At 33.3% G+C, this 144,179-nt stretch overlaps 6 protein-coding genes and 2 long non-coding RNA genes across 11 annotated transcripts; 3 read left to right on the top strand and 5 right to left on the bottom strand.

The window, feature by feature from the left end:
- Window positions 1-8,587: 8,587 nt before the first annotated feature.
- LOC127248394 (40S ribosomal protein S26-3-like) lies at window positions 8,588-11,335 on the bottom strand. Its single transcript, XM_051270706.1, has 5 exons — window positions 11,240-11,335; window positions 11,061-11,153; window positions 9,800-9,884; window positions 9,542-9,675; window positions 8,588-8,927 (listed from the first exon to the last, which is right to left on the bottom strand). The coding sequence occupies exons 1-5, from the start codon at window positions 11,240-11,242 to the stop codon at window positions 8,862-8,864; spliced, it is 381 nt and encodes a 126-aa protein (XP_051126663.1). The 5' UTR covers window positions 11,243-11,335; the 3' UTR covers window positions 8,588-8,861.
- A 20,675-nt stretch (window positions 11,336-32,010) lies between these two features.
- Window positions 32,011-32,662, top strand: LOC127248871 (uncharacterized). Its single transcript, XM_051271419.1, has 2 exons — window positions 32,011-32,448; window positions 32,516-32,662. Exons 1-2 carry the CDS (start codon window positions 32,011-32,013, stop codon window positions 32,660-32,662), a joined length of 585 nt encoding a protein of 194 aa, XP_051127376.1.
- Window positions 32,663-36,319: 3,657 nt separating this feature from the next.
- Window positions 36,320-99,390, bottom strand: LOC127248395 (40S ribosomal protein S26-3-like). 2 transcript variants are annotated; one of them, XM_051270709.1, is made up of 5 exons: window positions 99,387-99,390; window positions 38,571-38,663; window positions 37,278-37,362; window positions 37,019-37,152; window positions 36,320-36,550 (listed from the first exon to the last, which is right to left on the bottom strand). In XM_051270709.1, exons 1-5 carry the CDS (start codon window positions 99,387-99,389, stop codon window positions 36,485-36,487), a joined length of 381 nt encoding a protein of 126 aa, XP_051126666.1. In that variant the 5' UTR covers window position 99,390; the 3' UTR covers window positions 36,320-36,484. The 2 variants fall into 2 exon arrangements, with proteins under 2 accessions (XP_051126666.1, XP_051126665.1); XM_051270708.1 differs by lacking the exon at window positions 99,387-99,390 and adding an exon at window positions 38,751-38,825.
- LOC127248393 (protein OCTOPUS-like) lies at window positions 90,778-93,306 on the top strand. The gene has a single exon (XM_051270705.1). The coding sequence runs from the start codon at window positions 91,021-91,023 to the stop codon at window positions 93,070-93,072; it is 2,052 nt and encodes a 683-aa protein (XP_051126662.1). The 5' UTR covers window positions 90,778-91,020; the 3' UTR covers window positions 93,073-93,306.
- A 3,148-nt stretch (window positions 99,391-102,538) lies between the features above and the next one.
- LOC127248889 (uncharacterized) lies at window positions 102,539-105,476 on the top strand. The gene is made up of 4 exons (XR_007838192.1): window positions 102,539-102,898; window positions 103,026-103,103; window positions 105,104-105,190; window positions 105,340-105,476. It is a non-coding gene; the product is annotated as an uncharacterized LOC127248889 (long non-coding RNA).
- Window positions 105,477-109,645: 4,169 nt separating this feature from the next.
- LOC127248814 (S-adenosylmethionine decarboxylase proenzyme-like) lies at window positions 109,646-111,351 on the bottom strand. 2 transcript variants are annotated; one of them, XM_051271355.1, is made up of 3 exons: window positions 111,206-111,351; window positions 110,378-111,111; window positions 109,646-109,796 (listed from the first exon to the last, which is right to left on the bottom strand). In XM_051271355.1, exons 2-3 carry the CDS (start codon window positions 110,997-110,999, stop codon window positions 109,765-109,767), a joined length of 654 nt encoding a protein of 217 aa, XP_051127312.1. In that variant the 5' UTR covers window positions 111,000-111,111; window positions 111,206-111,351; the 3' UTR covers window positions 109,646-109,764. The 2 variants fall into 2 exon arrangements, with proteins under 2 accessions (XP_051127312.1, XP_051127311.1); XM_051271354.1 differs by lacking the exon at window positions 109,646-109,796 and having other exon boundaries at window positions 110,249-111,111.
- LOC127248815 (uncharacterized) lies at window positions 111,340-112,357 on the bottom strand. Of its 2 annotated transcripts, none has more exons than XR_007838154.1 (3): window positions 112,012-112,357; window positions 111,826-111,921; window positions 111,340-111,351 (listed from the first exon to the last, which is right to left on the bottom strand). It is a non-coding gene; the product is annotated as an uncharacterized LOC127248815 (long non-coding RNA). The 2 variants fall into 2 exon arrangements; XR_007838155.1 differs by having other exon boundaries at window positions 111,345-111,356.
- A 19,852-nt stretch (window positions 112,358-132,209) lies between these two features.
- LOC127248451 (protein NRT1/ PTR FAMILY 8.2-like) lies at window positions 132,210-135,362 on the bottom strand. The gene is made up of 5 exons (XM_051270792.1): window positions 135,155-135,362; window positions 134,508-134,630; window positions 134,033-134,250; window positions 133,377-133,933; window positions 132,210-133,297 (listed from the first exon to the last, which is right to left on the bottom strand). Exons 2-5 carry the CDS (start codon window positions 134,611-134,613, stop codon window positions 132,451-132,453), a joined length of 1,728 nt encoding a protein of 575 aa, XP_051126749.1. The 5' UTR covers window positions 134,614-134,630; window positions 135,155-135,362; the 3' UTR covers window positions 132,210-132,450.
- Window positions 135,363-144,179: the final 8,817 nt, after the last annotated feature.

Below are 144,179 nucleotides of genomic sequence, written 5' to 3'. Positions count from 1 at the left end.
TAGTTTGCCTTCCCGCCAAGCAGTGAGTACACTTCTTCAAAGATGTATTTTTCAAGTCATGAATGAGCTTTTCTTTCTCTAAGATTTTCAATCCTTTCTCGCTAATGTGGCCGAGTCTGTTGTGCCATAGCTCAATTCATCCTTCATTCACGACCGCATTTATAGAGCGATCAAGTAGCTTTGCTTGCATCAAGTATAATGAGGAATACTTTTTTCCTATAGCAATAACCAAAGAACACCTTGTGAGCTTCCACTGACCATTAGAGAAAAAGTTACAAAGACTTTCATCATCAAATTTTCCAACGGATATCAAGTTCAATCGAAGACCAGGCACATGCTTAACATTCTTCAAAACCAATGCAGTACCATTAGTAGTATGCAAACATACATCTCCAACACCAATAGCTTTAGCCAAGCCATCATCACGCATCCTAATGTTTCCAAAGTCACCCGACGTATAGGAATGAGCATATCTCTCCGAGATGTGGCATGTATAGATGCACCACTATCAATCACCCAACTACTCTCATGGTATGCAAGATTGACAATTTCATAATCACGGAGGATAAAAAAATCACCTGTTGCAGCAGATACTCTATCATCATCGTTTCCATCTTCATGCATCTTTTCTTTTCTTTTATCCTTCTTGCCATCTTGCTTGGGTTTTCTACAATACTTCATTATGTGCCCGGGAGTTCCACAATTCCAACACTCAATCTTGTTATATCTTTTGGCTTTACTTCTGTCTTTTGGTTTTCCTCTTGGACCTCTACTTTTGCTTCTCCTCCTTCTTTCGGTGACCAAAACCTCTAACTAATGAGAGCTTTGCGAGTTTCTTTTTGTTTTCTCATTTAACACGCTGCCCTTAACCAAGTCAATTGTAATGGTACCATCAGGGGCTGAATTTGACAAAGATGTCCTAAAAGTCTCCCACAAATCCGGAAATGTACCAAGCAACGATAATCCTTGTACTTCATCTTCAAACTTGATATTCATTTCTACCAATTGGTTGATGATGCCTTAAAATGAACTCAAGTGATCAGTCATAGGGGTGCCGTCTCTGTATTTCAGATTCATCAATTGCTTGATCAGGAATAATTTATTATTCCTAGTTTTCCTTGCATATAATTGCTCCAACTTCTCCCATAGTGACCGTGCATTTGTTTCTCCGCTAACATGCTTCAAAACATTATTATCCACCCACTGCCTGATGTAACCACATACTTGCCGATGCATGATATTTCATTCGGCATCACTTTTATCCTCAGGCTTGTCGGTTTCGAAAATTAATCGATAGAAATCTTTCACATATAGAAGATCATCCATCTTTTCCTTCCATACATGATAGTTTGAACCGTTAAGATCCACCATTCTACTTGTATTCGTTTCCATATTCACCACAAGAAATAAAACAGAAACCTCGCTCTGATAACACTTTGATGGGATGAATGCTCGTAAAGTACGAATTATCCCCTTGTGTGAATCTAGTAGGAAACAATAACAATAGAATAATCACGCCGAAAAAGTAATGCAACCAATCAACAAAGACACGAGCAATTTTACATGAAAAACCTCCTCGATGTGAGAAGTAAAAACTACGGGACCGAAGTCCAAAAAATCTCCACTATAATAAAAAAGGGTACAAATCGTTCAACACAAAAATCAACCCAAGTTCCAACTCACAAGATATAACACCAATCTTATCGACGAATATATGAGTGAAATAGAAAACTGACAAACAGTACCCTTTCGTTCAGACTCAAATACTCGATTATCCAAATGTCTGATCACGATCTCCACTTTTAATAATTTACTCCACGATGTACCCACCAACATTCTCAAATTCCAGCCTGATCCAACAGTTAGATCTTCCGATTCGATATCAACACCGAAACTAGTCCGAAAGAATCCGGGAGGGAATAGAGCTCTCTGTTCGTATCTATATCAGAACTTATGATGTTCCAATTCCAATCTTTACCGTTCAGAATGTAGAAATATGAGTGAAAAACCTTCTGCATAAAGTTGGGGACGATCCAACCGTTGGATATTCGTAAATTGTCGTTTTACAGAAACTGCGCACAAGGTGAGCAAAGTGGCGGCAGCACCTTTTTCTTAACCACTCTCAAATCCTAATCCACTCAATATTAAATTTTTACCTAGGTTGATTATTCACATGTGAAGTTACCAAAATGCCCTTTGACATTAAGAAAAAATAAGTCAACAAAATTGTCATACAACGAACAAAGGACAGATGCTCGGTTGACAAACTTCACATTTTTTTTAGCATATATAGCTAGCTAGCAATTTCCACCTCCCAAATTATTATGCTTAATATTTGAAATATTTGCCTATAAAGTACTCCCTCCGTTCCAAATATCCTATAACATTTCTTTTTTTGTTTGTCCCAAATTCACTGCAATATTTTCAAATTTAAAAATAATTAATAATATTTATATACATATATTAATACACACCTCACTTTATCTCATCACATCACTCAAATAAAAAAAAATAATAATCATTTTTTTCTCTAATCACGTCACTTAATATCCATATTATCTCAAATTACCATATTTAATACTCCTCACCTAAATGTCTGTGCCAAACGCAAATGTTGCACAGTATTTGGGACGGAGGGAGTATAACTTAATAACATTGAATATTGTTTTCGTAAGTACACAATTATAAAATGACTTCACCCGGGGCTCAACATTCAATAATTCTTTTACAACAGCAAATCAAAGTTTTCGTTCTTTCAAATATAACATAACAGACAATCTTGTTTAGGAGAATGCATCATTCGAGTGTCTAACATAAGATTTTTGATACATGTGGTGTTTTAAATCATAATTACTACATATTAAATCATAATGACAGTATCCTATTGTCATTTTGCATGCCTTCATGCTCTTACCAAAGTATGAACACATTTGGTTGCCTTTTCCGCCAAAAATTGTAATGTATTTATTGTTCATTCAACTTATTGTATGTTAATTGTGCCTATTGATCATAATTTAATTTTACTTATTTATTTGTCGAATGTAATTTTGGATTAAGAATTGAACAGATTAAAGATTATTACCAAAATTTCAAATAATTGCTTGGATTTAAGCATATCCATGCCTAGAGAAAATTTGAATAAATTAAAATCTCGAAGGATATTTTGAGAATTTTGCGCAAAGAAAAAATTAAAATATATATATATATATATATATATATAATATGATATTCTCCTAGGGCTGCATGGCGGTTCAGGAAAAAGCAAGAACCAAAAAAAATATTTTGGCCAGAAAAGCAAGAACGCATACGACGGCCGGAGTAATGAAGACAGCTGCACAATTTTTTTTCATTTTCTTTCAAATAGAATTTTCTTATTTTGAATTCTTAGTGATGTTTAGTGGCTAATTCTTGTACTAGTTTAAGATTGAATTGAATCTTCAGACTATGAAATTGTGAGATAATTTTGGTTGTAATATTTATTTATTTGATTGTGAATTTTTATTTTCGTTCATTCAAATTTCTTTAGAATAGTTAATTTGATTTATATATGTATTAAATAGTCAATTAAAGAAACATGTTAGGTTAAATTTTTTTATTTTTTATTTTTTTTTCAATAAATGAATATTGTAGATAAAAAATTGTGTTATTTTTAATAAATACAAAATTTGTACAAATTATATTAGATTTGAATTTAAAGTGGGTCCTATTCTCTAAATGGGTCCTTTAATTCTCCTTCCGGGTCGATTTATTTTCCAACTTGGTTTTCGATAGCTTCTTTGATCCGAAGAGGTTTGGTCTTCAGTTTGACTTTGCCGGCTTTTGGAGGGTTTTGGTCTCCGTGCGGACGATTTGATTTTCAGCTTTGGATTTGATGTCTTTTTTTGACGATCCGAGGCTTTGATCTTTGATTTGGCTTTGCCGCTTTTGGAGGACTTTGGTCTCCGTGTTAGCGATTTGATCATCGTCTTTGGATTTGTTGTCTTCTTTGGACGATCTGCGACTTTGATATTTGTTTTGGCTTTGCCGCTTTTGGAGGACTTTGGTCTCCGTATTGGCGATTTGATCATCGTCTTTGGATTTGTTGTCTTCTTTAGACGATCCGGACTTTGATATTTGAGGAGGTAGATTTGGTGCTCCGTAACGCTTTTGGCGGCGTGTCCCTTTGACTTTTGGATCGAAGAGGGCCGAGTTTGCGCCTTTTATGAAGAACACGATGAACACATCGAAGCTTTGAGAGAAACTTTGAAGACCTTCCCTTGGCTTTGACGAATTCCTCGACGGCTTTGAGAGCTTTGATCCTTCCTCCGGCTTGGACATACGACGAAGAACGTTAACTTCATCGATTCGTCAACCAATATTGGATTATTTGTCCAAATTAGTGACTTTCGACGAAGAACGCTTCGAAGGACACGAAGAACATGAAGAGCAATACAGAGAGAGTCTAGAGACTTACCCTTTTGCTTGAATCCTCGATGCAACTTCGGTATTTCAAATGAACTGACCATGACTCCTATTTATAGGGGATGGGTGGCTTCGGCTTCCTTTTTCAATGGTGACACGTGGCGCATTTTTATTGGCCAATAGGAAGATTTTATAATATTTCATTTTCCATTGGATGCTCTTTTCCATTCTTGACGGATTTGATTGTGCACCTTCCTTTCTTGCCAAGATCTTTATATCATTGTCCTTTTTCGGAAGATATTAATTTATATACTTCCTTTATTGACAAGATTAATTTATTTTGCTGCCAAATTTATTATGGCTCTATTTATGCACATAATATTTATACGATATCTTCCATTTTAAGCAGATTTTTGTATTAATGGTTGATATTTATTGTACAAACATTAACTTGTGTGTATAATTAAATACCATATATTTATTTTATTGGAATTTTATTTTCTTCCAAAATACATGATATTTAATTGATTTTAGACATATATTTTTAGTGTCTACAAAATGCCCCCTCGAGACTCTTTTAAGCCGACGCAAAGCGTTTAAGGCGTGAATGAGTCTCAAAACATAAGTCAATTTATTTTTTGACTGATTTTTTTTTTATGGCTATCATTTTTTGATTTTTTTTTTTTAGCCAATATTTTTTTCAAAGGGTTTTTTATTTTTTCCTTTTTTTTTTGGACGAGATTTTTTTTTGGTCCAATTGATTTTTTTTTAAGCCCGATTTTTTTGGACTTTTTTTTTGGCATAATTGACTGTACTCGGAGTTATATTCCAAGTTGCCTACGTATCCGGTGAAGGAATCAAGTCATAACGTAGTTTAAAACAAATTGAATTTGTTTGTTTTTGTTAAACAGTTTATTCTCGTGTTAAGCAGTCTTGTTAGAAAGTTTATCCTCATTCCCAGGAGATTGCAGAAAGTTTATCCTTATTTCCAGGAGTGTTGTAGGTATGATTGCCCCCACTGTTTGAAGTGTTGTATTTCTCGTCATCTGAGAAATCTTCAGTAGGCGGTCCATACATTCCACTAGACATCATGCTCAATTCCATATCATGAGCGCGAGTGGCGAGTTCTTCAAAAGTATGGAGTCGGATCCCTTGTAGGATGTATTTCAAGCCCCATTGCATCCCTTGAATGCACATTTCTATGCCGGAAGCCTCGGACATACGGTCTTTGCAGTTGAGACTTAGACTTCTCCAGCGGTTGATGTAGTCAATTACTGGTTCATCTTTCCATTGGCGGCTGTTGGTGAGTTCAGTCATGATGACGGTTCTCTTTGTGCTGTAGAACCGATTCAAGAACTCGTACTTTAGTTGTTCCCAATTGTCGATGGAACCAGCCTCTAAGTCGATGTACCAGTCGAAGGCGTTGCCGTTTAGTGACTGCACAAATTGTTTGACTAGGAGGTCTCCATATGTTCCAGCATCGTTGCATGTCTCGACAAAGTGCGCTATATGTTGCTTTGGGTTGCCTTTGCCGTCAAATTGTTGAAACTTTGGAGGTTGATAGCCCGTTGGCATTTTGAGGACGTCAATTCTTGTAGTGTAAGGCTTGGCGTCAGTGTGCGTCGGCCTTGAACTTCCTTCGAATTCTCTTTTGATTGCTCCCTTGATGTATTTGTCAAGTTGGGATATATGGATGAAGGAGTTGGATGATCCTTGAAATGGATTTAATTCCGCCACCTTTTCTTTGCCATGACGTTGCTCCACAAATGTTGCCGCTTTATTTTGGACCGCGGGGGAAGATTGTTGTTTTTCAGTTGCATGGCCGGCTTCTTCAGGCTTTTCTAGCTTTGTGAGAAGTTTTTCAATGAGGGCGTCTTGTTATTACATGTGTTGAGACATTCCTTCAACGATTTTGGCCAATGCTGCAAGTTGATCTTCTATATTTGAAGCGTTGATAGTCATCACCGGAACAGAGCTTGATGCGGTTGAATGACTTGAAATTGGCCGATGAGTAGGTGGCATGAAAGTACCTTTGGAGCTTTTATATTCCTCGCAGAGAAGACTTTGATCCACAATCTTTGGGTCCTCAGTATTTGAAGCGTTGGTAGTCATCACCGAAGCAGAGCTTGATGCGGTTGAATGACTTGCAGTTTGTTGAGGGGTGAACAGTGCGTCAGTACTCTTAAAGTTGTCGTCTTCTTCATAGAGTGGACTTTGCTCTGTGATTTTTGGAGAAGTGTCTTCAGATAACGATAATGCTCTTTTGGTCATGCTTCGTGTTTTCATTCTAGTATTTGTCGAAGCGCTTAAGGTTTTGGACGCGATGGGTGCGCCAACTTCTTTGGCAGCGATGGCGGCTTGAGCAGCAACTTTTGACGTTACGTTGGAAGTCTTGATCTTGTAGGAAGCCATTGATTGTTGAAAGTTCGTCGAAAAGAGAGATGAAAGGTAGAGAGATCCCACTGGGCGTGCAAAAAATCTGTAGACAAAAAATTGTGTTATTTTTAATAAACACAAAATTTGTACAAATTATATTTGATTTGAATTTAAAGCGGGTCCTATTCTCTAAATGGGTCATTTGATTCTCCTTCCTGGTCGATTTATTTTCCAACTTGGTTTTCGATGGCTTCTTTGATCCGAAGAGGTTTGGTCTTCAGTTTGACTTTGCCGGCTTTTGGAGGGTTTTGGTCTCCATGCGGCCGATTTGATTGTCAGCTTTGGATTTGATGTCTTTTTTTTTACGATCCAAGGCTTTGATCTTTGATTTGGCTTTGCCGCTTTTGGAGGACTTTGGTCTCCGTGTTGGCGATTTGATCATCGTCTTTGGATTTGTTGTCTTCTTTGGACGATCCGCGACTTTGACATTTGTTTTGGCTTTGCCGCTTTTGGAAGACTTTGGTCTCCGTATTGGCGATTTGATCATCGTCTTTGGATTTATTGTCTTCTTTAGACGATCCGGACTTTGATATTTGAGGAGGTAGATTTGGTGCTCCGTAACGCTTTTGGCGGCGTGTCCCTTTGACTTTTGGATCGAAGAGGGCCGAGTTTGCGCCTTTTATGAAGAACGCGATGAACACATCGAAGCTTTGAGAGAAACTTTGAAGACCTTCCCTTGGCTTTGACGAATTCCTCGACGGCTTTGAGAGCTTTGATCCTTCCTCCGGCGTGGACATACGACGAAGAACGTTAACTTCATCGATTCGTCAACCAATGTTGGATCATTTATCCAAATTAGTGACTTTCGACGAAGAACGCTTCGAAGGACACGAAGAACATGAAGAACAATACAGAGAGAGTCTAGAGACTTACCCTTTTGCTTGAATCCTCGATGCAACTTCGGTATTTCAAATGAACTGACCATGGCTCCTATTTATAGGGGATGTGTGGCTTCGGCTTCCTTTTTCAATGGTGACACGTAGCGCATTTTGACTGACCAATAGGAAGATTTTATAATCTTTCATTTTCCATTGGATGCTCTTTTCCATTCTTGACGAATTTGATTGTGCACCTTCCTTTCTCGTCAAGATCTTTATATCTATCGTCCTTTTTCGGAAGATATTAATTTATATACTTCATTTATTGACAAGATTTAATATTTGTACGATATCTTCCATTTTAAAAAGATTTTTGCATTAATGGTCGATATTTATTGTACAAAAATTAACATGTGTGCATAATTAAATACCATATATTTATTTTATTGAAATTTTATTTTCTTCCAAAATACATAATATTTAATTGATTTTAGACATATTTTTAATGTCTACAAATATATTTATATATACATATATTCATAACTTTTCATTTATTTGTAAATTAATCTATTTCAGAATTCATTTGAAATATTTTAATTTTATTTGTTTGTCGCTTTAATATATATATATATATTCAAACCTTTTTATTTATTTGTAAATTAATTTATATTAATATACATAAATATTTACATTTTTATTTATTTATAATATATATAAAAAATTATTATCTAGAAAATAGTATTCATATTTTATATATTTTATTAAAATAATTAAACATATTCGTAATATTTTTTTAATATTATATATATTACTATCATAAAACAAATATTAATAAATCACCCCAACCAACTGCGAATTCAATAATCTGTAAGGAATTGATAAAACAATTGCTGTTCCTCCTCTGGAGATCGAGAGGAGAGGGGAGGTATTGATGTCCAAAATTATGCTTCCTTTAAGAAGGCCAAACAAATAGCTTCAAAGTAAACAATGTAATAATACAGCCCCCAAACATAAATACTAGACTAGTCGACACATTGCATAGAGATTTTAAAAAACCACAGCATTGCAACAATTGTAGTATCAAGAACATAATGCTGAAATTCAAAAACATGTTTGCACATCAAGAACATATCATAGGGTTTCAAGTCTGATGATGATAAACTAAATAGCTTTCTTAATCAAAATCCAGCCAGCTGCTACATAAATTCAAGCACGTGCAGCAACAGGAGGTCCACCGGGGCGTGGAGCTTGACCTGGCCGAGGCATGTCATCCTGTAGATGCAGAAACAGAGCCATAAATCAACTACGACACACTGATGTAGTAAAAGATACAGAAACTCAAGAAAGAAGCTTGAGGGATACGTTCCCAACCCAAACTCGGAAAATGGTATAATACTAAAGGGAAAATTTTCTGCACTATGGCCCCTCACGACATGCAAATAAATAAACGCCTACAAATCTGAGCCCAGGACAGACTTCATGCTACAAAATGAATAGTACCTCACTCAAGCAAAAGTCAGTTACTGAGGGGACTATATTTGATCTAGTCGATTCAGGAGTTATCAACTAAGTTACGTCGCATGTGCTAGGTTTAGTATTTGCAGATGCATCTATTAGTCTAAAAAAATAAAATTTAGGATCCACTGTAATCAAGTTTCATTTTAGGGGTTTTGAGAAAGAACTTAAAAAAACAATTGATTTTAATGAAGAGATTAAACATGTTTGCTTAGCTAGCAAAGCAGTCAATGGTAAGGCACTGCATGATTATCATCAAATACACAGGAAAATATATAACATTACCTATAGGTAAAAGAGACAAAAATGAAGTAAAAACATATGATTGGCGCTATTACAAGAAAACAATTATACAAGGATTAAAAACTAACCCTTGGGCGTCTGAAGCGCTGTGGGGGCTCACGAATCCTCCTGTCAGTACGCGAACGGACACGAACCACCTTGGAGTGAATGGCACATGAGACGCAATACTGCATCTTCAAATACAACTTGGGAAGGGTATAGGCTGAATTAAGCATAAAATGGCACATTATAGCATAGTTGGTTCTCACCTTTGTGATATGCATACGGGAAATAATTACCAATCACAGACAGGAGGAAAACCTCAAACAAATGGAGCAAGAACTTACTATCAAAAGCACATGCTTCCTGGACATCCCTTACAGCAGCTTGCTCCACGATGTTTCTCACCAAAAACCTCTTGATGGCTTTGTCCTATCCAACAGAGTTATGGTAAACAACAATCCAACTATGCTATTTTTATTTTTTTTAAATATTAAGTTCAGATGCTAGAATAACTGAACAATAACATTTCAGAAAGTACTAGCATAGACAATCAAGAATTTTTGGAACCAATTACTATTCTCAAAAGAAACTTTAACGTATAATGTGATGAATGCAATGAATCTTAAACCCTTAATAGCTCCCTTTGCAAGTAGCAAAATACAAAAACACATACATTGACCACATGACAGAAATCAATTCAGGATTTCAGACATCTAAATCCTTATTTATTATTTATTATATGTGAACTATATATATAACCGAGCGCTCTAAACCACAAGTTACTAATATCTAAACATAAACAAAACAAACCCATCATCATCAAGTGGTATTTAACCATGGATGAGTACCTCCAGGTCACGGCACCATTCAGTCAGGCTGCACTCTGCAGGGGTGGGATGGCATCGATGGGGGTGGCAGTAAATCACTTAAAGGGGGGTTATAATTTGGGGGTGGAAATTAAATCCATGAATGAGTCCATATATGTGTATGTATGTATGTATGTATGTGCATGTACGTCCCACCGCCACAATGTGTCATCTGTGTGATTTCAGACAGGTGGGGACTCTTTTCAGCTTATAACACAAAAGTTTATTAATGACTGTTTCTTTATGATGCAATGTGCTGATGTGAGATATATATATATATGTGTGAGAGAGAAAGAAATAATAAAGTAAGAGAGAAAGACTAGCTAAGCTAGGTAGAGCCATCAGCCATGTTTAGATAGATAGATAGACTTGGCAATTGGGATGATAAGAATTTCCCTTTTATACCATTCATTATATACAAGACCAGACCAGAGCGCCTCTATCGGCCTCTTCTTTCTCTTTCATTTCAATTTGATTCTTCATTTGAAGAATTTTCTAGAGCGCTTGTAATTAAAACTATACTTTAAACGGCCAAAAGATTCAAAAATAAATAAATTATTTTAACATATGCACTTCCCTTTTCGCCTAGCAAACACAAAAGACAGAACCCAGAACTTAACAACGGCACCAACAACTGATCAATGAAGCTCAATTCCAGCCAATTACCACATCCAACGTAAACATATAAATCGAAATAACAAATTCACGAAGATCAGACATCAATCGAAAGAGGAACTACCTTGGGACAGCATTTGCCGCAGTTAGAGCAGCGGATGAATTTAACATGGCCACGACCATGCTTGTTGCGCCCTCCGTTCCTTCTCTTGAATGTCTACAAAAATTCCAACCGCAATTTAGAAAGGCATAAAAATTAAAAAACGTTATGTCAAAATACAGCTCGGAAGAAGCCATTCATACCATGTTTGATCGACAGGCTTCGTTCTCCCCCGATGTGAAGGCGCCGCAGAGAGATGGAACTCAAAATAATTGTTCGAGAAAATTTATACCCGTCCAAACCCTAATTTCAAGTGCCCAAATATAATAGCGCCTACAATTTGGGCTCTTAATTTTGAGCCCACAAATAAATGGGTTTCAATTTCGAGCCTTAATTTTAGGCCCACAAAATAGCTGTGAGTTAAGAGCATTTTGGCAGTATGTTTGACAAAATCTTTAATGTTGGTGAATGATTAAAACAATAGTCACCATCATTTGTCTTTCACATATTAAATAAATGAATTTTTTAAATTTACAAGATTTTGACCAATAAATTAAATCTGCTAAAAATGAAATTTTTAATATAATAATTATGTAGATTTGAGACAGAAATAATAAAAATATTGCGATCGGACATTGTCATTTTCTCGGAGTTATTTTTAGAGATTTGTTCAATAGACTGCGGTTGGGCTTTGCAACAATTAATTGTAAAACATATATAAAATTAAATAAAAGTTATCCATGGGCTGATTAATAGTAGTTGGATGTATTGGCTTTGTTTGTTTGTGAATTTTCAATTTGAATTCTATTATTTATTATTTTTCATTTTATAAATATTAAATTAAATTCATAATTTTTATTTTATATATTATATTAAAAATATTACATCAATATTAATATTAATATATATTAATAAAAAAATTTGATACATGAAATTAATATTATATCCGTTCGTACTATTACTTCGTCGACAGACTTCGCTCTTTCAATGTGAAAGCACTCTACCATAAAAAGATAGACTCTAAAATTACAAAACAACACCAAACAAATTTTTTGAACAAGTGTGTAAGTACCCAAACCCTAATTTCAAGCACCTAAATATAATTGAGCCCTTAATTTTGGGCCCACAAAATAGTCGAGGATCTAATGATTTAGAGTATGTTTGACAATTAGCTGTTAGCTGTTAGCTGATTCAATTAACTGGTAGCTGTTAGCTGATTCAATTAGTTGGTTTGACTAGTTGATTTGATTAGCTATTTGTATTAAAATATTTGGTAAAACAACTGTTTGATATTAGCTGTTTATACGTAAAATGATAATTGTGGACATTTCTATTTTATTTTTGTTTCTAATATATTCAATTATGTTCTCTTGAGTTTAGAATGTTTAAAATTTTTTGTTATTAGTTATTGAAAATTGTAAAAGTGTTATAAAAGTATTTATTTTTATTACAGTTAGATTTAAAAAAATAATATATTTTTATTAAAATCTATAAATAGTTTTTTCTATTGAAAATGATGTAATATATATAATAATAAATTTTTCGTGTATATATTTATTATGTTAGTTATCGATTAGTTCATTATATTTATAATTTTCAATAAATTTAATTTATTTTTAGTATAAAATATATATAATGTAATTTTAATATAAAAAAATTATTAATATTTATATTTTATATTTTATGTTGATTTCAATAAATTTATATATTTTATAATTAAAATAATTTTTATATAAAAATTAATTATTTTAAATTTATAAAAGTAGAACTATATTATAATAAAATATTCTAATATAATCAAAATATATATATTTGTGTAAAATGCATAATAAATTTTTAAGGGCATATAAGGAATAATTTTATTTTTTTGTTCAGAAAAAAGCTATTTCAAAACGCTGGGTAAGTTAGCTTTTCAGAAATTAGCTTTTTGCGTCCAAAAAGCTATTCCAAAAAGCTAATTTACCAAACATCTAAATTAGCTTTTTGACTGGTCAAACAGCTAAAAAAAGTTGTTCAATAAGCTAAAAGCTCTTCAAAAAGCTATTTGTCAAACATCCCCTTAGCTTTGGTTATGGTAAAGTGGTTTACTCACACTTAAAATTTTTGTTTGTACAAAGGAACTCACTCAAACTTGGTGGAAGGTTTATGTAACACATCTTGAAACTATTTGGAAAGTGCAATAAATCGTTATAAATATAATTTTGATATTTGTACATTCTAAAAAAGTCTTCTGGAGTAATTGGTCTATAAAATGACCTTCACCCATCTCATTTGTCCTTGGTCTATTAAATGACATTCACCCATCTCATTTGTATCATTTAAGTATTTGCAATTAAAATATTCATAAGTTTCTCTCCACTCCACTATCGTTTGTCTTCACATATTACATAAATAAATTATTTTAATTTAAAATTTTTTGACCAATAAATTAAATTTTTAAAATTATAAATTATCAGACTTTGAATTCATGATCTGATGATCACAAGTTCACTCTTCATTAGCCTTTCTTCACGGCATCCTCTTTATTTTAATTGATGGTTTTATTATTCGTTCTTTTTTTTATTTATTTTTTTGTATTATCATGAAAAAACACATAAAATAATATTTTTATTTAATTCTTCAATTCTTGTATATTTTCTTTTTTGCTTTTTTTTTTGTAAAAAAAATTCAATTAATATTCTTCTTTTTATAAAGAAAATAATGGATGATTTGATTTGAATTGATCATTTAGTTTGAGTTTTAAGAAATATTTGGAACATTTTCTTAAATAGGTCGAATTGACATATTAATTCAAATTAGATTTTGATTATATCTCTTTAATTTTTTTATATATTTATATTTACTTAGTATTTATTTATTGAAATTTACTTAATATATATTTAAATAATAATAGTTTCACTTTTTGTGAGGATAAATGACCTTGTAATTTTGAGTGAGAGATTTTTAGGTTTTACTCGCTCTCATTTTAAACAAATTCTGTCTCCAAGATCTAAAGTTATATACTAACAAGATTATTTAACTAAATATCTGTGAATATATTTAAACATTTCTTGTTGTCTTTTATTATTATCCTATGAATTATTGTATTTATAAATTATTATTAACAATCATTTTTTTGTGATAAATAAATACTCTATTATTTATTTTTATCTTAAGTAAAAAAACTGACTTAAATATGCAGATTGAAGAAATAGATTGATTATTAGTGTTTTTTTAAAAATATATTATATATATAAGCATCATAGTATTTCATATTTAATATTTTTTTTATTTTAAATATTACGATTAAATAATTATGTTATTTTAAAAACCATTAAAAATAAAATAAAAAAATATTTTAATTTTTTATAATATCATTAAGTCATTATGAAGGACTCTAGTGTACATATATGTATATATATATATATATGAAAAATTATTTCAATTTAAAATTTTCTTATTAAAATATTAAACCTTAAGCAAATATTAAAATTAGGGGTTTGGATAATTTATGAACTTTAGGTTTAAAACAATGAGTCTGTTGATTTAGTATTTTTGGGTGTTACGATATTTCATAATTATTATTAAAAAAATTATCGGGTTTGTTTGTTTAATATTTTGTTTGAGGTATATTCTTTTATGTGAGATATAGAGAATTTGGTAGGTAATAATAAAAGTAATATTTTATATTAAATATTAATTTTTTGTGAAATTATAAAATATATTAGGGAAAATTGCAAAAATTGCCTATTATGTGGGTCCAATTATTGTTTTTAGACACATATATTTCACTTTTGCAAAGTAGGACAATGTCTCCTTCGCCATCTTATTTTTGTCCTCCAGCACCAGAAAATGTCACGTGCCAATCAGTGTGCTTACGTAGACTTACTATTGTGGACGTGTACCCTGCCGGTGCTAACGTGTGAGGTGATGTGGCTCTATCGGCGGCGAGTGACGTGGCGGAGTTTAGAAAAATAAAAATAAAAAATAAAAAAATAATAAAAATTTAATTAATTTTTTAAAATTTTAATTTGACCCGATCAGACCAAATTGCAAATAAATTATTTGTGATTTGGTCCAATTGGACCAAATCAAAATAAACAACAAATTCACCACACACAATCCACCTCGATTGATCCATCCCTCCCAATCGATCCCAAAAAACCCTAAATCCCCTAATCGATCTATAATTCCCGGATCGCATCCACCGCCGCTACTCACCGCCACCCCCTTTGCCGATGGAGCTCAAAACATTTGTGACCAAACGTGATTATTTTTGTCGACGCTGCACGAGTAGAGAATGGAGAAGCATCATACTAGTTCCAGTGACTTTTTTCTATTTTTTAAAATTTCGTATTTCATAGGCAATTATTCTACAGATCTTGTGTTAGATAGTCAAAATTATAGATTAGTGAATGTTGTTTTGTGTGTATCGATTATCTATTTTCAAATTGTTTGATGTTCGAAGGTGGAGCATCATCGTTTGCACCCGGAGAGGTGGAATGCAACTGTCAAATGAAGTCTGTAATGCGCACTTCATGGACGGTCGATAATTCCAGAAGAAGATTCAATTGTTGTATCAAATCTAAGATAAGGATTTCTGCAATACATTACTGCAGACGACATAGTACAAGACGAACACTCATTGTATCACATGTGAAACATATGCAAAGAGGAACACGCTCCGGGTGCAGTTTTTTCCAGTGGGAGGATCCTCTTACGTGTCCTCGAGCTAAGGCTATTATCCCGGGGTTGTTGAAGAAATTGAATGATCAAGAGGCTGAAATTATGACTTTAAAGAAACAACTTCAGAAATTGAAGTTTTTTTCGTTGTATGTTGCATTATTCTTGTTATCCTACTATGTGCTTGTATAACATAAAATATTTATGCCCATGAATGCTTCGAAATAGATGATCGAAGGTAGTTGTTTGTTTATTCGGTTTTTAGTCGCTTGAATTGATATTGTCGTTAAGGTATGATATTTTTGTATTTTGAATTAGTTTTAGAAGTAGTAACGTCATCAATGATGCATGTTTTGTATTTTGAATCGGGACTACCATTTAGGTAGTAACATTTGTATTTCCAATTAGTAATATCGGTAATGACGAATGACTCAGCATTGACATTTCCTTGTTAAGAAAGTAACATGACTGCATAAGGTTCAATAATATATAATACAAAATAAGACACCAAGTACAAAACATGTTCTGAATAGATACGAGACTAGAGCATTTGATCTAACCTACTTTGAGTGAAACCACACCCGATCAAGAAATCCGAAGGCCACACAATCAAACAACATCCAATGTTGTTCATTTCGATCCACAATTACTTACCCACCCCATCACACACAAATTACACACATCACTTATTTCTCTTGGTTGATCGCGTTGTCGTAGCTCTCATTTGTATTCTATGCAGCTTGTTGTATTCCTTATTCTCTTCAACAAGTTGTGTTGATGAATATACGCTGGAAGCTCGAAGAAAGAAACATCATCATAATTGGGAGCATCCGAAATCCATTGAGGTCGACATTTCAGCCTACTCAAACATTGTTGGTAGTTTTGGCTTGGTGCTATCAATATTTCCGGCCAAGTCTTTACTACCGTGTCGTGTTTGTAAAGAAATCAAGATTTCTGGTCTTTACATCCTAATAAATGACAACTATAGGTATGCAAAATGGTGTTCAAGAGTTGCAGATCAGAAAGAGTACTCAAGCTTCGTCGTGTTTGTATTAATCCGAGCTGCTCGCCATGACTTTTTGCCTTGCCTTTCGGAGATTGCTGCAAAAGTGGAACAAACACTAATATTTAGTATTTGGTTCATTGCATATATAATAAAAGACTTAGGTAGACAATTATACCACCACCGTTGTTGGGTTTGGAGCACTTTCAAATGATTGTTGTTGTCTTCCGAGCAATGCATTGCGTGTCATAATGTTTCTCACCTGAACATTAACATTTAGTACTTGCCACAGAGAATAAATAGTTGGTAAGTACAAAGTAATTTTATTTAAAAAAATATGTTTAAGATAATTGTACTTATGCTTCGCCTTGAGGGTAACATTGAAAGTCCTTTTCTCTTTTCGTGCTACAGGTTTGCCAACTTTCTCCCCATCTACGTTGACAACAAACTCTTGCGTTGCCAATTCGAATTGTTCCTATGTAGGTTGTAAAACAATTTGCGATGACTATGCAAAAGTGTAAAAAAAAAAAATAGAAATAGACAATGTGACTTACCATTGGAAAACTATAAATCTTTCTTACCAGTGCATTTTCATATATTGAAGTCATTCCACACGGATTCTCAAAAGTGGCTTCTTGTCCAATACTGCATTCCCCAGCCGTTTGGGAGGTGCATTTTTCCCTGGTTTGGACACGTGCATGCATTAAAAAATGGGAAAAATATTAAAAAATTCCCAATAAGTAAATGATGAGGAAACTTTCATCATAATGATATGCAACAAAAACACTCACACTCCGTCTTGGTGGTCTACCCACGTTTGTATGCGTATTCTTTCTGGAAAGCCCTTCTTTTGTTAAAGTCTGCAAAGTAAAGTCACATGGGAATTATTAAGCAGTATCACTATAGCATTTGTCTAAAATAAATAAATCAAAGCATGGTACAAACCTCATCTATGCCACAAAAAATTTGCAAAATGCAGTAGTTCAGTGAGTAGGGTCGTCTCCGCATGGAACATAAATGATTTGAACACTCGGTTGAATATAATTATACTAAATATTTATATATAATGGGGGGTTTTGATTATCGTACTAAATAAGGAGAAAATAAATTCTCTCAATTAAATAAAATAAAATAAAATGCAAGGCGGATTACCAAAGATTATTATACTCTAGCATAAGCATGAATTTTCTGTTTGGGATATAAATTTTATTCATCGACTAAAAATCAAGTTCATTGACTAGTTGGATAAATTTGTTATAGTTGATCTACACGCATTCACAACTAACATTTCCTAACTTTGTCGATAGCTAAGGTACGACCGTTGGCTATTTCCCTAATTGAGTGAGAATCCTAGGTACGACCGAGTTTTATTGACTCGGCAGCTTTAAGTACTAGAAAGGCCCAATTCAATTTAACAAAATTCTTATGCGGATTTGTTCAAAATTGATTTTAATTGTTCCCTAAAGTATTCCTTTAGGTTGCTACAACAATTGAAAAATTACACAATTACGGGTGTCAATCTCCAATTTAGCTAGAAAATCTTAAATCAATACGTGCGCAATAATCAATTTAAGATTTATAAACTTATAAATTAGAAGAATTAGAAATACCCAATATCGATGAACACCCAATTAAACAAAACCAAGTCTCACAAATTCAATCCCAAACATCAATTCACACATAAGCTAGAAATGAAATTACTCGGAATTCATAGAAATTGAAAACACAAAACAAATAAAGAAGTTCATTATGCCTTCAATTTTAAAATCGACACAGAAGAAGAATACAAAAAATAGAAGAATAACGCCCCAAAAAATCGTCTGCAATCCTCCTCCAAGTTTTCCTCTCTTTCGTGTTCTTCTTTTTCCTTTCTCCCTTTAAAGAAAAAATGATGTGGTGGTAGAACGTGGTAGTCTCTTTCTCTTCCCCTCTTCAATTGAAAATTGTGTATCCTGATTCTCCATCTCAAGATCCCCTTTTACATAGATCTCATTTGCAATTAAATCCCAAATACTCTTTATATTGCCAATTTACCCCGGAGGGCCTTTTTGTAAATTTTATATTTTCCACAATGTGTTGCGTGACCTGAAGCCTTCGTGCGTTCTGCTCATTGTCTCCCAAATACACCCAAAACATGTCAACTCCGTAAAACCTATTACGCAATAAAAAACACACGATGAAGAGCATATATACGAAATTTTGTATCTCAAAAGTCGCCCAAAATATAATAAAATATCATTATATACAACACATATCATTTTCCATCAAGCCACTCCCATGCATTTCTATATAATTTTTTTTATCGTATCCATTTTAAGCCTAAACTCCCCCATGGTTGGAGCCTTAGTTGCCTTCCATAACTATTTTGTAAAGTAGTCCGTTCGAAACTAGATGTCAAAAATTATTGTGTAAATGCCCTAACACAACAGCGGTGCTCCTTCCCCGGAAATACATCTTTTAAGGCCTGCACCAACACTTTTTTCTTATCGGACATAAAACAATAATCATCTTCCATCTCGATTCCCAAGTCCCTCTTCAGTAGTATCAATAACCGTTTCCACATCTCCTGATTCTCACATGGAACACAAGCAAAGACTATCAGAAAAATACAATTGTTTGGATCAACCCCAACCGCCGTCAAAAGAACACCCCCATACACCGTTCGGAGATGACAACCATCAACGCAAATAAAAGACCTACAATCATCTTTAAAACCCCATTTCAATGCATCCAAACAAATATACATCTCATCGAATGTGGAGTCATTACCATCCACTTTTTTCCTAGCACCACTGTCGATCCAGGATTAACTTGCCTAAGTGCATGTGCGTAATCGCATAGCCGACCATACTGTTGTGTCGCATCTCCTTCCAATTCTTTCAATGCCCTTTTCTTAGCCCTATAGGCCATATCATTTGATACATTTACCCCTAGTTCATTTATTACATCGACTCTAAAACCTTTTACTGCTTTTTTTGGGTCCGACTCGAATTTTTTCACGTACTTCGCACTCAACCACTTTATTTTCATGTTGGACACCTTAAACCTCTCATCGAAAGTATGTTCATCATGAAAAACAAATATTTCAAAACCAATGTCATCGAGCATGAATTTTCCAGTTGCAGTTACTGTCTCCACAAACAGCGTACAACTTTTTCTTGTCCATTTTTGAGAACTTAACCTGCATCTGCTCACAACAGAGTAGGAGTTCACAATGTCCTTAAGCTCATCTCTGCTCGAGAAAGCCATAAAATGACTTCTTTTTTTTCCCCTCCTCGTCTGACTCCATCAACTCCTTAAGCTCATTTTACGTCTCCAACATATCTTCCTCGAACTCATGTTCTGCATCACCCTCACACTCATCCTCCACAATTTCACCCAACCTATCCCCCTGCCCCTTCTATCTCTATCCTACATTCCCTACATAATTCCCGTTCATCTCTTAACTCAACATTACTCTTTTCAGACACCTCGTCAACATACTTATCGAACAAAAAATCATCACTTTTATCGGACTGTGAACTCATGATAAAATCACTATCAGATTCAGACACTTTTAACTTCTTCATTTACGTCCAACCCATCCACTTTCTCATCAATAAATTCATCAAATAGGATATCATCACAGTGGTCGGATTCTGGCTCAATGTAATCACTATCTGAATCAGAGACATCATCACTATTTATCTCCTCCCCTATATCCACAAATAATACAAATTCCCCATCATTTTTCCCTAATTGTTCTATTATTGCTTGCGTAAGACTTTTACCTTTTACAACTAAACTAAACCTCCCATCTTTACAAACATAAAAATCCAGCTTAATGTTTTTTGAAACACCACAACTCAATGCATGCTTAAGTAGACAAGATATATGAAGATAGTTTACCTCGGTGGGGTCAAACAATGTCTTCTTGCCTCCCACGTATTTTGTTGTAGGATTTAAGAACAGCTGACCTCCATAATATAACGTCACTGTCACTTTGGTGTGTGTAGGTGGCCTATCGCCTAAAACATCGCAACAAGGACTTAAAATAACACAAAATACAACTAATTTGATTTGTAAAGTTTCACGATTGGGACCACAATAGAAAATAAATTTATTGGAGTATTTTTTTCACCGAAAGCGACAAAAATTAAACACTCGATGTCATTGTATGAAAAACACGAAGAAGGCTATGACCCATACATATTTTAAACCCTATTCAACTATAAAATATGAAAGCAAAAAAGACGAACATTATCGGATTGTGTGGTCATTTCTCGCGATTGCTCGATTCGGAGTTCTCACACCAAAGCACACTCGCTACAAAATGGACAAATGTAGGGCTTTCTTTCTATGTTTTGTTGCACGGCTAGTGCCACGGGGGTGAATAGAAGCGTGGATTGATGGAGGAATTAGGGTTCTTGGCGAATTTGAGAAAAAAAAATGAGAAAAGAAGGGTTCTTTGGGATCGATTGGGAGGGATGGATCGATCGGGGTGAATTGTGTGTGGTGAATCTGTTATGTATTTCAATTTGGCCCGATTGGACCAAATTGCAAATAACTTATTTTTATATTTTTTTAAAAATATGTCACGTCACTCGCCACCGACAGAGCCACATCACCTCACAGGTTAGCACTGGCGGGGTACACGTCCGTAATAGTAGGTTAACGTAAGCGCATGAGATATTTTTTGGCACCGGATGACAAAAATAAGGCCGGAAAAAGAGATACTGTCCTACTTTGTGAAAGTGAAAAATATGTGTCTAAAAATGATAATTGGATCCACATAATGGATAATTTTTGCAACTTTTCCAATATATTATATATATATTAGGAATCGTGGCGGGTAAAAGTTTGTTGAAAGAACAAACCCACAATATACACACGTTAACACAATATATAATAGTATATTTTATTAATTTACAAAATATTAACATTTCAACATAAAGTATTATTTTTTTAAATTAGCAATACAATTCTCCATGCCTAACATAAAAAAAATATATATATTCCCCAAAAACAGAAATTCAATTATAAAAATAAATTTAATAATGATTGGATATGGGTGTGAAATTATAAATTAATTTTTACATGGAACAACTTTACATTGTATATATATATATATATATTTAAACACTTATATATAACTAGTGGTATGACTGACTACTTTTGTACCATTTTCTGTTTGTGAGTGTCAGTGGAGTACGTTGTTGTGTAAGGTTGCACTGAATTGTGAAATGTAAATTTTCTTTGTTCAAAAATGACATTTTCATTGTTCCTGTACTAATGGTCGAGTTGAGTTTTAGGCCAATTTAGGAAGATCCTCCTTTCATTCCATACAATGAAAATGAAAATATATATTTATGTTCATTTTAATTCATGGGATAAGATTTGGGCATAAAAATCTGAAAAAAAAAAAGAAAAAATCTGAATATACATATTATTTTGTAAATAATAAATTCTCTATTATAAAAAAATATTAAAAAAAATTAATTTATTAAAAAAATATTTTAGAAAAAATTAGATTAGTGTGCAGAGCAACTCATAAATCATTTTAATAATATATTTAAAATAAAAGAACGGCTGATCTGCATAAATAGAAGGATAGCTGATGTGTGCATTGCTCTTGAGATCACCGATGCACACAAATAGAATGATGGCCAATGTGCACCTTACTCTTGAAATAACCGATGCACACAAATAGAAGGATGGCCCATGTGCGCCTTACTCTTGAAATCACCGCACAAATAGAAGGATGCCATATGCACACCCTATTCTTGAGATCACCGATACACAACAATTACTTCACATTGACAGATGGCCAAAATGCGCCTTACTCTTGAGATCACCGATACGCACTAATAGAAGAACGACTGATGTACGTCTTACTCTTGATCACCACACAAATAGAAGGATGGTTGATGCAGCCTTACTCTTGAGATCACTGCACAAGTACATAGATGACTTATGCATGCCCTAGTCTCGAGATCATCGATTTGCAACAATTACTTCACATATAAGGATTGCCAATGTGTGACTTACTTTTGAGATCACCGATGCGCAGAAATAGAAGGATGGCTGATGCGCGCCTTACTCTTGAGATCACTACACAAATACAATATGCATGCCCTACTCTTGAGATAATCCATACGCAACAATTACTTCACATAGAAGGATGGTTGATGTGCGCCTTACTCTTGAGATCACCGATGCGCACAAGTAGAAGGATGACGAATGAGCGCCGTACTCTTGAGATTACCACACAACTACAAGGATGGCTTATGTACGCCCAACTCTTGAGATCGCCCATACATAATAATTAATTCACATAGAAAGATTACTTTTGAGATCACCGATGTGCACAAATAAAAGGATGGATGATTCGCACCTTACTCTAAAGATCACCACACAAATACAAGGATGGTTTATGCATGCCCTACTCTTGAGATCACCCATACACAATAGTTATTTCACATAGAAGGATGACCGATGCATACCTTACTTTCGAGATGATCAATGCTCATGAATTAATTCAAATAGAAGATGGCCGATATGCACCCCTTCTCGGAAATGGGCATCGCCTCTCTCTAGAGATGGCCAATGCGCACTGATGCAATAGATGACCATGCGCTCCCATGTGAAAGATGCAAGATTGGCGATCCGCATTTCAACGTGGCTCCCTCAAGAGAGATGGCTCAAGCCCAATGCGCATGTCCCTCTCAAGCGCATCGCCCGTCAAATATATCTTGTTTGATTCTTCTCATTTTCTTCTTTTATCTCGTTCTTAGAAAAAAAATCCCTATCTCAATTGACACATGAAAAATTGGATCTTGAGTAGCTTTTGATTAAATGATCAATTTAGGAATCGAATTGTTGATGGTGATGATGATTATTCTCGGATAGGTTAAACTCTAATTCGCGGGTTTGGGGATTCTCAAGTAATTATTATTATTATTATTATTATTAGAACTAGAATTAGATTTATTTTTTAAATTTAAATCCAATAGATGTCAGTTGTATCGTTGTGTGGTATAGCTTAGGAAATTATTAAAGGTTGTATTGGTTTATTTGTAATTAGTTGTATTTATTAGTAAACTTCCAGATTTATTTAGATAAGGCAAAAAAATATTATTTTCTTAAAAATTATTTTAAATTTTGGGCAATTCTTTTTATCATTTGGTATAAGAGCCAAACTTGGAACATACATTATGTTGTGTAGTAGCTTGTGTCCGAATTGTATTGCAACAGAAACAGTTCTAATTCCGCGTACTTTAATTTGGTATATCATCGCCCATACTTCTCTTGTTATGGAATTATTTATATGCAAGAACGAACAAGCTTTTGTTTCACGTCATGTGGTTACTACAACCACTGTCAAGATACCAAATATCATTATTCGTCTTTCCATCGGCACTAAAGTATGCAATAAATAAATTCTCTTCCAAACCACCATTTTTTTTCTTTTGAGTTTGAACCTTCAACAGCCCTTTTATAACAATTCTTCTCAATTTGACCATACTTCTTGTGTTTTATTTTGATCATAGTCGCTTTGTACCAACAATCTTTATTGACATGATTTGTTCGACCACAATGTGAACAACTTATAGGATATTTACTTTCACCATGGATACATTGAGGTTTTTTTTCTTCATTTTCCTCTTCCTCCTATTTTTCCATAAAATAATTTTCCACGACCTCGATTGGAATTCCCACAACCTGCCGAGCCCTCAAAAGTTCTATTGAACTCAATTTTTAATTTGAATGCTTGTTGAAAAGACGTTTCTGTTGACCGGTTTAATCTTTGTTCGTGCGCTTAAAGAGATCCCATCAACTCTTGAAGGCTGTAATTTGTCAAATCTTCCGATTTTTCTATTGCTGCAACCACGTGATCAAACTTCGCAAGAAGGCTACGCAACACCCTCTCTATAACCTTTTGATCCGTAAAATCTTCGCCAAGAGCCTTAATTTGTTTTTAAACCAATATAGACTCAGAATGTTGCATCTGCAGATTTTTAAAATCTCTTCGCATTGTTTGCAATTTAACAGCGACCACTTTCTCGGCACCTAAATATTTTTTTCCAGTAATGTCCAATCAGCGTTGGATATTGTTGCCGCTATTACACGAGGAAATATTGCTTCATCCAATGCTTGCTAGATGAGAAAACAATGCTTTAGCATCTTTCATCTTCTTTTCTTTCAATTCTTTATGTTGATTGGCGTTTAACCCTGCGACATCCTCTAGGACATCTCTAAGACCCGATTCAACAAGATCCCACAAATCATATTATATGAATAATGTTCTCATCTTCAATTCTTTAGGTTTGTTGTTATTGTATTATTCATTTTCTCTTATATAGTTATACAAGCTGAGGTTTATATTTTTGAATTGGAAAAATTGCAAAAATTACTCATTATGTATCTCAAATTATCATTTTTACACATATTTTTTCGGTTTCGCAAAGTAGGACACTAAGGATGTGTTTGTTTGGGGATTTGGATTTGAATAGTAAAAATTTTGAATAGTTGTATGATGTAATATAAATAAGTGTTGATGTGATGTTTTGAATATAAAATTAATTTTTAGTATAATATAAAAAATAAAAAATAGGTGTTTGATTTGATATTTTTGGGGGAAAAAATGGGATGAATAGTAGAAATATAATCCAATCCCCCAAACAAACACACCCTAAGTGTTCTGAAGGCCTTATTTATGTCCTCCGCCGCCAGAAAATGTCATGTGCCAGGCATGTGCGCAGACGTGGAATAGCCGTTTCCGACGTGTACATGGTCGATGCAGACGTGTAATTAACTTACGTTTACTATAAGTATGCCCTTCTTATTGGACATCAAGTCCTCAAGTTGACCTGTTTTCATTAGGTTCATGATACAAAATTTTAGAATTCTTACAACCAAGAATGTCAAAAGCAATTTATATAGTCTAAAATGTGATAATAGGACATGAAAAATTGAAGTTTAAATAATTATAAATAAGTAAATAAAATTAATAAAATAGTTATTATTATTTATTTTTAGTTGAGCACCAAACAATCAATTTGAACTGTTTAATGATACTTGTAATTGAAAAATCGATAATAACAATCAGCTCAAATAATTTAAAGATCAAACTTTATTTTGATCACATAGTCCCATAGTCGATAAGATATAACTCACTTAACGAATAATTATAGAATTTGAATAGTAAAAGGGCCACGTGCTCTTCCAAACACATTTTCTTTGAACAAGTAGACTTGGAAAGAATATTCTCGCAGGAAAAACAAAATTTTAGATACACATGAGTAAATCTAACAAGTTTCTACCAGAAAAGTCAAATTTTGATGTTTATTTTAGTGAGAGTCAGTACACACGTGATGCGAATGCAAATCTTGATTATTTAAGTTGGTGGAAAGGAGAAAGATGGAGATTTCAAATATTGTCCAGAATTGCCAGTGATTTATTGTCAATTCCATTAACTACAGTTGCTTTGGAGTCTATTTTTAGTGCCGGTGGAAGAATTATTGATGATTGACGAGCTTCTATGTCAGTTGACTCTGTGCAAATACTACTTTGTGTTAACAATTGGATAAGAAATTTGCATGGACTTACAAAAAAAAAAGAATTCGTCAAAGGTAAACATTTTAATATATATATTTATTTAGCATAATTTCTTAATTCATGAGCTTATTATATTGAAATCATTTCTAGGAGATATCGGGGACGATGAAGTTTTTGGTTATAAAGAAATTATACTTCCGAATTGAGTTGAAAATATATCTTGGTTCAAGTATATTACTTTTTTTACCTTTTAATTTTTTTTATTATATTTAAATTTTATACTTTTTTTAATATTTGATATTTAATTATTATTTTTTTTATACGCGGGTGTTTGGATTCTAAAACTATGTATTGGTTCTTGTATATTATTTTTTCACCTTTTAAATTTCTTATTATATTTAAATTGTTTAAAATTTGTAATATTTGATATTTAATTAATAATTTTTTTTTTATATATGCAAGTGGCTGCGTTATGGAAATACACTGCATAATGGAAAATTAATTATATTTTGTAGTTTAAGTTTTTTTTTTTTTTTTTTTTACTAATTTGTGTTATGTTTTCTTATCTAGTTAGATGATGGAAGTTTATTGATGGTCAACTGATTTATTGATGTTTGTATATTTTTTTCTTACAATTTTTTATTTTTATTTATCTTAGATGGTCTGTATTTATTATGTTGGCGAGTATTTTATTTTATTTGTATTTTTTTATGAATGGTATAATTTGATTAAATTTAAATTATTTATAAATAATTGAGCCCAAACGAGCCGAACTCGAGCTCGAATAGAGTTTATTTGAGCTAAACGAGTCAAGCTGAACATGAGCTCACGAGCCAAATTCGAGCTCAAACAGGTTTATTTTAGCTAAACGAGCCGAGCCGAATTTGAGCTCGAGCTCTTAAAATTTTTAACGAGTCGAGCTCAAACACAATTTTTAGCTCGTTTTTCTTAACAAACGAAGCCGAGCTCAAACAAGCAAAACTCGGCTCAGTTCGGCTCGTTTACAGCTCTACTCCCAGCCATTATAAACTAAAATTGCAAACGAACCTAAGTTTGGTATGGATAGCATAACCCCCTTAACAACAACATATTTTTTCCAAGCTACGGAAGAGCAAAATAACACGAGATTTGATCTACATCAAAAGAGGTTTGCAGCTATCATCAACATTCTTATGTGTGGATAACTTATAAGCAAAATAAATTTAAAGTAAAATTCAACATGTATACGTGGTATAAAGGATTAATGCATGTTTAATGTTAAAATTTAATACTTGCTCCATCTACATCATACATATATCTTGAGCCATGCACTTTACATTATGTTGTTTCTATGTCTTGAGTTGGTCCAATCATAAAATCATCAATTGTAAATGATAATTACAAACCCCAGAAAAATTACAAATTTTAATTGCATGCTCCGAACAAATTATTTGAAAAGAGTAGAATTGTAAATATATATTTTTGTTGATTTTCCAAAAAATACAGCTAGTGACATGGATGTGCAAAGATCGGGACTTGCAATTCCGCATATTCCAATCGGACCAGTCTCCAGAGCTCGAGTGAAAGCATGCATTGAAAAATTGCAAGGCTTGATAAAGAAATTAGAGAATTGGAGCTCAACCGACGGATTATGTTACAACATACGAGGACTTGATGGAAAGCCTAGGGCGAGTGCCGTTGTTGTAAATGTTACATTGGAGCTTGCAACACCTCAATCGGACAACTAATGGAAAAGTTGTGCAAACCTAAAAGTTTGCTAAAATAGAGGGTTTAATATGTACTTATACAAACCTAGGTTTGCACATGCTCAAGTGGGGAGACCTATCCCTTGGGACCACTTATATATATATATAATAAGATCTCAAATGCTTTTCATATGCATGGGGAGACCATTAGCTAGGTGTCACTCACTGAGAGATTACTTATACAAAAAATATCCCACATTGGAAAATCACTCTACTTTCCCCTTTCACCACTCATATAAATAGGACCCTTAAGTGCTTTGTAAGATACACCAAACAAATATATTTTAATGAATATTTAATCATTTATGATCATTTCTTTTTATAAAAAGTTATGCTTGATAGCAATACTTTCTCTTTTAGTTTAATATTTTATGGAATGCAATTTCATTGCATGCTCCATGGGGTTTAGTTCCAAAATTCGAGTTTGAGTATAAAGCCTCAAGTTTGTGGCATTTGGGAAATGTGGAAGAGCTCTTCAAAATGTCGACCGAAATGGTGCCTTCGTAGAGGATGTTTCGATGCTAGAAAGATATCAGGTCATGTTTACGTTAGTACTTATTTAGGTTTTCTTCTCTTTCGATTATCCTTTTTCCTTGTTTTATTCATTCTGTTTAGTAAATTTGTTATTTTCTTGCTTAATTAGTTCTGTTTAGTTGTTTGTTATTTCTCGTTATTTATTAGTTAGTTCCGTTTAGTTAATTTATTCTGTGTCTTATGTAGTTGATTAATTCGGTTCATGACAGTTAGACTATAGGCGGAGCTTCCAAATACATATAATATTTTTTGATGATTTTGTATACATACAACTATAAAGCAATAAATTAAACAAATTAAAAACAAAATATCACTATAGTAATTTTTAAAAATAATCAGTAAGGAAAGTCCATCACATATATATATACTAGAACTTGTGTCACATTCTATCTCGTGCAAGTATTTTATAAACTAATGCAATAAAAATAAATTATATAATAATAATAATAATAATAATAATAATAATAATAAATAAATTATAATAAATTTGATAAGTAAATCATACGAGCCATCTCTTAATGTTGGAAAATTGGAGAGGACAATAAGGGACATCAACAGACATCTGGAGAGATTAAGGCTGTGTTTGTTTAGGGGTTTGAATTTTGAGTTGGAATTTAAATAGTAAAAAATTTGAATTTGAATAATTGTATGATGTGATATAAATAGGTGTTGATGTGATGTTGTGAATGTAAAATTGATTTTTAGTATAATATAGAAAATAAAAAATAGATATTTGATTTGATGTTTTTTAAAGGAAAATATAAGATGAATAATGGATTTAAAATCCAATCCCCCAAACAAAACAAAGAGAGAAAAATAAAAACGGAGAATCGACCTTAGCCGTGGAGTAAAACGAAAAATAAAAAAAAAAAGAAAAAAAAAAGTGGTAAAATGCGCTTGCATCAAACAGTGGCAAAAAACAAGCTGCAAATTTCAACAAAAATAGAATATAGATGAATAAATAAATGAAGAAGCATAACAGTAACTCACCAAAACAATAATGCCAGCTGAAACCAAACATACCAAAACATTAATATCCATGAAGTAGGATGGCCACGGGGGTGATGCTCACTAACACTTGGATAATTGGTATATATTTGCTCTTTTTTTATCATATTTCATTAGTTAATATATATATATACAAATATTAATTTTAATAAACCGGACCCGCCCAACATTCATGAGCTTGAGCATGGCCCGGTTCATTAGCATGCCAAGCTAAGCACAACCCAAAAAATTCCATATCGGATTCGGATCAAGTTTTTGGATCGTACTTATTTTCTATTTGAATTTTCGAACCGTGTCTATTTTTGCCAACAATAAATGTCATGTTGTCGTTGGCAAATTCAAGATTTAGCATATAGAATGCAATAAACATTGGGCTAACTCAAGTGTTTAATAGTGTAAGTGCAATGTCACAAAAGAGCAAATGAACCACAAATATTAAAGACATAATTGAAACATCTACATTTTAGCTCTAGGTTTACACTTAAACACCACGAGGGTAACATGCAAGCAAAAAGTATGTTTCTAACTGCATCAAAACTATGCTGAAGAAAGTAACTCAGACCCAGGAAAGGATGCAGCATACAGGGAATATTCAAGAATAAAAGATGGATTCATATTAATTAACATATTGACTAATAATAGCTGCCAATATTAATTTAAACATACATAGAAGAGTTTCGGCAGAGGAGAAAACAAAGCTATGAGAGCTAAGAAAAACAAGAAACTGTGTTAAAATATGAATGCCTATATCTCACTGAGAGCACACTTGTAAAGATCATAGATTCAGCTAATAATGCCACAAAATAATAATAATAATAATAATAAGCGTTGAAACCTTATCCATTAATGCATTTCCATAATAAAGATAGCAATACTGATAGTAGAGACAAATTATACTCGTTATACAACCAAACATTATGCAGCAGGCTGTACATTAAATCACTCCACCAAATGAAATTCTCCTTCCACAAGCACAAGAAATTAAACCAAACAACATTCCCGTCTCCCAGCAACCACCAAAACACAAAGCAAAGATTACCGACCATCGAAAAATCATTCAATAAAGCCACAATAAAGATCAACAGAATCACAATAAGTCTGCTCCTAATCTCAATACAAACATTGAAAACTCATTTATGACAGACAGAACAGAAGGGCTCGCAGCCATGCTCAACCAGCATCCCACAATTATGATATGGAGTTCTGAGCTATCTACATTCTTAAAAGTCCATTATCAATTTACATGCAAAACAATGAATGCAAAAGGCATGATGAAAGCCATGGACGTCTAAAGAATTAACAAGGTCAGTTGGGGCATAAACTTATTGGGCAATATATTATCAATGTGACAACATGAAGTTCTACAGATGCTGAAGCATCAATGGAACAAAACATTGAGAGTTCTTCTCAGGGCTTTAGTATCAAATATAAGCTTAGGCACACTGAATTCATTTCAATACAATCTCAAGTCATAAGAGACTGGAATAAATCTATTTCAAGTATAACTTAAAATTATATAGATTAAAATATATAATATTAATTAATTAAGCAAGTAACAGGCAGATTTATCTAAACTAAACTAATGACATGTACTAAAGTTAAACATAGAACTAGACTAATCGACGAATTAATCTAAACAAACAAACAAACAAAAAAGATCATAACTCCGGGCAGTAGGCTAAGACTGAAATGGCTAAAACTAAGCTAAAAGAGTACAATATACTAACCTAATCTAAACATATAGCAATTAAAGACATATTTTGGTTAAGTATATCGCGAAAGAGTGTTATGAGATACTACGATTCATTCAATTGATGCATATTAACTCTAGTAATATACTTCATCCTAGTTTGAAAAAGTTTCAGCAAACTAAGTTTACCAATAGTTGTGAAAAAAGATATAAGTTTTCCAACATCTAAAAAGATGTATATATATAATTCCTGTTGTACAATACGTACACGTAAAGTATACATATATATTGCATAGTATACTATGTGGATGCTACGTACATCACTATCATTTGCCTAATTAATGGTTGAATCCTATCCAAGCAATTAGGCGGTATAAATCTCCTATATATATATGTGTTGATACCATAAATGAAAGACACGCCTTAACATTTACTTTATCCTTCTCTCCCTGCATTCTCCATCATTACTTCTTTTATTAATATTACAATATACATATACATATATATAGCAACACCTAGCATACCTATATATATTTATATATATACACACTTGAGTACATATATACAATATCATACATATATTATAAAACATTAATATATATTTATATACAAAATAGTGATTAACAGTAGGGATAATTAATAATCCTATTTGTTATTCCTATAATATTAATATTTACAATACGATCAGCTTTTCCGGCACGGTAAGTATATTTCAATATTATTATGGCTACTAACATTGCAAAACAGGAATTTGTCTCACTTGTCATTTCTGGCAAAAATTATCTACCGTGGGCTATGGATGTTGAAATGCATCTGGAATCGATGGACCTGGGTGAAACGATTGTGCGAGGCAACAATGCCACCAATCAGAGCCGAGCGAAGGCAATGATATTCCTCCGACATCATATCAATGAAGGACTGAAAATGGAATATCTCACAGTCAAGAATCCTCATGACTGGTGGAATAAATTGAAAGAAAGATATGACCACCTGAAGTTGATCGTACTGCCAAAAGCACGTAGCAATTGGCATAATCTGAGGTTGCAAGACTTCAAATCTGTCACCAAATATAATTCCGCCATGTTCATGATCACTTCACAGTTGAACTTATGCGGCGAGAATATTACTGATGGTGACATGATGGAGAAAACATTCTCCATATTCCATGCCTCGAATGTGATTTTACAGCAACAATATCGAGAGAGAGGCTTCGGAACATATTCTGATCTCATTGTCTGTCTTCTGTTGGCAGAGCAAAATAATGAACTGTTATTGAAATATCATGCATCCAGGCTAACAGGTTCCAGCCCATCCCCTGAAGCGAATGCGGTACAATCTGCTAATCCAGGCCGCAGAAACAACAAAGGCCGGGGAGATGGCAGAGGCCAAAGACATGACCGTCCCCAGCCTCGTCGAAATAATGGCAAAAGACCATATAAGCCCCTGAAGTGGCAGAATGACGAGCGGAAAAGAAATTATGAAGATAAATGTCACAGGTGTTGTACAAAGGGCACTGGTCGCGTGTCTGCAGGACATCTAAGCACTTGGCTGATTTGTACCAGGCCTCGCTGAAAGGGAAAAACACATCTGCTGACGTAAATCTCTCTACACAGAACAATGACGACACATATGATGATGTCTTGAAAAACACATCTGCTGACGTGAATCTCGCTGAACAGAAGAGTGACGACACATATGATGATTTCCTGAATAACGACCTTATGCATTTGGATACAACAGACTTCCTTGAGCACCCTGAAGGTGCCAAGTGATTATGTAATTTACTGTCTTATTACTTTTTACCCCTATACTTATGTAATCCCCACCCTATTTGTATCATTTTGTATTCCATCGACTATATTAATATATTGTCTTTTTGTTTGTTTTATTCTGAAAAGAATATGGATGTCATGTGTCAAAATACACATTATAAATAGGACAATATTTGCCTAATTGATAGTACGACTACGCACACAATATTGAAATACAAAAAGTATTTCCCCCACCTGAAGTTGGGAAAATCAAAAGTCAGCACAATAAGTGGCAGTGCAACAATTGAAGGCTCTGGAAGAACCCTTATCAGTTTCCCCGCATGAATCAGACTTGAGATACAAAATGCACTGTTCTCGAGTAAAGCTCGAAGAAATTTGCTGAATTTCACTGATATTCGTAGAAACGGATATTATATTGAAACCATGAACGAGGCAAATAATGAAAATTTGGTGATTACAAAGATCATCAATGGAAATAAGTGTGCGATTGCGAAATTGCCTGGCTGTCCTCCGGTTTGTATTATGCCAAAATAAGTGTCATTGAAACATATACGGTAGACCTGAAGTCTATACAATCAAATACATTTTTGCTTTGGCACGACCGTCTCGGGCATCCTGGAAATACCATAATGAGGCGAATAATTGAAAACTCCATTGGCCATTCACTGAAAGATCGAAAGATCTTGAATTCAAATGAATTCCCATGTGTCGCATGCTCACAGGAAAATTGATAATCAGGCCGTCACCAACCAAAGTTGAGACTGAATCCCCAATGTTCTTAGAAGAATCCAGGGTGATATATGTGGACCCGTAGATCCACCATGTGAGCCATTTAAATATTTTATGGTGCTCATTGATGCATCAACAAGGTGGTCACACGTGTGCTTGCTATCTACGCGTAATATAGCATTTGCAAAGTTACTTGCACATATAATTAAATTGCGAGCACAATTTCCTGATTATCCAATAAAGAAAATTCGTCTCGATAATGCTAGCGAATATTCGTCACCAGCATTCGACGATTATTGCATGACTTTGGAGATAACTGTAGAGCATCCCGTTCCTTATGTTCACACCCAAAATGGTCTGGAAGAATCCTTTATCAAAAGATTGCAATTAATTTCCAAACCATTACTGATGAAATCCAAACTCCCCGTTTCTGCCTAGGGACATGCAATATTACATGCAACAGAACTTGTGTGAATAAGACCGACAAGCTATCAGAAATACTCCTCAACACAATTAGTGTTTGGAAAAAACCCAATATATCTCATCTGAGGATTTTTTGATGCGCAGTTTATATGCCGATTGCACCACCTAAGCGTACAAAAATGGGCCCCCAACGTCGTTTGGGAGTTTATGTCGGGTATGAATCACCGTCGATAATTAAATACCTCGAACCAATGACGGGTAATCTGTTTACTGCGCGATTCGCAGACTGTCATTTTGACGAAACAAATTTCCCGACATTAGGGGGAGAACAAAATCAACTGAAAAAAGAAATTTCTTGGAAAATACATATGAATCTCTTGGATCCTCGTTCACGGCAGTGTGAATTAGAAGTACAAAGAATTATACATTTGCAACAAATTGCAAATCAATTACCGGATGCATTTAATGACTCCAGCAGAGTCACCAGGTCGTACATTCCTGCAGCAAATCAACCGGCAAAACTAAATGTCCCAGAAGGACAAATGAAAAGTGCCAATGAATCCTCTGTGCGTCTGAAGCGTGGCAGATCTGTAGGTTCCAAGGATAAAAAATCCCCGAAAGAAAAGGATATTGAACAATGATTCAATCCCTCAAATAATTTGTAGTGATATAGAACAAATACCGGAAGAGGATGCTCCTGAAGAGCCTACCTCAGAAGAAAATGAAGTTATTGAAAATTCAATTAACTTTACCACTACAAATAAGAGTTGGAACCGAAATGAAACAATAATTGATAATGCATTTGCATATAACGTGGCACTCGATATAATAGAAAATAAAGAGGATCCCGAGCCAACATCAGTTGATAAATGTCTCAAAGAAACGATTGGCCAAAATGGAAAGATGCGATCCAATCTGAATTAGATTCACTGGCCAAAAGAAATGTCTTTGGATTTATAATTCCAACACCGGAAGGTGTTAAGCCAGTTGGGTGCAAATCGGTATTCGTGAGAAAGAAAAATGAGAACAATAAAATTGTCCGACACAAAACGAGACTTGTAGCCCAAAGATTCTCACAAAGACCTGTGATTGATTACAATGAAATATATTCTCCAGTTATGGATGGTATCACATTCAGATACCTAGTAAGCCTAGCAGTGCACGAAAAACTTGATATGCGCCTTATGGACGTAGTCACTACTTATCTGGACGGCTCACTGGAGAATGATATTTATATAATAATCCCTGAAGAATATGACATGCCTGAAGCATGCAAATTTAATCCCAGAGAATGTTAATCCATCAAAGTACAAAAGTCTCTGTATGGACTTAAACAGTCTGGACGCATATGGTATAACCGCCTCACTAAGTGTTTAACCAAATAAGGTTACACGAATGACCCAATATGTCCATGTGTTTTCATAAAGAAAAATGGATCATAGTTCGTGATCATTGCAGTGTATGTTGATGATCTTAATATTATTGGGACTTCTGAAGAGCTCCAAACAACCGTGGAATATCTAAAAAGGGAATTTGAGATAAAGACTCTGGAAAGACAAAGTTCTGTCTTGATCTGCAAATTGAATATGTGGATAATGAAATATTCATCCACCAAACCGTTTATACCCATAAGATATTAAAGCGATTTTATATGGATAAAGCACATTCATTGAGTACCCCAATGGTCGTTAGGTCACTTGATCCTAACAAGCATCCATTTAGACCTAAAGAAGATGATGAAGAGATACTTGGTCCCGAAGTACCATATCTTAGTGCAATAGATGCACTCATGTACCTAGCAAATAGCACAAGGCCAGATATTGCATTTGCAATAAATCTATTGGCTAGATTCAGTTCATCTCCTACTAAACGACATTGGAATGGGGTTAAGCACGTTTTACACTATCTTCAAAGGACGAGTGATCTCGGCCTATTCTATCTATACTAAAAAAATTTTACCCATGACTTGCAAAAGAATTGTGAAATTGATATGCAACAAATCCAATCATTTGATAATTTTGCTAGGTGTATGGGGGGTGCCCATAGCTATAGGAAATGCAATGTCCAAATTATGCCTTCTTTTAAGAAGGCCAAACAAACAGCTTCAAAGTAAACAATGTAATAATCCAGCCATCAAAACATAAAATACTAGACGAGATACATTTGGAGAACTTTGCATAGACATTTTAAAAACCACTGCACTGCAATTATGGAATCAAGAACATGTTGCTGAAATTCAAAAATATGTTTGCACATCAAGAACATATCATATGGTTTCAAGTATGGTGATGATAAACTAAATAGCTTTCTCAATCAAAATCATGCCAGATAGCTGCTACTTGAATTCAAGCACGTGCAGCAACAGGAGGTCCACCGGGGCGTGGAGCTTGACCCGGCCGAGGCATGTCATCCTGTAGATGCAGAAACATAGCGATAAATCAACTACGACACACTGATGTAGTAAAAGATAAAGAAAACTCAAGAAAGAAGCTTGTGGGATATGTCCCCGACTCAAAACTCAGAAATTGCAATTACACAAAAGGGCAAATTTTCCGTGCTATGGTCCCTCACGACATGCAAATAAATAAATGCCTACAAATCTGATCCCAGAAACACACATCTTTTCATGCTGCAAAATGAATTGTACCTCAATCAAACAAAATCCAGTTACTGAGGGGACTATTCGATCTAGTCGATTCAGGAGATATCAACTAAGTTACGTCAAAGCATGTGATAGCTTTAGTATTTCGAAGATGCATCTATTACTCTAAGAAAGTAAACTTAGCATCCACTATAGATTAAAGCAACAAAAAATTCAAGTAAAAAACTATGATTCGCACTATTAGAAGAAAACAATTATGCAAGGATTAAAAACTAACCCTTGGGCGTCTGAAGCGCTGTGGGGGCTCACGAATCCTCCTGTCAGTACGCGAACGGACACGAACCACCTTGGAGTGAATGGCACATGAGACGCAATACTGCATCTTCACATACAGCTTGGGAAGGGTATAGGCTGAATTAAGCATGAAATGGCACATTATAGCATAGCTGGCTCTCACTTTTGTGACATACCTACGGAGAAACAATTACCAAGCACAGACTAGAGGAAAACCTAAATCAAATGGAGCAAGAACTTACTATCAAAAGCACATGCTTCTTGGACATCCCTTACAGCAGCTTGCTCCACGATGTTTCTCACCAGAAACCTCTTGATGGCTTTGTCCTATCCAACAGGGTTATGGTAAACAACAATTCAACTATCCTATTTTTCTTTTTTTAATAATAAACTCAGATGCTAGAATAACTGAACAAGAATATTTCAGGAAGTACTAGCATAGACAATCAAGAATTTTTGAAACCAATTACAATTCTCAAAAGAAACTTAATGTATAATGTGATGAATGCAATGAATCTTAATAGCTTCGTTTGCAAGTACCGAGATACAAAAACACATACATTGACCACATGTCAGAAAATCAATACAGGATTTCAGACACCTAAAACCTTATTTGATTATTATATGTGAACATATATATATATATAACCCAACGCTCTAAACTTAATAGACAACTTACTAATATCTAAAACATAAACAAAACAAACCCATCATCATCAAGTGGTATTTAACCATGGATGAGTACCTCCAGGCCATGGCACCATTCAGTCAGACTGCACTCTACAGTGGTGGGATGGGATCGATGGGGGTGGCAGTAAAATCAATTAAAAAGATGTTTTAATTTGGGGTGGAAATTGAATCCATGAATGAGTCATATGTGTGTGCGTATGTATGTCCCACCCCCCACAACGTGCCATATGTGTGTGATTTTTCAGACAGGTGGGAACTCGCAGACTAACTGAAATCTAAAAACCAAAACCAGTAGGAACAAAAACATACGGAAACACAAAAGTTTATTAATTATTGTTTCTTTATGATGCAATGCGATGGTGTGAGATATATATATATATATACATATATATACATATATGAGAGAAAAAAATAATAAAGAAAGAGAGAAAGACTAGCTAAGCTAGGTAGAGCCATCAGCCATGTTTAGATAGATAGATTTGGCAATTGGCACGATAAGAATTTCCCTTTTATACCATTCATTCATTATATACAGAACCAGACCAGAGCGCCTCCATCGGCCGCTTCTTTCCCTTTCATTTCAATTTGATTCTACATTTAAAGAATTTTCTAGAGCGCTCGTAATTAAAACTATACTTTAAACGGCCAAAAAAATAAAAAAACCATTTGACATATCACTTCTCTTTTCGCCTAGCAAACACAAAAGAAATAACTGAGAACTTAACAACGACACCAACAACTGATCAATGAAGCTCAATTCCAGCCAATTACCACAACCAACGTAGATATACTAATTAAGATAAAAAAATTCACGAAGATCAGACATCAATCGAAAGAGGAACTACCTTGGGACAGCATTTGCCGCAGTTAGAGCAGCGGATGAATTTAACATGGCCACGACCATGCTTGTTGCGCCCTCCGTTCCTTCTCTTGAATGTCTACAAAAATTCCAACCGCAATTTAGAAACAATACATAAAAATTCAAAAACATTACGCCCAATACATCTCGGAAGAAGCATTCATACCATGGTTCGATCGCTCTCTTGGTGTGACGGCGCTCCGCATTGAGCAAATTTATACCTGCCCCTGCCAAAAACCCTAATTTCAAGCGCCTTATATTTGGGCCTACAATTTGTACCCTTAATTTTGGGCTGTAAATAAATGGGCTTCAATTTCGGGCCTTAATTTCGGCCCAAAAAATAGTTATTATGCTAAAGTTACCATTACTATAACAAAATTCATTAACATTTAATCAAAAAATAAAATAAATTAAAAATTATCCAAAAATTTTTAAAATTTCAAAATTTTAAAATTAACATAAATTATCTATAAATATATTTAAATATCATTAACAAATTTTCTACATCTTTGTATCCAATTCAACAAAATGACTAGTGAAAATACTGAATTTTTCAATCAATTCTTAAATCAAATTATTGAAAATAAAAAATTCTTCAGGCAATTCATCAAACCAAGCTTCCTTTGATAATCCAAAATTTCAAATACCAACAATCCCGCAAGTATTTCATATGCCACCATCTTTTCAAATGTCATCCAACACACAAATCTTTTAATATATTTATTTTATACAGTAATATCATATTACGATTTTTTTTATGTTATTTCTAATTAATATACATGTTGATTTATTTCGAATAATTTCAATTATTAAAATTTATATATATTAATATTTAAAAGTTAAAATATAATATTATATAAAAACTATTATTAGATAGTAAAAATATATAGAAATATGTATAAATAAATGAATTATTTATATATATTGCTAACTTATAACCCGTGCTATGCCCGGGTTATTTTTTATTAATTAATATATTTAAACCAATTTATTTCTATTAATATATAGAAATAAAATTCATTCAATATTAAAAATTTAGAAAACTTATAAAATTTTAAAAAAATAAAAAGATAAAATTTAATGTATACATTTTTCACACCAATCTACAATGATAATGCAATATACCGGAAGACACTAGGACAACGAATATAAAATGACAGTCTATAAATATAATAAAGTAATTTTTCAGCCTTGTTTTACCTTTTTCTTGCAAATATGAATGGAACATTAAATATAATATATATTAAATATAAAGTTATTCAAAAAATTAATTGCATACCTGTCGAAGAAGTAAAGATTTTATGGATAAATTTTTAATATGAAACAAATGCTTGATATATCTATATATAAGCTTTAAAGGCATATCCTGACTACTATCATATACTTTTATATAAACTTGATATGTGAAATCATCAGATAAAAATTTCTACATGCTATTTAAATCAATCTCTTTAATGCGCGCAACCATGCGAAAGAATCTTACATGCATACATTATGCTTTATTATATTAAAATAATATAGATAAGATATTGAAAGACATCTTGTATATTTAAAATATATATCTCACCCCACTCTTATGTCTAAAATCACGGATATGGATTCGTTTCACATTTGGTATTTTTACTCATTATTATTATTATTATTGTTGATGTGTTCACATATAATTTGGTAAAATCATGCGTGTAAACACAAGACACTGTTTAAAAATAATAATAATGAGTAAAAATATGTACTATAATATGTACGAAAAATAATAAATAGAACATTAACAAAATATAATTATATACCTTCAAATTCAAATATCTTTTACAATGGCACCGCATGCCAATAGAATAATATTTTTTTCAACCAGAATCTTTAACATTTCACCCTCCTCGATGAAACAACCATGCGAATGACATTCATACTTATACATATAAAAATAAATAAATATAATCTTTTTGTTAGAGAATAAATTAATATAATATATATAATAACAATATACATCGTATCAAGAAGATTTATCTCAAGTATTTGAAAATCATTTTATGATAAGCACGAGTTATCCACATGAACAACTAATCCAAAGATATCTACCAAAAAAAAAAATCATATTAAATAATGAAATAGAGATAAAATATACTCTTTCCATCCCAATACAATAGTCTTATTTTCTATTTTTGTCCGTCCCAAAACAATAGTCTTATTTTCATAAATAACTATATCACTATAAAACTACCCTTATTTTTTCGTTTTTATTATACAATTTCCACTATTTTTTACACTAATACACACAAGGGCAAAAAATTTCTTTATTCATACTTTTTACCAACTACCGATATAATATCAATATTCCTTAAAAATCTCATATCCGACCCAATTAAGACTATATTTCTGAAACGGAGGGAGTATTATATACATATTGTGCCATATCATCATATATATATATATATATATATAAACATACCAATAAGTTGATCTTCCTTATTGAGGTAGTCATTCAATTTATTTAAAGACATAATATTGTTGAAATATTCTGAAAAATCTTCATCGCAGCCTTTTAATTCTTCACTAGTAACATTCTGGCGCAATATTAACCGATAACGATGAGGCACTATTTTATATTTTTTGTCGGCTATTATCACTTGCACATTATGAATTTCATAAACAATTCCTTCCATAAGAGATGAACTTATGTGTGGTACATTAATTTTGTGTACTATGTCTTGCATTACAAATCTTTATCCAATAATCTTTTTTTTTTTCTTTAAAAAAAAATTCTTTAAATAATAACATTAACCAAATATTATAAAACATAATGAATGTGCGTACTTACATAATTATTAATGAACAACATCTTCAAAACTCTGATTCCGAATTTAGGATTTCGCACATCCCATAATCTGAGTAATCGAACTTTAACACTTGCATTTGAACAATATGGAGTTAAAGTTTTTAATTCTAAATAAACTGCATATGCATCACAAATAAATTTATATCATTACGAGTAATGTTAGAACTAAACTTATAATGATAATATACAATTAAATAATAAGTATAATATATATATAAAAGAGATCGGTGTGGGGTTCACTCCACCAAATTTTTTTTGTCAATTTTTTCTTTTATTTTTTAATATTTTGACTTTTTTTAATAAAAATAAAAATGTATTAAATAAAATTATAATTAATACAATTTTAAATATAATAAAATAACGGACAATTGGAATAAAATACTCATACCTATTTTCACATTTAAATTCAGTCCCTACACCATTTTAATAAACACTGCACTCCCCCCTTTTTAAAAATCTTTACCATTGACTCCCCATTATTTTTTATTTTCAATTTTGCTCTTCAATCCAAAATTCATTTTATTAATATCAATTTTCTCTCTCTATTTGTAGGTTTGCTTTCGCGCGAAGGAAGAAATTATGTCCAGCATTTGGTTTCATTTGTGCGAAGAAAAAAGATTGTCTACATCGTTCGGTTTTGTTCGCGATGAGGAGTATGTGATCGTTGGTGACTGTGATGGGTTTCAAATCTAAATCCAAAATTTTAGGTTTATTTCACGCAAAGGAGAAACCGGTAAGAATAATATTCGATTCTTCAGCGCGTGATGTTCTTTTGGTGCTATTATTTTGTTAGTTAATTACGATGGTTCTGTTAGGGCTTGCGGTCGCTTCTAGTAAGTATTTTATTATTATTTCGATGATTGTTGTCTTGTTTGAAATTATGATTGCAATAGCTGCTAATTGAGTTTCATTATAACCTTTCGTTTGGGAAAATATATATAAGGGAAAAGTTTTGTGGGGGCCGTTGCGATTGCGATTCCCTGCTAGTATCCGTAGGTATTTTCACGGGTATTTTTTTCCAGTGTAGTATACCTATATTCATTAATCTTATACCCATGTTGTCTGATATCGTATGATGCGTTTATTTGAAAATACCCTGATTTTTTTGGTATATACTATAGTTAATCATATATGATCCTTGATATTTATCTTATGTGTTTGTATTAGATAATGTTAAAATCTTGTAGCTATGCAGTAGCGTTTGCAAAAAATGATAAAAATTGGGAATGGTTTGTTGTTGTTTAAAGTTTGTTCTTTACGTTGATGGTCAATAATTGGAGTTAGTACACTTTTTTCGGATAGACATTTGAAACTTATATAGTCAATTCGTGCGATATTTTCTAGAGCCCACTATGCATACTGTCTTCGACATCTAGTTGGCAACTTTCGTACTCAACTATATGTAAAATATATGCCATTTATTATTATATGTACAACAAAGTAATTACATTTTATATAGGTAATGCGGCGATATCCGATGCACAACAAGAAGCGATGTACATTCATTTTCAACAAGTCAGTTATGTCCTTCTACAGAAGGATTTTGAGCAGCATATAACGTATGTTATGGAGGCCATGCCAATTGCCTGAAACTTAATTTCTCAACTGCAACGCTAGTATGAGACGAATGATCTATTTCAAGAGACTCATTGGGAAATAATAAATAATACTATAACCGAGTCGTTGAATAGTTTGGTGCACTCAACAATGTCATTACCTTTTGTCAGGATGTTTTATTCCATCCGGCAACATAAATCAAATTTATTTATAAGGGTATTTAATATTTTTGAAGAAGTTGCTACAATCAAAATACGAGTATGTTGTGGCGTTCGGGGAGCATATTCATTAATATAAGATGTATACATATTCGAGTAAGAGAGTGCATATTTGTGTATGAAAGTATTCATATTCGTATATAGGTATAATTATTGTAAACATGAGTATTTAAAAATCTATCCAAAATTTGTCATTGATTACTGTTAAATCAAATAGCTATTAGTTGATTATATCATACCCACTTTCTCGGAAGTTAGTGTGCATCAACAAATATTTCTAATATGATTTATTAGATCACTTATCCATATACTCAAGGATAGATGAAAATGTCATTTAGAATATATATGACATAACATATCATGTAGTGAACCATAGTAATAAACATTTTGGAGTTAGTACATAGCTAATGATGCATGATGTTTTTTGTATTGTGATTGTCAATGCAAGTATTTTTTAGAGTATGAATAAACTCCCAACAAGAACAACTATGTTAGGTATAGTAAGTAAATGTTATGCATGAGGCATATTGAATCATCTCATCTTATAAGGAATGTATTAGTCATTGATGTGTACATGAAACGTGTCATCAATGCTTTCAAAATATTTGAGGAGTACATATATTCTCAATATATGTCAAATATGAATAAAAAATACTTATAAAGTTCATTCCTTAATATGAGTACATTTAATAAATTTAGAAGTATGTAACTTAGTGAATACATGAACAAATATCATCATTGGAGGTATGCAGCTCCTACTTAGGGGTCTATCGACACCCAACCATAATTATAGCTAGCTTGGACAATTGTGGGTTGAGTAGATCATTGCAATTTCGTCGACTTTGTCCACTTAAAGGTCTCTCGACACCCCCACACACTTTATTGGCTTTATCCATGTTATCATTTTGTAGACTAGGAAAAAACATCCCAACAAACAAATGTATTAGAAGGTATGCGGAGTAAATATTATACATGAGACATATTAGAACTATCCACTCTATAAGTAAACATTTGTCATTGAGGTGTACATTAAACGTGCCAATCGGTGCTTTCAGAACAGTATGGTGAGTACACATCTTTTTACTATATGTCAAATATGTAAAACCTATTTTTTAATAAAAGTACATGTAATCGTGTCTGGAGTATGTAAGTTAGTTAAATGAGGAACACATGTCTTCATTGAAAGTATATTATTCAAATTTAAGGGTTTTCTACACCCAACCGTGAAATTTTGTGCACCAAAGCATATATCTTAATTATGTGTGTAGGTACCTCTAATACCAATGTTTATATTTAATGTGTATCACATATGTCATATGTTAAATTAGAAATTATAATGAATCTCAAATTTTTTTTGGCAAAATATAACATCAATGACTAACTACCCCAAATTAGAATCCATATGCTTCAAACTTTAATTATTCTCAATTTATGCATAAAACTTAACATATAAATCTAAAAAATGATAATACAACACCTCTACGATCTCCTGGTAAATATTTACAATAAATTTTGTTTGATATGTTTTGATATCGTTAAATTCGGTAGTTCATCTGCTATGTGGATAAATTTCGTGTTGCATAAAACGTAACTCTCAGAGAACAAACATACTAATGACCTGCAATCATGACTCTCACCTTGGTTCTGACAATATTTAAAACACATACATAAGTCTGCAAAAGTATATACAACACCGATTCAAGTTTACGATATAACTATATAGGCATATAACTTTCTTATAGAGGAACACCAATTGAAAATTAGGATACACATTATATATTATTTGTTGTAACTAAAAGCATTTTGAGACATTAATGCACAATAGTAAAAACAATCAGAATTTTCATAAATCAACAAAATAAATACATAAACAACCAATAATGTGATAGAGATATCAACAAACATGTTCAATACGTAAAAATGTCACATGAGAAATCGACACCAACGATATTTGAAAAGAATTAAACTCCACCCACATCATACTGCAACTGTTTTACTATAAAACTAAACCTAACAGTATGATAATGAACACACTTCTATATAAAATAAGGTTATTTTCAATTTAAAACACATCAAAATAACTTATATTTGAAACGATGATGAGTTACAATGTCGAAGTAAGCTCGGTTGGTACTTAGGCTTGTACAAACTAGATAGAGACACAACACAAATATTACAGTATGCCACAAATTCGAAAGTACATAACTAAAATATTGATTTTTACCAAATTCAAAAAAATTAACTTAATTCTTAAACTTTGTTTCGGAGAGAAACTCTTTTCTACATTTTGAGAAGATTGTACACATTTGTTTTATCCTCTCGGTTGGTCTTTGATACAAAAAATTTTCAATGCAGTGGCGGTGATGATTTCAAGAATGGCGGTTGGAGACGACAACCTAAAAGTAGAAGGTGAAAATTTTCTGAAAAAAAAAATGATTGAGATCGTGTGTATTTTTAAATTCAGTTATTTTTTAGTTATTTTTGTAACAAATTATAGTATATAAATAATAAACCAAGGTACATCACTTTGAAATTAAATTTGTATAGCACGCCAATTTTAAAGTATGTAAATAAAGAACGTAGGTTTACATAAACGCAACGTAAGTACATAATATATTAGTTATATATAAACATAATTTCAAGGCAAAATGGGTAGTAGGGAGCTATCTGTAAATATTTTACAAAAGTAAGGAGTGCAGTGTCTTGAAATAGTCTGGAGGGACTGAACTTAAATGTTATTTACCTGACAGGGATTTAAATCAAAGTCCCCCATAAAATAATTGATTTAGTTTTATGATTAAAGAAAATTATAATTTTGTTTATTTATACCCTGATTAAGGGTATTGAAAATATAATAATTTTGGGATGTAGTTTTTATTATTTTTATAATTAAAATAATTATACTGATAATCAATAAAATTAAAACTATCGTAATTATATTTTATAATCTTAATATATATAAAAACGCCAATAAGTCTCGTAATTTTATAGTTTTTTTTAATTCTTAAAAAAATTAAAATTAATGTAATATTTTCTTAATTTTTATTTATACCCGTAGTTAATGGATAATGAAATTTTCCAAATTTTTCATTATAATATTAAATAATTATATTAATTTATATAGCTATAATTGATATAATTAATGAAATTATAATTAACAAATGTATTTATTAAAAGCTAAAAATTATTATTATTATCTATATATAAAAGATATCGGTGTGGGGTTCATTTCACCAAATTTTTTTGTCAAATTTTTTAATTTTTTTAATACTTTAGTTTTTTAATAAAATATATATATATAAAAGAGATTGGTTTGGGGTCCACTCCAACAACTTTTTTTGTCAATTATTTTGATTTTTTTAATATTTTTATTTTTTTAATAAAATAAAAATGTATTAAATGATATTAAGTATATCGTAATAAATAAAATTATAATCAATATATTTTTAAAAATAATAAAATAATTAATTTAGTTTTATAATTAAAGTAAATTATAATCTTGTCTATTTATACCCGTAATTAAGGGTATTGAATATTTAATAATTTTGGAATTTAATTTTTATTACTTTTATAATTAAAATAATTATATTATAATCAATAAAATTAAAATTATCGTAATTACATTTTTTAATCTTAATATATATATATATATAAACGCCAATAAGTCTCATAATTCTATAGTTTTTTTTTTATTTTTTAATTCTTAAAAAAATCTAAAATTAATGAATTATTTTCTTAATTTTTATTTTTTAATTCTATGCTATTATTATTTTTAATAAAATAAAAATGTATTAAATGCTATTAAGTATATCATAATAAATAAAATTATAATTAATACATTTTTAAAGATAATAAATAATTGATTTAGTTTTATAATTAAAGTAAATTATAATCTTGTCTATTTATACCCTTAGTTAAGGGTATTGAAAATTTAATAATTTTGGAATGTAATTTTTATTACTTTTATAATTAAAATAATTATATTGATAATCAATAAAATTAAAATTATCGTAATTATATTTTGTAATCTTAATATATATAAACGCCAATAAGTCTCATAATTCTATAGATTTTTTTATTTTTTAATTCTTAAAAAAAATTAAAATTAATGAATTATTTTCTTAATTTTTATTTTTTAATTCTATGCTATTTTATTTTTTTTCTTTATTAAAATAAATTTATATTAAATATTCATAATTAATATACCATAATTAACATATTTAACAAAACTATAACTAACACAACCAATAAATAATTTATATATATATAAGTTGATAAAATTATTAAGAATATGATACTATAATGTATATATAGAATATTTTTTTTATTCATTTTAAAGTTAAAAAATTAATTAAAATTTAAATTTAAAAAATAAATTCGTTATTATACCTATATATATAGTAATTACATAATTACTGATTACATAAATTTTAATTTTTAACTTTTAAGATAAATTTATAAATATGTTCTTTTAATAAAAATTTAACGGAGACATACAAAAAAAATTATAAAAATATTTGATGAATAAAATAATAAAATATAAAAAAGTCGTGCATCGCACGGGTTTCCCACTAGTAAAATAATATATAAGAATTTTAAATTGACTACCTGATGAAAAAAGAAATATAACTTTAAATGGAATCAAGTACCTTTGGATATACTATATTTCTAATACAATGTGAATGGATGTCACTTCTGCTACGAATGACAATTTTCAAAGCTGACGAATTTGTCAATCTTGACAAAGCAACATACAACATACCAGGAGAAAAAACTGGATTTGGCAAATATAATCCAGCTCTATTTAGTGTTTGACTTTGGCTATGGTTAATTGTTATTGCAAATGCCAATTTAATTGGAAATTGTTTTATTTTTATTTCAATATATGTCTGTGATTGATTTGTAGTCAATACGATCCCTGGTATTAACACATCTTCACCAATATAAGAACCATTGATAATTCATGCTTCAAGAATTTTATTACCTTTGATTTATATTTCAAAGAAGTATCACTGGTGCACCATCTTTAAGTTCCAAGCAATGAGTCGGAAATCCAAAAAGATTTATACTATTTAGCAACTCATTGGGGTTCATATGATGATTAGACTCTTGGGCTTCCCCCGGTGCTACAGTGTCAGCACTATAATAGCTTCGAATATCTCCAGGTAACATGGACAACATCTTGGAATTAATTTGATCAACATCTTCATTTTTCGGAGCAAAAATGGCACGCTCTTTCAAAAAAGTTGAATTATTGTATCTCTCATTTAATTGTGGATATGTTTCATTTTATTAAGAAATCAATTGCATCATCACCCCCCTATGCAATAGAAATATATCTGAAATTTCAATCCAATCAGATTCCTCGCCATTTTGAAACTTCAAATACCTTAATTTTCCTTCTCCAATCATGTTTACCCATTCATAAAAACTACGCAATTCATGAAGCGCACTTGACGAGCCATCATGTGAGACCGGTCTCATATTTTGCCTTAAATGCATAATTCTACAATATTTCCATAAATCCGATTTTTACAAAGAAGCTGCAACAATAGCTTCACGCCTTCCTTTAGTTACCACTGACAAAATTTGCTTAAAATCTCCTCATAAAATACATAGTTTGCCTCCAAAAGGCTTATCTGGAGAGAAATTTTGAGAATTCTTTAGTACATCAAGTAAAGTTCTATTCATAACTTCAAAACCATAACGATACATCATTGGTGCCTCATCCCAAATTATTAATGAACATTCTTGAATCAAATGCGCCAAATTAGAGTTTAAATTAATAGAAAAATGTAAAGATTTGTCCAACTCAAATGGAATTTTGAAACGCGAATGTGCCATTCGACCCCCTGGAAGTAACAAAGCTGCAATGCCAGAAGATGCCACTGATAGTAAAAATTTATTTTATGATCGGAACTTAGCAATTATGGTTTTCCACAAATAAGTCTTTCATGTTCCTCCACTTCCATTGACAAAGAAAAGACCTCCTTGATTACTTTCATAAGCTTCAGTAATTGCATTATAAATATAAAGTTGATCATCATTGAGTCATGTGTAAAGTGTACGAAATGATTGTTCTTCCAAATCTACATTATAATCAAGCTCCTCTTGCATCAATCACTGAATAAATAAATAATCCGACATATGGTTGTGGCATAGAAGGAAAATCCGCAAGACTCCTACCATTTTTATTAAGTATTAAATTATTTTATGAAACCCCCCAAGCTTTGAGATCACTGTCACATAAAGATGTATCACTTTTGGATTCTCTCCTAAAATTATAAAGCAAATCATCAATCATCGATCTCCAATGTTGCTTCCACAAGTTAACATGGTCTGCTAATTCAGAAAACGTTAACATTGTAGCAAATATATTCCCCAATTTTAATGAAGAAGCCCAATTTGTAGGATCAGAAAATTCTTCGTGCCATTCGTTGTCATAATCTAATAAACCTTGTACTACACAAGCTTGGTTAAATGTAGGATAAATAATTCCATTATATGTTCGAATATCCTCAAAATTTTGCACACCAGAAACAATGTATAGCAACATCCATAAGTAATATTTTTCTCTAGATCCTGGATGTGCATATGGTAGTCTTTTTAATACACTTTCCACGTTGTCTTCTAGTCCATTTCTTTTTTTTTTTTTATTCCAAACCCATTTTGATGTGAAATTCACATGTGTTAATCCTCGCGCATCCACATTATTTCAGTTAGCCTCAAACCATTTAGTTAGCATCGTATCATGAACATCATCACGGTTTATAACATTGAACAAACTATATGTTTCACAAAATGTAACAAACTAGTGATTTGACAAATGATACTGCAAACACTTAACTGCTGGAGAATGCTTTTGGATCTCAAACTCATAATTTCTGTAGCAAGCTTCAATCGATTTCACATAACAAAAATCGAGATATTTTTTGACTTCATGAACTTGTCGACACCTCTCTTCATTATTTGTTGAAGTTTAAAAATTACTATCGATAACGATGGTTGCTCGATCTATACCCTTGCACATATATTTATAGATATACTTCATTAACTTTGGAGACGCGTATTTTTCTATATTGAAATGGGCAATAAACAACACGAGAAAATTTTGATTGTATGGAACGATCCATCGATTATCTATCTTTACACCATTTATAAAAAATTTGTTTGATGGGCCACATCTACATCTACATGAGACAAATCCATCTTTACCAATAGTAGTATGAGTATAAAATTTCTTTGGGTAGTGTTTACTACACTTTCCATCCACTATACATGGAGCACTTAGGTTATACACTCCACATGGACCATGAACCATTTGTCTTTTAACAGTATCATAAGCTAAGGGATCAATATTCTTATTTTGTATCTCAGCAGATATGTAACCAACCATCGATTCCTTTCGAAGTCATTGGTTTACATCCATCTTGAAGAGACAATGTAATATGTGAATGCGCTGCAATCATCGCTTTCGAAATTCAATTACATGAACATCTGATGTACATAAAAATTATTATTTTTTAAAAACTGGTATATCATATAATAATTATTGAAAACGTATAAGTTAGGGTGCACTATACCTGCTATTGTATGTCCAAAAAATAATTGCTTTTTCAGAAGATGCGTTAATGGTTTTTGTTTCATTCTGAATACCCTTGCCAATATATTAGGACGATTTTCTGGCCATTGATTAGGAAAATTTTCTAACGCATTGAGGATTTCTGGCCATTTAGGATTGCACGTAAATGTAATAAACAAATCTGGAGGTCCGACTGATCTGCATATTGCTAAAGGATCATGATAATGTTGTAGAATGTTCCTTCGACCCCAAATAAATGAAGATGGTAAAACGATTCTAATTCCAACTGAAATGACATCTATATCTCCATTATTAATAGCATATTCAAGACCTTGATATACGTCTGCACGAAACTCCGATTGATACGTCTTTATGTAATTCAAATGTTATTCAATTGCCGCATAACAATAAAAAACTAGTTGTTGAGATAAACGACATCCTTTTGTAAGAGTTGTAACTTCTAATTGTCTATGTTGGAACCGAAATGCCCAAAATTAACGGATCGAGACTTGTCCTGGTTCTTCAAAATTATCATTATAAGGAATACTAATTCTCCATCCATTTGTTCCATATGGGAAAAGTAATGGATATTGTAATGGAGTATAAGAAGGATTTGTCTCGCTAATACGCCTCAAATGTCCATCAGTTCTGCAGACAATAATATCACGATTTTGAACAATATTGTTATTTTCCCCGACAATTAAAGTAGCAATTTCAGCTGCAGAAGGTATCGTGTATTGTCGGTTATTTCTAGAATTCAAAATTTGTATGTATAAATCTATTGTGTTATCATAGTCCAATGCATCTCTTGCCGATCGAAAAATCTAAACACAAGGGTTCATACCATCCAACATGGATCTAAGACCCTCAACCATAGAAGATATCTGTGGAATTGATTTATCTCTTCCTAAAACAGCTAGTCAATTATGCACTTCATTTTTAGTATCCCAAATATATAATTGAATAAACTTATTTTTCTCCCCGCTAGAAGGGATTAAAGAACTGATCCGATGATAATTCTCTCCCAAAATTCTAAAATAAAATGGTCATCTACCATCCTGAAACGATCTATCAATTTTTCCTCTCATAAATGTAAAATTAAAAGACGAATTCAATTATCGGATATTTTCATGAAAACATGATCCTTAAATAATCCGTCTAAATATGGAGGAGAAGCGGGCAATAGTGGTAAGTTTACTTTTCCACTTAGACAACACAATCCAAATTTAGGATCTTGCTTAAAACTATCAACAACTTTTTCCTCCAACCACATAAATGCCCCACAATATTGACAAATAATATTCTTTTCTCCTAAAATAAATCTTGTTGTGGCAAAAAATGTTATAATTCGAGGAATAACTATATAAATATATATACATATATAAATCCAATTAATTAATAAAATTCACAGGTGTAAATTAGAATTTAAAAAACAATACTCCAATAATAATAACATTATTTATTAAATTTAAGAAAAAAAATTAAAATGATAAAGCGAATAATATAATATTACTTTGTTCTGTAGCATTATTATTGAAGAAATTATTCACACTATTCTGATGGTCATTTTCTGAAATAAAAGACGCCACAATCTCATCATCTAAAAAATAGTAGTAAAATAATAATGACACGCGAAAATATACTAATTATATAAAAGTAAAAATATAATAAATAAATAAAAAACAAAACAAAAAATATAATTTTAAAATTTGGTAACATTAATAATATAAGTGAAAACATTACACAAACAATTATCTACTATCTAATCAACGACGGACATAGGTGGAGCACGGGGCTGCAGCCCCCTCCCCTCACTCCACGTTTGTTGTTTTTAATATATTTACAAATATAATATACAAAAAATAATTAAAATAATTAAAAAATTGCTGAACATTTATATTGTATTTTTATGAAGATTCATATTTTAAATTTGATTTTTAAATAATACAAATTTTAATTTTAAACAATTTTTTTAATGTAATAAATAAATTTTGATGTTATATTTAAAAAAATAAATAAATAAATAAAATAAGACTTTGAATTGATATTTTTAAAAAAATATATATTTAAATAATATTTAATAAAACTCCAATCAAACACACAGTACATTATCTTTTTAATAGTCAAATTTTCTTCTACTATGAGTTTTAAAATATGGTAACTCAATTAATAAAACTATCCAACAATAAAAGATTGTATTATTTCAAAAAACTTATAAATAAGCCTCTCTCATAAAATATAATTCTGATTCCAACTATATCTAATCATTTTATAAACTAATACAAAAGAAGTAATAGAAATTTCTTTATATATATATATGATTAAACAAAGTAATTCATGTAGATTAGTTTTCTTCAAACAATAATGAAAACTCATGATATTTTTATTTACTACGGGTGTGTTTGTTTGAGGGTTTGGATTTTGAGTTGGGATTTGAATAGTAAAAATTTTGAATTTGAATAGTTGTATGACGTGATATAAATAAGTGTTGATGTGATGTTTTAAATGTAAAATTGATTTTTAGTATAATATAAAAAATAAAAAATAGGTGTTTGATTTGATGTTTTTGGGGGGAAAAAATTGGATGAATAGTATTAATTCAATCCAATCCCCCAAACAAACACACCCGTATACACTTTACACATGTTTATTTAAAAATAATAATAATTAAGTATAATAGCAAATAAAACCATGTATATATTGTGATAACTAAATATAATAAAATGACAAAAATAACCAATATATTGTTACTTTAGTTTGTAACATTATTATTGACAACATGATTGATATGGTATTCATCATTCATTCGAATTGAAGATGGTATAACCCATCACCTAAAAATATTTGATAAACAACATATTGATAATAATTCAAATAATAATAATAATATAGATACTGTCAAATAATGATATATTTTTTTGATGGGATATTAATAGATTATATTATGGTTAAAAAAATAAATTAAAATAAAATAATAGTAAAAAAAAAAAACATCTTTGTTAATCAAAACATGTATTGTAATAAATAAATATAATCAAATGACAAAAACAACTAATATATATTGTTACCTTGGCCTTCAACATTATTAATAGTGAGAGAAATGTCTGGATAAATTGGGTGTATAAATAGTTGTGACATATTGATGCAACGCCCTCGCCTCGCCCCACCTTTGATTTTTTGACATTTTAAACAAATATATTTATAAATATAATACACAAAAAACAATTAAAATAAATTAAAATTTTCTAAAATTTTATACTGTATTGTTTTTGAAAATTTTAATTTTAAACAATTTTTAAAATAATATAAATAAATTTTGATGTAAAATTTTAAAACAAAAATAAAATAAAACTTTGAATTAATATTTAAAAAAAAAAAGGTAAAAAATATTAAAAATAATCTTTAAAATTACTCCAATCAAACACATAGTAAATTATTTTTTTAATAGTGAAATTTTCTTCTACTAGGAGTTATAAAATATGTCGAGCCAATTAATGAACTATCTACAATACACTACAAGAAAAAATTATTTTTGTAACAAAATTTTTTTGTCTCTAAATCTACTTTTTCCGTTACTAATGACATTAGAGACGGAATTAGGAATGAAATTACGTTAGCTACGTGAACTTTAGGGACGGAATTCCGTTACAAATATATTATTTTTTTGTAGTGATAAAATATTGCATTATTTCAAAAAATTTAAAAATACGTCCCTTCTCATAAAATAAAATTTTGGTTGTGTGGCTATGTCTAATAATTTTATAAACTAATACAAAAGAAGTAATAGAAATTACTTTATATAGATATGGTTAAACAAAGTAATTAATGTAGGGTTATTTTCTTCAAACAACAATGAAAATTCATGATATATTTATTTATTATACATGCACTTTACACATGTTTATTTTAATAATAATAATAATAATAATAATAATAATTAAATGTAATAGAAAATAAAAGCATGTATGTGATAAATAAATATAATAAAATGGCAAAAACAACCAATATATTGTTACCTTAGTTTGCAATATTATTATGGACAAATGCAATGACACGACGCTTATCATTCATCGAAATTGAAGATGATATAACATCTAAAAGCATTTGAAAAACAACATATTAATAATAATTCAAATAATAATAATATAGATACTTTCAAATAATGATATTTGTTGAAATGGTATAATAATAGATTATATTATGATTAAAAAACTAAATTGAAATAAAATAATAGTAAAAAAATAAGAGTTGTTGTACAAGTAGAACATACGAAGATGCTACGTAATAATCATGTATACTTTTAATTTTCTTCCATGTTAGGTTTTATGCACTTATAAATTCAGGTGTGTGATGCAACCAAATTCATTGTAATAATTACGTTCTATTCACTTGTCTATCTCTCTCTCGTCATTAATATATGTATATATACATTTGCATACATACATACATATATACTATATATATATTATATATTATAATATACACATGCTTGTTACATATATATATATTATAATATATTATATACAATATATAAAATAGTGGTTAGCGGTAGGAATAATTAATATTTCTATTGGCTATCCTTATAATAATATCACAACACGTTATCAGCACGATTATATATTTTATTGTCCGCAAGGTAATATTTTATATTTTATCTGTTTATTATGTCTAACCTTGCCAAATAAGAATTTCTCCCTCTCCTCGTTCCTAGCCAAAATTATATGGCATGAACTCGCGATGTTAAAATGCATCTGGCATCAATGGACTTAGAAAATACCATTGTCCGGGATAAAAACTCCCCGAGCCAAGATCGTGCAAAGGCCATGATCTTTTTGTGCCATCACATCGATGAGACACTGGAAATGCAGTATGTCACGTTGGAATCCCCACTTGAATTGTGGGAGAGATTGAAAGAAAGATATGATCATTTGAGGATGACATTGTTGCCAATGGCATGAAGCGAATGGAAAAGCCTACGACTTCAGAACTTTAAAACAATCCAAGAATATAGTTATATCATATTTAAAATAAAATCACAGCTGCGCCACTATGGCGAAAATATATCTGAATCTGATATGATGGAGAAAACTTTCTTCGCTTTTCATACCTCTAACATGGTTTTGCAGCAGCAGTATCGCGAAAAAAGCTTCCAGAAATATTCTAAGCTGATTACATGTCTTTTGCTGGCCAAACAAAATAATGAATTGCGGTTGAAAAATCACAAATCTCGGCCGACAGATGCAAATCCATTTCCAAAGGCAAATGCAATACAACCGGCAAATCCGGTGCGTGGTCGTGGGCAAGTAAGAAATCAGCGAATTGATCGCGATCAAAATCAGAATCGCGGACGGGGCCGGACAAACGCATACAGTCACAATAATTATCAAAACTGGCCCCGATATATGCCAAATCAGCGTTATAATGACAGAAGGCCGTACAAACCTCAACAGAGGTTCAACATCGGGAGAAACAAAAACAATGACGAGGAGTGCACCCGGTGTGTAATCAAAAGTCACTGGGCCCATGTTTGTCGCACAGCTAGTCATTTGGCTGAATTGTATCGGGCCTTAAAAGAAAGGCAGGGAAGAGTTGCTGCCGAAACAAACCACGCTGCCCATGATGACACATTTGACGATGTGATGAATGAAAATATCACGCACCTGGATGCCGTCTGCTTGATATAACTGATGATGTTAAATGATGAAAAGTTTATTGTATCTCTTTTGTTATTTTACTGCTTTCTGCCATTCTTTTTGTATTACTCCTTATAATATAAGTCTATTTTGATTATGTTACTAATACATGTATTTTATTATTTTTACCTTCTTGCAAAGATATGGATGCCAAATATTTTGGAGTCAATGGCAATATCTGCCTTATCGACAGTGCTACGACTCACAGCATTCTGAAAAACAAATGTTATTTCTCCCACCTGAATATGGAAAAGACCACTATCGTTACTATCAGTGGTGCATCGAAAATGATTGAAGGCTCAGGAAAAGCTACTGTATTTCTCCCTAAAAGGACAAAAATGACAATTGAAAATGCCCTATTCTCGAGTAAAGCTCGAAGGAATTTACTGAGCTTCAGTGATATTCGAAAAAAATGGGTATCACATTGAAACATTGAATAAGGCAGAAAATGAGTATCTCTTGATAACTCAGATTGTGAATGGAAAAAAAATTGTGAAAGAAAAATTGCCATCATTTTCTTCTAGCTTATATTATTCAAAAGTCAGTGTCATCGAAACATATCACCTAGTAGACCAAATGACTACTAGCAAATTTAAAATTTGGCATGATCGACTTGGGCATCCTCGCAATGTAATGCTGAGACGAATTGTTGAAAATTCAAATGGCCACCCATTGAAAAAGAAAAATATTTTGAGTCCAAATGAATTTGTTTGTACTGCCTGTTCCTAAGGGAAGTTAATAATCAGGCCATCTCCAACAAAAGTTGGATTTGAATTCCCAGCTTTTCTGGAAAGAATTCAAAGTGATATTTGTGGACCAATATATCCACCGTATGGACCCTTCAAGTACTTTATGGTACTAATCGACGCGTCAACGCGATGGCCACACGTATGCCTGTTATCTACTCGCAATCTAGCTTTTGCTAGACTACTTTCACAAATAATTAAATTGCAAGCACAATTTTCAGATCATCTGATAAAGAAAATACGTTTAGATAATGCTGGAGAGTATTTCATATGAATTCTCTATTTTACCAAATAAGATAATTAATTTTTATTCTCTGTTCAACAATTTCATTATCTATTCTTATTTCTCTACAATTTCATTCCTTATACCAAACGTCCTCTAAGAATAATCAAATGAGAAAACTACGTTTGCTCAAAATAGCCGACGACTTAAAATTTCAAGACTTGGTTGAAATCCCAATGAATTTTATTTTATTTTTATTTTTTAAAAAATAGAAACCAGACCCAATGAAACAAGAAAACCCAATATAATAAAAGTCCAACTATTAATAATTAATAAAATACTAAAATCTAAGCTTGCGAAGGCAAGCTCAATCCCGTCCCCGCCTTCTGTAGCCGAGCAAGGGCCTTGGCTCTTTTTTATTCTCGGGTGCTTGCTCTGACTTTATCGTACCATCTGAAAACACTGGACTCTAAACATTCATTTTTTTTCTGAGGTTTCAAGTAAAAATAATTCCCAAACATTCACAACGCCAGTACCAATTGTCTACCTGCAAACCTTACCACAAATAAACGCAAATTAATCATGCAACACTATCAGCAGCCCTATGTCAAAAACATGCTACATTGTCAATCAATCAAGCATAGAAAAAATTCTAAAAAACCACATATGTGTCTTACCGTAACATACATGTCAATTTGACTTTTCTATGTTTTAAAAGCACATTAACAGTAAATATAAATTTCCAACAGAAATGTCTTTTCCACACTCGGAAACTACATCACAGATACATCCTAACTTAATAAAGTTCAACTAAATTCTTGAGCACACTTTTGTACCTATGACCATTGAATTTTATTCATACAGGAACCTATCATTCTGGTCACCTTAAACCGAACTGATGAAATAGATGGGGTCCAACATACAACATTGGATCAACAGGTATGCAATAATATATTTACCATCATATTTAATGTGCAACTATAAATTTACTTTGCGGTATTCTATATTGATTGTGTTCATATATAAAAGATAGTTACATTTACTTATGCTTCTACACTTGACGAAATGAAACTAAACCCGAAATTTTGTTCTCCTACTACAAACTTATAATAATCAATTAAGATTTTCCCTTACTTTAATTTTACAAGGGGATCAACACTGACAATCCACCACAAGATAGTTATCTGGGTACATCTTTAGCTAATAGACTCTACAAATATCATGCACACTATTGCAGCCATCATCCTTGCATTCCTCTATGATAGGATGTTGTTCTTTCCAACCACCTTAAATCATGTTGTAGAAATGAATCAATTCACGTCTTCGACAATTGTTCAACAGGTAAAAAAAATGATATAATTACAATCAATATTAGATGTTTGAGATGGTCTTGATCTTACCCTCTTACACTGTGTTGGAGGTAATATGTACAACATAATTCTTTTACCTATACTTTGAAAACTTGTATAATGAAAGAGACGTCATAATTTGCTTTTCTTCGTATAGACTTCTGACCATGGACGGAACTAACCAATGGCTTGGAGGGGCACTTGACCGCAAGCCCAAAAAGAAATAAAAATTCAAATATAAAAAAATAATTTTTTTTTAAATTTTAATTTATAACAATCTATAATATTTCTAATTATAAATATATTATATAACATAAACATAATTTTTTTACTGATAAAATATAAAAAATCTTTTTTTACAAAAATCTACATTAAACACTAAATATTATTTTTTATATTATAATATCCTATATTTCAATAAAAAAAATATTTACTAAGGAGGAAATTGTTACAAAATTGCCCTTCTTGTTTTGGCATATGTTACTAATTTTACAGGGTATCGGAATTCGAGGACGGCCCTAATATGGAATGCTGCAGACTGCTGATGAAGAGCTTATGTATGGTCTGTTTGTGCCCTTTTTGCATAGGTTTTGTCTAGACATGGATTGTCAAACATAGGAGAATGTTCAGGACAAGACAAAACAATATTGTAGGTTTGTGGTGGGGGTACATTTAATACCCCAACGTTGGTTAGTCAAACATTGCATTGTGGCAGTGTGTTTGTTTGTTTAAGCAGACTGTGAAACAGTCTTGTGAGAACAAGAGTGAAAAGTTTGTTTGAATAGAGAGAGAGAAATAGTGTATTTTCTCTTCATATTTTCGTTTTCACTGCTCCTTGATCTGAAGAAGAATTTGAGCTCTCATGACGACTTGAAACTTATTTGAAGAATGAGGAAATGGATCTCCAATAGGAGAAGAAGATCAACTTGTACCCTACTTTTGGTTAGACTTGTAGTCTGCTAGAATTAGAAATGCAGTTTAATCCCTAATTTCTTATACATTGCGATGTAAAGAAGGCTATAGGAGAAGATAGCTCTGGGTCCGTGTTTGTTGAGTCATTGAGTCCCTTGTATATCTGGTGATAGGTTTAGAGGACGTCTCATAGTTTGGAATCTTCCAGATGTAGGTAGTTACACCGAACTGGGTTAACATATCTTGTGTGTTATTTGTTTTATGTTTGATCTTGGCCAGCCATAGGTAGGTATCCATGACACACACAAGAGTTATTAACAATACAACGTGTTTCCGAAGTGCAAACCCCTTGTGGTTTCCTATTTTTGCTTTCATTAGACTCGGAGAAGTGTTGGCCTCTTAGTGTGTACGTGTTCCAGCCCACATTTTTTTTACCCAATAGCAATCTCTGGCAAACATAGAATCTTCAAAAACTGAACTTGAAAATGAACTTCAGCTAACTCGAGACTTACATAAAATAAAAGAGGTTTGTCTGGATGTTGCAAGAGAGGGCATAGACATTCTAAATAAAACTTGGTTAGATGTTAAGAACATTATTGATAATTTGTTAAGCTCGTGAATACAAACTTCATGTATTTTGTACTCATTACAAATGACTTGCATGAAAAGAAACCATCTTAATGTTTGTCAACCTGTAGATCTTTGATGAATGTTTAATCAGGCCATTGCTGGGTAGTTTTTAAATTGTCTTATCTATTTTTCTCCATCCTTTGTTTTAACTCACGTCTTAAATTTGTATTTGTATGACATTTCTTTGAGAATTTAGAAATGGATTGGAATATAGATGTTGTGTTACTAACTTTGTTGTCTTTAGTAATGATTCTTGTTTATTCATTGGAATTTTGACTTGTTCTTGGTAGCTTTACAGGTTACAATATGTTTATTTATTGTATTCAAAGTACTTGAAACAAGAAAAAAAAAAAAGCTTTGTTTTATTGGTTCTCTTTGTATTATTTGTTTCAGAAACACTTGGCCAAATTTTGACATTTTTTTGATTGATTTAATTGCTTGTTTATACATATCAATTACATAATCATGAGGAATTGAACAAATTAATATATAATTCAAAATGTAAAAAAAGAATATCATCATTTTTTCGTCTCTTCCTCAAGAATCTCTCTAAATAAGGATTAATGTGAAAGAATATTATTTAATTCCAATGACTCTGCTGAACTAAAGTTTACAATTTGTGTACCGCTTGCATTCTCTTATCAAATCGTTATATTTCGTTGTCTTTTTCGTTTTCATACCTTAAAATAAGACACCACACTCTTATGCTGCTATGTTGAAGTTTTATTCTTTTTTTTTTTTTGCCTTTCTTTGGATTATTTATTTAAGTAAAACTTGCAACAGTGGTAACATATGGCATAAAAAAGTATTATACTAATGCTTTTATTTATATATATATAAAAAAACTAATATGCAGTATAATATAGAAACTTAAAGCTTACAATTAAGAGGGTTGCTCCTAACCTTATGTAAGATTCAGGACCATCATGAACCAATCGTGTCCGTCTTTTGGAAACGGTAATTAAATGTCAATTAATTAAGAAATATTAACCTACATAAATTAGAAACGTATGTAATTAAGTTCTTTCCAAATAAAAAATATTAAAAAAAATGTAATGATGTACAAACATTTTACACATGTTGTCATAGTATTACTAGCATGATGTCTAAGGTAAAATTGAGGTAATATGTACTATCTTATTTTGATGTTCACAAATTTGCAATATAATGCAAATTTTTCAACAAGTAAAATATTCATTATGTTGAGTAAGTTTGATTTCTATATTCCTAAAAATTCCAAACATACTCACGAATCAAATAAACCCCCTCACTCCCCAAAATTTCACCTAGCCCTAACCCCTGTACAAAATCACCCCCGTTACGAATCTCCCAGCCATGCTATCGCCGTCTTCCCCTCCCGCCATCAACCACACACCGCCTCCGTCATTTGCCTCCCGTTGTCCACCAAATACCCAAGCCCTTATCCCGTCGGATCGGAAACCATCATTCACGATTCTCAGCCACCCCGATGCAATCGTTCCAATTTTTCCATCGACCACACAGCCGCCACCACCGTCAATAGCCAAAACAAGGAATCTAATTCTGGAGCCCTTGGTGAAGCCCAAGTCATAGAGAACTAAGTATATACAAGTCTCGTATGTCCCTAGAAGGTTTCCGATTTCAATAACGACAAGCTATTTCGGCCTAGCGACGACTCCTTATGGAATTTCATATGAGGAACATGATTTAGGGGGTTTTTTTTTTGTTAATTTGATTTTTACAGTTAATAAGTTATTGGGATGTTGACCATAAGTTATTTGTGTTTAGATGCTTAATGAAAAACTTATCCGCGTTGGTTTTTTGGTAGATTGAACTACCATTTCTATGCATAACTCGAATTTATATTGATATTGTTGTTTGATTCCTATGTTATATTATTATAATGTGTAGATATAGTATAGATGGTGTCTATCACAAATAGGTATGCTATGTGAATGGTATATTAACTATTAAACTTGTTGTGTTCGTTTTTGCATGATGTATACTTGTTATACTAATCAGGGCTAAACTATGTTAAATGAGACAACTATTATTTTCTCCGCAAATATTCCTATATATAGTGTATATTTTAAATAGATATGGTGGATGCCTTAGAATCATATGATAGAGATATCATTCCCATGTTGCAACTTGAATTTATATTTGTATACTTGATGATTTTTTCTTATATTAATATGATGTGTCAAATTAGGCTAGATGATGTCGATCGTACAGGCGTATGCTACATGAATGTTATGTTAACGAAGAAATTGTTTCGGTCTCCTTTGTGCATGATGTATATGTCAGATGTGACAATGGTTGTTTTCCAAACAATGTTTTTACGTATGATGTATATTTTAAATAGATATGGTTGATGTTTTAGAATCATATGATGGAGAAATCATTCTCATGTGCAAGTTGAATTTATATTGATATACATGCTGATTTTTATCTTATATTAATATGATGTATCAAAATATGCTAGATGATAACGAACATATACATGTATGCTATATGAATTGTATGTTAATGAAAAAACTTTTTGTGTTCCTTTGTACATGATGTATATTATAAATATCTATGATGTATATAAACATACAATCACCCTTGTTGCACACTCAGTATGTGTCTCATATCTTATTCTCACGGTTGTACATGATGAAGTTGAAATATCCTCTAAACGGTGATGTTTATTATTGTGATCAACTCTATTTTCTTTTTTGTACCTCTCTTTGTTGCAACAAAAGTGGATTATTGCACTTGTTGGGGATCCATTTTTAACTTTTTTTTTTTCATTTGTTTTCAAACAGCAAATCCTCGGCTATGTGCGTAAATACAATATGATGTGTAGGCATTATTAGGGCTTGAAAATTATGTTTTTGCCCAGTAATCATCACATGGAGAAGTAAATGGTACACAATTTAGCAAATTATGATACACATAGTATCATGAATTGATATACGTAGTTTAAAATTGTGATATCAATTCATCATAAATATTGAATAGGTAAATAAAACTTTTTTTTACCCAACACATAATGATATATTTATATTATACGATTATGTGGTGTTAAAATAATGAATAAAATGATAATATTTGGTTTGATTTAAAGGCCATATCAACTCTCTAGTATTTTTTAGACATTATCTCTATTTTAAGGGGAAATAAGATTGAAATGTAAATAAGTTAATATTTCTAAATTTTGATATGATTTGGTGTTCATTACCTAATATATTAAAATCGATTTAGATTTAGATTTTCAATACCACTAATTAATCGTAATTTCAAATCTCTAGGTAATAGTTTATCGATAAAAAATGTAATGATATATAGTACGATCAGTTATGATGTCATCATAGTACTAATATGATGTTTTATAATAAACTAGACTAAGAGTATATTTCTTCAGTGATGTTCAATAAATCACAATATGATGCAATTTTCTCTACATGTCAAATATTCACTGTTTTGAATAAGTTGATTTTTTTGCTTCCTAATATACAGTGCATCAAATCTAAATCAATTAATGAAACTACTTTGAAATTTATTAATCACACCTTTTTCGTGAAATGTGATATTTGCATTTGAAGCAATATTTACGTAATATTTATTCTCACACACAATAAAATCTAAGATCGACCCAATGAAAACATTATGCACATAAATTTTGAATTTGATAAATGATGTAGAATTACAGCTTCGTAACATACTATTAAATATCTGTACTTTCTGTCAATTTTGGTTATGATTTAATACCACCTAACATGCCCACCGACTTGCTAGATAACCAATTAATATATGTTGTATTCATATCTATAATATTATGTTCAATGAATACATATATGATGTAAAATAAATCCGCCCTACGTTACTTTCGCGATATTGCGTTCATGACTCTCTTAAAAATTTCATCTTATGAATATTATGTATTCATATGTATAATATTATGTTCAATGAATACATATGTTGTATTCATTTGTATAATATTGCGTTCATGACTTTCTTAAAAATTTCATCGTTGACCACAAGGTGCTAGTACTCAAGGGAATGCACATTATTTTTATCCATCTTCTTCCAAGTTCAAAGTTTACTAATATATTTTCTTGAGTCGATCGACATCGGTGGAAAACGTAAAATTTTGTTTTTCTTTTTTTGGTATGAAAATGATCGAACTTGGATTTATTATAACCACAATAATAAAGAAATATTACATCTATATTTACATCTCCTTAATTTATGCATACATTTATGATTGTCTTATTTATTATATAATGTAAACTACTTAACCACCCCTACACATGATCTTGACCGTTCATCTATTATCAAATCCTATGGTTCTGATTGAATCGATATGGTCTTGAATTATAAATTCAGGACCATATCGAAACCGTACTTAAGTGTTTGGTTTTAATTTTTTTTATAGGGGAAAAAATGATTAGTGGATATTTGAAAATGGCATTTCTTTTATCGAAAAGTATGCTTTTTCCATAAAATTTCTCTGGTATTTCCGTAGAAATACCCACTTTGAAAAACCTTCCCTTACTCTCATTTGAAATTGCTCATCTCAATTACATGTTGGGTGGCCGATACTTGCCTTTTGAAGAATTAGCTTCTTCATTCTAGTTTGTACAAATATGCCATTATGAAATCTCTCATATTTATACACCTTTATTAATTTTAAAAACGCATAGAAGTGAATGACTAATGCCAAACCATCTATTCCCTTCCAACAATAAGTATTTTCACACATGAAAAATAGGCCCCGGCCAGATGGCCGATAACTTCTTAACATGTTTGGTTGCTTAATCACATTATCCATAAAACACCTAAAAAAATGGGGAATGTATCGAGCAATATTATCAGTGCCTTTTTCAGATATTAAATTTCTAACACCGCTTTAAGGGTTTAGGGTTTTGAATGATGTAGAAGAGAAAGGCGAAACAAATCAAACAAAAGGGTGTTCAGACTGGTGAACAATGGAGGATCCAAAAAACAAATAGACAACCCCCACAGAACTAGCAGAAATAGAATTGTCTGAGGAAACTTGCTGCCTTTGAGCCTGAACAGAAAAAAAGTTTCAAATTCCCCCAAGGCCAAACATTTCAGATGATGTGATATGCTACCGATGCAATGGCTTTGGGGATTCGGTACCTGGATGTCGTACAACGTTAAGGGAAGAAAGCAAAGATATGGGCATGTATTTGAGTGATGAAGATGGTGATAATTCTGAATCACAAACCACCAATGATGATGAAGAGGAAGTTGTAGCTTTTACTTTGAAAGGCAATGATGAAATCAAATTCGAGTTTGATTCTGGTACTCTCACCAAGATGGATTGTGATGAAATTATCGAGAAACATGAAGAAATGGTGAAAATATGAAGCTGAATCAACTTCTCAAGGATGTGCTTGCAAGGGTATCTGATCTAGAAGCTACAAATGACAAACTTCTTCAAGAAAATATCCGCATAAGGAAAGGAAAAGGAGAAGCTAGATCAGGTTCTTTCCATCAACAACTCATTCAGTGATCGTCATGCGCTTGGATACAAACACGGTACTGGAAGCAATCATACTATATTTGTGAAAAGCGGCTTATTGGAAGAATCAACCAATATAACACCACAAAAAATTCCCAACAGGCAAAGATAAAGAAACAAAAGGCAAAAGTTAGTGAGGAAGGCGTCCAGACAGTCTGTGAACTGCATGTACTATGGAATCAATGAACACAAGGTTGATCAGATTGGATAAGTCATTCATGAGTTATTTATAGGAAAGTGCATTTCTTGTCTTTCAAAGAAGATGAAAAAAAAAAGGATAAATATCATACTTGAATTTAAGCCAAAGATGTCTACAAATGCATGCAACATTGCATTATCCACTACTCAAATCAATGAAAGAAATACATGGTACTTCGACAGTGGCTGCTCGAGGAATATAACGAACTAGAGGGGACTTTATCTAATTTCCAAGAAGTTGACAGTGGATATGTTGTCTACGGTGATAGAGTGAAAGCAAGTATGATGAGACGATCCCTGCCATTCAAGTGCCACTATTATGTCGTCTGAGAAATGTGTGTAATTCATTGCGATAATCTTATAAAAGATGAGTTTGTTAGCCAAAGGACTATGTGTCGATGTGATTGACTTATCCTCAAATTTAATGTGAAAATCTACTAGTATGTTTGTGGATTAAACCATGACAGATTTCAACTTTATATGATCTACAAGGCGATCTAAGTTTTAGGTGTTCTATGGAGGATTTGAATTTTTTCTTTGTCTTATTTATCTTTATTGCATATTCTTATGAGTCATTTCATCTTTAATCTATTTTTCATCTATTACAGCAATAAATGAAGATTACTCATGTTTTAATTCAAAATTATTGACGTTGTATTGGAATGTTTTTCTGTGGAATATTAGCTTTATCTTCTCTAATGTAGGTTGAGATTGCAACAGGTTCTGCACCCTTACTATCATTGGTATCTCCCATAAATTCTGAGGAATAGAAATCATTTTGGAGAGCTCCCTCAACCGCGTCATTTGTATTGGTGGAATATATTATTGTCCTTGGTGACACTTCTGATGTCTCTGGTGTTGCCCTGCTGGTTAGTCCATCTGGGTATTCAACCTCTAATGCTCCTATTGTAAGTCCACTCCCAACTACCTCCTAACTATTTATTGATTAGACTTGCTATGGATAAACTTATTACTGATTCGGTGTATATGTTTCCCATGAAACCAAATTTTGGTTGATATTTATTTTACTTGTCATTTACCTTCAAACTTTTGGCCTAGGCACAAGCTTTACTTTACCTGTATGATTTGTTGGTATTAAGTTGACAGGTTTTGCTAAGTTTTCGTGATTCAATTTAGAAAAGAAAGGAAGAAACTTCCATCTCTAGTTCTTCACATTCTTCTCTCAATGCAACAAAGTAACTACCTTGGATAAGTTAAGCATTTTAAACCATTCTTTTTTTACCATTTTATCTTTAAATGCAAGCTTTAAACACCTTACATCACTCAATTTATATCAGTTAGAAAATTATTTGCATTCTTGTCATTTGTTGGATTGGGAGTAGCGTTTTCTGACATCACTTTGATTTTTCCATGGCGTAGAAGGTAAATTTTAGGGGCTAGAGTTTTGTATTCTTTTTTATTGACGATATTCTCGATTGATTGTTGCACGCATTGGTTTGGAATTTTTGTGATTCAATGGATGGGAAGATCAATTTTTTCGATGAATTAGTCCTAGTTTTGAACTGTTGGGGTTGAATTTAGAGTTCAGAAAGTGACAACTTTGAGATTGATGTTTATCTCTTTAAGTGTTGTGCCAAATATTTATAGAAAATAAGGATTATGTATCTCATAACAATAATTAAACAGTATGGGACTCATTAGTCTTTTTGCAAGTTTGCATTCACTTTTTTTCTATGTCTTTATTTCTCATCTCTTTTTCTATTCTACTTTATTAATCCATTAGAATTATATCCTTCTTATTTTACCAAACAATAGTATAATTTGGAAAAAATAACATTAGATAGAATTTTTAATAAGGAAAATAAGCATTGGATGGAAAATTAAGATATATATATAATGGCTTGTATATAAACTTCCATATATTTAGTGCACTAAGTGTTTCAGTATATTGTCGTTTCTGGCTTATGATATGATTTGTTTTGACTGAGGAGGAATTTTTCTCTTTGTATGTTGGTGTGAGCAAGACCTTTATATTTAATTAATATTTTGATATTTGTTCCTTTAAAAATTCGACTTAGTTTTTAAAGTGCATCAACCGACTATAGCTTTTGGAACTGTAGAAAAATAGAAACTAGAGAAAGTAAATAAGTTACAATAGAGGGGAGAGTTCAGTTTGACCTACTATGGATATTTCACACCAAATGGAACTGCTTACTTTGACTCTCACTATGCTTAAGAACATTATAAATAGTTTTTCTAGAAGCCTTGTTTTCACAGCCACTGGCAATTTTATTAATTATGAAATTTGGTTTTCATTTGTCAGGATATGCAAAGGGACTACAAACAAAGTTTGTACTCGCTAAATTCGGTTTCTGCACACTTTTTTAGTGAGCAGATAAGTTTAAACGCTTTGAGACAATTTCATTTTGATTTTCTTCCAAAATTTTATTGTGTTCATGTGATAATATTTGTTCACCTAACTAATTATGTTGATATATATATATTCGGCAAATAAAAAATATCCCTACTGTATTAATTATGTTTTCTTTATGATATTCTACATAGATGTCATATCTGACTATTTTCTTTAAATTTGATATGTTTTTAATATTTGGATTCCTTATCAAGAGTTATATATTGTTGCTTGTTCCGTTTACTCCGAGGAATTTTGTACAATTGAAGTACAATTTTGACTGGCCATATTCACTTTTGTTGGGTTTATTCATTTTCCTTTACCTTTGATCTGACTGAAACATCGAATAACTTTAAATCATGGTTGATGTTTGAGGGCAGGGTGACTAACCCCTTCAGTTGTTGTAATGGCATTATGTCTATTGTCGGCTTGGGTAAGAACAACATATTGATCGTATATTTCATTTTGTATATTTTATATTTTCATTGAATGGTTACAATCAAGCTTGCACAAACTGTTGTGATCCATATAATTTATCAATTTCCATGTATCAGTGCAGTGATAAAGTAGGCCTAAGTCTCGAGTTGGGTTCCTTTGTTGTTGGGCTCATCATCTCAATCACCGAGTTTGCTCAGCATACCTTAAAAGATGTATGTTTTCAATTTCCCTTACATTATAGTTCACTATTGTAGCCTCCGACCAAGAATGACACAGCTTGCAATATCTTTTATAGGTGTATTGCTTGCCTCAGTAATTCTAGTTGTTGTTGTAAACACAATAATCGTTGCCGGTATTAACAAGGCCTTTGGACACATATCTCATCCTTATTCGGAAAAACAACATTTAGCCTTGTAAGCTTTTTCCAAAACTGCGTGATTCCTCCCAACCATCAATCCCTTAAATATTACCCCCTTCGTCCGTCATATTCAATAATATTTTCTTTATAATTTACAAATGAAGTGTAACTAAGTTTGGCGGACATAGAGAGTACTATGTTTTATTTATTAAAAAAATGATTGATTATGTTGGATTTCTCTGCTTACAGACAAAATTGATTATTTGATTGTTAATGTCTTAAATTTTAGAATTAAATATAATTTATTTGAAATTGATTGAATGTAATTTGTTTGGAACTGGTTTGGTGTGATTTACTTTATGGCTTAGATTTGTATTGTCAAAATATATAGTTTGGTGCCACTGGTCATAGCTTATTCACCAGTGATGGTCATGCATCTGGTGCTACAACGACTTTTGATAGTTTTGAGAATTACTTCATGACAATCATGCAACAACTTGAGAACATGAATGCCCGACCGGACCGCCACAACCCCGATGGCGATTCTGGTGGGCCACATGTTTGTTGATATTGGTACTAAGTATTTGAACTGTAATATTCTACAGATTATACTATTTCAAATGTACAATTATATTTACTATTTTTTGTAGTGTCCATCGATTACAAAACAATGTTTATAAATATCATGTGATTCGATCGCTTTTTGGAGGTGTCGGAAAAATTATCCATGGAATTACTCATAGAATCATTTCATTGAAAATAAGAGAGTTTGTTGATTTTTACTCACGGAATTACTCACAAAATTTGTTATGTAAGTAAATTTACTTACGGATAAAGTTTGTGAGTAATTACGTGAGCAAATTACTGACAGAATTTCGTAAGTAATGTCGTGAGTAATTTACATACAGAATTATTCATAGATTTTTTTTGTGAGAAATATCTTATGATGTATTTACTAACAGATATACTCATGGATGAAATTCCGTTAGTAATTTTGTGAGTAATCAATTTACTCACAGATTTTTCACGGATTACTCATAGATTTTTTCGTGAGTAATCTGTTTTCTTTTTTTTTTTTTAGTGAGTCTTTAACTCTAAGTTTTTACCATATCAAACTCCGTTGGCTCTGATTTTAGTAACCTTCCATCCTCAACTTTACATACATTAAATTCACTTATTTGTAGTACCTACATTGTAGAGTTTATAAACCTATATATAAGTTCCAAACAATTCTCTAAACGGCCATTCTCAAACGCCATAAGGGCGTGCGTGTAATACTGGTCCATTTAAAGTTTCCTCACTTCACCATTGGACAAATACTCACACTAGGCATCCCATCACGCAATGACATAGGAAGTGGAATACATATGAAATTTATAAGGAATTATCTTATCATCAGTTATCCCCTAAAGTTTACAAATTTATTTATTTTCATTTTTTTAGCATCCTCTTAATATATATATATACGACTTTAATTTAAGAAGAAAAAAAAGTTGTCAAAATTATGCCTCTATGGCCAATATTTTTTATTAACATGACCAATTCCATGTTCAGTATGAAACTCATTAAATCCAAATCTTTTGAATAGTAATTTCAAAATTTTAAGTCTAATTAAAATTACATAATAATCATGCTCTTTTTGAACATATATTGACTTAAACATCCCAATCTAGTGGAAAATTTAGCATATCAAATGATTCACTAACTTTCAAATAGCCATCAAGAAGCTTATAACGAGCATTAACATGGGGAAATTTATATATAAAATGACCCACTCACTTTTAACCAACCATCTCAGTATCCATCGGTCATTACAATTCAATTATCAGATGTAGTCTTTACAAATATACTATAGCATTATTATTTTCAATCCTAACAAATGAATTACCATTTGACATCCATATCTTCTCTTCCACTAAAATTATAAATCAAGTTTTACAAAAATTAAAGTTGTCGCAGTGTAGCGTGCCCGAATACTAGTATATATATATAATTTACACGATCTTTTCCAATTATTTAACCAAACAAAAAATAAAAAGAGAAGAACATACTTAAATATTGATCTCATTGATGAACCCAGAATGAGAATTAGAGATCTCTCTCTCTGCCATATTAGAGATTGATTATTAGTAGTTCATTCTCATTCATTCCATATGGGGGCGGTTAGGGCGTTGAATTTGACCAAATTAGCAAACTAACTTAAATTAATTAGCAAATTATCAAACGAAAAATATCATATTAGTAAGTTTGCACATTGACTTTAAACAATTAGCAAGTCGTCATAAAAAAATAGCTTATGTTGTATTATATAACGTGCTATATTTTATATTAATATTTTTTATTTTATTCATAGACATTTGTTGATTGGATCAAATTACTATGGTATTGAAATGATAATATATTTTGCTAAAATCAATATATATTTTGTTATATATAGTTATATAATATGTTATTCAAATATGTGTTATATATTATATTAATATTTGTTATTTCTTAATAATTATTTGCTAATTGAATCAAATCAACACTATGTTAATTTAACCTGATCAGCATACTAACCGGAACGATATATATCTTAGCTAGCTATAGGCACTAAATTCATGTGGTTTGATCGATTGTATCTATAGTGGGCTTTAAATTAAAGTGGGTCTATGTGAATGTGGGAAACATCAAACATGCTATGCTCTATGCTATGGAAATTTTATTCTCTGAAGATCGAGCAGTCAGTCCTCATTGGAACTTCATGAAAATATTCCTTCTAGGAAACAACTATCTTTGTATGTGTATATATATATATATATGAATGATATATCTCCCAACACCAACAACCTCTCATATCATTATTATTATGTCCTAAAAGTGAACAAAATATTCTACTCCTGATCGCTACCAAAATAATTGACACATATTTTATTTTTATGTCTCATACGACTTGGCATATTTTTATTTTTAGTAGATTATATTTATTTATATAATATTTAACAAATATAAATTAAGTTTATAATATATAGATTACACATAAAGTAGGACATCGCTCAAAACTTTTATATTTGTATATTTTTCTTTAATAACTAAATATTTTTATTTATATTTAAAATTCTTTGGGTGTGTTCTTCTTGTCAAAAAAATATATGTTTGCCAAAAAAAATAATATCACTACAAGAAAAAATTATTTTTGTAACAAAACTTTTTTGTATCTAAATCTACTTTTTCCGTTACTAATGACATTAGAGACGGAATTAGAAATGAACTTACGTTAGCTACGTGAATTTTAGGGACGGAATTCCGTTACAAATAGATTATTTTTTTGTAGTGTATATTATACACATTTAGACTATGTTTAGAAAGAACTTTTTGGAGACTTTTGAAAATTTGAAATTTTGGAAAAAATAAAAATTAGTATTTAATCTGATATTTTATAAGAGAATAAATATATTTGATGTAATATTTTTTCAAAATAAATAATATCAAATGAGTGAAAGATGGTTGTTAAATAAAGCTTTATTATTTTTATAATACCTACACAATTTTATATATCTCACATAAAATAATATTTCTTTTCAAACAATTTCACATAACACACTATTTATTTTTTATTTTTTTTAAAAAAAAATTAGTTAATGATCCCTCAGTCTAAGAGTAAACTTATCATTTTACCAATTTAGCATGTCCAAATAAAAAATTTTCATTTTATTTTCTTAAAGAAAAATAATTCTCACCTAAATATCAAAATATCCATATTTTTTACTTTTTACATTACTCTTCCTTTAATATCAAAGCGTAAAATAGATATTATACTACTTTATTACACTATACATCTATAAAATACTAGTTTAGTTTTATTCGCTTACAAAAGTCAAATGAGAAATTTACTCTTGGATGTAGGTAGTATATGTTAATCATATACATTTTATTTATTTATATTATATTATATTATATAAAATTTTATTATCTATAAATACAAAATAATATTTATATATTATACTTTTCCCTCCGCCAAACTTAGAGACAATCAATATGTTCATTCAGCATTTCTCAATGAACAATTCCCTATAAATATCATTTAAAAATATAAATATACACACATTAATATAATATATATCATTCACTCATAAAAAGTCAATCATTCAACACAAAATATTATATTTTATATTACAACACAATTTCTCATACCACACACACAAAATCAATTCATCTAAAAATATTGAGTGAACAGACTGATTGCCTTTGTAATTTATAAAAGAAATGTCCCTAGGTTTGGCCGATGAATAGAGTATATTTTATTGAGATATATTTTAAAATATTTAAATATATATTCAGAATTTGTTTAATCATATACATTAATTTTTTAAAAAAACAAAATTGCCAACAGCACCACTTATAAAAAATAATAATAATAAAATAGTATTATAACTTATATCATTAATTTACTAAATTTTTTATATCTTAAATTTTGTATCATTTATCAAATGTGTCGATTATTTTGTTTAGAAAGCAATATTTTAGTAGAGATATATCTAAAAAGAAGAGATCATATTGGAGAAGAAAAGCAAGTGGTGCCACGTTTGCCTTTTTATCTGTCACACACACACACATACATATATGTGCATATATATATATATATTCATCTCTTTGATGATTTTCATGCAATGCTTATTCATCAAAAGGCACAGATCGATCAGAGAGATGTGATGAGATTAGGATTTGTTTTTGTTGGAATATTTGTGAATCCCCAAGAAATATATACACATATATATATATAAGCATAGTAACCTAGAAATCTAAAAATGTCTGTTTGTAGGGTTTCTTTGGCTTTACTAACATGCATGCCGATGCTGCTGCTGCTGCTGCTCTCTCTCTCTCTCTCTCTCTCTCTCTCTATATATATATATATATATATATAACATATATATGCGTTATATTTCTCGGGATTCCTTGGATCAATCATGGTGCTGCATGAATATGGGATAATTAAATTATTAGGGCTTTACAGCCGAGTCTGTACTTGTTCCTGTCTGTGTCCATGCAATGCTACCTTGCTTGCATTCAATTTTACTTAATTAATTAATTTGTTGCCCTAAAAAGGCTGAAATTGAACAAACCTCAAGTGGAAGATCGTATCTTTTTCATCTCTACAAGAATTATTAATTCGACATTCTGTTGGGGGGAAGCAAGGATCAAGAGAAAACAAACAATACAAAGTAACCCCCTTGGTCCAAAAAGTTCCAAGATAACCTCAACAAAAAATATAAAACATTATATATTCTGATGGTTCTCAAATCAAGGATCGAAATTCCAAAGATCAATTCATACGCATGAATTGAATTTAGAATTAAGCAAATATGTAATTTTGAAGAAAATAAATTAGGATGGAAGAATTATGGAGGAAATTCATAAGTATTCTTTTATTTCATTTGGACAAATTACAATATATATGTGAACATAGTTTCTATAATTACAAGGAAATTTTTGTAATTAATTTTACCATAATTAAGAATATACTAAATATATATATATATATATATAAGGAGACTATATAGGGTTTATTTGTTTTGTATTTTAAGTTTTAGATGTTTTTAAGTTAATTAAGAAAAAATATATCAGCAATATAAAATTAATTTTTATGTTGAATTATTCATTATTTTAGTAAATAGAGTATTAGACTTGTTATCGTGCTGAATGAGGACATATTGGCACTACGTTGATTTTTCCATTCAATAAGTATGAAACATAAAAATAACACAAATTTTTATTTAGCATAGCAAATATTATTTTAACTAAAAGTACATAGTTGTATTGCATGAATATATTTCATATGCTAAAATTAACTGTTAATATGATATGTTTGACTATTTATGTATTTTTTGTTCATATATTATATTTTTATTACGTTAATATAGAACAGACCACACATATCACAGTTAAAAGCAAAAATATACCGTTGATTTCAGCATATGAAATGTATTCATACATACAAAACAGTTATGTGTTTTTATTTTTCACTTCATGTGTTATTTGTATTTATATCCTGTGTTATCTATTTACTATGTGTTTCAACGCATATATTATAGTTGTCTGTCCTTATATGATATGTTATGTATAATTATACCATGTTATATATTTGTATTATATTAATATAGAACGGACACTACATATCATAGTAAAAAAAGTACAATCTACCACTGATTTTAGTACATAGAAGTGCAGTCATACAGTACAACTACATATTTTTATTCAACACTTTATCTATTGTTTGTATTTATATCCTATGATGTCTGTCTCCAAATATACTCAAAATTCGAGGTGAATATATAGTAGTAGACCCAAGACCCAAATCAAATTCGAAATACTCGGACCCGGATGTATCTAAACCCGAGCTGCAATATACTTGACACATCCGATAGATTCAAAAAATTTCAGTATAACCTTGACTCAAACCCAAATCCAAACCCGGACCTGGAGCCGACCTACCTAAAAAATTATATATTTATTTCAAAAGGATAAATAAATAATAAAAATTACAAGGAAATAAAATTATCCATGCCACCGTCAACAACAACAACAACAACAATAATAATAATAATAATAATAATAATTAATTATTATTATGAAAATATATCTCAATGATTGTCTATCATAAAACTACTAAATATGCATTTTCTTGTCCATTTACTAGCAAAAGTCAAAACAGATTCACCACATTAATTACTCGACAATCAACTATAGTTAAAAGTGAATCAATACGTTCAAAGCCCTCAAAATTTGTCATACCTACAAAAAAATTACTACAAAAAAATTACGGAGTTCAATAATCAATAGAAGATTTCAAATAGATAAGATCATTTTGTAATGAAAAGTTCATTGAAAAATACTTGAAAATTACTTTGAATTTGGACATGTTATTGTTTTTGGACAAACTCTGGAATTATTGTTCATCATCTTCGTCATTAAATGTTTTAGCATGTCTTTTAACATTCAAAAAGTAAATTGTCACCTAAAATAAAGCCAATAAATAATGTAAGTCATACAACAATTGTATTATATGATTTAAATATGTTAATAAAAATATTTTAAAGTTAATTTACGTTTTTATTCATTTCATAACCAATATCAAGCCCATATTATTGTTCCGAAGTAGAAGAAGTAAATCTACTACGATGAGAGGTTAAAATTTCTTTTACTATTATTAAATATTGATTCAGATGCAACCATAAAAACTAAAATAGCTAAAATGTCATTTGTCATTATTTGCAAATCTGAGTACTTCACCCATCCATCTTTCACCAACCCAATGAATTAAAATTTTGTATTTGAAGTATGATATTTTTTTTTTCTAAATATATCCAACTTTGATATTGTAGACATCATAGAAGAACCATTTAAATTTGATGCCACAAATTGATCATATTTCTTTAATAGAGCAAGGCCAAATACACCACACCATTATAAACAAGTTGATTTCGGAGCGTTGTACTTCCTAAATTTAAGATACCAACATCATAATCAAACACATATCCGAAAAAAGATATATCTTTAGATAGATAGGCAATAAACAATTATAATAATTTTGACAAACCTGATTAACTTTAACATCAAATCCATCACCATATTTAAAATTAAATTGAAACTCAACTAATTTCACTTTTTACCTTGGATTCAATACAATAGCAACATGATGTGACAATCACTTCAATATTTATCATACTTCGCAACCATTTTTTTTTTGTCATTTCCGAAATTCACATGTTTAAACTCTTCATCAGTTATCTAATTTTGGTTTGATCTCACATATATGTGCAAAACAAAAATTGGATGTAGAAGTAACAAGTTTTAGGAAATAACTCAAATTCTTTATTAAAACAAAAAATTTAACTTTCTATATTTTTTTAATTGTAATTTCTCAATCTTTCTTACTTGATTTACTATTGTATTCTTATTTCCCGGAATTTAACTCATGAAATGCATCTTTATATATATTATAGTGTCTCTAATATCAAATAGGTAGACCTACAATGAGTTTTGCAAATAAGAACTAATATTCTAGTACAAGTATGCAACTAACGAACAATTTTTTTCAAATTTCTCGATTCTAGAAGGCGGAGCAGTCTAACAAGTAATGCTATGACACATTTAAAGAAACTCTTATTATTAATTGGCTTCCTATTGACAAAATTGAATCGGTGTGTCAAAGCCGAATCTCGTGAAGATTTAAATTTTGGATAAGGTAAACGATCAAGTGAAACATAAAAAAAAGATGTAAATACTGTAAGTCATAATAGCTCATGACAAGAAATGCTTAAGAGGTTGTAGGGTAAAAATCCCGGTCCAATCTTGAATATTCAAGGATTGCCTGAATCATGGCCTTCACAGGCCTATCATGTTTTCTATCATAAAAAAATATAAAAAGTATGAGACTAAATGTTCTTGTAGGGTCTACATAGACAGCTGGACAATAAAAAAAAAATAATAGAAATTACAAGCAAAATCATAACACTTAAAACCAAAAAGAACCCGAAGAATGTAAGGGTTGGATTTGTGACTGTGAGGTCATGGGTTCAAACCCCCGACGCCTCAGGTCACCTGCCACATATGGTTCGCCTAGTGTGTCTTTCCAGTCAGGCCTGGTTTGCAGGGTATTAGGTGACGAGGACGTCCAATCTTCAAGCATTTAAATGCCCGTGGGACCCATCACTCGAAGCCAAGCTCGTCAGTTTCAAAATTCTATCACTACATTGATCAGACGATTTTTCATGGAGAATCAATTTAAGGATGATGCTTGGAGACCATTTAGCCCTCACCTGACGATCCTTCAATGGGACCCGCAAGAATCCCAATTGAAAGATCAAGAGAATCGCTAATCATGGAAGATTATCAAAGGAATCATCACTTCTGGAGAGAATTACTCATCATGGAAGTATATCAAGGGAATCATCACTTATGGAGAGAATTACTAATCATGGAAGTATATCGAGGGAATCATCACTTATGGAGAGAATCGCTAATTATGGAAGATTATCAAGGGAATCATCACTTATTATGGAGGCTTCTAGAAGTACCTTAATATATATTTCCTTTTATTATAAGTTTCCATATAGTATAATTTCATATCTAAAACTTTTCTAATTATTTACTCCCTTATAGTTAGACCTACCTTTTGGTTTGTTTCATTTATTATTTATTGCCTTTTATTTTCCTCAAGGACCTCTATATAAGGTCTTTGCCTATCATTATAATGGGAACTTTTTTTTATATATCTTGAAATGAATTTCACTTTTATAATTTTCTAGTATTAGGGAGTGATTTCCTCGCATTTAGAATCTCAAATCGGGTCTTTGGAGTGATTTCATCGGTTCGTGGCTTCCAATCATTTGCAGTGGGATTTAGCCTATTGTTTGTGTTTTACCTATGGATTGATTTCAGGTCCGAGACTTATTCTCGTGGTTGGTTATCATTTATACTAATTCACATTCTCTACACTATCTTTTCTTCTTCCTTCTCTTTTCTTTTATTGTTATTCTTAATCCATTTGTTTTATTGAACTTTGTGGGTAAGAAAATTATATATGGTCATAATTATAAGCGGCCGGGCCGTGTCATCTGGTATCAGAGCTAGTTGATACAATATCTTGATTGATATCACAGTTCTTATTTGAAAAAAAAAAGCAAAAAAAAAAGTCGAAAAAAAAAGGCAAAAAAAAACGAAAAAAAAAACAGTTATTATCAAATATCAAGATATTTGTTATTTACTTCTAGTTCTCGAATCATCTTTTCTTTTATCCAAAAAAAAAAACCTATTTAGATTATTTGTCTTCTACCTTCATTCTGAACTTATATTTCTTTTGTTTTCACTACTGTTTTGGATTTTTCGGCTATCGTCTTTGGGAGAATTCCATCGATTTGATTGAAGTCTTTTTTGCAAGAAGGAGAGGTACATAAGGTGTGGAGTGATACACGAGACTTCTAGTGAGGTTATTTTTTTTATTTTTTTTTCTTTCTTCTCTTTCTAATGGCAGGGGGTGAAGGATCCAATTCTCAACAAGTTGATGTACAAGGTCTTCTCAATACCATTCTACAAGAGTTCAAAACTCTTCACCATTCTGGATTGGAGTTGTTGAATAATAAGATTAATCAACTGAAAGAGAATCAACAAAAGTTACAAGAGAATATCCGACCGTTATTTAAAGGCGAAATAATGTTCAACCGCATTTGAGGCCAAGACGCAACATCCAGCCCCCACCACCACACAACATTGACGAACCTGATGATGAGGAGTTTGAAGGAAATTGGGAACGACCTAGGCATCATAATAACCATCACCGACGGGATGGAGATGAGGCTATCAACTCGATCAAGTTCCAAGTGCCACCGTTCCAAAGAAAATCCGACCCTGAAGCATTTTTGCAGTGGGAACGAAGGTTAGAACTAATCTTTGATGTTCAACAATTAACTGACCAACAAAAACTCCGTGTGGCTGTAATGGAGTTTTCAGATTATGCGTTTGCATGGTGGGACCAATTGAGCATCAACCGCCGCAGAAATAGGGAGGCTCCAGTGCGTATTTGGACAGAACTTCGTACACTCATACGAAAGAGGTTTGTTCCCCCTCATTACCATCATAAAGTATTGCGAGATTGCAGAGTATACAACAAGGGTCGCGTTCAGTGGAGGAGTACTATAAGGAGGTTGAAACACTTCTTCTACAAGCCGATATCCGTGAAGATCAAGAGCAAACGATGTCTAGATTCTCAAATGGGCTTCAAAGGGATATTGCTTATGCGGTAGAGATGTACCAATACGTGGACCTCGATGAGATGGTACACTTGGCCATAAAGGTGGAGAAGCAACTAAAATCAAAGCGGATGCAAGGTAATCCGTTTAAACTTTCTCCAATTGTAGGGTTGCCTAAAGCGCCGCTTCCACAACATATCAACAAAGGAAAAGAGATAGCGGGAGTTGATTCGACGCGCCCTAAGCCGCCAACATACGCCCCAAAGAACACCACCCGTAGCTGAGATGTGTTATGTTTCAAATGCCAAGGCCGAGGATATTTTGCGAATCAATGTCTAAACAAGCGTAATATGGTTCTTACGACCTCCGGTGAGTACGAGTCCAAATCAGAAACTGAAGAGGTCAATGAGGCAAATTCCTACAACCAGGAAGCTATAGAATCCATACCGGAGTCCAATTTAACGTTAGTCACTCTCCGAGCTCTTAGCACTCTTCCAAATGAGGTTAAAGATACCGAACAACGCAAAAATTTATTCCATGGAAGGTGTAAGATCGCGACTAAGGTATGTAGTCTTATCATTGACGGTGGTAGTTGTACTAATGTCATTAGTGACCTCGCAGTGAAGAGACTTAATTTGAGGATGAACTTGCACCCGAGGCCTTACAAACTACAGTGGCTCAATAATTATGGGGAAATCAACGTCACAAAACAAGTGTTGGTGGAAATTGAGCTACAAGGTTACAAGGATGAGGTAAAATGCAATGTAGTTCCAATGCAAGCATGTCATATTTTGCTTGGGAGACCATGGCAATTTGACAAAGAAGTTGTATATGATGGCCGTTGTAATCGATATCTTCACCCATGCCGGACGGACCATATTTCTAAAGCCGTTGAGTCCTCGAGAAGTAAATGAAGATCAAAAATACTTGTACAAGCAGTTTGCCGCTGAAGCAAGAGAGAAAATGAACCAAAAGAAAGACAACAAGATGATGGGCTATGTCGCTGAATCAACTCAATGTGAAGAATCTAATTTGAAGTCCTCCTTAGAATCACCCGCAATAAAAGGTACTCCGCATACAAGTGCATCTACTCTTTCATATAGCCTAACTATAACTACCCCACAACCTCTCAAATCTTCATCCTCACCAATAAATACATCTGCCCCGAGCCACTCTCAAATACTCTACCATTCTACTCAAAAATCAAACACGAGTGTAGTGATTCAGGGTGAAACCAGCTGGAATCTTAAACACAAGAGTGAGAGATCTAATCTTTTTATGTGTAGGAAGGATGCTCTACGCTTAGAACATGGAGTTCATTGTTTGCTATTACTTTCTAAACCTACTTATTTTTCCATGAATGACTCTAACAAACTTCCATCTAGTTTTTCTAACTTATTGCAGGTGTATGATGATGTTTTCCTGATGAAGTACCCCATGGTTTACCACCCACTCGTGGAATTGAGCACCAAATTGATGAAGTACCCCATGGTTTACCACCCACTCTCAAATTGGTTTGTTTCCTTTATTATTTGTTGCCTTTTATTTTTTTCAATGACCTCTATATAAGGTCCTTGCCTATCATTGTAATGAGAATCTTTTTTCTTTTTTTTTACATCTTGAATTGAATTTCACTTTTATAATTTTCTAGTGTTAGGGAGTGATTTCCTCGCATTTAGAATCTTAAATCGGGTCTTTGGAGTGATTTCATCGGTTCGTGGCTTCCAATCCTTTGCAGTGGGATTTAGCCTATTATTTGTATTTTACCTATGGATTGATTTCAGGTCCGAGACTTATTCTCGTGGTTGGTTATCATCTATACTAATTCACATTCTCTGCACTATCCTTTCTTTTTCTTTCTATTTTCTTTTATTCTAATTCTTAATCCATTTATTCTATTGAACTTTGTGGGTAAGAAAATTATATATGATCATAATTATACGCGGCCGGGCCATGTCATTAGGTTCGGTCGGGGGTTTACCCGGTGTGCACTTTCGGGTAGCGGCTGCGGATTCTCACGTAATAAAAAAAAAATGTATCTGATTTGGACTCTTCAGTAAGTTTGGCACTATTTTTTAAGAGACCCTCGCACAAATTAGCTAATAAAAAGAATTCCCAAAGAGAAATGTCTGCCCAAACCTATATTGATGTCTATCTCTAAATGTGTGAAAGATATATATTTTAAAGAAGGGCATACTACATATCGGTTTAGCCAGAATAATAGGAAAGCCACATGTTCTTCACCGACGCCCGAGTTCTTTATGATCCATGGTGTGAGGTCACAAACTTATTCAAAGAATTTAGCTTGCTATGTTATTGAAGTACGAATGGTCCTTTGGTGGAGCTCCAGATGACAACATCCTTACAACTAGATCCTCCCCTATGATCAAAAAATTTGCAATTACCTCTGCATCCAATAGTGTAGGGCTATCAGCCTAATGGGCAGTAAGAAAAACATTGTTTTTTAAGTCCCAAAAGATAGCCATGGCAAGTTCTTAACATAGGAAATTTGGCTATAAAAAAGACCAAATTTTGTAAAATGTTAACATAAATGATTCAACTCACAAACTAGGCCGAATAATACTAATTAACATTTGGCACATCCCACACACAATTTCGTAAAAGGCAGTAAGACCGAATATCACATTAACCACTTATTGATGTTCGGCTTACCTTATAGATTGTTTTTAGAAAAGTTACAAACTCCCAAAATGAGTCCAATTTCGTGCATTATAACCGTCCATGATCTACTGCAAATGTTTGACCAAACATATACCTTCAAAACCAACCATAATGAATCACACACAACTAGAAGTACTCGATTCCTATGTGAAGAAAGACACCTTCAATCACATAGAATTTTTGGGGGAATTACTTGAGGATCAATACTTTAATTTTCCTTTCCTTTCATTTTTTGTATTATCTATAGAGTGTGTTTGGTTTGAGGGTTTACGAGGGGAGGGGAGGGAATTATAAACAATTTTGTGTTTGGTTCAAATTTCTTTTAAAGGGGAAGGGAGGAAAATGGAGGGGAGGGAAGTCAATTTCTTTTAATTTTTTTTTTTCGCTCCAATTTGAGGGAATTTGGAGGGGAGGGATTTTATTAGGATGTCAACGGGGCGGGTTCGGGATGGGTTTTGCAGGTCCCGGGATCCGCCCCGCCCCGTTTCAACCCGGCCCCAGGACCTGTCCCACTCCGAACCCTCCGGGTTCGGGGCCAACCCGACAAACCTACTTTTTTTTTTAAGAAAAAAATAAAATAAAATTTTTTTTAAAAATAATTTATTACTAAAGAAATATGTGTCAAAGTACCAAAAAATTATAATTTTAAAAATAAGAACAATCAAATATTGACGATAATCCGTAATGATGGCGGTCAACAGTAGTCCTGACTATAAAGAGAATTGTAGGAAAAACAAATGCGAAGATAAATTTGATTTAGAATTAATGTTCTATTTTATATTTAAATTTTTTTAATAAATAAATAATGTAATTTATATTGTATAAAAATATAAATAAATTATCATAATTATTAAAATATCCAGGTTCGGATCCGTGTCTGGGATGGGGCGGGTTTACAGTAAAACTTGTAACCCGCCCCGAACCAAATTTTTTAGACCCGAATCTGCCCCATTAAGACCGGGCCCGGGGCGGATTCGGGGCTAACCTGCCCCATTTGACATCCCTAGATTTTATCAAAAAAAAAAATTATCTGATTACCTATTATACTCTTTACATATTTTATTAGAAATTTTATAACATCTTTCAAAATTTTAATATTTATTTATTTTATTTTTAATCATATCAAATAAGTATTAATATATATTTAAATTATATTATATATTTTGAAATAGTTTTAATTATTTCTTTAATCAAATTTAATTATAATAATTTTTTAATAAATTACAAATTAGCATATAATTATATCTATAATACTAATATTTTACTTCATCTATCCCATCTAACATGAGCATATTAATCAGTTTGAAATGAATAAGTTTAGTTTGAAAATTTGATTTAATTAAGTAAATATATTATTAACATAAGTAATTAAAATTAATATTTATAATTGACTTAGTTTATATAATTTTTTTTCTATATCTATTGTTATTTTCATATAACATTATTATTTATGTGTATTTTTATTTAAATAAATACTTACTTTTATGATTAAAATGAATCACAGTAACTAAATTTAAGTATATTTTAAAATATTTTTATAATATACTTAGTTTATATAAATTTTGTTATATTGTTATTATTCATATGTAAAACTATAGTTATTATCTTTAAAAATATATAATGTATGAAGTATTTGGTTCCTCCAATATGTAATCATGTAAGTTTTGTTTTTATTATAATGAACAAATAAATTTTGTATTACATTTTATAAATAAATTAATCGAATTTTTTTAAATACTTTTATTTTTTTTTTTATTTATATAACATAAGGTTAAAACAGTAAAATTATTATATTTTCTCTTCCCTCCCCTATTTAACCAAGCACAAAAAATATTATTTTCCCCAATATCGTCTCTCTTCCCTTTCACATTAGCCAAACACACTATTACAATTTTAATATTCTTTCCCCTCCCTTTCCTTCTCATCCCTTCTATTAAAATCCCTCCCTTCCCTTCACTCGAACCATACAGACCCTATAGTGTAGAAGCTCGGAAAAGTTACTCTCAAATGATTAGAAATTAAGTTTGTGTAGAATTTATTGATTGTCAATATTTTGTGTGCTTTAACAAGATCAAATCATCTATCTATTCGAATCAGATTCTAAAATGCATTTTCAATTGGTTGAGGCATTCTTGGAGGAAATTGAAGAAAATGTAAGCATTGTCCGAATATCTGGGATCATACAAAGCTATAGTAGAAGATTAGACTAGTTGTTTTTGAGACCATCCATCAAACACATATAAGTTCATAAAATGAGATATTAAAGGGTCGATTAAATCCACTATAACGATTTTGTTTAGCAACCCGCATCGATGAATTTCATAAATTTCTATAACAAAGTCGCTTGTAACAATTGATCCCTAGCTACTTAGCTAATTAAAAATATAAGCAACTTTGTTTTGTTTCTTTTGAGGGAAATATATATATATATATATATAGAGGAATGATTGAAGACACTCAATCAATCATTTAATCATCTAACGGGAATGAAGAACAAGTATAAAGAATTATTCCCTCGTCATTTAAATTAAATTTTTTTTTTTTTTTGAATTATCAAAAGAAAATATTTTTATTTCGTTTTCTAATAATAATAATAATAAAGTAGATCATTTTTTTAACTTGCCAAAAAATAATAATAATAAACACAATATTTTATACAAAAAATCAAATATTCAACTTAAAAATAATATATTTTATATTTTTTATAAAAATTTTTCCTACTTCTTTTATCTAAAAACGTTGTATGAAGAGAGGCAATGACAATAATAATGTCCAGGCACCAAAATTTGGTGGATCCTCTTTCTCTACCTTATCTCCTATGGTGCTTCACGCCTGCCCGCCACCCCCCCCCCCCCCCCCCCCCCCCCCTCCATTATACTAATGTCTTTTTCTTGTTAATTTTCTCTTGTTCACACTCTAGAGAGAGAAAGATATGTTTGTATGTATTTATAGACACAAAGTTAGTTTGAATTAAGTGTAATAGAATAGTGAGCGAATCCTTCTCAAGTTGTCTTCTACCAAACAGGACAGACATCAACAGTGACGCATGCATGCATGCATGCTTTCTCTCTCTCTCATCTCAATTTTCTCTCTCGTATCGTATCTTCACTGGTAATAATAATAATACTTAGTGGGCTCCATTAAAGAATTTTGGTCTATCAAATTGTATTATTTCAAAAATAAGCACTAGTAAGACCCACATAAAAACGAAAGCAAAGAACATGAAAGGACATGGACAAGGACAACCCCATGGTCATGCCTAAGGCTGAGGCTAAGCTTTGCATGTAGTAAAAAGACAAATATATATATATATATATATGCATGCATGCCTGCCTACCTACCTACCCTAACATATATATATATATATGTATGTATGTATATATGTGTGTTCAATATTTCGTGTTTGGTGATTGGGAAAACTGCCGTCCTGTTTCCATTTGGTTTCATACTATTCTCACACTTTTTCTCCAAATCCATTCAATTAACCGAGCAAATTCGGTTTGAATACAAATACTACATATTTTATATTTGTTTGGTTCGGTTCGATTTCGATTTTTTATATTTTTTTCGGTTCAGTTAACCGAACCAAATATATTTATATATTTATGTTATTATATTTTAAAATTTATATTAATAATTATATTCGATTCGATTTTGGTTCGGTTACGGTTCAGTTTCAGTTCGGATATTTGAAATATTTGCAAATATTTTGATTTAATTAGAATTTTAATTATTTTTTAATATATTATTTTTTAATTTCGGTTCGGTTCGAATTATTTGCAAATATTGCAAATATGTTTCGATCAACCGAAATTTTTTGTTCGAATACGATTCATGATTTCGGATATTTGTTCGGTTCGGTTCAGATATCAAATACCTGCATATTTGCAAATATCCGAACCCTGACCACCCTTACTCTTATTATTATTATTATTATTATTGTCTTCATTAATTATTAGTGTCCGTTGATGAATTTGGAAAATAAATGATGATTTGCAGCCGAAAGAAAGAATTAAAATAGGGCCCACCGATTACTATCGAAAATGTTTTTCAACAATAATAAATATTAATTTCGATTCAAAATTGGTGGATAATTCGGCTTGGCTTGTGTATTAATTAAATATTTAAATAATTGGTAATAAGAAAAGAAAAAGCGAACGAATGGCAGCATCGTAGTTTCTTTTTCCGGGTGAGTCCCAAAGAAACATATTTTGGACTTATTCAGACATCTCCCTATTTTTCTTTCTTCTATTATTATTATTATTATTATTATTATTATTATTATTAAGTATTTCTTTTTCTTCACTCCTCTAGATAGAATAGAAATATATATATATATATTAAAAAAAAATTTCTTGATCTCAAATTAATTAACATTTTTTTTAGTATGTCTCGTATTACTTGACATATTTTTATTTTAAGTAAATTATGCCTATTTAAAATATATTTAATAAATATAAATTAATTTAATTAATATAGTGAGTATGTATAACTTAATTATAATGAAATCCCAAGTTGATTGATGCCTTTCCAATCCACTTTAACCCTTAGTTTGTGTGTTTGGATTTGTATTTCAATTTTTTTATTTGAATTTATTAACTAATATTTTAATATTATATTTTTCAATAGAAAATAATATACTCCCTCCGTTCCGGAGCAAGGGTGGTATTTACTTTTTGCGCGTAGATTTTTTAATATTAATATTATATTGGATTGTAGTAAAAAAGACAAAAAAATACCCTTATTAGTATGGTGTAATATAAAAGTAACGGCATTTGTATAATATATTGTAAATTAAAAGGATATTTATTATGTGAAGTAGATAGTACAATTACTAAATTAAGAAATTGTAACCTTGTTTTAAGATGGACGAAAATAAAAAATAGTAACATTTTGTATTCGACATTGAATCTCAACCCTCAAAAGGTATGAAAGGGTAGCTCAATCATTTAACTACATTTTTTTCTATATTTAATTACTACCATAAGCTTATCATTTTTCATTAATTTTGTAATAATACAAAAATAAAAATAAGTAAACTAAATAGAAAATATATATATATATATATATAGGTAATTATTACTCACTCAAAGGTGCTTTTCATTATTTACTATGATAGCAGTAATCGTGGATATTTATTATGATGTACAATACCATAAATCTTTCTTTTCTATCAGTCATCTCTTCTATATTTGTCCATATTGTTATTAAACTGTCACTATTATTTTTGTGTCGGCTTCTTTTCTTCTTTTTTTTTTTTTAATATTTTTTAACAATAATTGGTTCCCGATAAAACGTAAATTATAAATTAAATAAGATAAATAAATAATTATTTTTTAAACTCGTTGCCTCTCAAATATTCTACAATATTTTTGTTTTTATCTGTTTCAAATACTTTACAATATTTTTGAAATAAAAAATAATTAAATATATTTAATTCACACGATATTTTTCTTATTATGTCACCCAAATAAAAATAAATAAATATATATTTCTCACTTTCATCGAATCACTTAATTTTCAAATTATTCTACTTAATACTATACGTTTAAATTCTTGTGTCGAAATCATATATTACACTATGTTTGGAACGGAGAAAATATTATCTTTATAAATATATGATTTTTTTTTAATATAATTATTACTATGCTGAATTTTATAATTCTATCACATATAGTATGACAATACATGCAAATTGTCCACATAATTAATGGTGAAGCAAAAAATTTTATTGGCAAGTGCTGGAATTTTTTATTTTTTTTTAGAAATATATAGTAGTATATATTTTTAAAATATATATATACAAGCAATTAAATTTTTAGTTTGTCTTTCCCGTGTAATTTTTTTTTCAATACAAAAAATAATCATATGTTTAAATAATTATAATTGGACAATATTTGAATTTTAAGAATTATACATAGGTAAACTATTTTTTTTTAGTCCCGTAACTGGACCTTTTATCATTTTAGTCCTGTAAGTGGAGCCTGTCGCAAAGTAGTTCCATAAGTGAAAAATTTTCGTTGTTTTAGTTCTCCGGTGCCGGAGACGTCCGCGTGGCTCGCCGGAGATGACGTGTCCCGCCAGGTCAGCGACACCTGGTGGACACGTGGATTTATTTTTTTTCATATTTTTTTATTTTTTTTAATTGTACCAAATAAAAAAATACAAATAGAATTTTAAAAAATTTAAAAAAATAAAAATAAAATAAAAAATCAACGTGTCCACCAGGTCAGCAACACTTGGCGGACACGGCATCTCCGGTGCCGGAGGACTAAAACAGCGAAAAATTTTCACTTATGGGACTAGTTTGCGACAAGCTCCATTTACGAAACTAAAATAATAAAGGGGTCCAATTATGAGATTAAAAAAAAATAGTTTACCTTTATACATATATATATATATAATACTACTACATCTGTCATGTTATTTTGCCTCATTAGTTTTTACTCAATTTTTAATAGGATAATTTTTTTATAGTTTTTTATTTTCTTTTTCTAATCATTTTTTTTCCAAAAATTTTATTATCCAACTTTAAGGATTTTTTTTTTTTTTAAATACATTATTTATCTTCACAAAAATTTGCATTCAAACTACTATTAAAAAAATATCACTAGTGAAGCGTGCCATATTTTATATTGAGTATATTTTATGAATACATAAAAAAGGTATAAAATATAAAATTTAATAAAAAAATGACGTTTCAAATTTATTAAAAAAATCTAGTTAATTTTTTTTAAAAAAATTAAAATATTAGCAATTTTTAAATCAATACATTTCAAAGCGATATAATTTTTTAAGATATAAGATGTATTGTATTTCTATAATAATTTAACATACAAAAATAAATTATGTTTAAATAGAAAATAAAAATTAAATTTGAAATTTAATAATAAAGAAATAAATTATTTGAACTAAAATTGGAATCAAAATTTATTTATTGTCAAATTAAATTGGTTAGCACAGAAATTGAGAAAAAAATAAATAAATAAATAAGAAATTAGTACAATAAATTGGTGTTTTTGAGACAAAACTGGCCAAATTAAAATTTAAAATATGGATTTTGGACGTATTATTTTAATAAATTGAAAATAGCAATTTTAAATAGTAACAAAAGTTGGCATCAATAGATCAATTTTAGACTCTAGTGGATATTATTTTAGAGTGAGTGTGATTTTACAAAATTTTGTCAATTTTTTTTTGTATTTTTAAAATTACGCTCAAATATTTTTATAATTTCATAAATCTCTGTGTTTTTTAGTCATTTTTGTGTATGAACCAAACTGCAAATGAGTTTTAAAATTTCAATTTCTAAAAATTACAAATACACTTACTCTTCTTGTATTTGACTTCAAATAACAGCAAATATACTAAAAAATGGTTGTTTTTCATCGGTAATGGATGATATGGTATACGGGGATGGACTCGTGACATTGTGATCTTGATGCTGCTAAGTCTTGCCTAAGTTTGGCGGGGGATTTAATTTGGGTTTTGTCTTAATAAGAATAATAATAATAATTTAGGAAATCCGAATACTCCCAATTAATTATTATGAGTGAGATGAGATAAGATGCAGAACAAGCGATTGGGCAATTAGGTTAAGTTGGTAGCTAAATCCAGTTATTGTGTTAGTTTGAATGTATAAAATCAGGTGGTGGTAAAAAATGCAGAGAGGTGGCTGTGGCTGTGACAGAATTAAATGGGAGGGAATTAGAAATGACAAGTTAGAAAGAATTGATGTTGGAGAGGGTAAAAAACATTCATTAAAGGGAAGCCTGTAAAAAGGCAAAGGCAAAGGCAAAGGCAAAGGCAAGAAAAAAACATAAAGAAAGAAAAAAGCAAAAGCAAAAAGTAAAAGTAGAAAGAAGCAGGAAGGAAATTGAAAGCAACTCAACATTTCAGATTTCCATTTCCTGTCTGAGGCTGAGGCTGAGGCTGAGGCTGAGAGAGGAGAGGTGGCATGGCATGGCATGGCATGTAATACTAATACTAATACTAATACTAAATTATTGAGTAAGTAGAATAGGGTACCTACAAGTTACAACGTAGTAATAATAGGACTAGTAACTCCCTCCGCGCAGCAAGGAATTAATTAAGGAAAGGAAGCCCATCCGACATCTCTACCGTTGATCCATTTTTTAATAACCAAACCCCATTGCCCATTGCTAATTTGCTACTTACATACATACATACATATATTTCGCCTCCTCCTTCAATATCTCTCTCTCTCTCTCTCTCTCTCTCTCTCTCCTTCTTCTTCTAACAAAAGTAGAGCAACAAATAACAATGGTGCTAGCTAGCCAGTGAGTGGTTGGGTTCCGTAACTGTTTAGAAAAGATAACATAACATAGCATGAGCCTTCCGCCGGGGGCTGCACTGCCTTCTTCACTTGCGTCCTACGGTTATGAATCTCAATCTCATTTCTGCAGCAGATCCTACAGCACCGCCGCCTCCGCAGCCCCCGCGCTCCTCCTTCAGCTGCGACCGACACCCTAACGAGCACTTCACCGGCTTCTGCCCTACTTGCCTCTGCGAGCGCCTCACCATTCTCGATAAATCCTCCTCCAACACCCCTTCCTCCTCCCGCCGCCCCTCCTCCGCCTCCGCCGCCATCAAAGCCCTCTTCTCCAAACCCAGCACCACCAATTTCCCCCCTCCCCCGCCTCCCGCTCAAAAATCCTCAAAACCCGCTTCGTTTTTCTCGGAGCTCCGCCGTACCAAGTCCTTCTCCGCTTCCAAGAACGAAGCAGCATTCGGCCTAAATTTCGAGCCCCAGAGAAAATCTTGCGATGTTCGGGTGAGGAATACTCTATCCTCGCTCTTCACACTCGACGACGACACCAAAACTGGTGCTACTGCTGCTATTAGTAATAAGCCCTCAATCCCCTCTTCCTCCTCTTTCCTTAACCACCATTCTACCAAACAAATCGAATCTTTCGCAGCCAATAAGCCCGTCCTCGAGGAAACTGAGCACGAGGAGGATTTCAAAGACCCGGAAGGTGTAGATAATGGCGGTGCTGTGTATGATAATAGCAACGCCAGTGAAGGAGATGAAATAAGATCTGTTCGAGAATCTCAAAGTGGTGAGGAGATCGTGCAAGAGCAGGTTGTGGATGTTACCGAGATCAAGCCTATGAAGGACCACATTGACGACATTGATTCTCAGGGGAAGAAGAGCTCCGGTGGGGGGTTTTGGGCGGCGGCGTCTGTATTCAGCAAGAAGTGGCACAGATGGAGGCAGAAACAGAAGTCCAAGAAGCGAACCAACGGTAATAACTTTGCAACATTGCCTGTGGAGAAGCCAATTTCCAGGCAGTACCGGGAGACTCAGTCTGAGATCGCTGATTATGGGTTTGGAAGAAGGTCTTGTGACATAGATCCGAGGTTTTCTCTTGATGCTGGGAGAATCAGCTTTGATGATCCAAGATATTCATTTGAGGAGCCTCGAGCTTCTTGGGATGGGTATTTGATGGGAAGGAGCTTTCCTCGGATGGCTCCAATGGTTTCGGTGATGGAGGATGCACCTACGGCCGTGCGCGCTGATATGCAAATCCCTGTGGAGGAATCATCGGTGATAAATGAGGGCGAGGCTGTGCCTGGAGGAACGGCGCAGACGAGGGAGTATTACACTGATTCCTCTTCTAGGAGGAGGAAGAGTCTTGATAGGTCTAGTTCAATTAGGAGGACAGCAGCAGCTGTGGTCGCCGAGATTGATGAGCTAAAGACTGTGTCTAATTCAAAGGTGTCACCAGCGACAGCTGATTCTTTCCATGGGGCAAAAATGATGGTGGGAGAAAGGGATTTGAATTCACACTCGTTGAGGGATGATTGTTCTGAGACGTTTGAGCTAAGTAGCGGGGTAAGGGATAATGGCTATACTACTATGAGTAATGGTAATGGTAAAGGTAGTGGGGATAGAAAGGAGTCGAAAAAGACTAGGAAATGGAGTTGGAAGCTATGGGGTTTCATACAGCGGCGAAATAGTGGGAATAAAGAGGAGGACAATGAGGATAAATACAGCAGAGCTGCAAATGGGGTGGACAGGACATATTCTGAATCTTGGCAGGATTTCAGGCGGGATGCGAATGGGAATGGGGGTATCAGGGGCGGTGGATTCAATAGGAACATGTTCCGAAGCAACAGCAGCGTGAGCTGGAGGCATGCTAATCACATAGGAGGGGGCGGGGGTGGGGGCTCTCTTGGTAGCATGAGGAGATCCGGATTAGAGGCAATAAATGGGCATGGGAAGAAGAAGAGGGATGATTTTGTATTGGAGAAGAATTGGAGTGCTAGATACTCTCCTCCGAACCATGTTGATAATGGCCTCCTGCGGTTGTACCTGACACCGACGCCAATGAGGAGCAGCAGCCGGAGAGGTGGAATGGGAATGGGGATGGGTAAAATCAAGTCAGGTAACTCTCATTCAATTGCGAGAAGCGTGCTGAGGCTCTATTGATACTGATGGTGATGTTGAGAGAGAGTCCTCTAGTGTTCCTATTTTTCAATTGACATCATCAGTTCTGCTGCTGCTGCTACTACATTTGTGTTGTACCAATTGAATGGAGTAGTTCATTGTTGTTTGGAATGAATGCATTTGAATCTTTTGATGGTACGATGTTATGACTTTTTATTACCGGAGGTGGTATGGTATAATAATGAGAAAGATGTGTTATGTTTCTTGATTTGATCATCCCCTTTCTCTCATGGTAAATGGTTCTTGAGCATCTTTTACGCTAGTATATGATGTTAGAAGTAAACCCCAATTGGTAGGTTGGTACAACATGTTTTTTCCTTTCTCCCTATCTGGAAATTTATAGTGTATGTCTTTGGTTCAACTGGTAATAATAGATAGATAGATAGATAGATAGGGTGTTGGGGAGCAAATTTAGATGATGATTCTTCTTCTTCTTCTTCTTCTTCTCATGATTGTTAGTTAGGTTAGGGTGTGAGCAATGATTGTTGGCGTAATTTGTGTTGAGTGGTGATGATTGTTTCTACTTGTTGTCAAAATGAGAGTGTGATGTGAGTGAGTGAGTGATTTCAGGGAGGCAGGCAAAGTGAAAGTGGATGATCATGATCATGATCCATCATCCACCTGCAAATTCAAAACTGGGGCAGAATGAATTTTGTCTCCAGTCTCCTGTGATGCGGTGTCACTTTGGGCTTCAAAGGGAATAAGTAATGTTCATTGATTCAATTCTTTCTTTCTTGTCCAAGCCAAGCCAAGCTGCCCCTTGATATGTAATGTATGTACATCAAATTCAAACCTACATGCTTTCGCTTTGCAAACACATGCTTATGTTTGCTACCTTTGCTTGCCACTGGCCAACCCAAGATTTCTTTTTGGAGTGAGTGAGTGGGTGATGATATATATACATATACATACAGAGTGTAAAGAAAGCAGAAAGAAAGAGCAAACTTATTGGGATTGAGGAGGGAGCATTGACCAGCTACTTGAATACTTGTTTTTATTATTCTGTCCTGCACATATTATGCATGCTATTTATTCTATACGTTCGTTACCTATGAATTCTGACACTAATGAATGATATTACAAGTGATGGAGGTGGTAACACTACACGACCAGGGCACACCCATCACAGAACCAAGACAAAGTGTGAAATCATGAAAGATGCAGCAGCACAGCAATCTCAATCAGCACATAGGAGAGGAGAGGAGGCTTAAGGAAAGTCAAAAGGTGCCTCCACTGAAAAATACAACAATTCCAACTTATGCTATAGTGTTGTGTTTAGTTGGTGAATCATCATGATGAATCCATATGTGTTTTGTCAGTAAAGAAAAAAGGAAGATGGAGAAGATCAAAAGATGAACCCAACCAAAGAGAGGCCAGTCTCATAATCCCAAGGCAAGGCTAAGCAAGACAAGACAATATCCACCATATATCATATGATTAGCATTAGTATTAGTATTTATTAATCAGGCTGCAATGGCATCATGAATAAGTGATTGTGAGTGAGTGAGTGAGCTAGTGCAGTAGAACCAACATAAAGAAGAGCCACCCAATTTACCTTGCTTTTTCTTCTTCCAATGTACCCACCCCCACCCCCACCCTCTTTGTCAAAAAGGTCATGCACTCACTTCTTTATTCAATTAGCAATTAGCAATTAGCAATATGCAGTAGAGCAGAGATTATTGAACGTGGAAATACACCAAACCAAAACAAATAAAATTACCATTTGGAATCATATAGTATATATAATTTAGCTTTAATCTCGTCCGTCAGTCCGTCCACATTAATCAATCAGTCTCTGCTGCACTACTTTACTTTGACTGCCTGCCTGCACCAAACTTCTTATCTATTTATTTATGATTCATGAAGCAAGCACCCCAAAATTGATTTTTGCACAACAAAGGTACTCATTCACTCACTCTCTGGTTGGAGGCAAAGAGTCAACTAGCTCTCTCTCTCTCACACATTTTCTTCAGGAACAAAAAACTTCAACTGAATCATTAAGGTACAACCATTACAAGAGCTGCAGAAAGGTTTTAGATTACAAAAATTTGGATCAAACTCATCCTCTATTAGGCAGCCTTTCACACAAAGATGGAACTGCAATGAATCCTGAAGATCTTCATAGGAATTTGTCTTTTTTGCCACATATTTAACTTCTTCTTTATCATCATTATCAATTTGGCTTATAGTTATAGATGAAAGCCGTGTCTGCTGGCCCATGCAGAATATAAACATTTGAACAACAACAACCAAAATAATAATGATAGTAATAACAATTCACACGTGTTTCCCACACCTCTTGGAAAACCACTCCAGGCCAGGGCATTCATGCATGCTTCCTAAGGTTATTTCCCATGGCATGATATTAAATATTGTCTCAAAAGTTGTTTTGGCTTCAATGTCCATCCATCCTTTGAAACTTGCTGTGCCACCGATCTCATCAAACTTTCAGCTAAAGATAAAGAAAACAGGAACAAGATCGCATTGCAGATCAGCAAAGTAGCTTTTATCTAGTTAAGCACATGAACTAGCTACAAGTTGAGTCTCCTAGCCAAATGTTCTTCCTGCAGTTTTCAGGTTTTCCAATTTCACCTGAACAAATTTGGAATTTTCAACATGAGGGAAGAGTATTCTCCAACCAGGTTTCTAAAAGGGGCGAACAAACATGTATTTGTGTTCAATCCATCTAACGTTAATAGTGGCGGGTTCAACTTGTTCATGAGTTCCATTGTTTACTTTATTGTGCTCTCCTAATAATATTCATCATAATATTCAAGCTGTTTGTCCCAAATAATCTGTATGTCGATGAGATAAAATTATATATATATGTATGGCTGTATGGAAAATTATGCAACTTGCTGAGGAAAAGATGAGTATACACTAGTTCTAGGATTAAACAAAATGAAGAGCTACAAATGAAAATAAAATCTACGCTATTAATAGACAAGACTCAAGACTCGGCAACTAATTCTTAAAAAGATGCAACTAAACCTCCACTAAATTAACCAACTCAATTGACTAGTTCCAGATAAAGTAAGGAACTAAATTTTTTGCCCAATTAATGATAAAATGACATAAAACAATATGCACTAATTTTTATCAATCCCCCTTAGTGCATGCTTGGAATCAATGACTCCTAAGGCTGCTCTGAAACATTCAAACTTGGATTTTTCCAAAGCCTTCGTAAATATATCGGCAACCTGATGAGTTGAAGAGACTGCCTTCACATCAATATCACCATTAAGAACCTTCTCACGAACATAATGATGACGAACCTCTATGTGCTTTGTTCGAGCATGAAAAACTGGCTTTGAGGCCAGTTTGACGGCACTCTCATTATCACATAAAATACCTACAGCATAGTTGATCTCCCCAGAGATGTCTTCCACCAGTCTCCTTAACCAGACGCATTCTTGTGCTGCCATAGATGTTGCGATATACTCAGCCTCGCAGCTAGAAAGAGCAACACTAGCTTGTTTCTTGCTGCACCATGAAACCCCAGCTGAACCAGTACTGAAGCAATAACCAGAAGTTGAAGGATGATCATTTTGGTCGCCTGCCCAGTCTGCATCACAGTATCCTCTCAGAATAAAATCATCTCCACAGCTACACATGAGATCAAAGTCAATTGTACTTTTCACATAGCGCAAAACTCTTTTTGCAGCTTCTAAATGAGTGGTTCTTGGATTCTGCATGTATTGAGAAATGCTGCCAATTGAATAAGAGATTTCAGGCCTTGTGACAGTTAGATAAATTAAGCTTCCAACAAGTTGTCTGAACTTTGTAGCATCCTTTAACAACTCTCCTTCATCTTTCTTTAGTTTGAGCCGTGGTTCCATTGGTGTAGCTTTTCCTTTTGATTCCTCCATTTCAAAGCATTTCAAAAGTTTTCTTGCATATCCTTTCTAAGAAAGAAAGTATCCTTCTTCTGGTCGTTCAACTTCGATACCGAGAAAACAGCCCACTTCGCCGAGGCTCTTCATTTCAAAGCGAATAGATAATTCATTTCTCAACCTCAAAATTTCAGCTTCATTGTTTCCTGTGATTATCATGTCATCCACATACAACAGAACTAAAAGGTGCACATTTTATTCCAATTTTATAAATAGGCTAGAACCGGCATCAAATATTTTAAAGCCACAAAAAATAAAGTATTGAGCTACTTTTCCATACGAGGCTCGTGGTGCTTGCTTAAGGTCATACAAGGCCTTCTTTAGTTTGCAAACATGGAACGGATTTTTCTTAGATACATGTCCTTCAGGTTGCTCCATAAACACATCACGACCCAAGTCTCCGTACAGAAATGCATTCTTTACGTCTAGTTGCCACAATTTCCACCTTTTGAAGGCTGCAAGTGAAATTATTGATCGTAATGTTACCACTTTTGCAACTGGACTGAAGGTCTCCTTGTAATCTAAGCCATAGCTTTGAGAAAATCCACGTGCAGCTAACCGGGCCTTGCACCTCTCAACAGTGCATCTGGTTTCTTCTTCAATCGGAACACCCATTTGCAAGTAACTGGCTCACAATTCTTTGGTTTTGGCACAAAGTCCGATGTTTTATTTTTATGCAGAGCGTCAATTTCATCTTGCATAGCCGCTTTCCATTCGGGTATGCTCTTGGCTTCTTCATAACTTTTGGCACTAGTTGTTCCAATAAAGAAACATGAAGTAATGCTGCAGTGATTTCAGCTCTACTTCGTAATCATTAAGATGTTGTGGTTGCCGCCTTTCTCTTCCAGACATTCTTAAATCTTGTCCAATTTGGCATTGGAGTGTCACTCGCACTTGGCTCGTCACTTTCTGGTTCTTCAAAGTTATTTTCTGGTAGTAACTGCACCCCGCTTTGCTCACTGTCACATGCAGCCCCTTGATAGTAGGTTGATATTTCATCAAACACTACGTCTAGATGTTGTAAACTTCTTAGTTTTTGGATCCATACACTTTCGCCCTTTCCTACAAGGATCATAGCCAACAAAAATACACTTCTTTGCTTTGGGATCAAGCTTAGTCCTGTTAGCTTTCGGAATGTGAACATACACTACAAAAAAAATCACAAATTGCGACGGAATTATTCCGTCGCAAATGCATATTTTTCCATCGCAAATTCATTTTGTGATGGATTTTATATCCAATTGAAAACCGTCGCAAACAATTGGTTGCAATTCCCGAACGAACAACCTGGGTTCCGTCGTAAAAATTGAAATGGAAGTTGCAATGAAAATTCCGTCGCAACATTGAAATGAAAGCATTAATGGAAATTTTGTCGCAACATTGCATTGAAACTAATCTGTTGCAAATTCCATCGAAATATTGAAATGGAAGCAACAATGGAAATTCCGTTGCAACATTGCAATAAAATTAATTTATTGCAAATTCAGTCGCAACATTGCAATAAAATTAATTTATTGCAAATTCAGCTGCAACATTGAGTAACATTGCAATGTAATTAATCTATTGCAAATTCCGTCGTAACATTACAAAAAAATATTTACATTTGAACATATTAAGAATTAATATCAATATGAATTACTAAATTACATTATATACATTTGAAACTTGCTAGAAGTTTTTGCATCCATAGGAACTGAATTATGTACTCGTGATGGTGAGCCTACAATATATCACACACATTTATAAGTTTGAGAAAAATAAAAAATAAAATAAGTGGGAGAGCCTACAATATAACAAAAACACTTAAGCCCTCCTCCTCCTCCTCTTCTTCTTCTTCTTCATATTCTGTTTCATCAGTGGCCTCTACCTCCACTTCAGAGTCAGATGAAGAAGATTCAGAGGGAGCATCCTTATCACCATGTTCATACCTGTAGAACCTCCTCTTTATCATTCTTTATCACCATGTTCATACCTGTAGAACCTCCTCTTTATCATTCTTTATCACCTCTTTATTCTCAACTGAAAAGTATAAAAATGGAGTAAAATCAGCACTAAAGACTTGCTCAAAGTAATTACAAAATAACTTCCATCTACAAATATAGACTAGTTCTTCCAAGCTCGAAGCTTTTATCTTCGGACTAATACAAATAACCATCACCTACATTAATGCAACTCAAATCCAATTAGTCTCTTCCTGGAGTCTTCAAAGTAGCTTAACGTATTTCCACAGGAGGTATTTAATTCACGCAAAGCACAAATTGTTGGAATATTAAAACATTAGATTGTAGCTAGAAATAATTTCACCAACGCTCAGAGCATCGAAACGAAACTGTATAGACATATTTCTCTCGCAAAGTGCATAAACATTCAATAAATTCAAACCAAGCCAAAATCTCCTGGAACCATGGTTCGCCGGATCGGCCGATTCGGGTCCGACTCGGCCGATCCGGAACCGGAACGGGCAGGACCGTTCCGGTACGAAAAAAAATCCGATTTTCTTCCAAATCTTCATGAAATCATTCAATTTTTTTTTATTTTGGAGATGTTTTTGTCAATCATTCTCCTTCCGTTACTTCAATTTAATACGTAGAACTTGTGAAGTACTTCAATTTCATATTTGGAATTTGAAACTTGGAAAGGAGAAGATGTGAGTTTAGGGATAAATTTAGGGAAGATATTGTTCGGTAAGATGAAGAAGTAGTGGAAGGTGCGGCTGCGTTGTGAATAAAGAAGGTTGCTGAAGAAGAAGAGGATTGGAGAGGAAGATCGAGCAGTGTTGTCGGTTGGGGAAGAGGATAGTGTAGGTTGGGAAGAAGAACGAGTAGCGAATAATTAATTGAAAATATTTTGGAAAATAATCTAAATAATTATTTAAGTCCATTTAACTTAATTTTTGTAAATATAAGTATAAAATTAATTTATTTACTTTGGATCGGAATTAGTATTAGATTATTTTAATTATTTTGTTTATTTAATTTTTAAATTTAATTGTTTTGATTTGTCTTTAATTTTTACTTAATTTATTCAAATTGATTTTCTTTAAAATTGATATTTTAGAATAACTTATAACTAATTGTAAAATTATTTTTTAGATCAAATTATATATATAATTTTAAAATTAATTATATTTATGTTTTAATATATTTAATTGTGTATATTATCATTTTTTAAAATAAAAAATTTTATATAAAAATAATGTTGACCGATATTTGAACGATACACCGCACCGATATGCCGCGACGTATCTGGAACGGTGAAAGCCGATCCGCGACAACGATCCACGACGGCGAACCATGCCTGGAACAGAATAGTAGTGCTTCCAAATATGTATCTCTCTAACTGCGAATTAGTAAGTGTCCATTAAATGCCAGAGGTATGGAACCAGAGAAGATACCTGAAAATTCGAACGGCTGCTTGCGATGTCTCAGTGTCCGCGACGAAGAAGAAAGGGAAAGGGTTTTGGAGAAGCAGAGAAGGGATCACCTGTATATGCATTTGCAGCAAGCAACTTAGAACAAATTCCCCAAATAAATATAAATAATATGCTTTGTTTTAATCAATCCCAGAAACCACCAAAGGCAGACATTAAATCACTGAAATTAAGTAGGGGGGAAGGTGGATAAATTTTATATACAACTATTATTATTATTATTATTATTATTATTATTAGTTGTTTTAATAATAATGGTATGTACGGTTATATTATATGTAAATGTGTAAAAATGTATATAATAATAATATAATAATATTATTAATATTAATACAATTTTAGGATATAATAATAATAATTAATACAAAAAGATTTTTTTTTTTTATTACAACAGAATGTATATCAATTGTAAAATCCATTGTAAAATTGCAATGGATTTTTTTATTTGTCGACTAAATTGCCATAGAATATATATCAGTTGTACAATTCATTGCCAAATGTACAAAGGAGATCGAGTAATTGTCACGACTGACAACTCCACCTATCCGGTAGAGAAAGAAGGCGTGGTGAACTTTGGAGCACATGATCAAACCACAGTCAAGCTGAAGGATGTTTATCATGTTTCAGGTTTGAAAACAAATTTGGTTTCAGTTTCTCAAATTACTAAATCTGGAAAACATGTACTGTTTGGGCCCAAGGATGTGAAAATTATGGATAATGTGAAGATAATATCCGGAAATGTTCTCGCTTCAGGTGAGAGGAAAGGCTCCTTGTTCGTCTTGTCCGCAGGAGAAGCATACATATGTCAAGAAAACAAGCCAAACTGAAAGCGCATCGATTTGGCATGCAAGATTAGGACACTTGGGATACCAATTGTCGCAGCAGATATCATAATGAAAACTAGTGGATGGTATGCCATCTTTACAAAAGGTACATGAGGAAATTATTTGCCAAGGGTGTCAATTTAGTAAGTCTCATCACCTTCATTTTGTAAGATCGACAAATCGGAGATCTGTGATGCTTGAGTTGGTACATACTGATCTGATGAGACCAACGTAACTAAAACACCAAGTTACAGCGGATATAAATACCTTATGGTGTTTGTAGATGACTTTACAAGGTACACTTTCCTACGGGATAAAAGTGAAGCATTGGAGATATTCAAGGAGTTCAGAGAAGCTGTGGAAAAAGAATTTGGATTACCCTTAAAATGTTTGAGCAGCGACAATAGTGGAGAATACATGTCAAATGACTTCTTTAAATACTGCGACAAACATAGCATCTCAAGACAATTGACGTGTCCAAACACTCCACAGTAGAATGGCGTTTCCAAAGAAAAATGCACATCTTGTATCAGTAAGTCTTTCATGGCTGCATGATAAAAATCTTCCTCGAGAACTTTGGGCCGAAGTTGTTCGTTGCGCATGTCATGTGATCGATCGACTACCTCCCTGGCCAGGTAAAGAAAAATCACCTTTTGAGGCAGTATATAAGGTCAAAGCGAATGCGAGTCACTTGGGAGTATTTGGTTCTATATGCTATGTTGAGTAGTTTGTTTTCATAAGTATACTAAAGTCTTCTCTTTTTTTTTTTTTTTTTTTTTTTTTTTTTTTTTTTAAGAAAATTTTTGTTCGTCATTTTTTTTGGGGGTAAATTTCTACCTTTTCTAATATATATTCAGGTTTTGAATAAAATCAAATCTAACTATTCTATTTTTTTAATTAGATTACAATTTTTATACTCCCTTCATCCCACAGCAAAGTTGCCACTTTCTATTTTTATCCGTCTCATTACAATGTTACCGTTTCCTATTTTAGTAACTTTTATACACATCTAAAATAACAAATACCCTCCTTTTTACATTTTATTACGGAAATGCCCTTCTACATTTTTACACAAATAACAAAATTAAAACACATTTAATACTCACCCCATTAATTTAACTTCTACCTACCCGTCTAATATCTATCTATCCACCATCACTCTCTCACCCACCTTCCTCTCGATTAAGGTTTGTAACCCTCGCCATCCTCTACGCCGTCGTTGTCGCCCCTTTCTTTTCGACTCATTTTTCCGGTGATGTCGTTCGCCCCACACTCCCCTGTAGCGGCGGAGGGTTGTTCCTCCCTTGAGAGGGATCGTTTACGCTTTGTGGGTGGGTTTTCGGAGTTGTTTAGTGACTCCAATGATTCCTCCAAATCGGTCGTCGCCGATGCCTTTTCCGTTTCCGATTTCTTTGGATCTACTACCGCGAACACTAATCCCATGGTGCTCCATGGATTCGCCCCTGATTCGGAGCCGGAGGTTGATTCAAGTGTTGCCCTTGTTCGAGCCAGGCGATCGCTGTTTTGGATACCTTCTTCGTCGACCCGGGGTAGGATTGAAGCGGCTCCATTGAGTTGCTCTTCTACCAGTGGAGTTGTCATCGATATGCTTCGTATATACTGTCCTCTCACCGTCGAGCCACTGGAGTACCGTGTTGGAGGTTGGTAGATTTCATTTTCTTTCAAATTATGAAGATGTTGCCCTAAAAATTTTGTTTAACGTACCGTGAATAGGCTTGTTAATTTTTGTTAATGAACTTATTAATCTTTGTTTGTTGTTGTTTGTAGGAAAAATTGAAAATCATTTGGGTCAATGATTTACTATCCTACGGCTACATGTTGGATGGTATGATCTCTACAGGTGAGGTAAAAATCGATATACTTGTTGCGAAAAATTGTGGCTTACTTGATTGTCCCTGATTATGTGTGTGTGCAAAATTTGTATGGCAAGTCATTGTTGGTTTTGGGTATGAATAGCCTGAGATGATGAAAATTTTAAGTCACTAGTGATTTGAATAAGTAGGTGGTTCACTGTTGCATAAAAACGAGTTTTTGGAGACTTATACTTAGTATAAAGTCATCGCTCGTCCAACATGAGCACGGTCCCTTATTTGATTCAATACATTTCTTAACAATGTATTGAATTCAGGCATTCAATGATCTATACATTGAGAGAATGTTTTAACGTTGTCCCTTGTACTCGATGATGATTTTATAATCTGAGAGCGAAAGTCTCGTGTCCCTAAATTACCTCATTGACCAGGACCAAAATTCAAACAAAATGGCCTGAAAAAATTTACTTCTATGCACTCGGTGATGATTCTATAATATGAGGGTGTCAAAGGTTCCGGTACAAAACACAACAATGTAACACAACTGTAACTGAATTTAAAGAGATTACATTACAATTGCAAAGTGTTGTTTCAATATAGCATTTTGTGAGTTGTAATGAAACTCATATACAAAAGAGAAAGTAGTTACAAAAACTTTCCTATGGCTACTAATTGCAAATGATATTAATGCTTACAAATGAGGAAATACCTCTGTCCTTCAAATCAATTCCTCAATGGCAGTGATTAGTTCTTCGAAACCTTCTGCTTCATTTGCTTCTATTAATGTATCAATGGATGCCTTGATCAACTCCTGGTCAATCTCTAGGTTGTGGGAAGTATATTGTTTCTTATCATTGCAGATTTACCAATACGAGGAATCTTGTAGTTGTTTCACCCGTTGCATGCCATTATTTCCTTAAGACAACCTTGCAAGCTTAGGAAAACATTGTTTAAGGTTGTGTCGGATAGTTGGTCAAAAGATTTATGCACCGCCTGTAACAGTTCATCCACGTTTGATGCTATGGTTGAAACTTGTAGTGACTGTAGTGCTTGAAACCACCCCAAATCATTTATATTTGTGTCGGGACTGTTTGATGGTTGAAAAGTAAGATGGATATCAAATCCATCGCTGCTTGCAGTTTTCCTAAAGTCCGGATCACTGTCATCAATGTGTGGTTTGACATTGTTTTGTTGTATTAAAATGCTTTTGCTTGCTCTTGCTGGCCATTTCGCTTTAATCATTGGAAGTAACTCCATATATTTGGAAATGCATTTATGTGGAACTCATACTCATCTATATTCATATGTAAAAGTGGTAATACCTCGTTGATTATTAATGCCTTGGTGACTTCCTTTGTGATTGAATCCATTGGCTTCGTTTCCAAGGTGCTAGCAAGTCGGTTTTTTGATTTATTTCTGGCTGGAACTTGTTTTGTGAAAGTAAAAATACGTATTTTCCCATCAAAAATACATTGCCCTTCTTCTCCATATAAGGGTCTGCTCACAGCACATAGGAACATTACCTTTGTAATAAACCTTTTGTTTTGGCAGACCCTATAAGGATCAAACTCGTCGGGGGTGAGATAATATTTTTCAGTGTTACGAGTAATATAAAACCATTTTTCGTCTATGTGTACAACATTAGACATGCTCTTAAACTTGATGACACTCATATCCTGGCCCACTTCGACATGATTCAGACTGAATCTCAGTTGGATGCTGTCAATGCTGGTTTTATGGCATTACTGTGGTGCCTGATCAGGCCATTTTTGGCCCACCTTCCGACAGTGGACTTGCTAACACACATTTCATGTGCCACACTACGATAACTGCCACGCTTACTGTACGGAATATTTTGCATTGCTGTGTTGTCGAGAATGTGTTTCTTTTCACTCCTTTTACCTATTTTATGGTTGTTTAAATTGATTGGCATACCTGATGCTTGCTGTTGCATGGCTCTTTTCCATATTCTACGTACTACATTGCGTGAAACGCCGAATTTGATTGCTGCTTCATTGATCTTTCTATGTGCAGGCCTTCGATTCTTGTTGTTTTCTAACAAAAATTGCGCTATATTGTTGAGTTCCACGCTCGTTAGATTCTTCCTTCTCTTCATTTGAGGTAATGAATATTTTATCTAGCTTCAAATTCATTGCTATTAATGATGCATTTATAGATGTAGTTTGAGAGGGAAGTGAAATTGTTAAAGGGAGGGATAATAATATTTTGATAAGAGGGAAACTGAAAACTATTTATATTCTCTTTTGCAGGTGAAAAATTGAGAGAAGAATGTAATTGTTTATTGCACTGTCCGTGGCCGCTGTATGTTTGTGAAAAAATTGTGTATTTGCATCATTTAAGTGTATTATTGTCTATTTATATTAATTATGTATTAAACAACCATATATTTTAACATTATGCTTTTTTTTTAATTGATTATGTATTAAGTAATGTATATTTTAAAATTAGATTATTGTTTGTATTAACTAATATTAGTTTACTTTTTATTACTTTATCAATGACTTAAAGGATCTTTTCTCATTATTTTGTACTATCCACCAATATAATACTAGTATAAAAAACAACGTGCCAAAGTAAATGGCAATCTTCCTCTGAAACGGAGGGAGTACTGTATATTTTTTATTTTATTTTAGTCTTCAACCCCGCCAACCGTATGGTGCTGGCTCCCCCATTGTTTCCACTTCTATAATTAATTTAATTATTACAATTTATTTAATCATTTGTGTACACCAGTCTAGAGTAAAATACATATAATTATATCTAGTATTTATAGCATACAGTCCTTCATCATTAAGTAATATGTATCCTGATTTGGTACACATAGCTACAAGGTGTTTGCTACATAAGTTCTTAATATGCATCCATAATTGATACACGTAGTTGCAATATGTTTGTATAGATATAGGCATGAAATATTCAACATTTTTCCTTGGATGTTTTTTTTTTACAGATAATGTGTCTCGTTAAACCTTACTAAGAAAAAACTCATTGGAAAATAATTCTAGTGAAAGAAAAAAAAATACATCATTTTAGGCTGTCGGGTAAATGAGGCTCGACTGGGTGATCGCCTAATACTCGACGAAGTTGAGATACATGAAACACATGATGGATACGACTAGTGGCTGGCAAAGCCAGCTTATATGCGACCTTTCCTACGCAATGGGTGCCCTGGCGCAAACTGCCTTGGCGATAGGGTCTGACCTTCAAGAATACTAAGTCACCAACCTGGAAGGTGAGCTCACGGTGATGGGCATTAGCTGTATGCACCATGCGATGTTGAGCACGCTCCAAGTGGTGTTTCAACTGTCGCAAAACTGCCTCGCGGCCGCCAAGTAACTCTGAAGCTGCAGCAACTCGGCATTCCTCTGGCAAGAAGCTATGCAGTGTGGATGGCGGTCAGCCATAAACGATTGAGAAGGGCGTAGTGGCAGCGGCAGTGTGGAAGGAGGTGTTGTACCATTACTCAGCCCATGGAAGGCAGGCTGCCCATTTTCGGGGCTGTTCCGAGCAAAAACAACGAAGGTATGTCTCTAGTGTGCGATTCAAGGCTTCAGTTTGGCCGTCAGTTTCCGGGTGATACGCCCAGCTGAAAAGTATTTTTGTGCCCTGTAAATGAAACATCTCTTGCCATAAGGAACCCATAAAAATTCGGTCGTGATCGCTCACTATTGTACGTGGCATTCCATGTAGATGAACTATCTCATTGACAAAGATCTCGGCAATGGAGGTGGCGGTGTAATGGCGCCGTAGTGCAATAAAGTGCCCATATTTACTGAGTCGGTTGACGACTACCAAGACACAAGAGAATCCCAAAGATTGAGGAAGGCCAGTGATGAAATCCATTGCTAAATCTTCCCAAACTCTCTCCGGGTTAGGAAGGGGCTGCAGAAGTTCTCCAGAAGAAAACGTCTCCTATTTAGCCTTCTGGCAAGTGAGACATTGTTTAACATATTTACGAACTCGGCGATACATTCCTGCCCAATACACAGAAGCAGCCAATCGTCGGTAGGTGCAGTGTACTCCCGCGTGACCACCAAATGGGGTGTCATGAAATTCCTCCAACAATTTTTCTATCCATGGGGGGGTTGCCGACAACACCAAGTGCCCCCGATACAATAAAATTCCTTGTCGATATTCATAATAAGGATGTGATTTGTTCCCTGAGATAAGATCTTGGATAATCACCTGCAATGCCGGGTCAGATTTTTGCTCGGCCACAAGCTCATCTGCAGCTGGCCAATGCAGCAAAGAAATCGCAGAAAACTGAGCTGTTTTGGTGGGAGCCAGCCTCTGCACCTGATCAGGAGACAATAATGAAAGCTCTTGCCGGCGGGAAAGGGAATCAACAGCAGCATTGATACGACCTAGTTTATAAACCACATCGAAGGAATACCCAAGAAGTTTGGCTATCCAAGACTGCTGAGCGGGAGTACCAATCTTCTGAGAGAGTAGATGGCGCAAACTATGATGATCCGTATGCACCGTGAAATGGCGGCCAATCAGATATGGACGCCAATGTTGTATGGAAAACACTAAACTTATCAATTCTCGTTCATAGGCTGATTTCCCTCGAGCTCTATCTCCTAGCGCGTTACTGAAATAAGCTATAGGCCTATGCTCTTGCATAAGTACCGCACCTATGCCGGAGCCAGAGGCATTAGACTCTACGATGAATGATTTGTTAAAATCCGGCATTGCAAGCACAGGGGCTGTGATAAGGGCCTGCTTTAATTTATCGAAGGCAGCCTGTGCTGATGGTGGCCACGAAAACTTCCTTTCTACAGCTTCCTTACGCAGGAGATCAGTCAATGGGCGAGCAATGCTACCATAGTGTTGCACAAACCGTCGATAATATCCAGACAACCCTAGAAAACCACGAACGGCCTTAGTCGAATGCGGAATTTCCCAATCCCAAACAGCCTGTAACTTAGCCGGGTCCATGGAGACTCCATTGGAAGAGATAATATGCCCCAAATATTCCACCTTTAGGCTGCCAAATGTGCACTTCTTGCGATTTGCCACAAAACGACTCTCTTGCAGTAACTAAAGTGTTTTATTTAAGTGCTGCAAGTGCTTCTCTAAACATGGGCTATAGATTAGTATGTCATCAAAGAATACCAAAATATATTTACGCAAGTAAGGTCGAAAGAGATCGTTCATGGTTGTCTGGAAGGTGGCAGGAGCATTGGTCAGTCCAAATGGCACGACTAAGAATTCATAATGTCCGTTGTGAGTCCGAAAAGCAGTTTTATGCACATCCTCCGGGGCCACTTGAATTTGGTGATAGCCTGAGCGAAGATCAATTTTAGAAAATATTGTTGCACCGGAAAGCTCATCTAACATCTCTTGAATCACCGGGATTGGGTATTTGTCGGCAATGGTGGATTTGTTGAGCTCTTGGTAGTCAACACAAAGCCTCCAACTCCCATCTTTCTTTTTGACCAGTAAAACGGGGCTTGAAAAAGGGCTAGTGCTGGGACGGATGATTTCTGCAACAAGCATATCGTGTACCAAACGTTCAATCTCATCTTTTTGGATCTGTCCGTACCTGTAGGGGCGTACAGATGCCGGCACTGCTCCAGGTTTCAATGGAATGCGGTGGTCGCTATAGCGATTCGGTGGCAACTCATTCAGTTCTGCAAACACCTCAGGGAATTCCTCAAGAATCTGCGCAATTTTTGGCAGCATTGCAGGCCTGTTCTCAGGGCTGTTGTGGTAATTCTCGATGTCTGAACGTAAAAGTAAGGCGCTGAATTCCACCTCTATAATATCCAACAAGTTCTGAATAGTTTCTGGGCCCTGATACAACTCTGGATCGCTGCGCAAGGTCATCTGCTGCCCCGCCAAGTAGTACTGCATCTCCAAGGCTTTCCAATCCATCTGAATTTTTCCTAATGTCCTGAGCCATGTGACACCCAATATTATATCCACCCCACAAAGAGGAATTACGTGACAGTCTGTCTGCATTTCTGCTCCATCGATCTGTATACTCAATTTCGAGCGTACTCCCGTACTTGCAACCTTGCGACCATCGCCTAGTACAACGTTTGAATTCCTGTGTGGCGTCTACGTTCAATTTGGCATGTAGAACCAATTTTTGGGAAATAAAATTATGGCTTGCACCGCTGTCAATTAGTACCGTTACGCTAAATCCAAAAAGACTACCACAAAGACGCATGGTTCAGGGTCCCGAAAATCCAGCCAAGGCGTATAAAGGAACGGCCCTCTGTGTTGTTTCCTCCTCGGGCGGTTGGTCACTTTCCATGGTAGGTTCCGCCTCCTCAGTAAATTCGCCCTCTCTCATTTCTCTTAACTCCGCAACCCAGTTGCCTAAATCATCCTTCACCACAACATTAAGATATTTACTTTCGCATTTGTAGAGTGGACTATAGGGTTGTTTGCACTAGTAGCAAAGCCGTTTCTCTTGACACTCACGATACTCGTCGCGATTTAATTTTCTTGTGCTACCCCTTGAGGAAGGGGCTGAAGTGACTGATCGTTGCCCCCCACAATATTGCTGCTAGTCGAATGGCGGTTCTCTACTCCTCCAGTTGTGTGTGAGGAGATAGTGCTTCCAGCTCACCCAACTAGGTTATTTCGCAGTGTCGAAAAGGTTTTTTTCAGATACAATTCTGCCGCAGATCCATTTTTCAACTCCCATTCAATGCTTCTGCTTACACGGATTGCAGATTCGAGATCCGGGGCACTACAAAAAAAATTACAAATCACTACGGAAAAATTCCGTCACAACTGACAAAATTTCTGTCACAACTTTCAATTACAACGGAATTTGCGACCAAGTAGAAGTTGTAGTAAATATTATTGTAGTAACCCAATGTGACAATTAAAATTTTCTGTTGCAGAGAATTGCAATAGAATCAGTGACAGTCATTTCTATCGCAATTTTTTGTTACGGAATTTTACTACAGAAATATATTGTTATCATAGTGCAATATAATGGAAAAAATTTGTGGCTAATTCTATTGCAAGTTTTTGCAACGCATTTTAAAAAAGAATATATGTGTTGCAAATAGAATAGCAAATTGCGAGAGAATATAACTATTGCTAATTCCGTCGCAATTTTTACAATTTCTTTTGCTCATTTCTTGTCAATTTTTTTTCCAATATCTATCTAAAAAATATTAATTCAATCCTCCATAATCAATAAATTTAATGATTCAATTAATATATCTTCTCAAAGATACAAGAACTAGTTGAAATCATATAAAATTTTCAAATTTAAACACTATTAATAGACCAAAAACACAATGTATTTAGTATGAATACCGCAATTTGCGGAGCTCGAGCGATTCTTGAAGAACACCGATGCCTTATTCTTATCCAAATGCATCATGCACATTTCCAACGTGTAAACACGCGACTCGACGCTATCCGATTTAGCACAGGCGGAGTAGACGTGCCATTTATTACGCCTGTCGTCGCCGCACATCACGTGAACTTCGCTGATGAGGCCAAGTTTGGCGAAATGGCGATCGAGAACAGCGACTTCGTCAGAAAAGCTTCGATGTGGATACGACTGAGCGCCCGGGAACATAAAGCATCCGCGAGTGTATTTGACAGAGCACACCATGAGCCCGATCGTTCCAGCGAGATTAACGACGGGCAGGATCGAGAGCAGTAATTTAGTAGTCCCACAAGTTTTGAGGATCATCCTGTACGGGTACACGAAAAGGCTAGAGTCCGACAGCACATAGGAGTCAACTTCATCGTTGCATAATGATGCGACAATCGTGCATTCTGCTGGCGCCAGAATTTCATCCAACTGCGCTTTAGAAAGAGCTCGGTGGCCACGGTTCTCAGGATCAGCAAATATTCCAGGATTGAAAAACGATATCTCAAGTCTTTTCTCATAACCTTCAAAACCGATTGCCGAGGGCACCATAGCCATTTTGATTCAGTAGGAAAAGGCGCGAGGAAATAATACAAAAGCAGAGTTTGAAAGCTGAATAACTGGTTATGATCACAGAGCTTGACGAATATCAGGATGGCTTCCGAGCACACTGAATTTCAAAAAGTTGACAAATAAAATGCATATAATAGCACAAGATTAATCGTAAACTGGATAAATATTACAGGGTAACAAGTAAAGCTCACGTTGGAGTATGGAGCAGATCGGAACTTCTTGATTCCTCCGTTCGGGCGAACATATTCGATTGTGTATTCGAGAGGAGCTTCATATGATAAGTTTTTACTACTAGACTCGTTCTTCCCTCCCTTTAATTCCATTATGTCATTCAGTTCTTCCCTTGTAAACAGTTAAATGCAATTCAGAAAGACAAGAATTCGATAAATTCGAAAGGTAATAACTAATAACAGATCTCTTTTGAAGTAAAACTTTTAACAGAGCTCACAACAACTAATCTGAATCAATTACATACAAATATAGACCAATTTTCCAGATGACATGAAAGAGGTTTATCGATTCTACTAATGAACAAATGGTATACTTCACATATAATTCATGATTTTCAGTTTCAATCGATCAAACTAGATCCAGCAATTCACTGTAAAAATTCGCAAAATCCAACTATAATCGGAAAATTCATGCTGCATAAAAACACAACAATATCGATTATAATCACAAATTCAAATTCAAATTCCAACACGTAGCACCAGGATATAAATCGCGAATCACGTTGTACATCGAAATACAAATACTCATCAAATAAAAGAGAAACTAAAAATTGAGATGGTTCGATTCGCCTCGCGCTTACAATTAAACGTGTTCGATGTGCGCAATAAACTCCGATCAGATGCAAGTGAAGAACTATGTTGTTTTCTTTTTCACGGTCGTCTCGCGAATAACAATCCTAGAAATTCAAATGAAACCGCTAACATTAACAAGGAAGGGGATCAAACAGATTTCTCGAAAGAAATGAATAAATTGATGGAAAACTTACCAAGTGTGAAGAGTTCTACCGATGAATCGCAAAGCAAACCCTAGAAGAAATGAGAAAACGATCGAAGACGATGACTTTCGAAGACGATCGAAAACGGTTTGGTTTCGGTTTAGATTTTCTCAAACCAGCAGAAGAAGAAGAGGAAGAAGAAGAAAGGAGGAAAGGAGGAGAAAGGAAAGAAATGGGAGGAAGAAATAAGGAAGAGGGAGAACCTGTGTGTGCGGGCGCAGGCGCGGCTGCGGCGGCCGAAGGAAGAGAAGAACCTGTGTGTGCGGGCGCAGGCGCGGCTGCAACTGACGAAGGAAGAGAAGAACCTGTTTGCGAGGGCTGCTGCTGTATCCGCGGAGTGTGGACGTGATGGCTAAGTATTAATTAGACATTAGGATTAAATTATTAATATTTTATAATAATATTATTATATTTATAATTAAAATTTAAAATATAACAATAATAATATTAAAAAATAATAATACTATTAATATTTTTTAATTTATATTTTATATTTTATAATTTAAATTATTTTATTATCTATTATAATATTTTTATAATTTAATTATTTACTATATTTATTATTTTAATTATTTTTATATTGTAATAATTTAATTAATTAATTATATATATGATTTTAATAAATAAATAAAATTAATTATTAAAAATTTAAAATTTTAAAAATTAAATTAAAAATTTAAAAAAATAATAATTATTAAATTATTTATAAAATTAAAAAATTAATTTTTTTTTATTTGAACTTAATTTTTTGAAAATCTGCAATAGATTTAATCTATTGCTATTTCCATCGTAATTTTGTAACGGAATATTTTATTCGTTGCATAATTTTTGGGAAATCTGCAACAAATTTAATATTTTGCTATTTCCGTCGCAATTTTGCAACTGAATATTATATTCCTTGTATAATTTCAAAAATATTTGTGACAAATCTATTCTATTGCAGTATTCTCTCACAACATATCGCAATTGAGATTATTTCTTTGTTGCCTAGCAAGTTTCGTTGCAATTTTGCAATAGATTGTATTCCGTAGCAATATTCCATTGCAATTTTCAATTTTTTTTGTAGTGGGGCTCTACTACCCTTAACTTATTTCTGATAATTTGTTTCAAGCCCCCTAAATAATATCCTAAGGCTTGCGTTTCTGTCAATGGTTGAGCTTGAGTAGCAAGTTGAGTGAATAAATTGACATATTCATTAACCGAGCCTGTTTGTCTTAACGTTACCATCCTCTCATACGGATTCCCCATGAGTCGATCGTCAAACCTAGTGACCAATGCCTGTGAGAATTCGATTCAGGAGGCAGAAGCATGCTTCATCATATGCCAATGAGATCAATGCAGTGCCACATCTTCCATTGCGACTCGCGCAAGACTCATCTTAATCTCCTCGGGAACTCCGTGCAATACGAAGTGTTGTCAGCCCTAGCAACCCATCCCAAGGGGTCATGGCCATCAAAGTTAGGGAGTTGCGCATCCTTAAGCTTAAAATCAGTTGTCGGAGCAGTCATGTTCCTCCAACATCCTTAAACAAATGTGTTGCCCTGGTGATGTTGGCAGCCCTTGTCGACGAATCCGCTGCCTCTCCTCCTCCCGCCATAGCTCCCTGCGCCGCTGAGTCCTTAATAGGTGTGGCGGGCGGCCCATGTGGGAACAACCCAAGAATCGTATCGTGCATAGCTGCTGAAAGTTCTGTTTTCAGAGTATCCACTTGTCGATCCACCTTCGATTCGAGGCGCGACAATGCTTCTTGTTGTGCTTCCACGCCTGTTCGAAGTTCCTCCAGGGCTCCCTCCAAAGCTTCAATGCGTTGCGTATTTGTTAGCGTCATTCTCCTCCGTGGCTTCAAATCCGGCAGGTCGGACCAATTTGATACCATGAGAACTTAAGAGAACCAAAAGACTAAACTTTATTGATAACCAAGGAAGAACTACTCTTCCCGACCAAGCCGAAGCCGTGAAACTGAAGAAAAATCAGAATGCTAATAATGTCTAAAAATAATACTTAAATACTAGGGCAAAACGACTATGGGCCTAGGCCCGACCAACCTAACAATATATTCAAAATAATCAAATAATAAAATAAAGAACTAAGGTAATTAATAATGAAATGAGGCTTCAGGCCATTGCCACAATCAGCCCAAAATGCACTTGCTCTTTCCTCCCTCCTCGTGAATAAACTTTTGGCTGCCCCCACCGCATATCACATTAACCCACAATTCTTTCAAATATGATGGGTACATTGACCTTAATCAGATACATTCTCGATTGACTTCATGAATACCCAATACTTTGGCGTGATTTGATGATTTGACGGTTATGGATTGTTTGGTGGATCTCTAAGAGATCACAATATCACCACATGTAAATATATAACCAGTTTGTGATTTTTCTTTGTGCGGGTCCGACAAATATCCAACATCAGCAAGGCCTAATAGCTCATGTCGATAATTATTTGGATAAAATAGGCCGAGATCACTTGTCGCTTGGAGATAGCACAAAACATGCTTAACCTTATTCCGATGTTGTTTAGTTGGAGATGAACTAAATCTGACCAATAAATTTACTGCAAATACAATATATAGTCTTGTACTATTTGCTAGGTACATTAGTGCACTTATTGCACTGAGATATAGTACTTCACGACCAAATATCTCTTTGTCATATTCTGTTGGTCTTAATGGATCATTGTTAGGATCAAGTGACTTGATGATCATCGAAGTACTCAATGAATGTGCTTTATCTATATAAAATATCTTTAATACCTTCTGGGTATAAACAGTTTGGTGGATGAATATTCTATTATCCACGTATTCAGTTTGTACACCAAGACAGAACTTTGTCTTTCCAAAGTCTTTGATCTCAAATTTCCTTTTCAGATATTCCACAGCTGATTGGAGCTCTTCAGGAGTTCCAATAATATTGAGTTCATCAACATATACTGCAATGATCACGAATTTTGACCTATTTTTCTTTATTAAAACACATGGACATATTGGGTCATTAGTGTAACCTTCTTTGGTTAAACACTTGGTGTGGTGATTATGCCACATGCGTCCAGACGGTTTAAGTCCATACAAAGACTTTAGTACTTTGATAGAATAACATTCTTTGGAATTTTGATTTGCATGCTTCAAATATATCATATTTTTTAGGGATTTTCACATAAATAACATTCTAGTAAGCCAGACAATTAAGCAGTGACTATGTTCATCAGACGCATGTCAAATTTTTTGTGCACTACTAGGCTTACGAGGTATCTAAATGTGATACAATCCATAACTGAAAAATATGTTTCATCATAATTAATTCCAGGTTATTATGAGAATCCTTGAGCTACAAACTTCATTTTGAATTGGACAATTTCATTGTCTTCATTTTTTTCTCACAGGTACCCATTTGCACCCGATTGGCTTAATACCTTACGGTGTTCGAATTATAGGTCCAAAGATATTTCTTTTGGCCAATGAGTCTAATCCAGTCTGAATCGTATCTTTCTATTTTGGCCAATCATTTCCTTTTTGACATTCATCAACTGATGATGATTCGGGATCATCGGTATTTTCTATTATATCAAGTACCACGTTATATGAAAAAATATTATCAATTATTTTTTATTTTTTTTGGTTCTAACTTTTCTTTGTACTGGTGAAGTTAATTGAATTTTCAACAACTTTATTTTCTTCTGGGATAGGCTCTTCAGGAGCATTCTCTTCAAGGATTTTTTTATTGTTACTGCAAGTTGTTTGAGAGATTGTATCATTAATCAATATCATTTTCTTTTGGGGATTTTTATTCTTGGAACCTACATATCTGCCACGCTATAAGCGCGCAGAAGATTCATTGGCACTTTTCATTTGTTTTTCTGAGACATTTATTTTGTACATTTGCTGCAAGAATATATGACCTGGTGACTCTGCTAGAGTCATTAATTGCATCTAGTAACTTATTTGAAATTTTTTGCAAGTGTACTTCTAATTCACAATGTCATGAACAAGGATCCATGAAATTTATTGGTATTTTCTAGGAAATTTCATTTTTTAGTTGACTCTATTCTCCCTCTAATGTCGGGAAATTTGTTTTGTCAAACTGACAATCTGCGAAACGCATAGTAAATAGATCACCTGTCAGTGGTTTTAGGTATTTAATTATCGATAGTGATTCACGACATAAATTCTCAAATGGCGTTGGGGGACATATTTTTGTATGTTGAGATAGTGCAATCGGCACGTAAACTATGAATCCAAAAATCCTCGGGTGAGATATATTGGGCTCTTTCCATACACTAATTGTGTTGGGGAGTATTTTTGATTGCTTGTTGGTCTAATTTGCTCAAGTGTTGTTACATGTAATATTGCATGTCCCTAAGCAAAACCGGGGAGTTTGGATTTCATCAATAATGGTCTGAAGATTAATTGCAGCATTTTAATAAAAGATTTTGCCATACCATTTTGGGCGTGAACATTAGGAACATAATTTTCAACAGTTATTCCCAAATTCATCCAATAATCGTCAAATTTTTATGATGAATATTCATTAGCATTATCGAGACAATTTTTTTTCTTTGATAATCAAGAAATTGTGCTTGCAATTTAATTATTTGTGCAAGTAATTTTGCAAGCGCTAAATTATGTGTAGATAGCAATAATATGTGGGACCATCTCGTCAATGCATCAATAAGCACTATGAAATATTAAAATGGTCCACATATATCTGGATTCTTTCCATAAATTATGGGGATTCGATCCCAACTTTGGTTGATGGCAGTCTGATTATTAGTTTACTTTGTGAGCATGAAGCACACATGAATTAATTTGAATTCAAGATCTTTTTATCTTTTAATGAATGACCAATGGAGTTTTCGATTATTCGCCTCATTATGGTGTTTTCAGGATGCCCGAGGCGATTGTGCCAAATAAAAAATTCATTTGATTATATAGACTTCAAGTCTACCACATACATTTCAATGACACTTATTTTGGTATAATATAGGCCAGAGGACAATGAGCGCAATTTTTCAATTGCACTTATTTCCATTGATGATTTTTGTAATAATTATATATTCATTATTTGTTTTATTCATTGTTTCAATGTGATATTTGTTTTTACGAATATCAGTGAAACTCAACAAATACCTTTGAGCTTTGCTAGAAAATAGTGCATTTTGTATTTCAAGTCTGATTCTTTCAAAGAAATAGACAAGGTCTTCTGGAGCCTTCAAGTAATGCTGCACTGCCACATGGTGCTGATTTTTTCTTTTCCAAATTTCAGGTAGGAAAAATATTTTTTGTATTTTAATATCGTGTGCATAGTCACACTGTCAGTTAGAAAAATACTGTCATTTTTATAATATGTATTTCAACACATGGCATCCATATTCTTTTTAGAATAAAACAAAAAAAATAATATATTAATATAGTCAATGGAATACAAAATAATACAAAAATGGGAGGATTACAAAAAATATGGGAGGTACAAAAACTAATGAAGTAGTAAAATACATAATCACGTGGCACCTTCAGGGTGCTCAATGAAATCCGTTGTATTAAGATGCATAATATTGTTGTCTAAGACATAATCATATGTATCATCATTATTCTGTTCAACGAGATTTATGTCAGCAAACGTATTTTTTAGGAATCATCATATGTGTCATCATTATTTTGATCAGTGACATTTACGCCAACAGACGTGTTTTTCCCTTTCAGCGAAGCTTGGTGCTTGCATATCGTACAAATGCAAAATAAAATATTAATTCCTACGCCACAAAAAATGCAAAATGCAATATAGATATGGTGAGTAGGGTCGTCTCCGTAGGAAAACAATAAAGATGTGAGAAGTTGGTAATTTATAATTATATATATATATAAAGGGGGATTTGAGATTTGATTTACTACGCTAAATAAAGGAGAAAAATTCAAATTAGAAAGAAAATAAACTAAGCTAAAATATAACCAGATACCAAAATTAACTAATCTCTAAGCCTAGGCACAAATCTCCGTTCAGGATATGAAAATTTGTTCATCGACCATAATCAAGTTTATTGTTTATTGGATAAATTGGTTATAGTTGATCTACACGCGTTCACAACCAACCTTTCTTTACTTTGTCGATAGCTAAGCTACGACAGTTAGCTATTTCCCTAATCGAGTGAAAATTCTAGTTACGACCGTAGTATTACTGACTCGACAACATTGAGAACTAGAAAGGCTCAATTCAATTTAACCAAATTCCTACGATGATTTGTTCAAAATTGATTTTAATTCCTCCCTAGAGTATTCTTCCTGTAGGTTGCTACTTCAATTGAAAGATTACACAATTACGGGTGTCAATCCTCAATATAGCTATGAAATCTCAAACTAATACGTGGCCATAAATATCAACTTAAGATTTCTAATCTCGCCAAGTAGAGAAATTAAAAATACCAAATACCAATAAACATCAAATTAAAATAAAAACCAAGTCTCACAAATTTATATCCCAAACTTCAATTCATACCTAAGTTAGAAAATAAATTACTCACAATCCATGAAAATCGAAAAACAAAGCAAATAAAGAAGTTCATCACGCCTTCAATCTTTGAAAATCGACAAAAGACCAATTCTAAGAATGAAGAAAGAATCCCCTCAAAGTTTGTCTGTCCTGCTCCCAGGAGTTTTCTGCACTGCGTTCTTTCTTGCGTCTCTTCTCCATCAAAGGGTTGATGTCGTGGTGAAGAACGTGGTAGTCCCTTTCTCCCCCCTCTCCAATTGCAAAATCGTGTCTCTTAATTCTTCATCTCATGATCCCTTTTTAATTAGATCCCCTTTGCAATTAAATCCCCACATAATTTTTATATATTGCCAATTTACCCCGGAAGGTCTTTTTGTAAATTATCATATTTTCCACATTATGTATTTGCGTGATCACGCCTAAAGCCTTTATGCGTTATGCTCATTTTCTCCTAAATATACCGCAAAACTTGCCAACTTCATGAAATGTATTACACAATAAAAAAAAACACACCATAAGGAACATACATACGAAATTCCATATCAAAAAGCTGCCCAAAATATAACACTGTATTATCATATATAGCACATATCAATTCCCCCGCACCTATTCCATGCTTGTCCTCAACCATATATCCAAACCAAAAATTGAGATACTCACTAGCGCAAAAGTCACTTAGCCGTGTCATCAATTACGTCAAATTCAAAGCATGCAAAAACCAACTAACCTCACCAAATATGAAATGTATATAAGTAAAGCTCTCACCCTCAAGTGTTTAGGCAATATTCACTCAAAGCACATAAAGTATACGGCAAATCCCATAGGCTTGCAAGCAAATAAAATCAACTCCACAATTCATCAAAAAATTAATGTTCACAATCAAAGATCTTAATTAAATGTTGTAATGGGGCCATGGTTGAGGTAGGAAAGAGGATATTAACGGCTAATGGGACCGATGAATTAATCTATCAATTCATCACATCACAATGAACGCAAGTCGCATATATGAATGAACAAGAACAACACAATACTTCATAAGCGATGATCAATGCAATACTAGAATATATTTTCTTTCTTTTTCACGAGCCCTTTTTTTTGTTTTTCTTAAGGACTCAGAATATTTTTTTTTCTTTATTTTACTTTTTTTTCAGCCCCCTTTTTATTATTATTATTTTTGTAAAAGGGGCTTGATAATGAGATACTTTTGGCAAAAATATATATGAATTTATAACCGTGCCACAATATGAACTTTCAAATACAACTTTGGGATAATATCGTATACTAAATGCAACTCTAAATAATCTAATGTAATGAATCAAATAACAATCCCTCAAGTTCCCATGGGTTCAAGTAAGCGTTTGGCTTAATCCAATAAAAAGCTTGTCGGCTTGGGGTTAAACATAAACTAAGAAAAATAAGATAATAACATTAAGCTCAAACTTGGTTCACTAGGGGATAATATAGATGAATATATGAAATTAAGGCCAGCACGGGTAATCCTAGTGCCTTATCATTTTAATCCCATCAATTCTCAATAAACTCGGAGTCAATAAACATAAGCAAACAAGTTCTAGGTAGTCAAATATAACATATGTTCACACAATCCAAGAAACATTAAGCATATATGATATGTATGTGTTGAATTTGCTCAAATAAGGCTAAAAAAACTCACTAAAGGGTTCTTTGTTAGAAGGCTAAGCACACTTATCAACTAACTTCATCAACAAACACGACAAGGTTCTAATGAACTAATTAAGCACAACAACCTTGGCTCAAAATATACAAGACGACATGCAGAGAAGTGATTAAAATAAGACATTATATCGCATAAAAGTTCTAATCTCCCCCACACCTAATTGAGGCAATGTCCCTATTGCAACAATAAAGATAAAACAAAATAGACGGAGAAAATAAACTTCCCTGGAATGGGTGGGGCGACCGGCCACTGACGGATAGACCGACGACGCTCACACTGGTCGGAGTAGTAGGAGGGGATCCGATTCTCACACTTTAGTCATAGTGCCTGCACGCAAGAAAGCTCAACAACTAAATAACAAGTCCGCAATAAACTCCAACACCGAGAACAATTTTATAAACAAACATTCAAATGTTAATCGACAATCTTAATCACCCAATAATCTCTCACATTCATCTATATGCATCCATTTATTAATTTGATCAAAGAACTCTAAGAAAATCGCCCAAATTAAACTTTTCACATCAACTTATTTTTTTATATATACTAGGCAATAATCGATAGAGGCTAATGATAACTCTTGATTTTGCCATATTTTATAACTTATATTTATTTAATTAATTAATTATTTATGTCGAGTTTTTGCATTAATTATATTAATTTATTCCAATAATTATATTTATTGCATTTTGTATGTATAATATTAAATTATTAGGTTTTAGGTGTAATTTAAAATTTATTTGCCGTATAAATTGATGCGTTCCTTGAATTATAATTTTCGGGGTGTAATTTATAATTTATTTGCGGTATAAATTGATGCGTTCCTTAAATTATAATTTTCGGCATTATTCATGTGTTATTTAACTATTTAATTTTGGCTAAATTATTATTATTTAATAATTATTATTTATTTAAATAAATATTTTAAAAGTATTTATTATTTATGCAAGTGAAATAATGCTTGAAAACTAGTCTTGAGAGTCTAAAGCTGGTCTTAAAAAGCAAAAATGGCTTCGGGAGCGTAAGTCAAGCAAAGTTAACGGTTAACGCATAAAGGTAAACGCACAAAAGTCAAAGTCAACTGCTGCACGGAATTCAAGCCTCGGTCATGCGGAAAGCGACGGCAGCTGCGCGGAAAACAAGTACCGGCCAAGCAGAAAGCGACGGCAGCTGCGCGGAAAACAAGCGCTGGCCACGCGGAAAGCGATAGCGGCTGCGCGAAAATTGATGACAACCGTGCGGAAAGCAATGACGGCTGCACGGAAAGCGATGGTGGACGCGCGGAAAGTGATGTCGGATGTGTGGAAATTTGAGCGAGAGCGAAAGGCAAGCGCCGGTCGCGCGGAAAGCGAGTGTCGGCTGCGCGGAAAGCGAGTGTCGGCTGCGCGGAAATCCATGAGCGGCGGCTGCATTAATTCTGTGCAGCAATTACTTCACGGCTCCCCCCAATTCTTGCATTTATTCCTACACTCTCTCAGCTCATGTAATTAATTTCCTGCACTATTTTTTAGTCAATTTTTTGTCATTTTTTTGTATTTTTTATTATAGAACCTTCTAGTAAATATGTAGTTATTAGTAAGTTAATAAGTAGTTATTAGTAACTATTTTTAGAGGTAGTTATTTATGGGCGGTTGTAACCGCCAAGCTTCTAAAAGCTTTTTTTCCTATAAATATCCCCTCTACTTGTATATGTACACACAAAACACCATACATACACCCATATACACACAACTCATCATTCCATACACTCCATTTCTCAATTTTTTTTCCTCCATATTTTTATCAACTTTAATAATATGATATTTTCTATTCTGTCGCGAGAAAACTGATTTTCTCCTATTTTTCTTTTAATTCCAGCATAATATTTTAGCTGGTAAAATTCCTATCATATTTCTCCACCTCACTTTCACCCAAAAGTTTCATGTTCGATTTGAATTATTCAAGTTAGATTTCGAAAAGGTTGCGGAAGGGCGATAGAAGAATCGACTATTTCAGCCCTGTTTCACGACACAAACAGATTCCGGGTAGTTCAACGTAGCTAAGTACGCAGGAGCCTTTTCGACCTGCTTAGTTACTGTTCTGAATTCGATTCCGATTAAATAGAGGTATCAGAGGGGTAGAGCCACTAGTGGAACGGTTGGAAGAATAATTCATAGGGCATAAGCGGTGGTCTATTGAGTCACAGAAATTTCTAGTGACAGTAGAGTTTCTTACTTATAATGTTCTTCGCTGGGTGTCGCTGAAGCCTCATTGTCAATCCCCTAAGGTCAAGTACCAACCAAGTCGAGAATCGGCTTAAGTGATCAAATGCGATCACGCTCATTCCTCCGAGCCGCCCCGCAATTATACATATATTTTTCGCTATCACGCCATCGTCGTCCCCCTCATTTCATCCATGAAAATCTAGCCATTAAGGAACGCAAAAGTCAGACACAAATGCCTCGCTCATCCTTTTCGAGATACGTATATTTTATCGCTTTTTAGTTAGATTTAATTTCTGCAATTTATCTTTTCAGTTTCTTCGATTGCATTAACTCATTGCACTTTTTCTAATTAAGTATATGATATTCGTATATTCTCTAAGTTCGACCCAGATACTCACCGGTTAAAGAGATTTTTTTATTTTTGACGAATTTTTTTGAAGTAGGAGAAATGCAATATAGATTGAGAGTAGGAGAACTCCCTGAAAATCAAACCGAAGGCGACTCGTGGCTATGCGGGGAATGCATGGACCGGCAGATGGCTGAACCGGCAGTTCGAACTGGAAGAGAGGTGGCGACTGATGCAGGCTGTTGCGCGCGAAGGATTGGTTGGCTGGTCCGGCGGTTCTACGGCAAACCAGCGATCTGCTGGGTCTAGTGAACTGGAAGGGAGGAAAATTGAGAGAGCGGGAGCGAGGGGACGGCGGCTGTTGATAGAGAGAGGGAGAGAAAAAAAGATATTATAGTAATAATAATAACTATAATAAGAATAATAAATATAGTAATAATAATAAATATAGAAATGAAAAAATGGAAAAAATCAATTTGAGTCCCAATATAAAAAATTCATCACTTTAGTCTCATTATAAACCCAATATAAAAAATTCATCACTTTAGTCTCATTATAAACTATTTCAATCAATTTTGATCTCATTATAAACAATTTTAATCAATTTTGGTCCCACCGTTAAAAAATTAACGGAAATTGTTGATGTGACAGCTAACCTAGAAACTACACGGTCATGTTGTTACACGGCCATGTATTTCAGTGTATAATTATACATGACCATGTAACTAATGGCCATATATAATTTTAAACAGCAGTGTACATTTCTATTTTAGTTTAAAATTTTATTTTTTTTTTGGTTATATTTTTTGTTTTTAAAATAAAATTATTTTGAATTTAAAATACTCTCTCCATGCCATGTAATATGGGTGTATTACTGTAGACACGGGAATTTAGGTAAAGTATAATTAGTAAGTAATTAAGAAGTGTATTAGTAAAAATAATTATTATTTAGTAAAAATAATTATAGATTAAGATTAAGATAAGTAAATAGTTTAATTAAAATTAAGAAAATTATAAAATTTAAAATTTAAAATGCGATTAAAGTGCATAATTATATTTCCAAAAATAAAAAGGACAAGTTATGTGGGACGGACGAAAATAGAAAATAGGGACAAATTATGTGGGACGGATGGAGTAGTTGATATAATTAAAAATGAGATTAAAATTGATGAGTTTTTTTATATTGGGACTAAGATTGATAAATTTTGGTTATATTGGGACCAAAATTTATTTTTTTCCTAAAAAAAATTTAGGATTTAATGACTCTAATAATAATAATAATAATTATAGAAATAATAATAAATTAGTAATAATAAATTTAATACTTATAATAATAATAATAATAATAATAATAATAATAATAAATACAATAAGAATAATAATATAATAATAATAATAAATTTAATAATTTCCCAAAATAAATCCTTTTTTATGCAATTTTTCAGAATATAAGGCTTCATTAGGCATGATCACGCCTAAGAAAGTTTTACGTTCTGATTTCTTTAAAAATTTCTCTCTCTCATCAATCACAACACACTGGATGCGTGGCCACACCTAAGAACCTTGTCATTTCTGCTGTATCCCACCATGAACACTATACCTGCATCAAAACACCAAAAATAAGGCATGACACTGACTCAAGAACACAACAAACTCAAAGCACACAAAATAAAATTAAAACACTTTGGTTGTCTCCCAAGAAACGTCTTTGTTTATTGTCGTTGGCTCGACATAACATCTCTTAAGCTGATTATACGGCTCAAAAAGAGCTACGCACTCCACTTCTTTGCTCTGGAACTCCTCATAGTAAAGTTTAAGACGATGGTTATTCACAACAGACCTTTTATCCGTGCTAAAACTTTGAATCTCAATTGTACCACACGGAAACACATTAGTTACCACAAATGGACCTATCCAACGATAACAAAACTTACCCAGAAAAATCTTAAGATGAGAATAATGAAGCAAAACCTTTTGACCAACTTTAAAATCTTTTCTCAAAATATTTGGATCATGAAACTTCTTACTATTTCCTTTATAAATCCTCGCATTCTCGTAAGCTTTGTTCTGAATCTCTTCAAACTCTTGCAATTGTAATTTCCTTCTTTCTCCAACTTAAAAAACTTCCTACACATTTTGATCAAGGACATCTACACAATACAAAGCATGAGGTTCCACGGGATCATTCGATTCATAAAAAATATTGATATGAACATTTACACCTTCAAATTCCATGGTAAGTGTCCCTGTTCTAACATCAATTTTCGTGTGTACAGCACACATAAAAGGACGTCCAAGCAGAATAGGTGAAGGATTAGGTGAATTTTCATCGTGCATATAAAAAATATATAAATCAACAAGGAATATTAACTCATTCACTTGCACAAGAACATCCTCAATTATCCTTTCGGAGTAAGTGTTAGTTCTATTGGCTAATTGAATTATTATCCCCGTTTCTTTCAAAGGCCCAATGTTTAAAAAGTTAAAAATAGACTAACATTTATGGCTGCACCTAAATCTAGCATAGCTCTTTTAATTTCCTTCTTACCTATCTTGCATTAGACTACGAACATACCTGGATCTCCGCATTTTTGTAGCAATTTTCTTTGCAGCACGGCGGACAATGTCTCTCCAGCTAGTATTTTCTCGTCCCCTCTCAACTTCTTCTTCTTACTACATAGCTTCTTCAAAAATTTTGCATAACGGGGGACTTACTTAATTGCATCGAGCAAAGGAATGCTTAGCTTCACTTTCTTAAACATCTCCATAATCTCTTTGTCCTTGTCATTTTTCGCCGGTTTCGCTAACCTGTGAGGAAATGGAGCAATATTAGAAATTGATTGAATATGAGGTTTAGAATTCACCTGATCAGTTGACTTGTTCGCTTCTTGCTCTATCTCCTTCTCAATCTCCTATTCGGCTTTCTCTTTTTGTGCAACCACCTTTGGACCTTCTAGCTCCTTACCACTTCGCAAGACCATTGAACTAACATTGCTCGGGTTCATGTGGTTTTGAGCCGGTAGCTTACCTTTCTCCCTTTCTTTCATTTCACACACCTCGCACCTCTTTCACAACTTGAGACATTTGATCTTCCAAGTTTGTAATGCTTGTTCTTGTCTCTTTATGAAATTGCAAAAAATTAGAAGCAATTGATTTCACCATATCATTTAGAGAGTTACCAGGAATGGGAGCTTGTGGCATTGTCATTTGTTGTTGCTGTTGTGGTATGATTGGAAACCCGGTGGTTGCTGCTGGCCATAGGCTTGATGATTCCTATAACTAAAGTTGGGGTGGTCTCTCCATTCCGGATTATATGTATTCAAATATGGGTCGTAAGCCCTTCTTGGTGCAAATCCTGCAACATTCATTTCCACCCCCTCCATCAACATAGGACAACCATTGGTAAGATGCGCAGCACTCGTACAAATTCCACATGGCTTCACTTAAGCATTCCCTACAACAAGTTTTCTCACAAAAGCAGTTAATTCATTCAATTATTGTTGTATAAGAGAACTTACCTCGGTAGCTTCCTTAACTCCCACGACATCCCTCGGTCCAAATTGTTGAAAATTTATGGCCATATCAACCAACAGATTCCAAGCTTCTCTCGAAGTCTTATTCATGAGAGCTCCTCCACTTGCAGCATCGATGATCCTCCTATCAATGGAAGTTAGTTCTTCATAGAAATATTGAATTAAAAGTTGCTCAAAAATCTGATGTTGTGGACATCTAGCAATTAACTTATTAAATCTATCCCTATATTCATATAATGACTCCCCTTAAGCTTGTTTGATGCCACAAATCTTTTTTTGCAAATTCGCAGCTCGGGATGCGAAGAAAGAACTTCTCGAGGAACTTACACTTCATATCCATCCATGTGGTTACACTCTCGGTAGACAAGTTGAACAACCAATCCTTGGCTGCATCTTTCAAAGAGAATGGAAAAGCTCGGAGCTTTATCTGGTCCTCAATGACTCCCGGTGGCTTCATGCTCGTACACACCATATCGAACTCCTACAAGTGCTTATGTGGTTTCTCCCCTGCCAAGCTATGAAAAGACGGCAATAAATGTATCAGTCTAGATTTTAACTCAAATGCCAAATTATCGGCTATATCAGGAAAAGTAATACACAAGGGATGCTGAATTAAATCGGGAGCAGCTAGCCCCCTCAGAGTTCTTTGTGCCATCGAATATATCACAACTTCCTTAAATTCTTTGATCTCTTCACCTTTGTCAGATACTAAGCGAGAAAATAGAGTTAAATATAAACAACCAGATATAAAAAAAAATCTAAATACTGCTCCCCAGCAACGGCGCCAAAATTGCTCACGTGTCGCACAAGTGCAAAATAAAATATTAATTCCTACGCCACAAAATGCAAAATGCAATATATATATGGTGATTAGGGTCGTCTCCGCAGGGAAGCAATAAAGATTTGACAACTTGATAATTTATAATTATATATATAAGGGGGGGATTTGAGATTTGATTTACTACGCTAAATAAAGAAGGAGAATAATTCAAATTAGAAAAAAAATAAACTAAGCTAAAATATAACCAAATACCAAAATTAACTAAACTCTAGCCTAGGCACAAATCTCCATTCGGGATATGAAATTTATTCATTGACCATAAATAAGTTTATTGTTTATTGGATAAATTTATTATAGTTGATCTACACATGTTCACAACCAATATTTCTTTATATTTTCGATAGCTAAGGTACGACCGTTAGCTATTTCTCTGATCGAGTGAGAATCCTAGGTACGACCGTAGTATTGCTGACTCGAAAGCATTGAGAACTAGAAATACCCAATTCAATTTAACCAAATTCCTACAAGGATTTGTTCAAAATTGATTTTTATTCCTCCCTAGAGTATTCTTCCTCTAGTTTGCTACTTCAATTGAAAGATTACACAATCACGGGTGTCAATTCTCAATATAGCTATGAAATCTCAAACTAATACGTAGCCACAAATATCAATTTAAGATTTCTAATCTCACCAAGTAGAGAAATTAAAAATACCCAATACCAATAAACATCAAATTATAATAAAAACCAAGTCTCACAAATTCATATCCCAAACTTCAATTCATACCTAAGCTAGAAAATAAATTACTCATAATCCATGAAAATCGAAAACACAAAGCAAATAAAAAAGTTCATCATGCCTTCAATATTTGGAAATCGACAACAGACCAATTCTAAGAATGAAGAAAAAATCCCCTCAAAGTTTGTCTGCCCTGCTCCCGGGAGCTCTCTGCACTACGTTCTTTCTTGCGTCTCTTATCCCTCAAATGGTTGATATCGTGGTGAAGAACGTGGTAGTTCTTTTCTCTCCATCTTTTCAATTGCAAAATCGTGCCTCTTAATTCTTCATCGCATGATCCTCTTTTAATTAGATTCCCTTTGCAATTAAATCCCCACATAATCCCGGATGGTGTTTTTATAAATTCTCATTTTTTTCACATTATGTACTTGCGTGATCACGCCTAAAGTGTTATGCTCATTTTCTCCCAAATACGTCCCAAAACTTGCCAACTCCATGAAACCTATTACAAAATAAAAAACTCACCATAAGGAGCATATATACAAAATCCTGCATAAAAAAGTTGCCCAAAATATAGCAAAATATTATCATATATAGCACATATCACCGGGTACAAATCAACCAAGTGCTTAGGCATTCTGCAGACGCGCGACTAGTGTCCCTTTGTGCCGCACCTATGACATTTATCTTTGAAATATTAAAGATATAATATAATTATAATTATATTTATTTGGTCCACGGGCTAGTCTATCGTACTGCGGGCTAATTCATTTTCAACCTCCAGTCCGCGTAGGTTGACTCGTTTAGACCAGTATTTTAAAGGACCTAAAAATAATAAAACTAAACCATGTTTAAAAGTGGGATGAGGAGGCCATACAGTTTGAAATATGTATCCTAATTTGGTATATGTAGCTACAATGTATTTGGTACATAAAGTGCTTAATATGGTTACAATATATTTGTATACATATAGGCATGACGTTTTCAACAAAATAAATATTATTTGCTTTTATTGATCTTCATATCAATGTATAAAGAAGGGTAAGGATGTAATTTCAATTTTTGAAGGGAATTATTTGAAAATCAAATTGACGTAGTGAGTTATATAAAATTTGACTTTGGTCAAAAGTATCTAAAACAACAAGTATCTAGAACATATTGAGTATGTTATTTTAAGCTAGTTTCGAAAAATTTGAGTTTGAGTTTAGTTTATATTTGAATTTTAAAATAAGTTTGAATTTATTAATTTTTTTTATGTGTGGGTTTGATTTAGATTTGGAGAATTTTGATCGGTATTGATTTGATGAGTAATAAACATAATAATATAATTATAATAAATTTAAATTTATAAAATTAATAATAGTATAATTTGATTGTGTAATTATATTATATCAACATATATTTTTTAAAATTTTATTTATTTGTATTATAAAAACTTTTTCGAATTTAGAAAAAAATAAAATTGCCAACCCACACTTCCGGCCAAAACCCAAATCAATAATACCCAAATAGTAAAAGTTTCTCAAATTCGGTTAAAGAAACACATCAATTATATATTATCAAATACTCTCTCTGTCTCATATTTATCTATCTGTTTGCTTTTTGTACGGAGTTTTAGAAAGTTCAGTATTATAGTGGAATGTAGTATAAATAAAGTTAAAAAAACTAAACTAACCTTATTAGTATTGTATGATATAAATGTAATAACACTTGTGTAATATATTGTAAATTGAAATGATATTTGTAATGTGATTATTCTTTGGCCCAAAGACCATCAATAATTGACAAAATGAAATATACATCTGCGATAATATGAATGAAATGATTATACGGCTTTAACTTATGTGAATAGTGAACCAATCCGAAGAGTGGTTTATTATTTGACATTACCTATTGTCCGTACATAATTATTGCAACAAGATGACTGCTAGCAATCAATGTTATTGATCAAAAGATTGATCATTGATCATTGATGTTGCCCTTAGTATCTTGGGATTATAATGTATTGTTATTGAGCTTCATTATGCTTCATGAATATTTATATATATATATATATTTATTCAATCCCAACACGGTATGGAAATAACTTTCGGCACTGGAAATAATCAATATTGATTTATTTGGGCTGCTTGAATCTTAAGTTGGCGTTAAGAGTAGACCAACTCACTCATCCGGTAAAAATCACTGCAGATAAAAACAATTATTTAAGATGTGGAATAAGTCCAATGTTTAAGTCTTGATGACCATTAAGAAGCACTTTATAAATTTTTTGGAGCACGATATCTAATAATATTATTACTAGCAAGGGAGTTCCTTGTCAAAATTAAGAAACGCATTACAAAAAGCAATAAAACGGAAATGATACTCTTGTTAAAAATCTATCTTATTCATTTGCAAAGAATGGTATTCATATATCAAATATAATATGATTAGTCACTATAAAATAACACTTATCAAAATCATATAAATGACATAATTTGAACGTGTAATAATAATAACAACAATAATAATAATAATAGTAGCAACTTAACACTCTATTTGTCAAATTTCAATTGTCTTTGTTTCCTTTTTTATTTGTTTCATTAACAGGTTTCTATATTTTGTAAAGTTTATTAATATACTTTAACAAATATAAATCAACATAATTAATTTTATAATATATAAATCACACATCACGTACGATCCACTTAATACCTTTTTATTTCTACCTATCTTTTTAGTAAACAAATATTTTTATTTATATTTAAAACTCCATCATTTTTATAAAATTAATTTATCTTAATTATAAATAAATAAATATATTTTTTATTTATTTGTATTATTTAAAATTTTATTTTTTACAAAATGATATACATATTGCATATATTTTATTAAAATATAATACTTAAAATATTTAAACGCATATTTCAAATTTATTTTAATTATATATATTAATTTTTATTTTAAAATTACTAACAATTCTATTTATATAAAAATATTACTCATTCCGTCCTACATAATATGGACTATGACTGTAGATACGAGAATTTAGGTAAAGTATAATTAGTAAGTAATTAAGAACTGTGTTACTAAAAATAATTATTATATAGTAAAAATAATTATAAATTAAGATTAAAATAATTAAATAGTTTAATTAAGATTAAAAAAATTAAATTTTAAAATATGATTAAAGTGTATAATTAATTTTCCAAAAAAAAAAGAACTAATTATGTGGGACAGATGGAAATAGAAAATAGAGATAAATTATGTGGGACGGAGGGAGTAAAAAATAATATCATTTAACTAATTAAGAGTTAAAGAGTGTGTTTGGCAACAACTTTTTCAAAAGTTTTTTTAGCTTATTAAACAGCTGTCAACTGTTTGATTAGTAAAAAAAAAAAAAAAAACTAATTTAATTGCTTGGTAAATTAGCTTTTTGAAATAATTTATTGAATAAAAAAATTAATTTTCAGAAAACTATATAACTCAGCGTTTCAAAAACATTTTTTTTCACTTTAATCTTTTTTATTATTTATTTGCCCGTACATATTATTATTTATTTCATATATATATAAATATATTTTTATAGTAATTATTAATTATTTTAATATATTTTATTTACTAGATTATAATTTTATTTTTATAAATTTTAAAATAATTGAATATTATATATAATTTATTTTATTTGTTAAATATAGTACATATTTGTTAAAATTTAAACATAATAAAAAAACATAAATACTACTATTTATTTGTTTTTATATATAGTTTTATATTAAAAAAATTATCAAATAGAATAAATTTATTAAAAGTTATAAATATAATAAAATAATAAATCAATCAATAATAAACAAAATAAATATATATATGAAAATTTTATTATTTATATTTTACAGCACTCTTAATAAAAATTACTATGTATATTAATTTTTTTCAAATCTAAAAATAATAAAAATAAATTTTTAATACTACTTTCACAATTTCTAATATTCTAATTTTAAAACTTTTTAAAATTTTTAAATTTAAAAGAATGCAATTGAATATTTTAAAAAACAAAATTGCAAAATTACATTCTAATTGCATGCCAAATCATATATTAGTGAATTCTTTTATAAAATTTAATAAAATTTCAATATTCATCAATATTATTTAAAAAAAATCAAATCAAATACATATAATTTTTATTATTATAAAAAAAAATTAATTTTATATTCAAAATATTATATTGATGCCTATTTATATCAAAATTATACAAATTGCTTTAAATTAAACTCAAACTCAAATCCAAACACCTACGCAACATACCCTATTTTATATTTGAAAATCTAAATCAACAATGATAGAGTGAAATCGACAGAGAAATCAATTTTTCTACTGATAATTCCAAAACTTGGAAAAGCCTAAACCAAAGAAAAACCTTGAAATCACCATGGATAATCATAATCTTATAAAGTCGTTTAAACATTAAAGTGATGATAAGAAACATGGGGAGACAAACAGGACAAAGTAATTAAAAATCACGTGCAGAGAGAGAGATATAGACAGATTGACGAGTATCCATCTGGTTTAAAGTGATGGTAGCAGATAAGCAGAAGCAACAAATTAAAAACCTGGACCATCCATCATCTCCATCAGTGCAGCTGAATCTTTCCAATTAGGTCGTCGTTAATTAGGTTCGGCTGCCACTTTGACCTTTTTATAAGTGTAGCAACGTGCAATTAGGAGATAGACCAGGAAGTTAACCAGACTGAGCCCCGCAAGGAGCCAGTAGTAGTAATCCAGATGCCCTCGGTTCAAATTATCCGGAATCCAACCAGCCTTCCCGCCCCTCCTCGTCGCTCTCGTCACTATGGTCACCAGCAGCGTGCTCAGGTAATTCCCCAGCGACGTCGTCGTCAGCGACAGCGCCGAGCACAGGCTCCTCATAGCATCGGGCGCCTGGTCGTAGAAGAACTCCAGCTGTCCGATGAACGTGAACACTTCTGCGCACCCGATCAGAAAGTACTGCGGCACCTGCCAGAAGATGGACATCGGAATAGTCTTTGCGTCGTACATGTTATGCCGGACCACATAGTTCAGCCGAGCCACTTCCAGCGCGCCCGCCGCCATCATGGAGGCGATAGAAATGGCGAGCCCGATCCCCATCCGTTGCAGCATGGTGAACCCCTGCTCCCGTCCGGTGAACCTGCTTGCCATGGGGACGATCACCAGGCCGTACACCGGCGCCCAGAAGATGACACTCAGAGTGTCGAAGATGGATAAGGATGCCGATGGGATCTTGAAGTTGGGGCCGATGTGAGGGTCCATTGTGTTGCCCTGGAGAACGAACATTGTGCTCATCTGGCTGTACACGCACGAGAAAACAATCCCTGAAGCCCAGATCGGGAGCAGTCGAATGATCGATTTAAATTCCTCCACTTGAGTCACCGTGCAGATTTTCCAAGAACTCACTTTTCCTTTCACCATATCAACATTATCGTTTTCTGAAACAACCGCAGCTCTGTCAAGAAACCTGCAGCCCAACAAGATCATTAATTTCGTAGCTAACTAGGATAGGATTCAACAATTCTGATTCGGGAAGCCAAACTTACCTCAATATGTCCGTGTGCTCGAGCTTGCGACTTCCTTCGATGTTGGATTCGTGATCTGCAGTTTCATAGAGAAGGGAGCTATCGGTAGGAACCTTCACATTCCATTTTCGAGTGGATGCAACCAAGACTTGAGCTATTCGGGTGAGGGGGCTCCCCCCTGGTTTCTGCAGACGATACCTATGGCTGCCGATAAAAAAGAAAACAATGGCGATTCCCATGGCCACTGCAGGAACTCCGAACCCCCAATCCCATCCTACATTCATCTGTATCCACACCAGAACAGAGGAAGCAATCAATGCACCGATGTTAATAGAGAGATAAAACCAGTTGAAGAAGCCACTTTTCTTTTTATTCTCTTTTTCATCGTTCTGATCAAATTGGTCTGCTCCAAAGGAGGACACACACGGTTTGATTCCGCCAGTTCCGAGGGCAATCATGTATAGTGCCAAGAAACAGACCAGTGTTTGCGACGCTTTTGGATGACATCCACCATGCGCATGATCACATTCTGGCTTGAGGCCCGGAATCGAAGCAGACAGTGTTAAGAGTGCCATACCCTATATGTATGGGGTGAGTGAGTGAGTGAGTAGTTTATTCAACCAAAAACATTATAAATGAGAAAGAATTGAAAGGAATCGAATCAGTGCAATGCTTACAAGAAAATAGATGATACAGAATGAGGCAATGGTCCAATATCTCCCCATATAAGAATCAGCTAGAAAAGCTCCAAGCAGTGGTGTGATGTAGCAAGTTCCTGACCAATTTGTAACATTGTTTGATGCAGTTACATTGTTTTGGCCAAGCCGATCTGTAAGGTAATTCACCAAATTGGTGCTCATCCCATAGTATGCCAATCTCTCACAGCCCTCAGTCACTGTCGAAATTTACCAACAGTTCACCAATCACTTAGTTAGTTAGTTAATACAGATAGATAGATAGACAGATACATCGAAATTAAAACTGAAGAATAAGACACCGTTGAGTTTTGGAGTTTTTAAATTTTTGAAAATAATAAAAAGTTATATATAATGTAATGTTTTGTGAGAAAATATATTTTATGTGATGTTTTTTCAAAAAATTATGGTAGAAAATATTAGTGTTAAAAGCTCCAAAATTGTTGTGTATTCTCACCGAGAATAAAGCGGCATGCTTTCCAAGTTCCCGTTTTCCTCTTATCAGCAGGCTTCTTTTTCAGAGTCACTGTTCCATCATCAGTGTAGAAATCTTCTTCTCCCATTGTACCAAAAGTGTGATCTGAATTTCAGCAACAAACAAATATGAGAATAAGATAATATTCAGACGCATCCAAAAACACAGCTCCAAACAAATTCTAAAAACACAACAACGTACATTATAGTAATTTAGCTCATAATAATTTGTTACACGATGAATGAACATAATCAAGAATGGGTTTCAATGAAACGCACGTTAACTCTTTTGCAAAAAACTCACTAAAAAGCTCTCGACTACGCCCAAATAATAACAAAAACAACTTCGAGTGGATTCATATAGATTATAGACAAACATCAATACCGAATTTAAAAAAGCAGAACCACATACAGGGGATACATACATACATACATACATACATACAAAGCAATAATCGAATGAATTTCACTTGCCAGGAACCACCATGTGTTTAATTTGTTGAAAAAGTAGGGAAATATTAAGATTTGATTTGTAGATAATATAAATTGGTAGATTTGTGAAAGAAGACGAGAAGAGACGTCGGGTTTACGTACGGAAGGAATTAAGGAATGACGACGCAACTTAATTACCTCTCTTTAGGGTTCCACAGAACTATGAACCTAATCGGCGGCGGAGACTGCTGCTGATTGCGAGTCAATGGATGGAGAATAGAGTAGATTAGATTGGAATAGATTATAGTGTGAGTGTGGGTCGGGATCGATCTGAAGAAGCAACGCAGACGCAAACGTCGTCACAAACACGAAGATTGGGTTGGGTTTGGGTGTACGTAGACGTACGTACCAGCCAAAAACAACAATCAATATTCTGATCTGATGAATTCTGCTCATTGTGATTATATATACATAACACGCGCGTGTTTGTTAGGATTTCGATTTAGAAGATTTGATTTAACTTGTGTACTTAATTCATATTTTATAATCCTTACATCCCATGTAATTGGGTCTATTATTTGTAGATATTAATTTATTAGTAAAAATAATTATAAATTAAAATTAAGATAAATAAATAGTTTAATTAAAATTTAAAAAATTATAAAATTTAAAATGTCATTAAATGTATAATATATTTTAAAAATATAAAAAAGACAAATTATGTAGACAAACAAAAATAAAAAATATCAACAAAATATGTGCTATGATATAACACACGTCTGATTTTAAATTTTAAAAAATTGATGTAATTTTTGTAATTAAATAATAGTCCTCCGTATGACCTATTTGGTTAGGGATACTATTATTATTTTTAAAGAGTAGATTAAAAAATTATTAATAATAATTTATAATATTATTTATTATTTTTTATATAAATAGTAGTGTTGGTGTTCTAAATATAATTAATATTATATATAATATGAATATCATTGTATAGATAATAAAAATTTATATAATATAAATAAATAAAAAATATAAATTTACCAAAAAAATAAGAAATTTTAAATATAGAATTAAATATTTGTTTATTAAATTGACTAGGTAGACAAAAAAAAAAAAAAATTCACAGTATATATATAATTATATAAATTCTGTTGTAAAATGTGTTTGTTCGGGGGTTTGGATTTTGAGTTGGGATTTAAATAGTAAAAATTTTGAATATAAATAGTTGTACGATGTGATATAAATAGGTGTTGATGTGATATTTTGAATGAAAAATTAATTTTTAGTATAATATAAAAAATGAAAATTAGGTGTTTGATTTAATGTTTTTGGGGAAAAAAATAAAATGAATAATGAAAATTAAATTCAATCCCCCAAACAAATACATCCGTAGTGTACACATACACACAACGAATGCAAAATGTGGATGTTGTTAAACTACACAATTGTATCTACGTGTATCTATAAATACATATATGTAACGAGTGAAACGAATGAACACACAATTCTCCCCCTCATTCTCCCTCCGCACTTCTCAATTTCTCTTTACGTATTCATTTATTACTAATATATATATATATATATATAACCATACATACCTCACATCACTTATATATATATATATATAATATTATATTCATATTTACAAAACTTACCCACTTGTTATATTATATTATTATATTATTATTATTACATAACACGTTATCAGCACGAAGGCTCTTGCCTATTTTATTTTTGGTAAGTTTTATTTTTATACTATCTATATTATTTATTTTCTAAACTATGAAAAATCGTACAAATTTTTTTTTAAATCTCTGTCACTCACCGACAATAAATTTTTGACTTGGTCCCTCGATGTAGAAATGCATTTGGTTTCTATGCGCCTTGTTCATACAATTGCCAGTGAAAATGCGGCTACAAGCCAAGATCGGGATAAGACTATTATTTTCATTCGTCACCATATGAACATTCCTTTACAGTCCAAATATTTGAAGGTGAAAAATCCATTTGATTTGTGGAATGAATTGAGGGAGAGATTTGGACACTTGAAATATATCACTTTCCTCAAAGCCCGATATGATTGGCTTAACCTGGAGTTGCAGGATTTTAAAACTGTTACAGAGTACAACTCTGCTATCCATCATATTACATCTCAGTTAAAACTCTGCGGAGAAATTGGCATTGAGAATGATAAATTGGAGAAGATTCTCTCTACCTTTCATGCTTCTAATGTTGTGCTGCAACAACAGTATCGTGAGAAAAACTTTCAAAAGTACTCACAGCTCATTGCATGTCTTTTATTAGTTGAGCAAAATAATGAGTTACTGATGAAAAATCATCAGTCCCGACCCACTGGTTCTAGTCCGTTCCCTGAAACGAACATGATATTTTCTGAACGAGGCCGAAGACGTGGTAGAGGCCATGGACGTGGTCGCGATCGTGAGAGTCAACGCGGTCGATATACCCCTTACAATCGCCGCAGTTTGGACATTAACAGGATGCAGAGTAAACACCAATATCGGGGTATAGCCGAAAAAGGCTAAACAGGGAAAGAGGCAAATCAACATTTGTAATCGGTGTGGCATTGAAGGCTATTGGGCCAATACCTGCAGAACAACCAAACACCTAGCCGATCTTTATCAAGCCTCACTGCAGAAAAAGGGGAAGGAGGTCGAGACTAATCACGTTGATAATGATGACGACCCCGATGATAATCTTTTGAATTACGACATAACGTATCTTGATATAGCGGATTTTGTCGTAGATCCAGCAAACCCCCAGTGACAGACATACTATAAAAATTAATTAAAATATTAGAATAAATATTTTGTTGTTGTTGGACCCCAAGTCCAAAATAATTTGAATGTGGAGCTTCCTTGGAGTAAGAAGATATAACTTTTACAGACCTTTGGACGACAAGCTCCATCAACCCTGAATTGGCAACTTCATAATATCAATGGAAGACCACGATACCTATATGTCCTATATGGAAGCTTCTATGGGTCAAAATGAAAGGAAGAGGAATGAGGGTTCCATGTAACTCGAGGTTGTTGGGGATATATCCCCGTAGACCGGCTAGGAGTATGATGGAAACAAATCAGGGTAAGCTGCAGGTCTGATCCGAAGGCAATGGAAGAAATCCAGAGCGAATGGAACTTGGTCCAGGAACGACGGAAGATGCTCAAAACGAATGGAACTCGGTCCAGAGGCAATGGAAGCAGCTGAGAGCTGATGGAAGGAGGTTACTTGGTGGTTGAGAGAGGTAGAAAGAAGTGGAGGAATAATTGTAACCACCCCTGTTAGTGGGAGAAGTGGTTATTCTAGCTTTGGACTACAATTACGAAAAAGAAACACAACACACACACGCATAAGAGATCAAATCGTCTATTTTCCTACTTTTCTTTCATGTTTTATTTTTGTTTTTATGCAATTTAATTCCAGTTACATGCTTTCTGAAATTTATTTACGTGCTTTCCATAGATTATCGTAGTTTAGTTCGCTAATCGCGTAAAATCTGCATAACCCGACGACGGATTGGCTCTCTGGAGTACTTCCGGAACCCACATCGACGAAATCGACGAGCTATTTAGAACCTCCGAATTTTAGGATCCAACAATTGGGACGTCCAGTGGGACCAAGTCGGGTTCGTGTTCGTGTATGCGACTTCGTAGTGGTAGAGTGATCGCCATGGACAATCAGAATCAGGGCTCAGGCCTGAATATCGGTGCAAGATTTCCTGGAACTGGAACGCCGGTTCATCCTAGTGGAAGCTGCACCCCAGGGTTGAGTAGAGAAGAGGAATCATCATCGACCTAAACGATGGTGACCATGGTACGCAGGGAAGTGAATCAGTGTATTTAGGCTGGAATCGGGGATATCGCGTACGAAATCTCTAGGAAATTGGCTGATGTGATCCGGCCAACTGTGAGGAATGAAGCGTTTCAGATTCGCGAAGAGGAACGTCGAGCAGCAGCCAGTGGAGTCCAGAATTCTGGAATTCCAGAAAACACATATGGAGGTCCGAGAGGAATAACTCCATCTGCTGGAGGGATTCCATCCCTCACAGGGAACGTCGGTACTAGCTTGGGTCGGGGGAACACTGGATCATCTAGGGGACCGACGGGTGGAGCAAGATTGCAATTCGGCAATGTAACGATTCTCCAACGCCTGCAAGGAGGGCAACTGATGACTCCAAATATGAGCATATTCTTAGCTTGGCAAAACTGTGTATTACTCGAATTTCTGTGTAAAAACCATCATAATAACCTGTTAATGACATACATTATTGATCTATATCGCTTGGTATGATCCAGAGTTCGTTGTTGAGATTATTAACGATTTTTGCTCTTTTTAAGTGGTATTCTGGTGCTAGAAAAGCTAAGACAGATGCCACAAGCGATGGCCACCTCCGCTCGCAAGCGACCAATGCATCTCTTAGAAAAGACTAAGGCAAGAGAGACAAGTGGAAGCTTCCACCGCTCGCAAGCGACAGTCTCTCCCGCTTGCAAGCGACGGCCCAGACGCCCACCTCTGTAGAATGACAGCAAATATTGACTAAGTGACGTGAACGTCCAAAAGCCTTCCGAACCACTTGGACCAATAACCCGAAGCCGAGCTCGTAAACTTCAAGATCAATTTTCCGGATTAATACAAGAGCTCGAGATGAAGAATATAAACAAAGATGAAGCATGGAGACCTATCGGCCCGAGCTTAACGGTTATAAAAATCAAAATAATTTAAGACATGTGATGATGTCATTGCTTACATCATAGCATTGACATCATTGCTTGCATCACTTTTTGGGAATGTACTACCATTAATTACAATCTTGGAAATATATTCTTTTGGGAAAAATATATGAACCCACGCGGCTTACGTCATTTTGGTATCAGAGCTAGTTAGCTCGAGTTTCTACAATCGAGTGTTATTCTTTCTTTTCAAAAAAAAAAGGAAAATAAAAAAAAAATTATTACAAAAGCTTGTGCTAATAAAAAAACAGCACACTTGTTTGTTTGTTCTATTATAGCTTCCGCATTTTCCATCATAAGTATTTTTTTTTCTTTTTTATTTCTCAAATTAATTCGAGTTCTTCGTAGTTGCTTTCACTCTCTTGATTTTTTTTTTGTCACATCTTTGGAAACATTCCACCGATCTAATTTGTTCTTTGTGCAAGACGGAGAGGTACAATACGTGAGGAGTGAAACACGAGAGTTGTGAGGGCTTATTTTCTAACTAATCTATACATATATTTCCATATTAATTTTCCTAATGGCAGGAGAGAAGGACACAAGGATTCAAAATGTAGATGTTCAAAACCTCTTGAATTTGGTGATGAACCAAGTGAAGGAGTTACACCATTCTACACTCGAGGTGCTTAATGATCGCATGGATAAGTTGGAGTTTAACCAACAACGGCAAGGAACTCCATATGGTTCTGAATCCATTGACGAGGAAGGTGTTCGTGAAGGGGGAGTTAGAAATAACGCCCTTCGAAGATAAGTACTAGCTCCCCGACGTAACCTCCGTGAACCAAGGAGATACGAGCGTGACTATGAGGAGGAAGAAGAAGAGTGCAATGATGAACTCCCACGATGGAGACCGCATAACCCCCGAAGGAGGTATGATGATGAGGTTGCACCACCTGTTAAATTCCAAGTTCCGCCATTCAATGGAAAATATGATCCCGAGGCATTTCTAGAATGGGAGCGTAAGATGGAGTTGATTTTTGACGTGCAACAACTTTCAGAGCAACAAAAGTTACATGTTGCTGTCATGGAGTTCTCTGACTATGCTTTATCATGGTGAGACCAGACCAATCTCTCACGACGTAGACATAGAGAGCCTCCCGTGCGCACTTGGAATGAGTTGCGAGGACTCATGCGGAGAAAGTTCGTGCCGCCACATCATCACCGTGAGGTACTACGGAAGTTGGAAGGTTTGAAGCAAGGATCAAGAACGGTAGATGAATACCACAAGGAGTTAGAGATGTTGCTGAAGCAAGTTGATGTTGACAACGATCCTGAACGTATTATGGCCCATTTTTTCAATGGGCTTAATCAAGAAATTGTTGATAGTTTGGAGATGTATCATTACGTGGATTTTGAGGAGATGGTACACCAAGCCATCAAATTGGAGAGACAATTGAAGAAAAAGAATAAGGTGCACATACATTAAATGACGCCGCAGCCGACAAACATGTCAAAGCCGCAACCTCCTTCAACAGCAAGCAAGGGGAAGGAATCCGCCGTTGCTGCATCGTCACAATCAAAGGGTACGACATCCTCTCTATATAATGGATCCACTACTTGCACTCGTGAGTTATTTTGTTTTAAGTGTCAAAGACGAGGACATTTTGCCAATCAATGTCCTAACAAGAGGACCATGATCATCACGTCCACCGGAGATTACGTATCCGAATCCGAGGAGGACATGGAGGAGACCGAAGAGATCAATCCGGAGGAAGATGAGTCCATAACCAATAGTGGATTGACGTTGGTGACCTTGCGAGCTCTCAGTACCTTGCCCAAAGGTGTCGAGGACACGGAGCAACGGGATAACTTATTCCATGAGAGATGCAAGGTGGAAAAAAAAGTATGTAGCTTGATCATTGATGGAGGTAGTTGCACTAATGTTATGAGTGACCTTGCAGTAAAGAAGTTGGGTTTGAAAACCCTTGTCCATCCGAAGCCGTATAAGTTACAATGGTTGAACAACTATGGCGAGATCAACGTTCTCAAACAAGTGGATTTGGAGTTTGAGATTCAAGGCTACAAAGAAAAAGTGAGGTGTGACATAGCCCCGATGCAAGCTTGTCATGTGTTACTAGGATGTCCTTGGCAATTTGACAAGAAGGTACTTCATGATAGATATCGTAATAGGTACACTTTCTCCCATCTTGGGAAACCTATTACTTTGAAGCCATTGAGTTCGAGAGAGGTCAACGAGGATCAAAAGTATTTATACAAACAATATGCGGCAGAACAAAACGAGAAAAGAGCTCAAAAGAATGGCAAGAAAGTCCTTGTAAGCAAAGATGATGAGAAAAGTAAGTGCATTTCAAACACCCTTGACCCACATAAAATTTTTGAGTAGCTTTCTATTCAAAACTCTCCCAATCCCTCTTCTTCAAAATCCAAACACTCAAATTCCAAAAACACGAGTGGTGTGAGTAAGGGAGAAGCCGACAGATCTTCTATACACGGGAGTGTGATAACTAACTTATTTGTTAGTAGGAAGGAGATCAACCAACTGGAAAAGGGAGTACATTGTTTGTTAATATTCACTAAGCCTTCATATTTGTCTCATCAAGATACTAATGTTCTTCCCTCTAGCATTGCTAACTTGTTGCAAGATTTTGAAGATGTGTTTCCCGAAGAAGTACCTTGTGGGTTGCCTCCAATTCGAGGGATTGAGCATCAAATTGACTTTATCCCGGGATCTGCTTTTCTGAACCAGCCAGCATATAGAGCCAATCCGGATGAGATAAAGGAAATCAAAAAGCAAGTGATGAGTTGTTGAGCAAAGGATGGGTTTGCGAGAGTCTCAGTCCTTGTGCAGTGCCCGTACTTTTGGTGCCAAAGAAAGATGGAGGATGGAGAATGTGCGTTGACTGTCGTGCTGTCAATGCAATTACGGTAAAATATCGTCACCCAATTCCTCGATTAGATGATATGTTAGATAATTTGAGTGGTTCAACGATCTTTTCCAAAATTGATTTGAAAAGTGGGTATCACCAAATTCGTATGAATCAAGGTGATGAATGGAAAACATCCTTCAAAACCACTTTTGGTTTATATGAATGGCTTGTTATGCAATTTGGACTCACAAATGCACCGAGCACTTTTATGAGGTTGATGAACCATATTTTCAGGAATTTCATTAACAAATTTGTTGTTGTGTATTTTGATGATATACTCATTTATAGTCAATCTATTGATGCACACACAAAACATGTTAACGATGTATTTGATGTTCTTCGAAAGGAGAAGTTGTTTGCTAACCGCAAGAAGTGCGACTTTCGTGTCGACAAGTGCAACTTCCTTGGTTTTATTGTAGGAAAAGATGGGATTAGTGTGGATGAAAGCAAAGTAAAGGAAATTCAAGAATGGCCTACACCGACGAGCATGAAGGATGTTCGGTGCTTCCATGGCCTTGCAAGCTTCTACCGACGATTTGTGCGAAACTTCAACACCATTGCCGCTCCACTAACCGCCATCACGAAAAAGGATGATAAGTTTGAAAGGGGAAGTATTCAACAAGATGATTTTGATACATTGAAACAAAAGCTCACACAAGCACCTATCCTTGTTTTACCCGATTTTTCAAAATCCTTTAAAGTTGAATGTGATGCTTCTTGTGTAGGGGTTGGAGCTGTTCTAACTCAAGATAAAAGACCCGTGGCCTACTTTAGTGAGAAGTTACATGGTGCAGCCCTCAACTAATCCACATACGACAAGGAACTCTATTATTTGGTCCGTGCTCTCCAAACATGGCAACATTACTTGCACCCACGTGAGTTTGTCGTCCATACCGACCACGAGTCCTTGAAGCACATCAAATCCCAGAAAAAGTTGAGTCCAAGACACATCCAGTGGATCTCTTTCATCGATACCTTCCCGTACATTGTCAAGTACAAGAAAGGTAAAGATAATGTGGTAGCCGATGCACTCTCCCGAAGGTACACTCTTGTTGCTACCCTTGAATCTAAATTGTTAGGATTTTCTTACTTGAAAGATTTATATGCAAATGATTTAGATTTTTCTGAAATTTTTGCTAGGTGTCTTAAGCATGCTTACGATAAGTATCATTTGCATAATGGGTACCTAATGTGTGAAAATCGTTTGTGCATTCCAAGATGTTCACTAAGGCATTTATTGATTTCTGAGGCACATTTGGGAGGATTAATGGGTTATTTTGGGATTTCAAAGACCTTGAACTTATTTAACACATTTTTTTGGCCAAAAATGAAAGTTGATATAGAGAAGGCTATTCGAAAATGCACCATTTGTTTATCTTCCAAGTCAACTTCTCAATCTCATGGTTTGTATACATCCCTCCCAATTCCTGAATCCCCTTGGGTAGATATTTTCTATGAATTTCATCTTAGGATTGCCTAGAAGGAGAGGTGGAAAAGACTCGATTTTTGTGGTGGTTGATCGATTTTCAAAGATGGCTCATTTTATACCATGCACTAAAACTACTGATGCCTCACATGTAGCAA

The sequence above is a fragment of the Andrographis paniculata genome, unplaced genomic scaffold (assembly GCF_009805555.1).
Source record: "Andrographis paniculata isolate CXL003 unplaced genomic scaffold, ASM980555v1 Contig34END, whole genome shotgun sequence".
NCBI classification, from domain to species: domain Eukaryota; kingdom Viridiplantae; phylum Streptophyta; class Magnoliopsida; order Lamiales; family Acanthaceae; genus Andrographis; species Andrographis paniculata.
This window is presented reverse-complemented; position numbering and strand designations above follow the sequence as displayed.

Coding starts and splice junctions, on each gene's coding strand:
- LOC127248814 (XM_051271354.1), bottom strand. CDS start 110,999: ATGGCTATGGTGCCCTCGGCAATCGGTTTTGAAGGTTATGAGAAAAGA.
- LOC127248394 (XM_051270706.1), bottom strand. Junction 9,885..11,060: donor GCGGCAAATGCTGTCCCAAG/GTAGTTCCTCTT, acceptor TCTGTTGGATAG/GACAAAGCCATCAAGAGGTT. Junction 8,928..9,541: donor AGCGCTTCAGACGCCCAAGG/GTTAGTTTTTAA, acceptor CTGCATCTACAG/GATGACATGCCTCGGCCAGG.
- LOC127248871 (XM_051271419.1), top strand. CDS start 32,011: ATGGATGTTGAAATGCATCTGGAATCGATGGACCTGGGTGAAACGATT. Junction 32,449..32,515: donor GAACATATTCTGATCTCATT/GTCTGTCTTCTG, acceptor CCAGGCTAACAG/GTTCCAGCCCATCCCCTGAA.
- LOC127248451 (XM_051270792.1), bottom strand. CDS start 134,613: ATGGGAGAAGAAGATTTCTACACTGATGATGGAACAGTGACTCTGAAA. Junction 134,251..134,507: donor AGCATGCCGCTTTATTCTCG/GTGAGAATACAC, acceptor AAATTTCGACAG/TGACTGAGGGCTGTGAGAGA. Junction 133,298..133,376: donor GAGCACACGGACATATTGAG/GTAAGTTTGGCT, acceptor GTTGGGCTGCAG/GTTTCTTGACAGAGCTGCGG.
- LOC127248395 (XM_051270709.1), bottom strand. Junction 37,153..37,277: donor AGAAGCATGTGCTTTTGATA/GTAAGTTCTTGC, acceptor TGCTTAATTCAG/CCTATACCCTTCCCAAGCTG. Junction 36,551..37,018: donor AGCGCTTCAGACGCCCAAGG/GTTAGTTTTTAA, acceptor CTGCATCTACAG/GATGACATGCCTCGGCCGGG.
- LOC127248393 (XM_051270705.1), top strand. CDS start 91,021: ATGAATCTCAATCTCATTTCTGCAGCAGATCCTACAGCACCGCCGCCT.